Source organism: Eleutherodactylus coqui, chromosome 4, assembly GCF_035609145.1.
Source record: "Eleutherodactylus coqui strain aEleCoq1 chromosome 4, aEleCoq1.hap1, whole genome shotgun sequence".
Taxonomy (NCBI): domain Eukaryota; kingdom Metazoa; phylum Chordata; class Amphibia; order Anura; family Eleutherodactylidae; genus Eleutherodactylus; species Eleutherodactylus coqui.
In genome coordinates this window covers 287646268-287790446 of record NC_089840.1, presented here as the reverse complement: position 1 = coordinate 287790446, position 144179 = coordinate 287646268, and the positions used below count along the sequence as shown (strand labels likewise).

Sequence of the window (144179 nt, the reverse complement as noted above, 5' to 3'; positions counted from 1 at the left end):
CAAACAGTGGGGAACAGAGAAACCTCTGATCCCCACTATTAAACCCTTCTATAAGGGTTAGACCTTTAAAAAGGTCTAAAAAAAATAGTGAAAAACCTACCTTTCCCACTTTCCTCTTTAGGGCTCCTGCACACTTGCGTTTTTCTTGACCAGTTTTTTCACGCGATTGTCAGTGGGACTTTCTAATGTTAAAAACACATCGTGGGGGCGTGGCCTAGCAGGAGAGGAGACCAGACGCAGGTCCCAGCGCTCCTCCACAGAGGCCGACAAACGGGAAGATTCCCGAGCGCTGCATCGGAGTGAGGGGACCGGGAACCTAGCGGTCCGTCTCCCCAGACCGAGGGGCACATTTAGAGCCCACTTGAGTCCGGATCGGCACCGGAGCGGATCGCGGCCTGCGGGCGGGCCTGAAGCCGTGGCCTAAAGTTGGGAGAGACGTGCGACCGGAAGTGAAGGGGAGAAGCGCCGAGACAGCACCACCTACCCAGCACAATGGGAGGAGGACCAGCGGCACCCAGGAAGAAGGTCAGAGGCGGCGGCGTGGAGGAGAGAAAGCGGAGAAGACCGGGAGCGGAAGGAAGAGGGGTGAGATAGTGCCTGGCAGACAGGGGGTACGAGTGAGGACCCGGCGGGGAGACAAGAGACTGCAAGGGGCATAGGCGTAGCGTCAGGGAGTGCTGGGGTCGCCATGGCGACCTGGCCCCTGCGCTCAGGGGGCCCCGTGGCCGCCCTCCGCCATACCCACATGCACATTCAGTGCATATACCCGGCCCTTGAGCTGAGGGGGCCCAGGGGATCGGCGCTGTCGGCCGCATGATGGCTGAGGAGAGAGAAGAGAGACGGGAGGCAGCGCCGCAGGTCAGCAAGAGCAGAGGGGAGGGCTGTTACACGTGGAGCCGGCAGCTAATTACAGGCTGCAGACTCCCACGGCGCGGCCCTCCAACTGATAGACTGCAGCTGTGAGTGGTCACAGCTGCAGTCTATCAGTCTCTGCCGGCCAGCGATTACCAGGGGGAGGGGCTACTGCGGCTCTACTCACCTCCGAAGCGCTGTATGCACAGGACCTGGGAGAGGACCTGTGGCTGCAGATCACATGACCAGGCTCTGGTCATGTGATCAGCCTGGTCATGTGATCAAAAGACGGGGGACTTTCCATTACAGGCTGCCCAGAGACTGCTGCAGAGGTGAGTAGAGAAGGAATTGTAATTATATATGTATAGCTGGTATAAGTTATACCAGCTGTATATATATAATTATATACAGGGAATAGACAGGTTACACCAGCATGGGACATGCCACTATATACAGGGGGATACACATCCTGTATATAGTGATATGGACCATGCTGGTGTAACCTGTGTATCTACTGTATATAATTATATATGTGCAGCTGCTATAACATATACCTCTCCTGTGTATATATATATAATTATATACAGGAGATACACAGGTTACACTAGCATGGGACATACCACTATATACAGGGGGATACACATCCTGTATATAGCTATATGTACCATGCTGGTGTAACCTGTGTATCTCCTGTATATAATTATATATGTACAGCTGGTATAACCTGGGGATCTCCTGTATATAAATATATGTACGGCTGGTATAGGTTATACCTCTCCTGTATATAATTATATATGTATAGCTGGTATAACCTGGGTATATACTGTATATAATTATATATGTACAGCTGGTATAGGTTATACCTCTCCTGTATATAATTATATATGTATAGCTGGTATAACCTGGGTATATACATGCATTAAAATACAGCACGCCATGCTTTTTCTTCCGTGAGTGGAAAACCGCAATTGCTTTCCGCTCGTGTAGAGAAAAAAAATGCTTTTCCATAGCATGCTGTGGGCGGTACATGCTGTGGAATCCATAGGCGGAAGCCCGCTCCATATTCCACAATGCAAATCCAGCCGTGTGCAGCCGGCCTTAGGCTAATTTCACACGAGTGAGTCTGATATCAGGCCGTGAAACTCTGCCCCCTATCACACTCACCAACGTGTGTCGTCCCCGCGGATGTGAGCGGTTGTTGTGTTAAAACCAGCTCGCATCACATCATCATATTCTCGTGCGATGCAGAGAAAAACAAAAAAAACATCGCTCCTGTGTATGATTGTATTCAAAACAACGGGGTCATATTCATGTGCGATTTGTACATCTTGCAACGCACAAATCTCACGCAATTTGTGCGGCCGTGTGAAAGCAGCCCAAGACATTACCAACAGGTTTTTTGTAGTCAAGGAAAGGAGTCCTAATGAGAAGGCTTACGCCAAGGGGCTAGATCATGTTTGTAAATTAGCACGGTTTAGGTATAGGTACGGGTACAGATGGAGGGGGGCCCAGCTGAACTTTTGCACCCGGGCCCCTTAGGCTTTAGGTACGCCCCTGGCAAGGGGGGATAAGCAGTGGTTAAAGGGGACCCCCCTCACCCCCCACCCGGCCAGAACTGAGCTTATTACGGCCGCAGGGACCCTGCCAACGCCCGAGGAGAGGAGGGAGATCCCCCCCCCCCCACCACCACCACCACAACTCCACAGGAGAAAGCTGCAGCAGGATTCATAGTGAGGCCTGCAAGGGGCACAGTGAAGCCCAGCAGGTGAAACCTAAAGACCCCATTCGCCGCCAAAGGAAAGGCAGCTATAACTCCAGCAGACCACACACAGCTGTGGGCCCTCAACGCCAACACGCCAACACAGGGGACCCTCCGCCCCCCCCCCCCCCCCCGGAAAACAAAATCTAAGGGGCGACTGCAAATAACCCACAGCAGACTGTTAGTGCCCATATATTATCGGGTTCCAGAATTCCAGCATCCCCAAAAGTGTGGGCACCAACCTCCTGCACAGCTACAAGTCCCCACTCAACGCTTAAGCGGAGCTAGATTCACGGGATAATGAACCCCTAGCCTCTGCTCCATTGGGCCACCTGCATCATGCTGTAAGATTTTCAGCTTAAAACACAGCAGCATCCTTTGGTGTAATCACCCAACCAGCTAAGAAGCATGACCAAACCCAAAGGTAAATCAGCGAAAACCCCATCCAAAGGCACTATAATGAACATGTTCACATCTCAGCCGCATACGGACTCACCCACCCCCACTACATCCAGAACCCCCTCAGAAGTCGACGCAGAAGAAGACGCGATGGAGACCAGACAAGACACCACAGACCTCCCCAAGCTGCTAGAAAAAATGACAGAAAAGATGACAAACATCTTCAGAACAGAACTCTCCGCAGCAGTGAAAGATTTCACCGAGCAGATTCGGGATCTGGGGCAGAGGACTGACCAACTAGAAAAGAAAACGGATGAAATAATTGACGCTCTAGAAACGGATCGCAGCTACATAACTGATCTGGAGACCAAATACGACCAGCTGGAGGCCAAATTTGAGGATCTCGAAAACAGATCCCGACGATCGAACATTAGAATACGAGGCCTACCAGAGTCAATTACAGCCCTGAAAGAAACTGCGATAAATCTCTTCTCGGCACTTCTGCCCCAGATCGACCAGGCGTCTCTTAGAATCGACCGAATCCATAGGGCGCTGGCCAAACCCCCGAATCCTGAGCTGCCCAGGGATGTGGTGCTCAAGCTGCATTATAGCGAGGTGAGAGACCAGCTTCTGACAGCAGCAAGAGACCTCGCTCCACTCCCAGGGATGTCCCCCACAGTCCAACTTTATGCGGACATCGCCCCCTCAACATTGGCAAAACGGAGAGCCTTCCGGCCAATCACCCAAGCCCTAATTTTGGCTAACGTAAGATACAAATGGGCATTTCCTTTTGCGATCATTTTCCAAAACCAGGGTAGATCGTATGCAGCGAAAACCCTAGACGAGGCCTATGAGGCTCTGGAAAGAGCGCAGATCCCAGTCGAAAGAGCACAGGAGGATGGAAGAGCGCGCTCTCGTCCCAGACGCTCCTGGCTTACTCCACACCCGAGACAAGACAGGCCGAGACCATGTGACCGCGCCTCAAGAAGCAACAGCCCCCACCAACCTTGACTCCGGGGACGGCAAAGTATAATAGTTACCTGGGACTCTCCCCGTCGCCACTCCTGACTCCCGGTAGGGGGGGGGACGCGGGATGAGACTTTGAAGAAAAGAATGGGGGTGGGGGGGTCCGGGGGGTCCCCCCCCCCTCCACACACACTAAAGATAAAAGACCCCCAGGTCTGAGAGATTTTTGGGGGTGGGTCAGGGATAGCTTCGAGGAGAGTAATCAAGGGAGATTGCCCTCACACGATGGGGAAACGAAATGGATATATCAATGTTGTGAGCTGTATTGCCAGTTACTTAATATGATGCCTAGGCCCAACGATGGTTTACTAGTTGTTGAGTTCTTCAGAGATGGACGAATCGCCGAAGGGTGAAGTAAATCCACTCTCTGGCCAAAAGGGTCTGAGGACCCTAGTTAATTGTAAGTTGAGTTATACGCCATTGACTCCTCAAAGTCAATGGGAAAAAGTTGCTTTGTTTGAAAGTTTGTTTGTTAATGATATTGATTTCAGACCACAGGTTGTCACTCAGAAAAAAGGTCGGACTGGAGGACTACAGAGGTACAGAGGGAAAACCCCTGATGAAAACATCTTAGCGAGCCTAGACCAGGCCAACAAATGGTATGCTTAATCTCACATAATGTAATAGGATTTAACTCCCCAGGCAAAAGGAGAAAGGCCCTCATGACATATACCAAACACAAACCAGAAATAATATGTATACAGGAGACGCATTTCTCCCACAATTCGGCTCCTAGATACATTGATCGGAATTACACCAGAAGCTTTTCAGCCGCAGCTAGTAAAAAACACAGAGGCGTAATGACGCTTTTGCACAACTCGTTCCCCCTTCAGGAGATCCAATCGGAGAGTGATCAGGAGGGCAGATATTGTCTCACATGGGGTTTACTACAGGAACAACCTTTACTAATAGTCAATATGTATGCCCCCTCGGAGAACCCTTGGCCCACGATGAAAAGAGTAGCAAACCAGTTAGCGCGATTTCCACATCACAGGGTACTGTGGGCTGGGGACTTTAACTTCCCTTTTCATGGGACACTAGATAGGTCAAGCAACACTCCAGACAGATTCTCCGCCAAACAGAGAAAAGAATGGGAAAACAAACTAGAACAACATAGATTAGTGGACTCCTGGAGGGAGATACGAGGCAAAGATAGGGGGTACACCTTGTTTTCCGCGCCCAACCAGACATATTCAAGACTTGACTACGTCTTGACCTCAACATCGCTCCTACCCCAACTCACGACCACCAGACATCTCCCATGTGCTTGGTCGGACCACGACCTGGTAATGTGCGAAATAGACTTGGGGAAAATAGCTAAGAACACCTATAGATGGAGGCTAAATGAGACACTAGTGAAAGACCCAATTAGCTCAAATAAAATCACAAGCCAAATTGCGGAATTCTTTGACCTCAATAAGGGCCCGGAAGCCAAGCCGCAATGGGTCTGGCTATCTCACAAAGCATACATTCGAGGCCAACTAATTCAGCTTTCCTCCCAGAAAAGGAAAGAAAAATCAAAAGCTTTCCAAGCTCTGGAGAGAAGGTTGTTCCTTTTGGAAGATCTTAACCAACGCAATCCCTCACGAGCAACCACAAAAGAAATAAGAGACATCAAACTACAATTAAACACCCTGCTATCTGAGAAAGTAGAGAGGGCGCTACAATGGACCAAATACAAATACTATAAAATTGGCCAATAAACCGGATAGATTGCTCGCTGCAAAACTGCGTGATACTCAGACTCAACTCTGTATTCAAACTCTATACCCCTCATAGCAATACAACAACAAACCCGAATAAAATTTACGACATATTCGCCAATTTTTACACCTCCCTCTACCAGGAGCATAAAGGAGGAAGCGAAAGCCAAAGGAACGCATTTCTGGAGGCACTTCCAATCCCCGTTATCTCTAATGAGCAGAGGGATGTACTAAACATCACCATCTCTAACGAAGAAGTAGCGGAAGCCATAGATAACTTAAAACCGGGGAAAGCCCCAGGCCCTGACGGTCTTACAGCCATATATTATAAAAAATACAAAGACTCACTAATTGGGCCCCTAAGAGAAATGCTCCAAACTATAATGGAAGGCCAAACCCCACCAAAAGAATTCCTTAACTCTAACCTCACAGTAATACCCAAAGCAAATAAAGATCCGTTGTCCCCGAAAAACTACAGGCCGATATCGCTCCTAAATTTGGATTACAAAATTTTCACTAGTATATTAGCAAAACGATTAAACCAACTCCTCCCAAAACTAGTACATAAGGATCAGGTAGGTTTCATCCCGCAGAGACAAGCACCGGACAACATCCGAAAGGTTCTAAACATCATAGATCAAACCCAGAGGAACAACAGCCAGCTTTCCCTTCTAGCGCTGGACATTGAGAAGGCTTTTGATTCCTTATCCTGGGACTATCTTTTTAAACTGCTGGGACGGATGGGTTTTGAGGGAGAATTCCTACAGGCAATAAAATCCCTATATTCCCTACCAACCACCCTACTTAAATTACCAACCACTAAAGAAACCCCAATTCCAATTAAGCGAGGCACCCGACAGGGATGCCCGCTTTCCCCGGCACTTTTTGCACTTGCCATGGAGCCATTAGCAATCGCCATAAGAAAGAACCCAAACATAAGAGGAGTTCCTCTCGGAAGCAATGAATATAAACTGAGCATGTTTGCAGATGACATGTTGCTTACAATCACCCAACCCCTAATATCGCTACCTAATTTAATGAACCTACTGGATAAATGGGAAAGTCTGACGGGACTAAAAGTAAATGCGGATAAAAGCGACATATCCCATATAAACACACCCTCACCGCTAATAAAATTAATAGACTTAAACTTTGGCTTCAAACAACAGCTCCAATACATTCCATATCTGGGAATTAACCTGACCCCCTCACTTTCCACATTATACAAATGTAATTACCCCCCCCCCTAATAAAAAAACTAACTGCGGAACTAGATAAATGGGATGACCCAATGCTCTCATGGATAGGCAGGATACATGCGATAAAGATGAATACTCTGCCACGAATACTATACTTATTCCGAACCCTCCCTATCGCCATCCCGAATGAGGTACTGAACAACTTTCAGAAACGCATCTTCAAGTTTATATGGGCTAACAGGCGGCATAGAATAAAGAATAAAATCATGTACCACCACAAGAGTCGGGGAGGACTCTCGGTCCCTAACTTAAAGAAATATTATACAGCGGCGAGACTAGCACAGTGGATTGAAACCCTTGGGGGAGCAAAAGCACCCCTCTGGGTCAGCATGGAAGAAGCAAAACTATACCCTTACACCCCCAGGGAACTGACCTGGTCTAGAGGTACTATAAAGGCAAATCTTTTGGAGAAGAGCCCCCTCTTATACCACTCAATGCGGATCTGGAGAGAAACTAGACACAAGCATAAACTGTCAACTAGCCCATCCAGACTAATACCAATAATAACAAACGAAAAGTTCCCCCCTAGTGCACTTCCAATGGTGGAAAATAAACGAAGTTACAAATGTACACCACTTGGTAGAAAATTCAAGGCTACTGACGATAAGCCAATTTAAAGCTAAATTCAATCCCCCCATATCGGAAAATTTCAGAATTAATCAAGTCTACCATTTTTTGAACTCACTCAAGCTTCCACAGACCTTCCCGGACTTGACCACATTTGAGAGAATGTGTCTGAGGGACCCAATGAGAAAGGGCTCCTTGGCCCTGATCTATAATATTCTGAACACACCAGATGGGGAGGGAAGATTACCATATATGGAAAAATGGGAAAAGGATTTAAATATAGACATGGCGCCGGAAAAATGGAGGCAGTGTTGCGAGACAATTGCAAGGGGGAGCCAACAGGTGTCCCTGATGGAGACATCCATAAAGATCCTCCACCGAACCCACCTGGTACCGAGTAGACTACACCAAATTCACCAATCAGTCTCACCCCTCTGCTTTAGAGGCTGTGCGGAGGTAGGCACCCAAGTCCATGTCTGGTGGACATGCCCAGTAGTGAAGAGGCTATGGACACAGGTTCATAGGCTCATACAGAGACTATTTATAGGTCCCCTGCTCAGGTCTCCAACAGTGCTTCTCCTCGGCGACCGACAACCGGGTGTCAGATACCGGGCACATAAGCTGATCCAGGTGATTTGTATGGCGGTGAGAATTCATATCGCTTCCAGATGGAAGCAAAGAACTTTGTCCTTTCAGGAGGTTATGGAAAGGGTCTCCCGGATTGCACTATATGAAAGATTACATGCAATAGGGACGGACACACTAGAAAAATACGGGGAGATTTGGGAACCATGGATAAACATGGTGGATATACCGGGATTCCGACACATCCTCCAGTCGACCTAAAAACATCAACTGGGACACGAAAGAAGGGAAAGGGGGAAAAAAAAGAGAGAGAAGACCACAGGATTTGGAGTAGAAATGAGTGACGACCAAAGCTGAATGTAGTTAATGTGTATTGGTTTAAAGGATAAAATTTATGAATAAACATAGAATATCAGTTAGATAATTTAATTGCAATTGAAGAGATAAGAAGTACAAGTTAGAGATAATTATACCAGTTTAAGAAATATGTTGAATAATCTATAGCATCCCCTGCGAGGGAAAACCTTGGTAAAATAAACAGTAATGCTGCACTTATTTTGTTTGCTTCTTAAATAAAGAGTTTTGAAACTAAAAACACATCGTGCAAAAATAGCGAAGCACCAACTAGCGATGGGTTTTTAACATTAAAAAAGTCCCACTGACAATGGTGTGAAAAAAATGGTGTGTGCAGGAGCCCTTAAAACGTACGACTCATCATGCAAAATAAAACCCTTACATGGCACGATTGACAAAAAAAAATAAAAAATTTGGGGAGTCTGAATGCAGCGATGAAAATTGCAAAAAAAAACTATATAAATTTGGTATTGATGCCTGCAGAATTTATTTAATGTATTGTTTATGCTGCACTCTAATCGCCATTAAAAATAAGAAAACATGCCAGAATTGTAGATTTTGTTCTAGAAAAAAATGGAACAGCAATAAAAATGTTATAGTTACGTTTGTGTGGGCAACTAAGGACGGGGCCCACACGAACGTGACCCCGAGACACGAGTCTAGGGGGGAACTGACCCTGTGCTGCAGGGAAGATGACATGGCACTACCTACTATGCAGCGCGATCGCCTTTATAAGGGCGGCCCCACGCTGGAACCTCAGCCCTGCTCTCCCCGACAGGGGGATACTCACAACCAGGTGGAAATGACAAAATGCACAACTCACCACACAACCTCGCACTCCACAGCAGATGGTAAGGCTGAATATAAAAGCAAATTGTTAGTTCGTACATTGGCCAATGAATTTAAGCTGCAAGCCCCGGTAAGGCACTAAACAGGCAGCAGAGGACACTATTCACACAGCAACACACTAGGGTTAGCATGCCAGACACCCGACCACATAGAACAGGACAGTTCACTCCTCATGTCTAGCCAACTGCTCAGACATACAGAACATGAGACTGTTCACACCATATACACTCTGCAGGGCTATCCACACCTAATGTCTGTCCGGCAACCAAACACTGGACACCAGTCACACAGCAAGCTGCACAAAACGGACACCAGTCACACAGCAAACTGCAACACAGGAGTAACATGCTCACCCTGAACACCAAACAAACACTGACAGGAGCTGGGTTTATATGTGAGCAAAGACCCCGGGGATTGGCTAGCAGGGGATCACCACACCCAGCCAGCTCAATCATTCACCACCTGTGGAGCTGTGCTGCTAGAAGCCTACCATGTTTCCCCAAAAATAAGACACTGCCTTATATGATTTTTTCCCCCAAAAAGGGCAAAATGTCTTATTTTCAGGGGGGGATGGGGGGCCTTATACTCACCTGGTCCGTGGCGTCCCGATTGGTCTTCGGCGGCAGCTCTGCATTAAGCTGCGTCTTCCTCATCTCACAGCGGAGCTTCTGCTGGTGACGGGGCTTTGAATACCCCGCCTCCAGCAAAGCGAACGCTGCCAATCACAGGTGGCACTCGATGACCATTCACAGCCATTAAGTGAATGACATCAGCCCTAATATGGTTATGTTGATGGAAAAGTTAAAAAGTTATGGCTCCTGAAATGCGATGATTGAAAAAATTAGTTGGCCATTAAGGTGCAAATTGGCTTAGTCACAGACTTAATACACAGACTATTAAAACATATTGTGGCCAGAGGAGGCTGTATACATCACATGAGCAGCATAATATGGAGGCTGTAATTGCACATATTGAACAGCAGAGGGTGTATAACAGATCAAATAAAATTGCATTGTATGTCAGGAAAGCTTCAGAGCTGGGAGTTCTGTAGAAACTGTTTGGGTAAGAATACAAGGAGAGAACAACAGAAAGGACACCATTGTAGGCATTTACTATAGGCCGCCTGGACAAGCAGAAGGTATGGAGGAACTCTTTCTACATCAGATGGCCAAGTTTTCAAACAAGCCCAACATAGTGATCATGGGAGATTTTACCATCCAGACATTTGTTGGGAATCTCTCTCAGGTAAAAGTAATGGATCCAACAGATTCTTATCCGCTCTTGCTTTATCTTCCAAACTGCAGAACCGCGTGGCTATGTATTGTGAAGTGGATAGAACCCACCCGCGGACATCCATGCCTGCTCTTTGGTAAAATAGTGCACCTTATGTTCAGAAGAGCGCGGGGCTATTTTTCGATATGGCCAATCATTGGAGCGGACTTCAACGGTCGGCACCCTAACAGACCACCCATCCGCCATGGCGTTGCTGGCAAATTGCTTGCTAAATTTTATCGAAACAGGTTCTGCGTTGTACCTGCCGAAAAGTGGGCGTAATAAAACCACAAATGAAGCAACAACAATGGCCGTCCTGGTGCCCTTTTGCCCATTGTAGCACCTGCGTCTGTCACAGGAGAGTGGGGTGAGTCGGACCACCATCAGGCAGATACTGGCTACACACAAATGGCACCCGGACAAGATCCAGTGGTTGCATTATCTCACTGAGGACGATCCCGATCGTAATGCTGAATCTGCGGAATGGGTGTCACAGCAATCCCCCACATGTCAGAGAGACATTACTGTTCAGTGATGGAGGAAACTTCCACGTGAACGGGGAGATGAACAAACCAAACCTTCGCTGCTGGACAGATACCTCCAAGATAGTTGTCACACAGAAGTTCATGGTGTGAGGCGGTGTGTGGGGTGCGGAGATAGGGGCATGTTCTTCATTGGTGGTAACCTTACTGCTGCTAAGTATCTGAAATTCCTGCATAATGAGGTTTTGCTATTACTACTGGAACCATTACAGGGGTCACTATAACTACTGGGCCCAATATAGGGGACACTATTACTACTGGGACCACTACAAGGGTCACTATTACAACTGGGACAACTGCAGGGGTCATTATTACTACTGGGGCCACTGCAGGGTCACTATTACTACTGGAACCATTACAGGGGTCACTATAATGTCTGGGCCCAATAAGGGGGACACTATTACTACTGAGACCACCACAGGGGTCACTATTACTTTTGGGGCCTCTACAGGGGTCATTATTACTACTGGGGCCTCTACTGGGGTCACTATTACTACTGGGGTCAATATAGGGGACACTATTACTACTGGGGCCACTACAGGGGTCACTATAAGTACTGGGCCCAATATGGGGGACACTATTACTACTGAGACCACCCCAGGGGTCACTATTACCACTGGGGCCTCTACAGGGGTCATTATTACTACTGGGGTCACTATTACTACTGGGGCAATATAGGGGACACTATTACTACTGGGGCCACTACAAGGGTCACTATTACTACTGCCCAAATATAAGGGACACTATTACTACTGGGACCACTACAGGGGTCACTATTACTACTGGGGCCACTTGAGGGGTCACTATTACTACTGGGGCCTCTACAGGGGTCACTATTAGTACTAGAACCACTAAAGGGTTATTATTACTCCTTGGGCCAATATAGGGGACACTATCACTACTGGGACGATTACTGGTGCTACTGCAGGGGTAACTATTACTACTGGGACCACTACAGGGGTCACTACAGGGATCACTATTACTACTAGGGTCAATATAGGGGACACTATTACTACTGGGGCCACTACAGGGGTAACTATTACTACTAGGGTCACTACAGGGGTAACTATTACTACTGGGCCCAATATAGGGGGCACTATTACTACTTGGACCACTACAGGGGTCACTATTACTACTGGGGTCAATGTAGGGGAAACTATTACTACTGGGACCACTACAGGGGTCACTATTACTACTAGGGCCACTACAGGGGTCACTATTACTACTGGGCCCAATGTAGGGGATACTATTACTACTGGGACCACTACAGGGGTCACTATTACTACTGGGACCACTACAAGGGTCACGACCACTATAAGGGTCACCATTACTACTGGGACCACTACAGGGGTCACTATTACTACTGGGGCCTCTACAGGGGTCACTATTAGTACTGGAAAAACTACAGGGGTATTATTACTACTTGGGCCAATATAGGGGACACTATCACTACTGGGACAATAACTGGGGCTACTGCAGGGGTCACTATTACTACTGGGACCACTACAGGGGTCACTACAGGGATCACTATCACTACTAGGGTCAATATAGGGGACACTTACTACTGGGACCACTACTGGGGCCACTACAGGGGTCACTATTACTACTAGGGTCACTACAGGGTTTTCTATTACTACTGGGCCCAATATAGGGGACACTATTACTACTTGGACCACTACAGGGGTCACTATTACTACTGGGGTCAATGTAGGGGACACTATTACTACTGGGGCCACTGTAGGGGTCACTATTACTACTAGGGCCAATATAAGGGACACTATTACCACTGGGACCACTACAGGGGTCCTTATTACTACTGGGGACAATATAAGAGACACTATTACTATTGGGACCACTACAGGTGTCACTATTACTACTGGTGCTACTATAGTGGTCACTATTACTACTGGGACCACCACTGGGGTCACTATTACTAGTAGAACCACTATGGGGGGTCACTATTACTACTGGGGCCAATATAAGGGACACTTTTACTACTGGGACCACTAGAAGGGGAGCTATTACTACTGGGGCCAATATAGGGGACACTATTACTACTGGGACCACCACTGGGGTCACTATTACTAGTAGAACCACTATGAGGGGTCACTATTACTACTGGGGCCAATATAAGGGACACTATTACTACTGGGACCACTACAGGGGTAACTATTACTACCGGGGCCAATATAGGGGACACTATTACTACTAGGGCCACTGTGGGGGTCCCTATTAGGGCACATTCACAAGGGTGTAAGCACATTTAGGTCGTGCAAATATGCTGCATATCTATGCAAGTGAAAATCACTTACACCCACATTTTTCGGCTGCTCCAACATTCTTATGTGTGTATTTGCACTCGCAAAGAGGACAGAGAGGCTCAACGAAGTGGCGCACAAATACTCAGTGAATACGTATTTGCACCGGCCCATTCACTTTATTGTCCTGCTGCAGTGTGTAATAAGCACCAAAATCGGTCATGCTGCATGCTTTTTTTACATGATCGCACATCGCGTGAAGAAATGCGCTTATGTGAACGAACGCACTGAAATCGATGGATTCTATTCACTGCGAATTACAAGCACATAAAGCTGCGCAGATCCGCTCCAGTGAACGAGCCCTTACTGCACAGCCTTACAATCGGCCCTCTGAAGACAACCATAAGGCTGGTGCGGCCCTCCATGAAAATGAGTTGGACGCCCGTGTTGTAGTGGATCGTCATTGTGTATCATATTACGGAAAAATTGTTAATATGCATATATAACGCAGCATTTTACCGCGATCTGGACCCGTGTATCGCCACGTACGGCAGCACGTTTTGCCTGTGCTTGACCGCGTACCTCGCGCACACTGTTGTGCGCCATTCTCCTAGTCTCATTTTTTTCCCCCTGCTCTGTGGCTTAGCGGCGCTGCGTATAAATGCCGCACATATGCAATGTAATTGCCGCTATGTTCCGCGTATTATATGTGCGTACATCACATGCGTCAAAAACAATTCATATTCGCTTGTGTGAGCCCGGCCTTATTTAAAGTGAAGGGAGTCTTGTGAACGCTGCACCGCCGGATTAGGGTGCGTTCACACGGGTGAAACAACTGCGAGTGTTTTGTATGTTGCAAGGCGCTCCTAAACCCGCACAGAAATGCAACCCACTATTTGCAAGGGGGTATTAACTTGCGCAATATTTCTCTCACAGTGATGCTGTTTTTTCGTGCGAGTCCCACGCAAGAATAGAACATGCGGATGACAGTCTCCCGCGCGGATAGTTTGTCTGTGTACTGTGTGGTGCGAGTCACAACTCATTGTCGCCCCCGTGTGGATGCACCCTTATTAGTGTGTAAATGAAGCTCACGCTGTATACAGAAGACAAGCGGAACTGCAGTCTTCTGTATACAGCTGTTCTTGGGCACTAGCTGTGGTAGTGCTTTGTCTGTGTTTCCAGTACAATGCGCCACTACTTCAACCTTGGGTCCAGTGCACCCTTCAGTGACTCAACCTTGTGTCCATCAGGAAGCAATGCAGAATCAGCCACGGCACTGGTTCATCAAGCACTGCATTGATTGGCTCAGCAGCAATGCTTGAAAACCAATCAGAGCCATCTCTTGCTGGAGGCTAGGTTTACAAAACCAGTTACCAGCAAGAAATCTTTTGTCGGCAGATGAGGACTGCAAGTAAGCATACCGGAAATCCAGAGACCAGTGGGAAGGACCCGGACGGCGCCTGCTAAGTAATGTATTGCTTTTTTAATGTAGTGTAGCTAAGGCTTATTTTCGGTGTAGTGCTCATAATTCAAACCCCCCCTTGAAAATCAGAGTAGGGCTTATTTTAGGGGTAGGTCTTATTTTGGGGGTGGACCTTTAACTTCTTAGTGACGAAGCCTATTTGCGCCTTAGTGATGGAGCCAAATTCTGGAAATCTGACATGTCACTTTAACATAGAATAACTCCATAAAGGTTTTGCATATCCCAGTGGTTCTGACATCGGTTTATCACCACATATTGTACTTCATTTAGGTGGTGAAAATAGACCGATAGAATTAGGGAATATTTATTAAAATGGTATTTTTTTCAGTTTCAACTGTAAGATCTCCAAGATGTGCAAACATACTGTACAACTTTCTGTAAAGATATATATTTCCATCTGTTTACTTTATTCTGGACGCACATTTGAAAAACTTTGTTTTTTTTAACCATTTAGGAGACGTACAAGTTGAACATTGCTTATCAAAATTTTGAGGAACGCTTTGTTTTCCTGCACCAAGCCATGATCGCAAAGGCTCATAGGTATCAGAATGATAGATACCCCCACAAATGAGCCCATTTTAAAAACTACACCCCTTAATATATTCACTGAGGGGGGGGGGGGGTCAGGAGTATTTTGACCCCACAGTTTTTTTCAGGAATTAATGCAATTTAGAGGAGAAAAAATTAAAATTTCATATTTTTGCACATGAAAATCAGGATTTGTACCCCATAATGGATACCCCTGTGCTCATAAAAAATACCTATTGTGGCCCTAATCTTCTGTCTGTATGCACAACGGGCCCACGCCAAAAGTAGCAGCCGGTGGCTTTCAGAACAGACATTTTGCTTGAAGATGTTTTATGTCCCATTGCCCACTTGTAGAGCCCTTGAGAGGCCAAAATGAGAACGGAGATCCCCCACATATAACCCCATTTTGAAAACTAGACCCGTTAATAACATCATCTAGGGGTGTACTGTGTATTTTGAGCCCACAGTTTTTGAATGAATTTAAGCAAAGCATAAGGAAAAAATTATGATTTTATTTTTTTTGGCAATCGAGTAATTTTAAAAAGTTTTTTTTTGTACAGCTTACACCCCAAAATGGATCCCCCTGTTTGTCCTGTGTTGATAGACATACCAATTGTGGCCCTAGTCTTATATCTGTTTGCGCAACGGGGCTCAAGCCGAAAGGAGCTTTCATAACAGACAATTTGCTGGAAGATGTTTTATGCCCCATTGCACACATTAGCCCTTGAGCCGCCAAAATTGATCTCCGGCACAGTTTGTTCATCAACACACGCCAGACCCCGACAGCGCTGCTAGGTGAAGTATTATTTTTATTTTATTTTTTACAAGCAGCTAGGGGTTATTTTCAGGGTAGGGCTTATATTTCAAGCCCTTCCCCGAAAATCCCTGTGTGGGTTGCCTTCATCCCGTTGCTTTCAATGGGGTGGCAGCAGGGCCGGCCACATTCAAAACAATGGGAGATCATTGCTCTCCTCTGCCACAGCTGTGACAGGGAATTCCTTCATCCCTGCAGGGAGTCCCCTCATCACTAAACACTGCTGTCACAGTGTTCAGTGATTAGAGGACTCCCTGTGGGGATGAAAGAATCCCCTGCCACAGCTGTGAGGAAACCCCCTATAGCTCTGCTCCATCTCTCCTCTTCCTTGAGCAGCTGCGCTTCTCCAAGCACAGCTGCTCCAGTGAACAGGCAAAGTTTCATGCGCTGTGCCTTTAGGCATGCAACAAAGTAGCCTCTCTCGCCTGACCTTTGCCTTAAAATGGATTTTTGGAGCACATCGTATCTCGCCATTTCACTGTGCTCGAATAGATTCAGTCTTATGTAAAAGAGATACGTGGGCTTTAAGTGCAACACTTCAAGCTAAAAAGATCTTGCAATCACCTTCACCCCGGAAATGGCCCTGCTGTCAGTACTCCCAGGCTCTATATCAGGGGCAAAAAAAGGCCTACTCAGATTCTTCATCTTGGCTTTGAGGCAGTTGATCCCGAGGCTATGGAAGTCGACAACAACCCCATCTAGAATTACCTGGCTAGAAAACTTAGATAATATAAAACTAGAGATGAGCGAACCTACTCGTTTCGAGTAATTACTCGATTGAGCACCGCGATTTTCGAGTACTTCTGTACTCGGGTGAAAAGATTCGGGGGCGCCGGGGGGCGGAGGGTGGCATGGTGGAGCAGGGGGTAGCAGCAGGGAACAGGGGGAGTCCTCTCTCTCCCCCTCACTCCCCGCTGCAATCCCCCACTCACCCACGGCGCCCCCCGAATCTTTTCGCCCGAGTACGGAAGTACTCGAAAATCACGGTACTCGGGCTAAAAAGGGGCGTGGCCGAGTAGGTTCGCTCATCTCTATATAAAACAACTAGAAGAGACCATCGCTAGGCACGACAACAACAGGCGCCAGAGGTTCTACGCGACGTGGGCGACTTGGGTGGCATTACATTCCTCTGATCGAATCAAGGAATGGCTTCTCAGAGGGGAAATATCGAGGTAAGATGTCACGGCTCCAGGAAAATATAAAGGTATAAACTGACGAGGGGGTGTGGCACCTCCACCGGGTGCGGGGGAGATCTTCTTCATCTTCTTCACCTATCTTTCCTAATTTCTATCTCTCTTACTTACAAATTCTACTCTCTGAAGTTCTTCTTTTTGTATAACTCAGTTAAGAAAACCTAGTCATTTTTCTTATTTCAATGTGAAGTAAGTTACATGAACAATGTCTTTACGTGCCAAGATATGGGGGACAAATTCATCTCGTAATTGTTCGCACTAGTTGAAAATATGACTAAATAAAATCCGTTTGAACTTAAAAAGATCTTGCAACAAGGAAATTACCCGGTTCTTCTTTGCTAGTTTTTTAAAAACAGCCAGCCCTAAAGTGATCCGGGGAAGCAGCTACTTCTTCAGATGCAGCTGTTAGTGTAGGGAATCTGGGTGTCAGGATTTCGCACTGCACTGTGGTGAAGAAACCAAGGGTCCCTCCGGCTCAAAACATCTCTTGGATACCCCTCAACACTCTAAGTCAGCAAAAATGCTAATGCATGTCCTCATCATCTCCCGTCTAGACAACTGCAACATTCTCCTTTGTGGCTTCGTCATCTGGTAGGCCCTCAATCTCACGGGCAGCAACTCGGTCCCTGGTGAGGGAGTTGGGGAATATGCACTTGATGGATCTGTGGTATTTGTTGCACCCGGGCGTCAGGGACTACACCTTCCACTCGACAGCCCACAACAGATATGGTAGGCTTGACTACATTTGGGTCTCTCATGCTCTTCTAGATTTCATGCCGGTTTGCATGTTCGGACCTTTCATTTGGTCTGACCATGCCCCGGTGTATGCCGATTTTGACGGTTTTCAGGGAGACACTCGAATGCGATTATGGAAACTAAACGTCAATATTTTAAAAGACCCTCAGTGTGTCCAAGAACTTAAAACAACTTTTGCCAACTTCTTTAAAGATCATCAAAACGATTCCAAATGGGCCCCCCTTAAATGGGAGGCGCTGAAATGCATTTTGAGGGGCACCTTGATTTCTCATGGAGCTACACTAAAGAAAGCAACAGACCCCCTGGTTCCCTAGAGCATTCTAACGCTACAAGAGCGCGAGATGGCAAACAAGAGAGCTCTGACTGACCTCCTTCGTCCAGAAATTTCGTCAGTGCGACAAAAGATACTGTCAACCTTAGACCAGAAGACACTGGCCTTTAGAAATAGGATCCGTAGGGAGGGCTACGAGGTCGGAGATAAATGCAGGCGATGGCTGGCGCAATCCCTTTCCCCTAGAAACCCGCAGACGTTTGTTCCCAAGATCCAATGTATACAAAAGAATGCCTGCAGCACACTTTAAATACCATTCAAGGCTGGGCGGAAAACATGCAAAGCCACCAGATTAGATCCTGATCCAGAGAAGATCCATAAGCTCTAATAGAAATAAATTGATGGTGGCAGCATATATGGTGCTATAAAAGAGTTTCCTTTATTCCTCCAAAGGAAAAAGATACAACGTTTCGAAAAGAAGTCTTTTTCAAGTCTTGAAAAAGACTTGAAATGTTGTATCTTTTTTGTTTGGAGGAATAAAGGAAACTTTTTTATAGCACCATATATGCTGCCACCATCAATTTGTTCCTAAGATCCAGAGGGCCAGGTGGGGGGTCGCGATCTCCACAAGAGACATTTTAGAGGATTTCTGCCTATACTATAAGAAGCTTTACAATATAGAACAGACCCCCTCGGCTGTTGACGGGAAGGGTGAGGAGGAAAGAGTCTATTTGGAGGAATACGGCCCGGACCCGCTGGGAGTGCAGGAGTCTGGGTCCATGGAGGAGGACATTTCATGTGAAGACCTCAAAATAGGCAAGAGCCCAGGACCAGATTGGTTTTCGGCAAGATTTTTTACGCTCTTTGGGGAAGAAATGACTCTTCTCCTAATGCAGGTGTTTAACAAGGTCTCCTGGTAGGGTCCCCTCCCGCCCCAGGCTCTCCAGGCCCACATAGTAGTAATCCCCAAACCGGGTAAGGACCCCTCTTTCTGTGCCAACTATTCTGTGCCACTATTACTACTGGGACCACTACAAGGGTCACTACTACTACTGGGACCTCTACAGGGGTCATTATTACTACTGGGGCCTTTACTGGGGTCACTATTACTACTGGGGTCAATATAGGGGACACTATTACTACTGGGGCCACTACAGGGGTCACTATAAGTACTGGGCCCAATATGGGGGACACTACTACTACTGAGACCACCACAGGGGTCACTATTACTACTGGGACCACTACAATGGTCACTATTATTACTGGGGCCTCTACAGGGGTCATTATTACTACTGGGGTCACTATTACTACTGGGGCAATATAGGGGACACTATTACTACTGGGGCCACTACAAGGGTCACTATTACTACTGCCCAAATACAAGGGACACTATTACTACTGGGACCACTACAGGGGTCACTATTACTACTGGGGCCACTTGAGGGGTCACTATTACTACTGGGGCCTCTACAGGGGTCACTATTAGTACTAGAACCACTAAAGGGTTATTATTACTCCTTGGGCCAATATAGGGGACACTATCACTACTGGGACGATTACTGGTGCTACTGCAGGGGTAACTATTACTACTGGGACCACTACAGGGGTCACTATAGGGATTACTATTACTACTAGGGTCAATATAGGGGACACTATTACTACTGGGGCCACTACAGGGGTAACTATTACTTCTAGGGTCACTACAGGGTTTACTATTACTACTGGGCCCAATATAGGGGGCACTATTACTACTTGGACCACTACAGGGGTCACTATTACTACTGGGGTCAATGTAGGGGAAACTATTACTACTGGGACCACTACAGGGGTCATTATAACTACTGGGCCCAATATAGGGGACACTATTACTACTGGGACAACTACATGGGTCACTATTACTACTGGGGCCACTGCAGGGGTCACTGTTACTACTGGGGCCTCTACAGGGGTCACTATTAGTACTGGAACCACTACAGGGGTATTATTACTACTTGGGCCAATATAGGGGACACTATCACTACTGGGGCAATAACTGGGGCTACTGCAGGGGTCACTATTACTACTGGGACCACAACAGGGGTCACTACAGGGATCACTATCACTACTAGGGTCAATATAGGGGCCACTTACTACTGGGACCACTACTGGGGCCACTATTACTACTAGGGTCACTACAGGGTTTACTATTACTACTGGGCCCAATATAGGGTTTACTATTACTACTGGGACCACTACAGGGGTCACTACAGGGATCACTATTACTACTAGGGTCAATATAGGTTGACACTATTACTACAGGGGTCACTATTACTACTAGGGTCACTACAGGGTTTACTATTACTACTGGGCCCAATATAGGGGGCACTATTACTACTTGGACCACTACAGGGGTTACTATTACTACTGGGGTCAATGTAGGGGACACTATTACTACTGGGACCACTACAGGGGTCACTATTACTACTAGGGCCACTACAGGGTTCACTATTACTACTGGGCCCAATGTAGGGGATACTATTACTACTGGGACCACTACAGGGGTCACTATTACTACTGGGACCACTACAAGGGTCACGACCACTATAAGGGTCACCATTACTACTGGGACCACTACAGGGGTCACTATTACTACTGGGGCCTCTACAGGGGTCACTATTAGTACTGGAAAAACTACAGGGGTATTATTACTACTTGGGCCAATATAGGGGACTCTATCACTACTGGGACAATAACTGGGGCTACTGCAGGGGTCACTATTACTACTGGGACCACTACAGGGGTCACTACAGGGATCACTATCACTACTAGGGTCAATATAGGGGACACTTACTACTGGGACCACTACTGGGGCCACTACAGGGGTCACTATTACTACAAGGGTCACTACAGGGTTTACTATTACTACTGGGCCCAATATAGGGGACACTATTACTACTTGGACCACTACAGGGGTCACTATTACCACTGGGACCACTACAGGGGTCCTTATTACTACTGGGGACAATATAAGAGACACTATTACTATTGGAACGACTACAGGTGTCACTATTACTACTGGTGCTACTATAGTGGTCACTATTACTACTGGGACCACCACTGGGGTCACTATTACTAGTAGAACCACTATGGGGGGTCACTATTACTACTGGGGCCAATATAAGGGACACTTTTACTACTGGGACCACTACAAGGGTAACTATTACTACTGGGGCCAATATAGGGGACACTTACTACTGGGACCACCACTGGGGTCATTCTGATAAATGATCTGTACATATTATTTCCTATTGCCTGTGTTCCCCACCCCCTGCACCTCCTGTACCACCCTCAACCCATTTGTGTCTAACCCAATGTACCTTATATTGTAATTGTTGTATTGTCTTGCATTTATCCATACCTGAAAGCGCTGCGGAATAAGTTGGCGCTATACAAATAAAGATTATTATTATTATTACTAGTAGAACCACTATGGGGGGTAACTATTACTACTGGGGCCAATATAGGGGACACTATTACTACTGGGACCACCACTGGGGTCACTATTACTAGTAGAACCACTATGGGGGGTCACTATTACTACTGGGGCCAATATAAGGGACACTATTACTACTGGGACCACTACAGGGGTAACTATTACTACTGGGGCCAATATAAGGGACACTATTACTACTGGGACCACTACAGGGGTAACTATTACTACTGGGGCCAATATAGGGGACACTATTACTACTAGGGCCACTGTGGGGGTCCCTATTAGGGCACATTCACAAGGGTGTAAGCACATTTAGGTCGTGCAAATATGCTGCATATCTATGCAAGTGAAAATCACTTACACCCACATTTTTCGGCTGCTCCAACATTCTTATGTGTGTATTTGCACTCGCAAAGAGGACAGAGAGGCTCAACGAAGTGGCGCACAAATACTCAGTGAATACGTATTTGCACCGGCCCATTCACTTTATTGTCCTGCTGCAGTGCGTAATAAGCACCAAAATCGGTCATGCTGCCGTGGGTGAGTGGGGGGTTGCATGATCGCACATCGCGTGAAGAAATGCGCTCATGTGAACGAACGCACTGAAATCCATGGATTCTATTCACTGCGAATTACAAGCACATAAAGCTGCGCAGATCCGCTCCAGTGAACGAGCCCTTACTGCACAGCCTTACAATCGGCCCTCTGAAGACAACCATAAGGCTGGTGCGGCCCTCCGTGAAAATGAGTTGGACGCCCCTGTTGTAGTGGATCGTCATTGTGTATCATATTACGGAAAAATTGTTAATATGCATATATAGCGCAGCATTTTACCGCGATCTAGACCCGTGTATCGCCACGTACGGCAGCACGTTTTGCCTGTGCTTGACCGCATACCTCACGCACACTGTTGTGCGCCGTCCGCCTAGTCTCATTTTTTTTCCCCTGCTCTGTGGCTTAGCGGCGCTGCGTATAAATGCCGCACATATGCAATGTAATTGTGTACGTGTTTATACACCGATAGAGATCTATTGCGCATAATACACTGTAAGATAGAACCCGCTGCGTTGTTTTTACTTTCGTATTATACGCAATGGAACGCCGATTCAAATGTGAGCGAAAAAGCGAAAATCAATGTTTTTGAATTGCCGCTATGTTCCGCGTATTATATGTGCGTACATCACATGCGTCAAAAACAATTCATATTCGCTTGTGTGAGCCCGGCCTTATTTAAAGTGAAGGGAGTCTTGAGAACGCTGCACCGCCGGATTAGGGTGCGTTCACACGGGTGAAACAACTGCGAGTGTTTTGTATGTTGCCTCTGATTGGCCTTCAGTGACTCAACCTTGTGTCCATCAGGAAGCAATGCAGAATCAGCCACCGCACTGGTTCATCAAGCACTGCATTGATTGGTTTTCAAGCATTGCTGCTGAGCCAATCAGAGCCATCTCTTGCTGGAGGCTAGGTTTACGAAACCAGTTACCAGCAAGAAATCTTCTGTCGGCAGATGAGGACTGCAAGTAAGCATACCGGAACTCCAGAGACCAGTGGGAAGGACCCGGACGGCGCCTGCTAAGTAATGTATTGCTTTTTTAATGTAGTGTAGCTAAGGCTTATTTTCGGTGTAGTGCTCATAATTCAAGCCCCCCTCGAAAATCAGAGTAGGGCTTATTTTAGGGGTAGGTCTTATTTTGGGGGTGGACCTTTAACTTCTTAGTGACGAAGCCTATTTGCGCCTTAGTGATGGAGCCAAATTCTGGAAATCTGACATGTCACTTTAACATAGAATAACTCCATAAAGGTTTTGCATATCCCAGTGGTTCTGACATCGGTTTATCACCACATATTGTACTTCATTTAGGTGGTGAAAATAGACCGATAGAATTATGGAATATTTATTAAAATGGTATTTTTTTCAGTTTCAACTGTAAGATCTCCAAGATGTGCAAACATACTGTACAAATTTCTGTAAAGATATATATTTCCATCTGTTTACTTTATTCTGGACGCACATTTGAAAAACTTTGTTTTCTTTAACCATTTAGGAGACGTACAAGTTGAACATTGCTTATCAAAATTTTGAGGAATACTTTGTTTTCCTGCACCAAGCCATGATTGCAAAGGCTCATAGGTATCAGAATGATAGATACCCCCACAAATGAGCCCATTTTAAAAACTACACCCCTTAATATATTCACTGAGGGGGGGGGGGTCAGGAGTATTTTGACCCCACAGTTTTTTTTCAGGAATTAATGCAATTTAGAGGAGAAAAAATTAAAATTTCATATTTTTGCAAATATGTCATTTTACAGGCATATTTTTTTCTATAGTGCACATGAAAATCAGGATTTGCACCCCATAATAGATACTCCTGTGCTCATAAAAAATACCTATTGTGGCCCTAATCTTCTGTCTGTATGCACAACGGGCCCGCGCCAAAAGTAGCAGCCGGTGGCTTTCAGAACAGACATTTTGCTTGAAGATGTTTTATTTCCCATTGCCCACTTGTAGAGCCCTTGAGAGGCCAAAATGAGAACGGAGATCCCCCACATATAACCCCATTTTGAAAACTAGACCCGTTAATAACATCATCTAGGGGTGTACTGTGCATTTTGACCCCACAGTTTTTGAATGAATTTAAGCAAAGCATAAGGAAAAAATTATGATTTTCTTTTTTTTGGCAATCGAGTAATTTTAAAAAGTTTTTTTTTGTACAGCTTACACCCCAAAATGGATCCCCCCGTTTGTCCTGTGTTCAGAGACATACCAATTGTGGCCCTAGTCTTATATCTGTTTGTGCAACGGGGCTCAAGCCGAAAGGAGCTTTCATAACAGACAATTTGCTGGAAGATGTTTTATGCCCCATTGCACACATTAGCCCTTGAGCCGCCAAAATGGATCTCCGAGACACTGTTTGTTCATCAACAGACGCCAGACCCCGACAGCGCTGCTAGGTGAAGTATTATTTTTATTTTATTTTTTTACAAGCAGCTAGGGGTTATTTTCAGGGTAGGGCTTATATTTCAAGCCCTTCCCCGAAAATCCCTGTGTGGGTTGCCTTCATCCCGTTGCTTTCAATAGGGTGGCAGCAGGGCCGGCCACATTCAAAACAATGGGAGATCATTGCTCTCCTCTGCCACAGCTGTGACAGGGAATTCCTTCATCCCTGCAGGGAGTCCCCTCATCACTAAACACTGCTGTCACAGTGTTCAGTGATTAGAGGACTCCCTGTGGGGATGAAAGAATCCCCTGCCACAGCTGTGAGGAAACCCCCTATAGCTCTGCTCCATCTCTCCTCTTCCTTGAGCAGCTGGGCTTCTCCAAGCACAGCTGCTCCAGTGAACAGGCAAAGTTTCATGCGCTGTGCGTATGAAACTTTGCCTGTGGCGTGTTCAGCAGCACTTTTTTTCGCGCGCCTATAGGCATGCAACAAAGTAGCCTCTCGCCTGACCTTTGCCTTAAAATGGATTTTTGGAGCACATTGTATCTCGCCATTTCACTGTGCTCGAATAGATTCAGTCTTATGTAAAAGAGATACGTGGGCTTTAAGTGCAACACTTCAAGCTAAAAAGATCTTGCAACAAGGAAATTACCCGGTTCTTCTTAAAAACAGCCAGCCCTAAAGTGATCCGGGGAAGCAGCTACTTCTTCAGATGCAGCTGTTAGTGTAGGGAATCTGGGTGTCAGGATTTTGCACTTCACTGTGGTGAAGAAACCAAGGGTCCCTCCGGCTCAAAACATCTCTTGGATACCCCTCAGCACTCTAAGTCAGCAAAAATGCTAATGCATGTCCTCATCATCTCCCGTCTAGACAACTGCAACATTCTCCTTTGTGGCTTCGTCATCTGGTAGGACCTCAATCTCACGGGCAGCAACTTGGTCCCTGGTGAGGGAGTTGGGGAATATGCACTTGATGGATCTGTGGTATTTGTTGCACCCGGGCGTCAGGGACTACACCTTCCACTCGACAGCCCACAACAGATATGGTAGGCTTGACTACATTTGGGTCTCTCATGCTCTTCTAGATTTCATGCTGGTTTGCACGTTCGGACCTTTCATTTGGTCACTTCTTTAAAGATCATCAAAACGATTCCACATGGGCCCCCCTTAAATGGGAGGCGCTGAAATGCATTTTGAGGGGCACCTTGATTTCTCATGGAGCTAGACTAAAGAAAGCAACAGACCCCCTGGTTCCCTAGAGCATTCTAACACTACAAGAGCGCGATATGGCAAACAAGAAAGCTCTGATCGACCTCCTTCGTCCAGAAATTTCGTCAGTGCGACAAAAGATACTGTCAACCTTAGACCAGAAGACACTGGCCTTTAGAAATAGGGTCCGTAGGGAGGCCTACGAGGTCGGAGATAAATGCAGGCGATGGCTGGCGCGATCCCTTTCCCTTAGAAACCCGCAGACGTTTGTTCCTAAGATCCAATGTATACAAAAGAATGCCTGCAGCACACTTTAAATACCATTCAAGGCTGGGCGGAAAACATGCAAAGCCACCAGATTAGATCCTGATCCAGAGAAGATCCATAAGCTCTAATAGAAATAAATTGATGGTGGCAGCATATATGGTGCTATAAAAGAGTTTCCTTTATTCCTCCAAACGAAAAAGATACAATGTTTCGAAAAGAAGTCTTTTTCAAGTCTTGAAAAAGACTTGAAACGTTGTATCTTTTTTGTTTGGAGGAATAAAGGAAACTTTTTTATAGCACCATATATGCTGCCACCATCAATTTGTTCCTAAGATCCAGAGGGCCAGGTGGGGGGTCGCGATCTCCACAAGAGACATTTTAGAGGATTTCTGCCTATACTATAAGAAGCTTTACAATATAGAACAGACCCCCTCGGCTGTTGACGGGAAGGGTGAGGAGGAAAGGGTCTATTTGGAGGAATATGGCCCGGACCCGCTGGGAGCGCAGGAGTCTGGGTCCATGGAGGAGGACTTTTCATGTGAAGAGGTTGCAGAGATAATCAAAAACCTCAAAATAGGCAAGAGCCCAGGACCAGATTGGTTTTCGGCAAGATTTTTTAAGCTCTTTGGGGAAGAAATGACTCTTCTCCTAAGGCCTCCTTCCCACGAACGGATTTCCGCCGCGTAATTCGCGGCGAAAATCCGCTGCGTTGCCCGCAGCTATTAGGTTCTATTGAACCTAATAGCACAATGCTCACGATGCGTAATTCCACCGCGGAATTACGCACCGCGATTTCTCCCGTCCTCACCCGCAGCATGCTCTATTTTCTGCGGGTGAGGACGGGCTGTACGCACTGACGGCTTCCATTGCAGTCAATGGAAGCCGTCCATTCACGCTATCTCCCGCTGTAACCAGCGGGAGATAGCGTGAAAAAACGCTTTCCCGCCCACCGCCGAGCGTCATATGACGCCAAATGACGCGGTCCGGCCGCGTCACGTGACACGGCCGGCCGTGCACGTGACACGGCTGGTGACGCGAGGGCGGTGGGCGGTGACGGGCGGTGACGGGCGGTGACGCGGCGGCGGTGGGCGGGGAAGCGATTTCACGCTATCTCCCGCAGGTAAGTATAGGGGCTCTGGGGGGCGCCGTGACGGGCTTCACAGCGTAATATTACGCTGCGGAGCCCGTCACGCTCGTGGGAAGGAGGCCTAATGCAGGTGTTTAACAAGGTCTCCTGGTAGAGTCCCCTCCCGCCCCAGGCTCTCCAGGCCCACATAGTAGTAATCCCCAAACCGGGTAAGGACCCCTCTTTCTGTGCCAACTATAGGCCTATATCTCTGATAAATTTAGATGTAAAGATACTGGCAAAACTTGTAGCAAACAGACCTAGCAAACATATCCCAGGCCTGATCTGGCAGGGAAGCCAGGGACAATACCCTTAAATCCGTCTCCTTGATCGCACGTGCAAAAGTAGCAAACAAACCACTCTGCCTGCTGGCGGAGGACGCAGAAAAGGCGTTCGACAGGGTCAGGTGGAGGGTCCTGGAGGGGAACCTCCGACGAGTGGGCCTAGGGTGTAGGATGAAAGAATGGATTATGGCCCTGTATAACGGCCCATCCACCAGAATTCGGCTGAATGGCTCCCTCTCGTACTCCATCCCAATTAACAACAGGACCCGTCAAGGATGTCCCCTATTGCCCCTCTTATATTTTCTATCCATGGAATCCTTGGCTAATGCCATCAGAAGAAATGGGTCTGTCAGAGGCCAGACGGAGGGCCCCTCTGAGCATAAGATTTTGTTGTTCGCAGACGAACTTCTCTTGTTCCTGTTGAACCCTAGGGTGGGGCTGCCAGTGGTGATGAAAGAGTTTGAGAGGTATGGGTGGGTGAGCAATTTTAAAGTTAACCTCCAAAAATCAGAGATACTTAATGTAACCCTACCCCAGACTGAGGTAGGGGCAATGTCAGGGTCCTTCCCCTTCAGGTGGAAATCCTTGTCCTTTAAGTACCTAGGGGTCCAGCTTCCAGCGGACCCAGCACAGATCTTCCAACTAAACTTTCTTCCATTCCTAAGCAATCTCAGTGCGGATCTGGGCAGATGAAGCCTGTTATATGTGTCATGGACGGGACGGATTAATGCAGTAAAGATGGACTCCCTCCCGAAATTCTTATATTTGTGTCAGACCCTTCCGGTGCCCCTCGACCGGCAATATCTCCTCAGCATCCGCTCCTTAATCACTAACTTCATTTGGGGGAATTGTAGATCCTGACTAGGCTACAGATTGTTCACGCTCTATTACAGGGCCTGTCTTGTAAATTTCATTCTCACTTTGATGCAGGGAAGGACCACAAAATTGTGGCTAGAAATGGAATACGAGCCAGATTCTAGGATAGCGCAGCTGGCGCCATGGATCCCAAGACAGTACCTGCGATACCTGGAGACTTCCTTTTATTAGAAGTCCTTACGACATAGGGGCTTGGCGCCCCGAGACTTGAGAGAGTTATACAGTAACTCGAGCCCCCCAGGAGCTTGGCTGAGCTACTTGCAGGTGAGGGGCTTTGTGGAGGTCCTGGCGCCCGGGGGCTGCGGAGGTAGACAGCTGACGCCATTTGAGTCCCTGTGCATGTCGCTGACGCCTATTGACCATGGGATCTCAGTCATTTATAAATTGATGCTGAAGGGCGAGACAGGGGATGCTCTCCCAAGCTACACAGGTCAGTGGGAGACTGTGCTGGGAGGGAGTCGATCCAGAGCGGAATGGCAAAGGGCCTTTCTTCTGTGCCATAAAAGCTCCAAATTTGGCAGGTTACAGGAGCAGAACTTCAAAATTCTATCCCGCAGGTACTAGACACCGTCGAGGCTGCATCAAATAGATGCTTTGACCCCTCCGGTATGTTGGAGGTGTCAAAACTTCCTTGGAACAATGCTACATATTTGGTGGGATTGCCCCCCAGTCAGAGAGTTGTGGCACAGTGTGGAATTACTGTACAATGTGATGACCAGGTCGGCGGTGTCCTTGACAGCGGAGATGGCTCTTCTCCTGATGCTCCCTGGGTCTATCGCCAGGATGAAGGCTGATCTTCTACGACTGGTCATTCTGGCGGTAAGGATGTCTGTCCCTGGTTTGTGGAGATCCACATCTCCTCCTTCAAGAATAATTTGGACGGAAAAGCTTGACGTGCTCATGAGATACGAGGAGGAAGGATCCGAGAATGATCAGGAGCGACTCGGCACCCACGACCTTTGGAGCCCTTGGATCGCGATGACGGATTCCGACCCCTTCAGATCTTGGTTGGCGACAGGCCGGCTTGACTCAGAGTGGCACTGACATTAATTGTCGAGGTTGCCACACTACCCTTGATTCCCCCCCATTCCCTACCCCTGCTCTCCTAGTCTTTCCTCCCTCCCTTCCCTACCTAGTTTTTAGCGTACTAGTTTATCATTGCGCTCTGTGATGCAGAGAATTATTCATTTGCTAGTCTCAAATGTTTTTTCGTTGTGATGATTGATTTCGAGTATAGACAGCCATGTGTCTTTTGCCTGATGTAATGCAACGAGATGGTTTATTTGAAAATTCAATAAAATTGATTGAATACAAAGTACATTTGGGACATTAATGTGTAAGGCTGGGTTCACACAGGGCGGATTTGCCGCGGAAATTCCATGCAGAATTTCGCCGCCGCTAATCCCGGGATTAGCCAGCCAAGTGGACGAGATTTCTCAGAAATCTCGTCCACACGGGACGGCAAATGTCTATTTTTTTTTCCCGCTGCGGCCGCGCTCTCCACCGAAGCCGCGGCTGTTTTCCCGGCGGAAATGTCACGGTTTTTCGCTGCGGCCAAACCGCGACATTTCCATTGGGAATCTGCCCTGTGTGAACCCAGCCTAAATATCACCAAAAACTAGAAAACTTGAGGTGTTCTAAAACCTTTCCCTGGTAGCGTGTGCAGCGTGGTCATACGTGTGGTACTATCTGCAGCTTGTATGTAGTTTAACGCTGCTCTTCATTTGTACGGCAACCTGGAATTAATGCTGCTTTCAAAATAAATAACAATAATGCAGAGAATTAGGAGTACAGCGACATCTACTGACATAAATTGGTATTTCCGCCTTCAGGGATGCGCATCAGGGACTGTTGGAATTCAAATGATCTTACTTTATGTTTTTTAATTAAATTAATTATAACAATCTACCTGATGAATTTAGCGACTAAGGCCTCATGCACACAGATTATGTCTGCGACATGCCCGGCAGGCGCCTACTTGCGGGTTCTGCAGCAATGTCCGTCCATTGGATGCATTGAAATCAACTGAAAATTTCCGCACGCTCACGGAGGGGGAAAAAATTTTAAAAAATTTGCAGATTGCTCTATTTTGGAGCGTTTTCCCCATGGACGGCTGTCATTGAAGTCAATAGAAGCCATCCGATCCACAACCTATTCGGAATGACAATTCTGGAAAGGCCGCGGAACGCGTGTCATTGCCCAGCGACGGAGCGGGGAAATCTGTACTGCCTATGTGCGCCGGCCTGCACATCTGCTGTATGGAAGAAAGAAGACACAGACGGGTATGCAGGTTTACCGGGCACAGGCGGATTCTGTGCGGGATTCCCCATGCAGAATCCATGTGAGCCCGTGTGCATTTGGCCTAAGAAGGGATTGATGATCCTGTATACATCATCAGCCATTGTTTACAGTGGGGACCTCGCTTCGCACTGGCGTGCACACTGCATTCTGTATGAAGTGTCTTCCAGCCCCATTAAATACAATGGCTGAGGCGCTCCGAGAGAACAACCAATAATGGCACATGCCACATTTTTTCCAGCAATGCGGGGAATAAGAAAAATAAATAACAAAAAAACCGCTCATGCATACAACCCCCTGCAAAGGAATGGGGTTCATTTTGACAGCTGCGTGAAAGCAGCCTTAGGGGTGGAACTGTCTCGGGCTGTCCGTCCTCCGGCTTCCTTGTTCTTCTTGCTTCGTCTCCCCTTCACCATCACTGATTCTGGACATGCTTCCTCTAACTTATTTACCCCTTAACAACTAACTGCCCTTCCCATAAGTGGGTGGAGCTATTTATTGCCTCCTCTTATAGGGCCCAGGGGCTCGCCGGGAACCTCAGAATGCTGGACCACCCCCTGCACTCTGTGGCTCTGGGTTTAGACTTCATGCTCCTCCAGTCGCCGACTCAATTCTGGGACATTTCTTAAAGGAACACAATCAAATTATAGAACCAGATAACACACTTCTGTAGTCACTACAGAAGGTAAAGCAGGTGTGGGTTATACCGCCCCCTCCGTGGGCGTTACACCCGTATACGGCCCCCTCCGTGGCCATCACCCCCGTATGCGCCCCCCTCCGTGGCCATCACCCCCGTATGCGGCCCCCTCCGTGGCCATCACCCCCGTATGCGGCCCCCTCCGTGGCCATCACCCCCGTATGCGGCCCCCTCCGTGGCCATCACCCCCGTATGCGGCCCCCTCCGTGGCCAACACACCCGTATGCGGCCCCCTCCGTGGCCAACACACCCGTATGCGGGCGCCCTCCGTGGCCAACACACCCGTATGCGGGCGCCCTCCGTGGCCAACACACCCGTATGCGGGCCCCCTCCGTGGCCAACACACCCGTATGCGGGCCCCCTCCGTGGCCAACACACCCGTATGCGGGCCCCCTCCGTGGCCATCACACCCGTATGCGGCCCCCTCCGTGGCCATCACACCCGTATGCGGCCCCCTCCGTGGCCATCACACCCGTATGCGGCCCCCTCCGTGGCCATCACACCCGTATGCGGCCCCCTGCGTGGCCATCACACCCGTATGCGGCCCCCTGCGTGGCCATCACACCCGTATGCGGCCCCCTGCGTGGCCATCACACCCGTATGCGGCCCCCTGCGTGGCCATCACACCCGTATGCGGCCCCCTCCGTGGCCATCACACCCGTATGCGGCCCCCTCCGTGGCCATCACCCCCGTATGCGGCCCCTCCGTGGCCATCACCCCCGTATGCGGCTCCGCTCTCCCGTCTCGCACGCGCTGGGCTCCGCTCCTCCGTCTCGCACACGCTCGGCTCCGCTCCTCCGTCTCGCACACTCTCGGCTCCCCCCCTCCGTCTCGCACTCTCTCGGCTCCCCCCCTCCGTCTCGCACTCTCTCGGCTCCCCCCCTCCGTCTCGCACACTCTCGGCTCCCCCCCTCCGTCTCGCACACTCTCGGCTCCCCCCCTCCGTCTCGCACACTCTCGGCTCCCCCCCTCCGTCTCGCACACTCTCGGCTCCGCTCCTCCGTCTCGCACACTCTCGGCTCCGCTCCTCCGTCTCGCACACTCTCGGCTCCGCTCCTCCGTCTCGCACACTCTCGGCTCCGCTCCTCCGTCTCGCACACGCTCGGCTCCGACCCTCCCTCTCGCACACGCGCTTGGCTCCGCCCCTCCCTCTCGCACACGCGCTCGGCTCCGCTCCCCCGTCTCACACACGCTCGGCTCCTCCGTCTCGCACGCGCTCGGCTCCCCGCCTCCGTCTCGCACACTCCCTGCTCCGCTCCTCCATCTCGCACACTCTCGGCTCCGCTCCTCCGTCTCGCACATGCTCGGCTCCGCCCCTCCCTCTCGCACACGCGCTCGGCTCCGCTCCCCCGTCTCACACACGCTCGGCTCCTCCGTCTCGCACGCGCTCGGCTCCGCTCCTCCGTCTCGCACGCGCTCGGCTCCGCTCCTCCGTCTCGCACGCGCTCGGCTCTGCCTCTCCGTCTCACACGCGCTCGGCTCTGCCTCTCCGTCTCCCGCGCGCTCGGCTCTGCCTCTCCGTCTCCCGCGCGCTCGGCTCTGCCTCTCCGTCTCACGCGCGCTCGGCTCTGCCTCTCCGTCTCACGCGCGCTCGGCTCTGCCTCTCCGTCTCACGCGCGCTCGGCTCTGCCTCTCCGCCTCACGCGCGCTCGGCTCCGCTCCTCCGCCTCACGCGCGCTCGGCTCCGCTCCTCCGCCTCACGCGCGCTCGGCTCCGCTCCTCCGCCTCACGCGCGCTCGGCTCCGCTCCTCCGCCTCACGCGCGCTCCGCTCCTCCGTCTCGCACACGCTCGGCTCCGCCCCTCCCTCTCGCACACGCTCGGCTCCGCCCCTCCCTCTCGCACACGCTCGGCTCCGCTCCTCCCTCTCGCACACGCTCGGCTCCGCTCCTCCGTCTCGCACACTCTCGGCTCCGCTCCTCCGTCTCGCACACTCTCGGCTCCGCTCCTCCGTCTCGCACACTCTCGGCTCCGCTCCTCCGTCTCGCACACTCTCGGCTCCGCTCCTCCGTCTCGCACACTCTCGGCTCCGCTCCTCCGTCTCGCACACTCTCGGCTCCGCTCCTCCGTCTCGCACTCTCTCGGCTCCGCTCCTCCGTCTCGCACACTCTCGGCTCCGCTCCTCCGTCTCGCACACTCTCTGCTCCGCTCCTCCGTCTCGCACACGCTCGGCTCCGCTCCTCCGTTTCGCACACGCTCGGCTCCGCTCCTCCGTCTCGCACACGCTCGGCTCCGCCCCGCCCCTCCCTCTCGCACAGGCTCTCGGCTCCGCTCCCCCGTCTCACACACGCTCGGCTCCGCTCCCCCGTCTCGCACGCGCTCGGCTCGGCTCCTCCGTCTCGCACGCGCTCGGCTCGGCTCCTCCGTCTCGCACGCGCTCGGCTCGGCTCCTCCGTCTCGCACGCGCTCAGCTCGGCTCCTCCGTCTCGCACGCGCTCGGCTCCGCTCCTCCGTCTCGCACGCGCTCGGCTCCTCCGTCTCGCACGTGCTCGGCTCGGCTCCTCCGTCTCGCACGCGCTCGGCTCCTCCGTCTCGCACGCGCTCGGCTCCTCCGTCTCGCACGCGCTCGGCTCCGCCCCGCCCCTCCCTCTCGCACAGGCTCTCGGCTCCGCTCCCCCGTCTCACACACGCTCGGCTCCGCTCCCCCGTCTCGCACGCGCTCGGCTCGGCTCCTCCGTCTCGCACGCGCTCGGCTCGGCTCCTCCGTCTCGCACGCGCTCGGCTCGGCTCCTCCGTCTCGCACGCGCTCGGCTCGGCTCCTCCGTCTCGCACGCGCTCGGCTCGGCTCCTCCGTCTCGCACGCGCTCGGCTCGGCTCCTCCGTCTCGCACGCGCTCGGCTCGGCTCCTCCGTCTCGCACACTCTCGGCTCCCCCCCTCCGTCTCGCACTCTCTCGGCTCCCCCCCTCCGTCTCGCACTCTCTCGGCTCCCCCCCTCCGTCTCGCACACTCTCGGCTCCCCCCCTCCGTCTCGCACACTCTCGGCTCCCCCCCTCCGTCTCGCACACTCTCGGCTCCCCCCCTCCGTCTCGCACACTCTCGGCTCCGCTCCTCCGTCTCGCACACTCTCGGCTCCGCTCCTCCGTCTCGCACACTCTCGGCTCCGCTCCTCCGTCTCGCACACTCTCGGCTCCGCTCCTCCGTCTCGCACACGCTCGGCTCCGACCCTCCCTCTCGCACACGCGCTTGGCTCCGCCCCTCCCTCTCGCACACGCGCTCGGCTCCGCTCCCCCGTCTCACACACGCTCGGCTCCTCCGTCTCGCACGCGCTCGGCTCCCCGCCTCCGTCTCGCACACTCCCTGCTCCGCTCCTCCATCTCGCACACTCTCGGCTCCGCTCCTCCGTCTCGCACATGCTCGGCTCCGCCCCTCCCTCTCGCACACGCGCTCGGCTCCGCTCCCCCGTCTCACACACGCTCGGCTCCTCCGTCTCGCACGCGCTCGGCTCCGCTCCTCCGTCTCGCACGCGCTCGGCTCCGCTCCTCCGTCTCGCACGCGCTCGGCTCTGCCTCTCCGTCTCGCGCGCGCTCGGCTCTGCCTCTCCGTCTCACGCGCGCTCGGCTCTGCCTCTCCGTCTCACGCGCGCTCGGCTCTGCCTCTCCGTCTCACGCGCGCTCGGCTCTGCCTCTCCGTCTCACGCGCGCTCGGCTCTGCCTCTCCGTCTCACGCGCGCTCGGCTCTGCCTCTCCGCCTCACGCGCGCTCGGCTCTGCCTCTCCGCCTCACGCGCGCTCGGCTCCGCTCCTCCGCCTCACGCGCGCTCGGCTCCGCTCCTCCGCCTCACGCGCGCTCGGCTCCGCTCCTCCGCCTCACGCGCGCTCCGCTCCTCCGTCTCGCACACGCTCGGCTCCGCCCCTCCCTCTCGCACACGCTCGGCTCCGCCCCTCCCTCTCGCACACGCTCGGCTCCGCTCCTCCCTCTCGCACACGCTCGGCTCCGCTCCTCCCTCTCGCACACGCTCGGCTCCGCTCCTCCGTCTCGCACACTCTCGGCTCCGCTCCTCCGTCTCGCACACTCTCGGCTCCGCTCCTCCGTCTCGCACACTCTCGGCTCCGCTCCTCCGTCTCGCACACTCTCGGCTCCGCTCCTCCGTCTCGCACACTCTCGGCTCCGCTCCTCCGTCTCGCACACTCTCGGCTCCGCTCCTCCGTCTCGCACTCTCTCGGCTCCACTCCTCCGTCTCGCACACTCTCGGCTCCGCTCCTCCGTCTCGCACACTCTCTGCTCCGCTCCTCCGTCTCGCACACGCTCGGCTCCGCTCCTCCGTTTCGCACACGCTCGGCTCCGCTCCTCCGTCTCGCACACGCTCGGCTCCGCTCCCCCGTCTCACACACGCTCGGCTCCGCTCCTCCGTCTCGCACGCGCTCGGCTCCGCTCCTCCGTCTCGCACGCGCTCGGCTCCGCTCCTCCGTCTCGCACGCGCTCGGCTCCTCCGTCTCGCACGCGCTCGGCTCGGCTCCTCCGTCTCGCACGCGCTCGGCTCCTCCGTCTCGCACGCGCTCGGCTCCTCCGTCTCGCACGCGCTCGGCTCCTCCGTCTCGCACGCGCTCGGCTCCCGCGTCTCGCACGCGCTCGGCTCCGCTCCCGCGTCTCGCACGCGCTCGGCTCCGCTCCCGCGTCTCGCACGCGCTCGGCTCCGCTCCCGCGTCTCCCACGCGCTCGGCTCCGCTCCCCCGTCTCGCACGCGCTCGGCTCCGCTCCCCCGTCTCGCACGCGCTCGGCTCCGCTCCCCCGTCTCGCACGCGCTCGGCTCCGCTCCCCCGTCTCGCACACGCTCGGCTCCGCTCCTCCGTCTCGCACGCGCTCGGCTCCGCTCCCCCGTCTAGCACGCGCTCGGCTCCGCTCCTCCGTCTCGCACACACACACTCGGCTCCGCTCCTCCGTCTCGCACACACACACTCGGCTCCGCTCCTCCGTCTCGCACACACACACACTCGGCTCCGCTCCTCCGTCTCGCACACACTCGGCTCCGCTCCTCCGTCTCGCACGCACTCGGCTCAGCTCCTCCGTCTCACACGCGCTCGGCTCCGCTCCTCCGTCTCGCACACGCTCGGCTCTGCTCCATCCACTCTCTGAATACATCCTCACACAGCAGAGTCCTGCATCCACTGAGCAGAGAGACCTGGTCATGTGACCCCTTGTCTCCTCCCACACACTGATCACATGATGGTGACATCATCACAGGTCCTGTAAGCACAGAACAACCCCACGGCTCCTGTCCGGCTGCAGGTGGAGGTATGTGGGGTCACCAGCACTGGGGGGCAGATTAGGCCGGCGGCACACGAACAGTCAGCTAACGAAAAGAGTCCTGAATGGCACCCCCTCCAACCCCCAGTCCATCTAGAGAAAACATTGTCAGACGTAATGATTCTAGACAACCTCTCTAAATAGAAAAACGCTTATCTTCCACAAGTGGGCACGGACCCTGAGGTGTGGGGAAATCAGACAATAAAATATTAACTCTTCAGTGACCATAAAACTTGTAAACCTTGTAGCAGGGCAACGTCAGAATAGCCTGCAGAGGGCGCTAGATAGGCATTCTGTCACCTGGAAAAGGGAAAGTAAGGGTTAACACCTGATGGATGTAGCAGGAAATGGCTACAAAAGAGCCAGTTCCTGCCAGAAGCAGGGGAGAGAGGATCAGGGCAGCAGAGCTGAGGTGCTGCAGGCTGGGGGCCTAGCAAAGGCCAGAGTCCGACAGGGACGACAACCCTGGACTCACACCCAAGGTGGGGGAGACGTTGGCTCAGAGAGCCAGAGAGCAAGCTTTGTGGAGCTGCTAGTGCAGGGTCTAGTGCAGACCAGGAGGTGACAGGGAAGACGACCCTAACCTCCACAGCCAGGTGGGTGGCTTATATGTAAAGGCTGGCAGGAGCAGATAAAGAAATCCCCATCTCCTGAGCAGTTCCTACATGTGTGGTGCGCCATTTTCATGTGAGAGGTCGGTGATCCGCAGGCAAGTGTACCCCAACTTCCCACATATGGTGGAGGATGCGCTGGCATGATCTGGAGTGGCGCACAAAGCTGCAGGAGCAACACGATGTCTGCTAGGGGCAGTGCTGCTGTAGGCAGAGTTTAAAGGGCCAGGGGGCCAAAACTGCAGTTAAAGGGTCAGGAGGCCGAAGTTTGCAGTTGCTGTGGGAGCAACAGAGGACCAGGCAGAGGACGTCTGCAGGCAAGTTAGTAAACTTGTTTAGTTTTATTATGGACTGTGCAGTCAAGATGGCGGATGGTGCAGGAGGCAACCAAAAAGAGCCATGCTGGGGGTGTTTGCAAATGGACTTATGTATGTTCCGATGTCCAGTGGCAAAGTGGCCAGTAAAACCCCACTAGTCTGTGTTACAAGCTGACTGCAGAGCTGTGAGGGCACAACAGGAGGTGTCCCCGCCCAAGGACTGTAACCGAGATCTGGAGAAGAATCCATGGAGTGGTGAGGCCACTAAAGAGACTGTGGGTTCTGGGCAGTATGGACTTGAGAGGGGAGAATTGATGCCAATGTGGTTAAAATGCTGCATAACAGAATGTTTTCCTTGCTGGAGAGTACTGAGAAAACCGCAGTGTGTGCACTGGGTGCAAAAAAGTTCAAAAACCGTACGGTACATAACGTGTTGCGCGATGATCCCATGGAAGCCGCACAGTGTGCATGGACATTTAAGGAAGATTTGTCCAAGAACGGTGTTGCTGACCGGGTGGTGCAAGAAAAGTCCATTAACCCTGAAATGTCATGTGTGGGGGATGGTGGGATGTATTTTGTGCCTAATATGTGTTTCACAAATGAAGTCAGGGTGTGAACGGGGTGCAATGAGGAGGGCAGCCAACGCCCATGTGGGAGCCAGTGCAAATATACCTCTAGTGAAAGAGGGAGGAAATAATGAAGATGGTGCGTGTAGGACTAGACATGCTGGAGTGAGTAGTGCTGTCATGGATGACCTTTGGGGGTCCACGGCGTGATCACTAGGAATGTTTGTGCGCACAGCCTGAAGCAATCACACTGACACAAGTTCAGTATATAAAACGTCCTCATTTCTGCTTTATTTGGGGGCACGCAGCCTCTTTTATGGAGTTTGCCGTATCTGCCCTTTATGGGCAGGCCAAAGCTTGCATAATAGACAATTGGATAAGCTTTTTGAGATTTTTCCTTCATCCGGTCATCTGTTCTTGGCGTTGCCCGTCACATGGTATCAGTCCGGAGGGGGCAAGATGGGATGAGCGAGTTGTCTTGGGCACCACGTGTGGATGGTCCGGTATGATTGGAGGTTCTGACTTGAACTATTTGCATAAATTTCCCGTTAACTGCTCAGGCTGATCAGTGCGTTTGCTAAAAGCGGTAATGTTAAGACTGCGGTTTCGTGTGTCTGACTTGCTTCAGCTAAAATCTGCTAGGAATCGGGAAATAGAATGTTCCACTAAATGCCAGCGTCTGCTAAAGTCTGCTAGGAATAGGGAAACAGTTTCATTGTACATTCTCATATGAGGAAGTGGATATGTAAGATATAAAAAGGTGTGTAAGCAAACGCAAGATGGAAAAATACTCATAGGTCTATAGAAGATAAAGAATGTATAGTATGTAAAAGGATATATGAGTAAGAATGTCCACTACATATGAAAGTGTATGTCCACTGTCACCGAAATATAGATATTGCGTATATCCACTACACCAGAAGGCAGGAGATGTCCCTGGAGACTGCGGTGACCGGTCCCCGGGCCCGTGATCGGAAAAGCAAAAAAAAAAAAGTTTAACAAAGTTAAAGTTTCAGCTGCCCTCATGGATTGAATCCATGGGGGCAGCTGAAAATACTCACTTGGATCCTCCGTGATGTCCCCCAGCGATCTGGACCTGCCGCCTGCTTTCTGCGCATATGCCAATGTGGAGCGATAACAGATAGCAGGAAGATGTGACCGGAGACCGCTGGGGGGTTACTTATCACACCAAACTGTCACTTGTCCTCTTGTGTAGTTTATCTATACAGTCTTTAACAGCAACATAAACAACTGGGTCTCCAGATAAATAATAACTGTTTGGCAACAACAAAAGTCTCTGTTCAGTTTAACCCTCCACAGTCTGTAGGGTAAGCAGGTAAATCCTCAGCTGAGGATACAGTACAAGTCCATAGGGTTGAACAGACCTGTGAATGTCCAGAGCGCAGCTGGTCCTTATGCCTTCAGACCCCTTAGTCCAAGGGCAGGCGTACTCCAGGGGTCCTGCTGAAACCATTCAGCGCCTCGTCCACAGCGCCTCTCTGCTCACCCAGGAAGTCACAGGATACTTGCAGCCTGAATCTCCCAGGCACACACCTTTCCTAGGTGTGGAGGTGAGGGGCGTCTCCCTGTCCACCTCTGGCCTTCTTTGTCCACACACTGGGCCTGGCAGCCCTAGCTTCACTGAGCTGCCACACTGGGCCTGGCAGCCCTGCACTCTCTGGCTCTCAGCCAGACACTCTCTTACTGCAGTAGGAACAACACTTTTTATACCACTGACCACACCTGTGGGTGTTTTCCTTCTTGCTTCAGGCATCAGACTGATTGTCTGTTGCCCCCTGCAGGCCATCCTCTGTAGCACACCCCTACACCTCCGACCTTACCCTGGCTTCTGCGCATGTGCCTGTCAGCAAAATGGCGGATGCGCAAAAGTCAAGGATTGCCCAGGAAATTAAAAATCTCCCTGCTCTTAGCTACCAAAGGTAGCCGGGAGGTGTCACGGGGGACTGCGTTGAGTAGTTTCTGGTCACGTGATCGTTGTTATCCAATGAATAATGGTGATCATGTAGGAGTAATAACAGTTAAAGTTTCATTTCCCCTCACTGATGTGATCGGATAGAGATGATGAAACTTTTTACCGGAGGCCTCCGTATTTGAACCCCAACGCGATCCTCCTCCACGGACCTTACCCGGGAAAATTTTAAATCTCCTTACGCCCAGCTACCAAAGGTCGCAAGAGCCTGGAGCAGTGATGGGTGGACTCAATGAGCTGTCCCTGCCTTGTGATAAAAAGGTAGCGATCTACCGACCGGATCAGAAATATGGATTCCGCATGCTTTTGATTTGTGGTAATACAAAGATAAATAAAATGCATTGGATTACACAATTCTGATCACATTAGCGGGTCTGAATTACGTAATTACGCAGCTGGTTCTATTTTATGCAGCTGGTTCTATTGTGCTCCATGCTTGTGGATATACCAACAGCCCATATGTAACTACATTGTGTACGGACTGCGGGTACCTGCATCAGTAGTAAGAGAAAGTGTGGAAAATAAAAGGAAAAAAAAGATGTACTGCGCATGACCGCCTGTGTGAGTAGGCAGTTATACGCAAGTACATTACGCAGGGTCACAGCCGGGCTCACAACTGGGATCCGCTGCAGTCGTCCGCAAGCAGATTCCACATCCGGCCATGTGAGCCCGGCGTTATTCAGACCGCTACCTGTAATCCGTAATTTACAAGAAGCCCCGGGAACGTTCGCCTTCCTGCAGTTCCAGGAGCAGCTTGTTGAGCGCCTTCTGTGTGAGACCGCCGCACCTCAGCAGGCTTACGAAGCCTCACAGAGCGCCACTTTACACCCAGCGCTGCCGCTAAGGGCAAGAAATACCCCCAAAAAGCATGGGAGGACGAGGGATACCTGATTTTATTGCCCCATGTGCCCATCCCAACCAGCCTCTGTAATTACCACTGTTTTCGGATATGACACACAGCTTACATTACTTTTATCTAAGATTTAGGGAATGCAAAAAAGGGCGCCAAGGGGGTTAAGGGATTATTTTTAGGGAGTCAATTTTTTTTTTTTTTTCCGCACAAGTGAGCAATGGGGCCTGGAATTTTTTCAGTCGCCCTGAAATCCAACAGGTGTTCCCTCCATTATAGTCCTAGCCAAGTACATTGAGGCTACAAAGGGTATGTCTCTGAACATGGAACAAACAGGTGAATCCATTTTGGGGTGCAAGTCTTCATTCAAAGGTGAGCTGTACAAAAAAACCCAGTTTTTAAATTGACACAAATGCCAAAAAAAGGAAATTTTTTTTTCCTTCTGCTTTGCTTAGATTCAGTCAAAAACTGTGTGGTCAAGCAGTACACCCCTAGATGAATTTGGTAAGGGGTCTGGTTTTCAAGATGGGGTCATTTGTGGGGGTTCTCCATCGTTTTGGCTGTTCAAGGGCTCTACAAGTGGGCAATGGGGCATAAAACAGATTCAAGCAAAATTTCTATTCTGAACGCCACCGGTTGCTCCTTTCGGTTTGAGCCCTGTTGTGCATCCAGACAGAAGACTAGGGCCACAATGGGTATATTTCTGAACACAGGACGAACAGAGCTATCCATTTTGGGGTGTGAATCCTCATTTCCATGTGCACTATAGAAAAAAAAAACTGCCTTTAAAGCTGTAGCTGTCACGTCTTCAGCCCACGTTGCTTTAATCGTCAGGGGATGCATGTTTTTACATCCCTAAGGATTAAAGCCCACTTAGGAAGCACGTAAAAAGGCAATGGGGCCGTCACTAAGGGGATAAATTTGTACATGTCCTAAATAGTTTTTTTAAAAAATGAGTTTTTCAAATGTGCGTCCAGAATAAAGTAAACAGGTGGAAATATACATCTTATTAAAAATGTGTTCCGTATGTTTGCCATATTTTAAATATTGCAATTGAAAATGTGAAAAAATAATATATTTTTTTTCAAAACTTTCCCAATTTTGGTGCTTTTTAATAAATATACATAAATTCTATCGGTCTATTTTTCCCACCTAAATGATGTACAATATGTGGCGAAAAAACAATGTCAGAATCACTGGGATCTGCAGAACCTTTACAGAGTTATTCTATGTATGTGACGCATGTCAGATTTCCAAAATTTGGATTTGTCATTAAGGCATAAACAGGCTTCATCACTAAGGGGTAAAGGTGCTCCGATTGGTCTTTTATGGGACATTGTACATCCGTCCCGGACTAACAGCTTACATTGCTGCCACATTCATCCACGCTTGCTGTTTACACAGATGCTACAAGCTGCTGTTTCCTCATGAGCCAAGTCCAATGGCAGCTTAAGTGCTGAATGCGCTGTCCGTCCGCCATCAAGCAGCGCGGCGGCTATTCCAGCGGAGGCCACTGCTATAGCAACTCCTCAATCTGTCTGAATCTGGCTAAGAGCAGATTTAATAGAAACGTTTTACCAGCACCTCCTGGGGCATCCAAATATAACAAAGCTCCTTCACCATTATCAATACCGGTTCTTTGTTCTGGGTCATACATGGAACGGTCCGTGTAAGTTGCTGCTGCAGTGAAGCCGCACCGTAACCCAGTTCTCGTATTAAATCCCCACTAACCTCCCCGCTTCTGCGTGGTCTACTCATTCCGCAGTCTGATGAATCCTCCCCAGTCCTGGTTATCAGCTGCTCTTCCACCGTTGTTGGTGCTTTGCTGTAAAGTAAATTGTTGTATGTAGCCTTTTCATTCTGTTCTTGCAGTCTATCATCTGCCAGATCATTGTTGTACTTTCCCCACATTTGCTATTAATACAGCATAAAGCTCTCCCACCTTGGCCGCTGATCTGCATCGTACGGCCTTCCAGTGTTACATCCCAATGATTGCCATTCTGTATTAACCCTTTGGCCTCACACGCCTCTCTGAATGTAGACAGTTCCTCATCATGGTGATTATTAAGATCCTTACAAGCGGTCGGCCCTCGCACACGGTGTAGCAGCGATCTCACACAAGAGCATTCCATGTTGCTGACATGCACCGTATAAACTCTACCTAAAGCATCTGCAGGGTTAACACCAGGCCAATTCCGAACAGGGGTTCCTTGAACTTGGCATTTTCATTCCTTTATTGATGTATTGCAGGTGTAATATCTTCGCACCTCAACGCAGAGAAGAGTTTTTGCAAAATCATCTTTTGTGCAAAATTTTAAAAATGCACTGTGTGGTTTTTAGTGGTTTTGGTGGGGTGGATACTCGGTCACGGAAATTATTTTCATTAAATAGACCCATTGACCGTTTTCTCTAAGCGCCCACTGAGGTGTGTTTATGATGAGATGCTTTTGGTGTAATGAAAACCCCAAAGGCCGCCACACGGCTTGGTTGCTGCTGCCCTAATGGCCGGACTGATGTGTGTGTTCATCTATTACATGTGTGAGCTCTGTGTTTCTGACATTGATAATGGTCGGCCGCTGCCTTCGTTAATGTATTTACATATATATACTATCACACACTGAACGACAAGCCTCCACATTGATGAGGGCATTAAACAGTATGACAGAATAGGGGAAGAAGAAGCCACCCAACTATTATGGACATTAGCGTAACGGCCATTTTGAGGTCTTATGGAGGGGGTTTGACCTCCATCTGCTGGCACTTTTCGTCATTATAGGGGTTATCCATTTTCATTGTGAACTGTCTTTGTGTAGGTTACGTGGATTTTTTTTGTGCATTTCCCACCTTTTATGCATGGGGATTGGGGATTTTTAGGGCCTCATGGACCATGGATCATACTTTTACCCATAATGTCACGTAGCGCCTCGTCACGGCTTGAATCAGGTATTTCAGCGCTGATGATATCAATTTGCTTGGGTGTCAACTTGTCTTTTAACCAAAGTACCATGTGGTCCGCCGCGCTGCTGCCATTCTATGGAATACATAAAGCACGACACCTCTCCAGAGCAGCTTGTCCTTCAGCTTGTTGATGCCGTCTTCCCTCGGCCCGGTCATCAGATTCTTTGGCTCTAGTAATTTTCGGAGCTCGAGCTCTACTAGAGCCGTGCGCTAGATCTGACATCAGCTTGAGCGGCATATTAAAAGAAGACCAAAAAATGGATAGGAAATACGATTATCAAAAGGAAACCATTTGTTACTGCTGAGGTAAAATAAAAGCTGCGCTGTGATTGGTTGGTATTTCTTATACTACCGAGGTAAAAGTTAAGCTGCTCTATGATTGGTTTCTATGGGCAACACAGATTTTCTTTAAAACCTCAATCCATGTTAATTAGTCTTTCGTTCTTCTTTTTTTTTTTAATCCCGGGCAACAACGGGTATCCCCGCTAGCTTAATAATCGCCTAAGTGCTGCAGCCATGTCTGCCCGTTTGTGTAAGTATAGAGCTGACACGGAGGGCGTCTGCGCATCACCAATAAATCTGTCTTGTCGCGCTCCCTAGAGAACTCTATAAATGTTCAGGATACAACCTAGCCGATGTCCTTCCTCAAGATGCAGCGATCTCCCTGCCAAACTACATCGTAACTGCTTCAGCCGTGAAAAGGGACAGACAGACGGACCGACGGACAGACAGTTACTGCCGCATTATAATATCAGTATGGAGATGGAGATCTTGTTGAGGATTCCCCAGGAGCTTCATGCTGCACATTGGAAGGATGAAACCCACAATAGGAATATGAAATCCCCATAAGTGATGCCCGCTGTGTCGGCTCTCTGCAGCGTCGGGGAGAGTTATTAACATTTCAGCCGGTTTTTGGACTGGATTACGCTGTGAATTTCCCACATGTAATTCTGCAGCTCATAGTCTGCAGGTTATTCACTGCGCTGAAAGAATAGTGATTCCCGGAGCGATCGTGGTGGGGGGATGGATAGAACTTGTGCTCTGCCCCTTGTGATCCCAGGTGAGAGGACGTTGGAGGTCACCGAGCTCTAGATATACTGCTTTATACTGACATCACTGTTGTAACTTTTGATTGACTGTAACGATCATGTGAAGCAATTTATTAGAGGGGGGTTTGTATGATGTTACATTGTCTCGTCTTTCTTCCCATTCAGGATCCTCGGCTGATATCTTCTATATCAGATAATTTTCCTGATTGACCCGACAAGGATGGAGAGGAACCGGGACAAGATGGCAGAGAGTATATTCACCCTCACCCTAGAGATACTCCTCCAGCTTACAGGAGAGGTGAGAGATTCTGGGGATGACGTCACGTTCCATCATTCTTATCTCTGTCAGTCTCTGGTCACATCTACGGCAGAGGATTTACTGCAGATTAGGTCATAAATGCTGGAAAATAATAGAGCCGGCTGGGCAGTTTTGCTGGTAAAATGACAGATACCCAACAGATCTATTATAAGGCAATGGGGCTCTTGGGTGCTGCTGATGTCGGCCATATAATAGATCCGACACTCTGCCAATGTTTTTCTGTTTCAGTGAGTAGAACAAAGAAATTGATGAACACAGATGTGAACAGAATCTTAGTAACACATGGATATAATTGGAGATATGAAGGACTCTGGGAATGTCTGCAGGGATATTTATGGATGTATCTCCCCCATAACCAGGATTACACGGTAGTGAAGAAGACTTCTAGTGATGGCTGTCGGGCCCCGGTGTCTGATGGATGGGGAAGACCCCTGAACCCAATCACAGGGCCTCCATCTCACCCCCTGATACTGGAGGAGATCAATGAGCAGAAGATCCTAGAACTCACCAACAAGATGATTGAGCTGCTGACTGGAGAGGTGACGCTGCTGGGAATGCTGGGACATTATACAGTAACACTATGGCGGTATAACGTGTCTGGGTGATGACGGTATCATTGTGTTGTCAGGTTCCTATAAGGTGTCAGGACGTCACTGTCTATTTCTCCATGGAGGAGTGGGAGTATTTAGAAGGACACAAGGATCTGTACAAGGACATCATGATGGAGGACCACCAGCCCGCCTCATCACCAGGTAATAGACATGACTAAATACCTTACAGCTTACGGCCAAGAAACTTGCGCAAGATTTGTGCATTGTGAGACACACAAATCTCGCATAAATATAGAATTATGAAATGGTAGAGTTGGAAGAGACCTCCAAAATCATTGGGTCCAACCACTTGCTCAATTCGCCACCTCTCTTGGCAACCTGCTCCACTCATTGATCACCCTCACTGTCAGAAAGGGTTTTCTAATATCTAATCTGTGTCTCTTCCCTTTCAGTTTCATCCCATTGCTTCTAGTCTTTCCTTGTACAGATGAGAATAGGGCTGATCCCTTTACACTGCGACAACCCTTCAGATATTTGTAGACCGCTATTAAGTCTCCTCTCAGCGTTCATTTTTGCAAGCTAAAAATTCCCAGATCCTTTAGCCTTCCACATTGGACATCATTAACAGACTACTTACCATCCTGGTGGCTCTTTTCTGAACTTTTCTCCAGTTTGCCCGTGTTTTTTTTCTTGTATTTCAGATGAGGTCTGACTAAGGAAGAGTAGAGGGGTATAATTACCTCACATGATCTAGACTCTATGCTTCTCTTAATGCATTCCAGAATTCTGTTTGCCTTTTTTGCTGCTGCATCACACTGCTGACTCATGTTCAGTCTGTGATCTATTAGTATGTCCAAGTCTTTTTCACATGTGCTGCTTAGCCCAATTCCTCCCATTCTGTATGTGCTTTTTTTCCATTTTATTTGCCCAGATGTAGGACTTTCCATTTCTCCTTGATAAATACCATTCTGTTAGTCGCCGCCCACTGTTCAAGCTTTTCTAGATCTTTTTGAATCTCCTCTCTCACTTCTCTTGTGTTAGCTATCCCGCTTAGTTTTGTGTTGATGGCAAATTTGATCAGTTTTTCCTCAATTCCCTCTACCAGATCATTTGTAAAAATGTGGAACAAGGCTTGGCCCAGGACAGTACCTTGTCATTGATTCTGTCATAGAAGAAAGTCAGATTAGTCTAGCATGACTTGTTTGTTACAATCCCATGCTGGCTCTCACTAATTACTCCATTCTCCTTCAAGTACTTGCATATATGCTGTTTAACAATTTATTCAAAGATCTTTCCCGGTCTAGAAGTCAGGCTCACAAGCTTGTAGTTTCCTGGATGCGCTTTCATCCTTTTTTGATGATAAGGAAAACATTTGCCCCATTCCAATCTTCTTGGACTACTGTTTTCCAAGAATTTTCAAAGATTACAGCAAGAGGTTCAGCAATTACCTCTGCTGCTTCCTTTAGCATCATAGAATGTAACTCATCTGAACCTGGAATCTTGAATTTATGTAAGCTAGTTCAGTGTTACCTTGCTATTTCTCTGCTTATAGGTAGCCTTCTTTCTTTTATTCCTTCATCAGCACAGGGAGGATCAGTTAATGTTACATCTACTTTCTGAGAGAAAACATACAAAATAGGATGTAAAAATTCTTCCTTCTCAACATAATTTTTAACCAATTCACCATTCTCATCCTGTAAACATTCTATGGCATCTTTTACTATTCTTTTGCTTTTGACATAACCCCAAAAGTTTTTTTTTTTTTAATTGCTTTAGCCTCTGTTGCAAACCTTAATTCATTATTAGTTTTAGCTTTTCTGACACTTGACCCACAGTTCCTGCAGCCTGCATTGTATTTTTCTTTCTGGTCTCTTTAAACGCTTCCCATTCTTCCTTCTATTTGGGATTTTATACGATTGTGCTTTGAGAATTTCATTTTGCAATATTTTCCAACCTTCTTAGACATTTCTGTCCTTAAGAACATCCAGCCATTGGATCTTTCTTACCCTCTTTCTGAGTCCATCAAAGTCTGCCTTTCTGAAATCCAACCTTGAGGTCTGAGTCTTCTCAGGTCTTCCTCCCCCTTGTTATCCAAAATTCAAGGATAGCAGGATCACTGCCTCCTAAGGTCCCAGTACACTCCTAAGGGCCACTTGTACATCCATCCACAACCATTTCCTACCTGTTGGTAAGAATTAGGTCCAAGGTAGCAGATCCCATCATTTTCTCTTGTATCTCTTGGAAGATAAAGTTGCCAGAAAGAGCTGATAAGAATTTGCTGGACCCATTACTTTTGCCTGAGAGATTCCCAACAAATGTCTGGATAGGTAAAATCTCCCATGATCACTATGTTGTGCTTTTTGAGAACTTGGCCATCTGATGAAGAAAGAGTTAATCCATACCTTCTGCTTGTCCAGGCGGCCTATAGTAAACGCGTACAGTGGTGTCCTTTCTGTTGTTCTCTCCTTGTATTCTTACCCAAACAGTTTCTACAGAACTCCCAGCTCTGAAGCTTGAGTCTCTGTGGAGATGAATGTTTTCCTAACATACAATTTAACACCTCCTCCCCTTTTATTAGGTCTGTTTCTTATAAAAAGGTTGTACCCTTCAAATCTTGTATTCCAATCATGTGTATCATCCCATCAAGTTTCTGCGATGCCTGGGTTAAAAGCTCCAATTCTCCTTGTTTGTTTCCCATACTCTGTGCATTTGTGTAAAATCATTTTAGTTTGATCGGTGTCTCTTACTCCTCTACTTTCCTTCTGATTATTTTGTTTTAGCTCTTCCTTTTCACTTGAAATAGCAAGGTTCTCAAATGTATTAATTAGCTATGTATTTACCTCGTGTATGTATTAATTACCTGTGTATTTACTACTGCCTTCCACTTCCCTTCTCATAGTGTTCTAGCTTAAAGGGGTTGTCCCGCGCCGAAACGTTTTTTTTTTATTCAATAGGCCCCCCGTTCGGCGCGAGACAATCCCAATGCATGTGTTAAAAAAAAACAAAACCGTTTAGTACTTACCCGAATCCCCGCGCTGCGGCGACTTCTTCCTTACCTTAGCAAGATGGCCGCCGGGATCTTCACCCACGATGCACCGCGGGTCTTCTCCCATGGTGCACCGTGGGCTCTGTGCGGTCCATTGCCGATTCCAGCCTCCTGATTGGCTGGAATCGGCACACGTGATGGGGCGGAGCTACGAGGACCAGCTCTCCGGCACGAGCAGCCCCATTCACCAGGGAGAAGACCGGACTGCGCAAACGCGTCTAATCGGGCGATTAGACGCTGAAATTAGACGGCACCATGGAGACGACGCTAGCAACGGAACAGGTAAGTGAATAACTTCTGTATGGCTCATAATTAATGCACGATGTACATTACAAAGTGCATTAATATGGCCATACAGAAGTGTATAACCCCACTTGCTTTCGCTGGACAACCCCTTTAAAGCTCTCCTGATGAGTGTAGGAAGGCGCCTGCCAAGTAGATTCTTTCCCCTCTTTGTAAGGTGCAACCAGTCTCTAGCAAGGAGTCCATCATATAGGTAATTCACTCCATGCTCTAGAAATCCAAATCTTTGCTGACGGCACTATGTAGCCAGTTGTTCACCTCTTTAAGCCTGTTCCATCCACTGGGAGGATGGATGAGAAGACAACCTGTGCTCCTAGGTCCTTCACTTTCTTGGAGGTCTTCAAAGTCTCTGCAGATAGTTGCAAGTTCCTTTTTTTGCAGTGTCATTTGCCCCTACACTTATTAGTAGGAATGGGTGGTGTTATGTAGGACTGAAGAGTCTTGATAGCCTATCAGATACATCTTTGATTTGGGCACCTGAAAGACAGCATATCTCTCGTGAGGTTATGTCAGGTCTGTAGACAGCTGTCTCATAGAATCATAGAAAGTAGAGTTGGAAGGGATCTCCATGGTCATCAGGTGCTGGATTCATTAAATCATCTCAGATAGATGTCTGTCCAGCCTTTTGTTTGAACATTTCCATTGAAGAAGAACTTGCCACCTCCCATCTCTGTTCCTCTCAATAGGGAATCTCCACAGCCAGCACTCTCCTTTTCTTCTACTCCCTGCAAGAGGATTACTTACTATACTGGTTTTTGTGGGTGACAGCATTTTTTTGATGTACCTCTTTACTGTTCTCCTGTGTGAGAGCCTTGTACCGGTTCCTGAGGAGTATGGGTGCTGACTATATTTCAATCCAGCTGAACTGACAAAGGGGTGTGACCCCGGAACCCGTTTCCACATGCTGGCTTTGCACGTTGTTCAATAATAAAAACGTTCTTCAGTACGCTATCAGCGTAGACAGGAATTGGCTACCAAAATGCTTGATTGTATCAACACCGGCAGTCACTTCCTTAGAAACATCCTCCTCTCAGACGAGGCCACATTTCATCTGTCAGATTATGTCAATCAGCATAATGTGCGGATATGGAGACCCGAAACCCCCATGTCTACAGAGAACATATCCAAGAAGGCCCGAACATCAATGATTGATTAATGAAGAACAGGATTTTCAGTCCATGTGTTTTTCGGTGAACATACAGTAACCGGCCCCATATAGCTTGACATATATCCCCGGCATGAAAGTAGTTGATACCAGAAAACACTAGATGACACGCACAGATGGGTGAATCGCCATCATACTTTATAACATCCTTCACAAAGCCTGGGTGCCTGTCCCAGGTAGATTACCTTACTCAAGCTAAATACATTTATAATGTATAGTCAGATAGAAAAATATTAGTTTCTCTTCTTCCCAAAAGTATTCATCTAAAATATCCTATAAAGCCGGATTTCAATCACACTCCGTGTACAGAACATACTGAACTGCGCGTTTCTTGCAAGAAACCCTTTGTACATCCAGTAGTCCAGTAATGTGCTCCCCGCAGAGGATCCTTATACAGAGCTACCATCAGATGTTTACCGGTCAGGTGTCAACACTTCCGACCAGTGGAGGTGCAGTAATGGTGTGGGGAAGGTATTTTGGCATCCTGGGACCTCTGATATCTGTGAATGGATGCCACAATGAGTTGCTGCTGTTCTGAGGGAGAAAAGAGCTCCAACATGCAAGCAGATGGGTGTCTCTAGTAAGTGGCCACTAGGTAGACAGTTGGGTGAACCAGAACAAGTGGCTGAACAAAGTCTAGATAGAGGGAGATCCATTTTCATGTTCATTTGCTCGCGGCAGGCTAACATGCCCTGATTTCCAGATGCCTTTTTTTTTTTTTAATGGAATTGCAGAGTGTATTGCACAACCCGCTGTGCAAATGTGCATAAAAATAGAGCAAATCTAATTTTTAAGTGTGCGCAAAAGTGGGAAATGAGAACTAATTGATTAAAATCAATGGGTTCTGTTCTCTACTTATTGCGTGCACAAATATGCATGTGTGAAGCCAACCTAACGTTTCACTACAAATAGTGATGACAGGCGCACCGATACATGACATATGCATTCCAAGGAACAAGGGGAATAGGTTAGGCTCAATTGGTACAGTATTTTCACTGACACTGTCTTTTAGACAAAGTACAATAAAGTTTTGTTAAAATATGGAACGCAATGTGTGTTCCATGCGACGGACGATCACGTGACGATTCCCACAGCGGGATCTTCCTCCCACTGTGTTGTCAGAGGAGAATGGATGGTGTCCTCTAAAATCAAGACCATGGAATATGTAAATGCATATAGATCTGTGCTGTGTTAACTGTATTGCAATTGTGAGTTTAATAAAGACGTACCAGCCAAAACGCGTTGCTCATTGTATTAAAAATGAAAAGTTCAATGCTACCGGACACCCAGAGGACTCTGTCAAGTCAGTCTTATCCATATGAGTGCAGAGATTTATTTTTTTTCCTCCGTTTGGCTTTATTCCTAAAATGTCTGTTCTATTTCAGTCTCCCATTGTGCCCATGTGACTAGCCAAGTCCTACAGTGCTTGCTGCCTGGACTGAAAGCTGTTTTCTCCATTTAGTCCCATGGGAGCCACACAATGAGTCATATAGGAATGAATAGATTAAATGACCTCCAGTCTGCAGTAGGATTTGGCTAGTCATGATATGTAATGATAAAAAAAACTTATACAGAGTGCTCCTTTTATGTTTTTTTTTTTAGTAATACAACCATAAACTCTGTTTTATTCTCGGCAGATGATGGCACCAGACATTCAGAGGGACATCCAATATCAACAGATTTTAAATTACATGTACATGATATCCTACAAGATACATATGAAGAACCTGCCATTGTCCAAGATATATGCTCAAGCCTTGAGAACAAAGATCTGTCTTCTGATCCTCTGAAGAAGATGCTACATTTTTATTCATCACAGGAAAATAAAATTCATATGAGCAGTGTTAAACAGAAATATCACACAAGGAAGAAGCCATTTTCATGTTTAGAATGTGGAAAAACTTTTACCCTAAAATCAAATCTTCTTAGACATCAGCGAACTCACACAGGAGAGAGGCAATATTCATGTTCTGAATGTGGGAAGGGATTTAACCAGAAATCACATCTTGTAGTACATCAGAGCACTCACACAGGAGAGAGGCAATATTCATGTTCTGAATGCGGAAAAGGTTTTAACCAGAAATCAAATCTTGTTCGACATCAGAGAAATTGCATAGGGGAGAAACCATATTCATGTTCAGAATGTGGGAAAGGATTTAACCAAAAATCACATCTTGTTATACATCAGAGAAATCACACAGGGGAGAAACCATATTCATGTTCTGAATGTGGGAAATGTTATACAGACAAATCAGTTCTTCTTAAACACAAAATAAGTCACACAGGGGAGAAACCATATTCATGTTCAGAATGTGGGAAAAGTTTTAACCAGAAATCAAGTCTTGCGCGACATCAGAGAAATCACACAGGGCAGAAACCATATTCATGTTCAGAATGTGGAAAATATTTTAACCAGAAATCACGTCTGAGAAATCACATAGGGGAGAAACCATTTTCATGTTCTGAATGTGGGAAATGTTTTAACCAGAAGTCACATCTTATAGTACATCAGCGAACTCACACAGGGGAGAAGCCATATTTATGTTCTGAATGTGGGAAATGTTTTACAGACAAATCCATTCTTCTTAAACACAAAAGAATTCACACTGGGGAGAAACCATATTCATGTTCAGAATGTGGGAAAAGTTTTAGCCAGAAAGCACATCTTGTTAAACACCAGAGAATTCACACAGGGGAGAAGCCATATTCATGTTCTGAATGTGGGAAATGTTTTACAGACAAATCCGTTCTTCTTCAACACAAAAGAATTCACACAGGGGAGAAACCATATTCATGTTCAGAATGTGGGAAAAGTTTTAACCAGAAATCAAATCTTGTAGCACATCAGAAAATTCACAAAGGGAAGAAACCATATTCATGTTGAGAATGTGGGAAAGGTTTTAAGTGAACATTACATATTTTTACACATCAGAAAACTCAGAGGAGAAAAGCCATTTTCATGTTCTCCATGTGGGAAATGATTTACTCGGAAATCAGGCCTTGTATAGCATCAGCAAAATTCACATAACAGTGCAGCCATGGTCATGCTTTGAATCCAAGAAACATTTTACCCACAGATCATTCCTCCCTAAATATTAACCCCTGTGGACCTTCACCTTATTTTTCTATTTTCATTTTTTCTTCCCCACCATTCAAAAAAATCATAACCTTTCATTTATTAATTAATGTAGCTGTCTGAGGGCTTGTTTTTTTGTGAATCGAGTTGTGTTTTTCAATAGTGCTATATAATGTACTGCAAAACTATTAAAAAATTCTCAGTGGAGTGAAATGGAAAAAAAACAAATTGCGCATCTTTGGGTGCGTCTTGTTTTTACAGTGCACACACTGCAACCAAAATGACATGATAACTTTATTCTATGGGTCAGTATGATTGCTACAATACCAAATTTATATAGTGTTTTTTTTTTGTGCTGTATTACTTTTCACATTTTTTTCAAAGATGATTCGTTTTTGAAAATTATATCCTGCTGCCATTTTCTGACAGCTATAACATTTTTGTTTTTTCATCAATCTAGTTGGGCGATGTCTCATTTTGTGTGGGACATCCTGTAGTTTCTGTTGGTACCATTCGAAATTAGTGCCTGACAGGTATAGGTTAAGATACAGCTATACTTAGTAGTGGCAAATCCCACAATTCTAAGCCTGCCTAGTTCTGGGCTGGAGACTCTGCCTTATCCCTGTTTTTGTTTTTGGTGCTCTTACTGGGGGGGGGGGGGGGGGGGGGCAGAACTAGGCAGGCTTGTAATTGTGGGATTTGACACTACTAAGCATAGCTGTATCTTAACCTATACCTGTCAGGCACCTAATTTTTATGCCTTATCATCAATATAGCATTGAGGACTATTGAGGCAGCATTCTATGACCCCAATTAGGTCACATTACTGCAGCAGGCTTCCATTTGTTCCTCTCTCTATTCTCTATCTGGAGAGGTGGTGTGAGCTTATCACGACAGCAGTGTGATGACTATTGTTTCATGTAACTTGCTTGCAATCTATACCAGCGGTTAACGAACAGGGATTAGGAGTAGTTGACGACCTATCTGGGGTATCATTACCTATGGTCGGACATGTAATATCACTTGTCCGCACATTTGTGATTTTGTTTGGAGAGTACGTTGGTACTAATTTTTGGGTCTCCTCACTTATACATCTTTGATAGATCGTATACCCTGTTCTGAGGTTGGTTCTATTAGATCCAGGGTTCCTGATGAGGCACTAGTATGACGGGAATGCGTCGAACTAAAATGAACCTATATCAATTGGTATTATGTTAGTCTAGTTTTCTCAATGAGTCAGTACTAGGATCCCACTGATACTCCAAGCGGTTTGGAGTGCTACATTAGTAACTGTATAACCACCTCTTGATGAAAATGAGTTTGGGTACTTTGAGTCCCCCCCCCCCCCCCCCCCCTTCCCCCAACATCTCTCATGTGTGCACGTCTTTTTGTTCTTTGAGGCTCTTCGTTTTTAAGCATCATAATAAAAGTTAATTTTTAAGGGTCAACCCAGTGAAATAGTTTTTCAATTGTTGATTCCTCTACCTCACTGAGTTACTATCTTCAAAAAAGGGGAGAAGGTAGATCCAGGAAACTACAGGCCTGTGAGCCTGTCGCCTGTGAGCCTGTCTTCTATATTGAGAAAGATCTTTGAACAAATTATTAAATAGCATTTATGCAAGTACTTGGATAAGAGTGGAGTAATTAACCAGAGCCAGCATGAGTTTTTAACAAACAATCATGCCAGACAAATCTAATTTCCTTCTATGACAGAATCACCGACTGGGTTGATCTTGGAAATGCAGTGGATATAGTATATCTTGACTTTAGTAAAGCATTTGACAAAGTATCTCATACTATACTTACTGAAAAAATGACCAAATATGGGATTGCCAAGGCAACTGTGAGGTGGATTCACAACTGGCTGAGTGATTATACTCAGAGTGGTCCTAAATGGCTGCACATCCAAGTGGAAGAATGTATGAAGTGGGGTACCACAAGGCTCTGTCCTCGGCCCAACGTTGTTCAAAATTTTTATAAATCATCTGGAGGAGGGAATTGATGGAAAACTGATCAAATTTGCTGACTACACAAAGCTAGGAGGAATAGCTAACACTTTGGAAGAGAGAGAGAATATTCAAAAAGAGCTAGAAAAGCTTGCACAGTGGGCGACGACTAACAGAATGGTATATAACAAGGGAAAATGCAAAGTCCTACATCTGGGAAGAAAAATGAAAAAAGCACATACAGAATGGGAGGAATTGGGCTAAGCAGCACCACGTGTCTACAAATATCTGAAGGGCTGTCACAGTGCAGAGGGATCAGCCCTATTCTCATTTGCACAAGGAAAGACTAGAAGCAATGGGATGAAACTGAAAGAGAGGAGACACAGATTACATATTAGACAGTGAGGGTGATCAGAGTGGAACGGGTTACCACGGGAGGTGGTGAGTTTTCCTTCAATCGAAGTGGTCAAACAAAGGCTGGACATATCTGTCTGGGATGATTTTAGTGAATCCTTCATTGAGCCTGAGGGTCACTTTCAACTCTGCCATTCTATGAGATTGCCAAATTATTAAGAAATATATACAAAATTGCCAACATAATATATTCGACATTAACCCCTTCGTGACCAGCCCACGGTGTCTTTACTTCCTGCTTAAGTGGGCTTAAATCCCTCCAGGGATTAAAGCCCCGTGAGCTATGGACGTGACCGCTTCATGCTGTTGGTGCCCGGAGGCAGCCAACAGCATGGAGTTGTCATACCAGGCCGTGGGGAGCCCCACCTTCCCCCTGTTAACGTGATGGTCAGTGTCCACCGGATACTGGCGACCACATTAAAGTAAATAAAAGTTTTTTAAAAATTAGAGTTTCAGCTCCCCTCACGGATCTCTTCCATGAGAGGGGCAGAAACTGCTCACCAAAGTCCTCCGGGATGTTCCCCGCTGATATGGTCTGGAACAGACCCTTCGCCATCTTCTGTGCATGCATGCCAAAGAAAAAATGGCACATCAGCGTGGAACATTTAAAAATTTCTGTCTCCTGCTACCTTCAGTAGACAGGAGAGGTCACCAGGGACCCCTGATCCCTGGTACTTAATGGTATCCATTTGACCGCATCCTGGAGCTTATTGTCCAGGAGACTAACATCTATGCTGGACAATATATTACAGCGCACCCCACGTCGGTATATTCAATGACGTGGACTGCCATAAATGTCTCAGAGTTTAAAACATTTTGCGGAATTGTCCTGTTAATGGGACTCGTAAAAAGCTCCTTAACAGTGTCCTATTGGTCCACGAGCATCGTTCACAAGTTGACCGTATTTGCATCAATAATGCCCCGAAGAAGATATGAAAATACCTTGCTTTTTTTTTCATTTCGCCAAAAATGCTCAAACCCCCCCAGAAAGGATCCTGCGTATGATAGATTATGCAAATTAAGGCCCCTTATCTCCCTACTAAAAGATTCCTTTAAAAACATTTATACACCAGAAAAAAATGTGTCCATGGATGAGTTGCTCATGAGCTTTAAGAGCTGTCTATCATTTATACCCTCAAAATGTGCTAGATATGGTGTCAAGCTTTACAACGTTTGTGAGAGCGCAACAGTATTCATGCGATTTTTATTTTTTTTTGAGGGCAGGGACTCACAACTCAATCCCCCTAACTGCCTGGAAAATATTGCATTAATGGAAAGATCGTGTGGGAGCTCGTGGGCCCATTAGGGAGTTGGAAAGGAATTTTTTCCCCAAAAGGGCTAATTGGCTTCTGCTCTTGGGGTTTTTTGCCTTCCTCTGGATCAACAAAACAGGAGGCTAGACAGGCTGTACTAGATGGACATGGTCTTCATTCAGCGTTACGAACTATGTTACTATGTTACATCTATACAGACAATTACTACACCAGTCTCCCACAGAGACAGGGGCCTGCAGAAATGTGCGCAAAAATGGGGTGGGGTTCCCACAACTGGTTTCCAGGCACGTAGAAAGGGGAGCGTCTTAAGCACTGGCAAATGCCCCCTTGCTTGCCGTAAAATGGCGTGACAGAAAAGACGTGTACATGCTCTCCACTGTGCACGCAAACACCTCCGTTGAGGTAAGGGAGAGGGGGTCTGCAACGGAGAAAACTAAACCGGTCTGCGTCTCAGTGTACAATAAATTTATGGGGGCGTTGATCTGTTGGACGAGGCGCTTCAGACATATTTCGTAAAGCGCAAACCCAGGGCCTGGTATAAAAAGGTAGCAATCTACCTGATACAGATCGCTACATGTAATGTCTACGTCAGTGTTCCCCAGCTCCAGTCCTCAGGGACCGCCAACAGGTCATGTTTTCAGGATTTCCTCAGTGTTGCACAGGTGATGTAATTATTGTTGATGCCTCAGACATTGCCACAGGTGTTCTTACCATAGGATATCCTGATAACATGACCTGTTGGTGGTCCCTGAGGACTGCAGTTGGGGACCCCTGGTCTACGTGATTTATAAAACATTCCGGGGCACGCTGAGCTTCCTCCAGTTCCAGGAGAAGCTTATTAAATACCTTGTATTTGAGACTGCCGCACCTCAAGATACATTACAGTCCAAGGGGGTGCGAAGGCTCACAGGGCATCATTTTCTGCATAAACAAAAATAGGAGTGGAGAGGAGCTGCTACCGTTAAAAAAATTTTCATTCTTTATTGAATAAAAAAAGCATACAGCTCACATCATTTTCTGCACCCCATCCCTGAAACTGCATGCAAAAAATACCCCCAAAAAAGTGTCGGGTTTGCAGCAAACAAGGGAGGAGGAGGGATACCCAATGTTATTGCCCCGTGTGCCCATCCCAACCAGGCCTCCGTAATTACCCCAGCTTTGAAACCTACCATACCGTCCTACATTATTAATTTTATTTAATATATAGGAGACGCCAAAAGGGGGGAAGGGGGAACTTTTTAGGGAGCCAATTTTTTTATACTAGTTCTATAATATTTGGGGTGCATCTCCCCAGTTTTTTTCTGCTTGAAACAAAGAGAACGGTCATGAATGTGACAAATTTGTGAAAAAAATGAAATTGCTTTTATTTTTCACTTGCTTTATAATTATAAAAAAAAAAAATCAATAAAAATGTGGTGGTAGAATGCTAAGTACACCCCCAGCTAAATGAGCTAAGGGGTCTTGATTTCAAAATTGGGTCACTTGTGAGGGGCGTTCTATTATTTTGGCAGTTTAATGGCTCTACAAGTGAGCAATGGGGCCTGGGATTTATTCAGTTGTGCCCTGAAATCCAATGAATGTTCCCTCCCTTATAGTCATGTGTCCAGTAAGCAGATTAGGGCCACAATGGGTATGTTTCTAAACACAGGACAAACAGGGGTACCCATTTTGGGGTGCAAGTCTTCATTCCTACGGTGCTGTACAAAAACATGTACGGTTTTTAAAATGACAGAATTACCAAAAAAATGAAAATCGTAATTTTTTTCCTTCTGCTTTGCTTAGATATATTCAAAAACTGTGAGGTGAATAAAAGCATTGTACCCCTAGATAAATTCATTAAGGGGTCTAGTTTTCAAAACGGGGTAATTTGTGGGGTTCTCAATCGTTTTAGTCACTCAATGGCTCTATAAGTGGGTAATGGGGCCTAAATCTCCTTCAAGCAAAACGTCTCTTCTGAAAACCACCGACTGCTGCTTTCCTTTTGGGCCCCGTGGGCATACGATTAGGGCCACAATGGGTATGTCTCTGAATACAGGACAAACAGGGGTATCTATTTTGGGGAGCAAATCCTGATTTTCATGTGCTCTATAGAAAAAAAAACTGTCTTTAAAATGACATATTTGCAAAAATATGAAATTTTATTTTTTCTCTTCTAAATTCCATTGACTTCTGAAAAAAAACGGTGGGGTTAAAATACTCCTGACACCCCTCAGTGAATACGTTAAGGGGTGTAGTTTTCAAAATGGGGTCATTTGTGGGGGGATCTATCATTCTGACACCTATGAGCCTTTGCAATGTTGGTTTAGGATAGGAAAGCAAAGTGTTTGTTCCTCAAAATGTTGATAATCAATGTTAAATTTGTACATCACCTAAATGGTTAAAAATAACATGAAAGTTTTTCAAAAGTGCGTCCAGAATAGAGTAAACACATGGAGAGATATATCTTAGCAAAAATTTGTACAGCATGTTTGCACATATTTGAGATATTGCAATTGAAAATGGGAAAAATGACATTTTCTCCAAAATTTTCCCAATTTTGGCGCATTTAATAAATATACACACATTTTATTGGCCTATTTTTACCACCTAAATGGAGTACAACATGTGGCGTTTACGGAGTTATTCCATGTTAAAATGACACATCAGATTTCCAAAATATGGCCTGGTCATTAAGGTGCAAACAGGCTTGGTCATTCAGGGGTTAATATACTTAACTTTACCTAAAAACGTGCTGCTAATTGTTAATAAATGTGTATTCTTAAAACCCATGTCCTTGTGTTTGGGCCTATTTTACTTCAAAATGAAAGTGTTAAGACATCTCAGCCCCTCTGGAGGGAAAGAAGAGCTGGTGGGGGGATAATTGAATGAAACATTTAGAGCAGTGAAACCGGTTATGGCGCCTCCCATCCACCTCATTGTTATTGGTTGTCTACTAGAAATGGTTTTTGAGATTACAATATGCAGATATGATATTATCACTACTCATCGGCAAGACGACCCAACAGTCATATCCCCGGGGTAGATTGTACCAGAGGCCGAGCGTCTCACAGAAAGAACAATTATTTCAGTACAAAAGGTTGCAAATGGGAAGATGGAACAATACCTCCATCGTACCACCTATATAAATAAGTCTTCTGACACCTTTTAGATACTCCCTAAGGGCTCTTTTACAGGAGCGTGTCCGTGCGCGGTACAGCTGCGTGCAAAGCTCTCAGCTATACTGCTATATAGATCACGTGAATGAGCTGATTCCAGCTACTGAGAAATAGTCTGTTCAGATGATCTGAGGTGCGTGGAGCGTGCTTTCCAGCTCCCCTAGGAGACTATAGAAAGCACGCAACAGAGATAGGACAGGTCCTATTATTGCGGACACTACTGAGCTGACATGCAAGGTTGCACTCGAATGTTCTATCTGTGTTTGATGCGCAACTTTAGCGCGTCTAACAATCGTTGACGCAAACGCTTCTATAGTAACCCATTGGTTCCTATAGAAGCGCTTTCTGTGTACACCTCTCATGCATGCCTACAGCGATCATGTGAATGAGGCCTAAGAGGAACGATACTCTAACTAAACAGAACCATTGTGGGTATAAAATCATCTCCCAGATGTTGGAATCTATTAGTATTGTGATTCCAGAACTCTGTTGATTCTAATAACACAGGTCAACATTGATTTTGCATCAGCTTTAATTTTAGGTGTACTAGATGTAGTTTTTCTCGCTGATTCCAAATCTGTTTTCAGATTTTTCCCCACACGTCTGAATCTTAAGATACACATATGTCGTTTTTGTGCTAAGATATGGTTTTAACGCAAAAATTAATCCAGTTTTCTCTTTTTCAGACTCATTGAATTTACTCAAATTGCCTTATAATGGCTAGAAATTGCAAAAATTCACCAGACGCCTTTTGTTACATTTGTGGGCAGCGCAAAAAATTGATTAAGAAAATCGTGATTTTAAGCCTGATGCTTCCAAAAAGTTTTTTTTTGTTGACCTGTATAAGGCTTACAGATGTGAGTTAGCCATAAAGGGCAGATCCCAATAAGTGTCTGTAGCACACCTCCTTACAATAACAAACAGGAGCAGGCAAATAAAAGCATGGTCCAGTATACCTCCAAATGTAGTAAAATCACTGTCACTTTACTGCTTCAAAACCCCTAATATAAAAACTACCTTTTCTCTGGAAGATACTCTTCACACCGTGCGATATTCAACAGATGCTGCAATGGCTGTGAACCTGCTGTATGCAAGGATCAGCTGGGCTCTGCAGTTCCACCATCTCCGAGAAAACCTATACAGATCAGCTGCCCTGAAGATGTATAGAACATAAAGTCGCCCTGTACAGACAATGTATCAGCAGAAAAGACCTGAACTATACTCTCTACAATAAAATATAACACAATAATCAGATTCAAACCATGAAGCACATCCGGACTATTGCCTATCCCGGGGCTTCACCCTGCCGGCTGCTACTGGGCAAAGCCAATCCGTATAGGGTCCCGGTCAACATATTTCTTGCTGATGGTGCAACTGCAAAGTCCAGCTGCGGATTGATATTTTATGGACAATGGAGTGGTAAAGTGACATTGAAGGTGCTGTGGAATACCACCCACTAGAGACAGAGTCTCCGGGAAGATAAGGATATTCATGGCCTCCCAGGAGCATTAATACTTCCAGCACAAGCCAAGATAATGCTCACAGGATGAAAGGGCCGCTCTGTTTTTATATATAAGACTAGCAGTAAGGGATCTCTGTGAAAATCTATCAGCGATCCTGAAGACCCCACCAATCAGGGATTACCAGATCCTTGTACTCACACCTCATGGGGAGAGCGGGATCTAGAGCAGGATGTAATGTTGGCTTTCCTGGCTGAAACTGTCCCTGAGCCGAGAGCTGACCTCACTCTTGGGATTTTTAGGGTGCCTTCACACTGGGGAGAAAATGTAAAATATTTTTACACGATACGAGAGCGACTGAAAACGCAGAATTATGAAACCAATGATTTTCAATGGTTTCATTCCCAATTGCGATGTGGAGTGAAAAAAATTGCAGCATTTCCTATCTTTCTGCGTTTTGCTTTTTTTTAATCGCCCATGTTTCCTTAAGAAACATCCTTTTTATTGCATCACAAAACACAAACTTGCGGTTTTCATGCAATGCGTTTTTAACGTTAGAAAGTCCTATTAACTTTCTCGTGAGAAAATTGTGCAAGAAAAATACAAGCAACAGCAATGTTTCTGCAAGAAAAAGCAGCGCCGACGCTCAGACATCTCAGGAAGAAAACTTAGATTTGGCTGCAATTTTCTCACTGTGAAATCGCGATCGCCGGTCTGAAGGAGCCCTGACAGAAATGATCAAGGCAGAGGAAGTTGGTCTGTCGATTCCCCCGACTTCAGCATAATAAGTTAAAAGGTCCAGAAAACGTAACTGCAAGTTTTATAATACCTTTAAGGACATCTTGGTTCCCTTTTGGCTGAAATATTAATGTAGGTTTATTTTTAGGCTTTCTGCCAAAGTTAATGAGGAAGTTCAGATGCATCATTCTGTCAAAGGGTAAAGATCCATCTATTATTGAAAATTGGCATCCTGTAGCGCTTCTTACAGCGCTGCGTAATAAGTTAATAAGGATGATTATTATTATTAACCCCTTCCCGCTCCAGGGCGTAAGTTTACATCCTGGGAGCGGGGTACTTCCCGCAACAGGGCGTAAACTTACGTCCTGGGGATAGCCGGCGTCCCGCTGCAACAGCGGGGGGGGGGTGCATCGGAGATGTGCCCCCCCGCTGTTAACTCCTTTCCCGCCGCGATCTAAGTAGATCGCGGCAGGCTAAGAGTTCACAGAGGGAGCTCTGTGTCTGCAGCCGGCTCCCGCTAGGTTATCGCTAAAGCCCGGCCTGTCGCCCTGCCATGCCTTATCACAGCGATGGGCAGTACCGTGGTCAAAGTCCCCCAGGGGGACATAAGTTGTGTAAAAAAAAAAAAAAAGATTAAAAAAATGAATTTAAAAAAAACCCTTTTTTATGCTCTTTCCTCATATTAGCATAAAAAAAAGGTTAAATAAATTAAAACCCCACATATTTGGTATTGTCGCGTCCGTAACGACGCGTACAATAAGCTGCACATGCTTTTGAGCGTGCACGGAAAGAAGCGTTAAAAAAAAGCTAAAAAACAGGCTAAATGCAAATTTTTAGCATTTTGCCTCCCTAAAAACGCAATAAAAGTGATCGAAAAAGCCATATGTACCCCAAAATGGTACCAATAAAAAGATTTCCAAAAAAGGGTTTTTATTGCAGAAAAGTGGAAAAAAATAAAAAAAAAATGTAAGAATTTTGGTATCGTAACCGTACCGACCCGCAGAAAAAATGGATTGTGTCATTTATGCTGCATGATTAACGCTGTAAAAAAATAAATAAATAAATAAAAATCTATGGCAGAATTGATGCGTTTTCTCTCCCTGCTATCATAAAAAAAAAAAAAAGTTTTACAATATAGTCAAATGTACTCAAAAGTGGCACCGATAAAAACTACAGTTCGCCACGCAAAAAACAAGCCCTTACACAGCCGCGTTGACGGAAAAATAAAAAAGTTATGACTTGATAAATGGAGAAGAAAATCCGCCAAAAATCATTGCGTCCTTAAGCCCAAAACAGGCCGTGTCATTAGGGGTTAATATAGGCAGAAAGATTCTGGCAGAGGTGATATTTAATTGTGATATAATTTGCACACGGACTCCTTTAGGTTCTTGGCCCTGCTCCATTCTGGGCTGCAGTACATTTAGCACTGTGTTCAGGAACCAAGAGGCAATGGAGCATAGTGGGGCAAATCACTGGAGGCAGAACTTTCTGTGCATTTACAAGGCAATAGTATTTGATCAGTTTAAGCATGAGTACCTCTTGTTAGTCCTTCAAGATATGGCATGCCAGGTAAGGGGGTTTAATTGGTCTAATATCTTATAGGAGTGGTCAGAGATCTTAACCCTTTCCAATCCAATTTGTATCCTGGTTTTCCTAGGGGGCTTACCCTTTTTCTGCCATTATAAAACGGCTAAAGCCAGTACTACATGAGGTGACTCGTTGGATAGGCTCCAACACCAGAGAGGCTGGCAATATACAGTAAGAGAACCCCGACAGATGTCTTCCAACATCGGCGCTGTACAGCCTTAAATCATAATGTCTTTAGACGTCAGACAGTGGATTGGAAAGGCTTAAAATTTGTGAATGTTTGGATTGGCAACTCTTTTAAGGTTGTGTCCAGTAACCATTAGACTGGGTTCCCTTGGGACGGAAATCTCGTGGCCTAGCCACACCGAAAGCCACAAGATTTCTGCGGGAGAGCCACAGCTTCCAAACCCGCCACATCGCTGGTTCCACCCAGCTTTGTCACGACAGATTGGCTGTCTCGTGGGGATGGCTGGCTAATCCCAGGATTAGAAGCCATGGGCAGATTTGCCGCACAGGAAATTCCACAGCAAATCCATCTTGTGTGAAACAAAGCTTAAGGTTGCCCTTTGAGTCTCCTGTTCTTCACGTTTGCAATTGACCCTTTCCTTTGGTTGGTTGATTGTAGACCGCTAAATGGATAAGGAGGTGTAGGAAGCCACTTTGAGAGTGGTGGCATATGCCAAATATATCAGCACCTTTCTTTCCTCGGAGAGGGCACAAAATGGATATTGTCATAGAATCATAGAATGGTAGAGTTGAAAGGGACCTCCAGGGTCATCTCGTCCACCCCCCTGCTCGGTGCAGGATTCACTATATCATCCCAGACAGATATTTGTGCAGCATTTGTTTGCACACTTCCATTGAAGGAGAACTCCCCACCTCCTGTGGTAACCTGTTCCACTCATTGATCCCCCTCACTGTGTAATATCTAATCTGTGTCTCCTCGCTTTTAGTTTCATCCCATTGCTTCTAGTCTTTCCTTGTACAGATGACAATAGGGCTGATCCCTCTGCACTGTGACAGCCCTTCAGATATTTGTAGACAGCTATTAAGTCTCCTCTCGGCCTTCTCTTCTGCAAGCTAAACATTCCCAGATCCTTTAACAGTTCCTCATAGGACATGATTTGCAGACCGCTCACCATCTTGGTAACTCTTCTCTGAACTTGCTCCAGTTTGTCTATGTCTTTTTTAAAGTGGGGTGCCCAGAACTGGACCCAGTATTCCAGATGAGGTCTGACTAAGGAAGAGTAGAGGGGGAAAGTTACCTCACGTGATCTGGTTGGTAGGCAGTGCTCATCTGGCTTCTGCTGTCAACAGAAACTTTCTATGACTTCTGGTACACCATATGAACAAATTGCTTAGCCGTAGTCTTGCCGTTGGCATTTTCTTTTGCAAGCCAAGCCTTCAGCTAACCTAAAAAGAGGTCTATGCAAACCCACAGAAACTCCAAACACCAGCTTAGGTAGCTGTGTGTAATCAATCTGCAGTCACTGGAATGGATAGTCTGGCCTTGAAATAACAGTGAGGAGATAGTTTGGCAACTTTGTTTGGGTTTGTCGGGCGCAAGCCAAGCATTCCTGCACAAACCTGGTCACTGCATTGTTGAACCATTGGGGTAAATATGAAATCCATTCTTTTGGTTAACAAATAATTTATGGATTTTATAATGGTCATAACAAATCAATCAGGACTTACAGCATTACATTCATGTGTACAGTCAAGATGCAGCAAAATTGAACAAAACAATCAAGAGTGACATTGTCTGAAAGGTTTCTTGTATAGTTAATAAAATAACAAACTCATTTTCCATTTCTCCAAAAACTGTAACCCATACTAAAATGGTATAGTTTAAACACAAAGAGCACAAATGGATTTATTGGGTGGGGAAGGACAATGAAAGTGGGAAGAACACAGAAGGAAATGTCAGGAAGGTGAAAGGGTTAAGGCTGTAATATGGCTTATCATATGAGTAAACCCAAGATGGGAAATTAATATGAACTTCTTCTACTGACCTGGTCGGAACTCCTCATAAATCCACTGGAGGAGTAGATGAAGAGCCTGATGTTAAACTGGATTGTCTTGGGCGGGGCCCCGCTCTGGTCTTGGGTTTCATAGACACATGGACTGCGAATTAGGATACCAGTATAACAAAGTATTTTCATACAACCCTTCATGATCCATAAGAATAGCTGCCAACTTCTCATTAATCATGATCCAAGCTAATTTTGTCTTCACGAAGTCCGTACTGAGGTTTTCTTCCAGGAGAGACTGATTGCAATGCATGCAGCCAGGAAACAATAGGATATCCATTTGGTTGTGTATTTGGGGATGATAGGGTTTCGTTTGCCCAAAAGAGCTTCCCAAGGAAATTTTTGTAACAGAGAATATTGGAGCATGTAGTAGGTATGGGTAGCGGGGATAGGAGAAGACAAGAGAGAAGGAAACAGACATGAGGTAGGCAGGAACTGGGAGTACAAGAATTACAACAAATAAGCTATGAGTGTTGGGGAAAAAATTCCCCCAAGTTGTGTCACAAAGGTGTGCTTCTTATTTACAATTCCAGCAACCTGATTGGTTGTTTGGGTTGGCTGATTCAACCTGATTGGTTGTGTGGTGGATGACCTTTTGGGGTCCACAACATGATCAATGGGAATGTTTGCATCCTTCCAAATTAATGTGATGAGACTGTGCGTACAGCCTGAAGCAATCACACTGACACAAGTTCAGTATAAGAAAACGTCCTCATCTCTGCTTTATTTGTGGGCACGTAGCCTCTTTTATGGAGTTTGACATATCTGCCTTTTTGGGCATGCCAAAGATTACATAGATACAACGTATGGATAGACAATTGGGTAAGTTCTTTAAGGTTCTTCCTGCATCTGGTCATCTGTTGCTCTTGCATGGTATCAGTCAGGAGGGGGCAAGATGAGATGAGCGAGTTGTCTTAGGTACCACGTGTGGATGGTCCGGTATGATTGGAGGTTCTGACTTGAATTATTTGCATAAATGTCCCGTAATTATTTGCATAAATTTCCCGTAATTATTTGCATAAATTTCCCGTAAATTGCTCAGGCTGATCAGTGCGTTTGCTAAAAGCAGTAATGTTAAGACTGCGGTTTCGTGTGTCTGACTTGCTTCTGCTAAAGTCTGCTAGGAATCGGGAAACAGAGAATTTCACTGTATGTTCCTGTATGAGGAAGTGGATATATAAAAAGATATATATGTGTAATAGTAAACAAGGGATGGAAAAATACTGTCATAGGTATATAGAAGATAAAGAATGTATAGTATGTAAAGGAAATATGAGGGAGAACGTCCGCTACAGGTATAAGAAAGCATATGTTCACTGTCACTGAAGTATACATATTGTGTATATCTACTACAGTTGTTAGGGCAGAAGTGTTGCAGAAATTGATAATATGTAACCGGGGATAGAGAGACGGTGGAAGTCATTCTCAACCGCTAATCCATCATGGTAGGGAGCAGAAGCTCCTAAAGCACATATCACTATTAAGGTAAGTGAGTGCCACCAGACAGGATAGGTTTTTCCCCTCACCTCCTTACTGCCCCTTTCCCTGGAACCTCTCACCTCCATCCTCCCTCTATTTCCTTTCACTCCCACCTTTTTTTCTTTCTTTTTTCTCTTTGAGTCTATTATACCACCAGCAATTAAGTGATCCATAGTACTAAGAGACACGATAATGACCTGGAAGGAAGCAAGGAAACTCTTTGGACTTCCCTACCTGTTATCCAAATGTATGCCGTTGATCGGCCACCCAGAATTCCCCAGAGTGGCAAGAAAGAGGCCTGGTGGTGGCGCAGCGCTTCATGCATGATGGAAAGCAGGTGGCTTCATCCATCTGTGCCCAAGACCAAGTATAAGATACCAGAGACACAATTCCTACAGATTGCGCAGACACATCGGTTTTGCATGACCAGGCTTAGAGATCTCAGTGGAGAGGCGGGCAAAACGGACTTTGATTCAATAATTGCACAACCAACAGGTAGAGCCTCATTATCTACACTACAAAGGGCAATAAACAATAACACAAGACACGGATATGGGAGAAAAGATCATGAAGACTTGGTCAAAAATCCGAGCTTGCTTGATCAGTGAGACCCGGAGGGAAACCTTCTTCAAAATTATGCATCATTCCATATATGGCTTTGATATACCAGCATCTCCTTCATTCCCAGAGCGCATCACACAGTGCCCAAAACGTGGAACCCCAGCCACAGATCTAATTCATGGCATATGGGGTTGTGCTCAGGTGCAGGAATTCTGGAAGAAACTCATCAAGTATATACAGGATCAATGGGCAATAGTTATACCCAGGGAGATACAAACGGTATCGCTCCGCTCCTCCGTCTCACACACGCTCGGCTCCTCCGTCTCGCGCGCTCGGCTCGGCTCGGCTCCGCTCCTCCGTCTCCCACACGCTCGGCTCCGCTCCTCCGTCTCCCGCACGCTCGGCTCCGCTCCTCCGTCTCCCGCACGCTCGGCTCCGCTCCTCCGTCTCGCGCACGCTCGGCTCCGCTCCTCCGTCTCGCGCACGCTCGGCTCCGCTCCTCCGTCTCGCGCACGCTCGGCTCCGCTCCTCCGTCTCGCGCACGCTCGGCTCCCCCCTCCTCCGTCTCGCGCACGCTCGGCTCCCCCCTCCTCCGTCTCGCACACGCTCGGCTCCCCCCTCCTCCGTCTCGCACACGCTCGGCTCCCCCCTCCTCCGTCTCGCACACGCTCGGCTCCCCCCTCCTCCGTCTCGCACACGCTCGGCTCCCCCCTCCTCCGTCTCGCACACGCTCGGCTCCCCCCTCCTCCGTCTCGCACACGCTCGGCTCCCCCCTCCTCCGTCTCGCACACGCTCGGCTCCCCCCTCCTCCGTCTCGCACACGCTCGGCTCCCCCCTCCTCCGTCTCGCACACGCTCGGCTCCCCCCTCCTCCGTCTCGCACACGCTCGGCTCCCCCCTCCTCCGTCTCGCACACGCTCGGCTCCCCCCTCCTCCGTCTCGCACGCTCGGCTCCGCTCCCCCGTCTCGCACGCGCTTGGCCCCCCTCCTCCGTCTCACACGCTCGGCTCCGCTCCTCCGTCTCGCACACGCTCAGCTCCGCTCCTCCGTCTCGCACACGCTCGGCTCCGCTCCTCCGTCTCGCACACGCTCGGCTCCGCTCCCCCGTCTCGCACGCGCTCGGCCCCCCTCCTCCGTCTCACACGCTCGGCTCCGCTCCTCCGTCTCGCACGCGCTCGGCTCCGCTCCTCCGTCTCGCACGCGCTCGGCTCCGCTCCTCCGTCTCGCACGCGCTCGCCTCCGCTCCTCCGTCTCGCACGCGCTCGCCTCCGCTCCTCCGTCTCCCACGCGCTCGGCTCCGCTCCTCCGTCTCCCACGCGCTCGGCTCCGCTCCTCCGTCTCCCACGCGCTCGGCTCCGCTCCTCCGTCTCCCACGCGCTCGGCTCGGCTCCTCCGTCTCGCACGCGCTCGGCTCGGCTCCTCCGTCTCGCACGCGCTCGGCTCCGCTCCTCCGTCTCGCACGCGCTCGGCTCCGCTCCTCCGTCTCGCACGCGCTCGGCTCCGCTCCTCCGTCTCGCACGCGCTCGGCTCCGCTCCCCCGTCTCGCACGCGCTCGGCTCCGCTCCCCCGTCTCGCACGCGCTCGGCTCCGCTCCCCCGTCTCGCACGCGCTCGGCTCCGCTCCGCTCCTCCGTCTCGCACGCGCTCGGCTCCGCTCCTCCGTCTCGCACGCGCTCGGCTCCGCTCCCACGTCTCACACACACTCAGCTCTGCTCCATCCACTCTCTGAATACATCCTCACACAGCAGAGTCCTGCATCCACTGAGCGGAGAGACCTGGTCATGTGACCCCTTGTCTCCTCCCACACACTGATCACATGACGGTGACATCATCACAGGTCCTGTAAGCACAGAACAACCCCACGGCTCCTGTCCGGCTGCAGGTGGAGGTATGTGGGGTCACCAGCACTGGGGGGCAGATTAGGCCGGCGGCACACGAATGGACTGGAGTTCGCAGTGGTATCCAACCCAGTGCCGGAGGGCGTCTGTGCGTTCCTATACTTTGTCTTCACGGGTCTGAATGGTTCACAGAGAAGAACGCTGAAGCCGGGAGTAACAGCTGGAGCTGAAGGGGCTTTCACAAATTAGAAAACATGGAAATTTTCTTCCAAGAATTGCGCCATGCCGGTTCACAGGTTGTGTTTGGTATTGCAGCTCTGCTGTGCTGACTTCATTTTAGCTAAGCTGCAATACCAGACAGGCCCATGGACCGGCATGTTGCTGTTTTAGGAAGAAAAAAACATATTTCTCCAATCCTGTCCAAACCCAACGGCCACGGCTGCACATGGGGGATTATCCAGAGCAGATTTTCCATTGATTCTGCTGCAAACTCTGCAATGAATCCGCTTCAGAATCAGCATTATGGTGGACGAAGCTTGTTACCTGCAACTTCATCTGCGTAGAGTTTGTATTTTTTTTTTGTTAAATCATATTTTATTGAGGTTTTAACACTTAACACATATAATACAACAATGTAGTGAATGGAGGCAGAGAAACATGAATACGTAATTCGAGATGGTAATGTGATCTATGACATATTATTTAAGTAAACAAGTGAATCATCTACTTATTGAACGTCAGACCTGCCACAGATCTCTATGAAACTGAAATCTTCAAATTCTGAGGTCTTCTTGAGAAAGCTGCACTCCGAGAAATACTTTTACGTAGGTAAAATTCATATGTCACGATAAGCCACGCCCCTAACCCCTCCCTGACCGCACCCTCTGTCCCGCTTTGGGACTCCGCGAGAAACTTTTGCTTCAAAAAGGGCTTCATGGCTGAAAACGTTTGGGAACCTCTCGTATAGGGGGAATCCGGTTCATTGTGAACGGTCTCTTTGTTTAGCCTATGTGGGTGTTTATTAGTGCATTTCCCACCTTTCATTCATGGGGGGGGGTGATTTTCAGGGCCGCATGGACCATGAATCATACTTTTCCCATAATGCCACGTAGCGCCTTGTCACGGCTTGGATCAGGTATTTCAGCGCTGATGATGATATCAATTTGATTGGGTGTCAACTTGTCTTTTACCTGAAGTACCATGTGGCCATGTGGTGAGCCGCGCTGCTGCCATCCTATGGCATACATAAAGCCCCGCACCGCTCCGTATATTTATCCGTTAGTTATAACCCACATTAGTGTTTTATCTTTTAACCTAAAAACCCTTATAATTATATCATGTCTATCAGTAGCGTTTGTCCCGACATCAGTTCGACTGTTTCTTTCCATGTTGGGTCACATGTGACAGTAATAAGTAAATCGGGGTGACCGTGGGTGCGCACATGAGCGAATGTGTGGTGAGAATACTCATGCGGATATCGTGGGCTGTTTACAAGTGAAGGCGGTCCAATAACCATTCTGCCTGAAGTATTAGCACTTTCAGCCATAACGTACATATCCACTTAAACTGATTGGCCAGTTGTCTGCATCGCGGTATCATATTAACCCTTTCCAATCCACTGTCTGACCTCTGAAGACATTATGATTTAAGGCTGTACAGCTCCGATGTTGGAAGACGTCCGTCGGGGTTCTCTTACTGTATATTGCCAGCCTCTCTGCTGTCGGAGTCTATCCAACGTGTCACCTCATGCAGTACTGGCTTTAGCCAGCAGATAGCGCCGTTGTATAACGGCAGAAAAAGAGTAAGCCCCCTAGGAAAACCAGGATACAAATTGGATTGGAAAGGGTTAAAATAGTTTTCTCGTATTATCATGTTGCTGGCATAAAAATCCATGCAGGAGACCTTCTTGTTTCCCAAGGAAAGGCCCGTCACAGGGTTGGTTTGCTGTAATTAAAAGTGATTCCTTTGCTAAAAATGAGCGGATATTGTAATGCGTCATATTTACGTGTATCAGACACCCTGGTTAGTCCCTTTATTCTCTGTCTGTCATGGGAGAATAAAGATTTTCTGAGTTTCTGCACCTTGGATGCTGCCGCATTATATTTTATCTGGACTTCAGTGAGGAATACGTTGAGATTCCAGGCGGCTGCTACGTACGGAAAGTCCGGCCAAACAGTGTGGTAGGAGCGCTGCCGCCTGGCATCTACTAGATTCACTTGGATTTAACTCTTGTGAGCCCGGGTAAGAAAAAATAATTCTTGTTATTTGTATAGCGCCAACTTATTCCGCAGCGCTGTCAGGTAGTTTATTGAGAGGACTTGGGAAGTCGCCAAGCTCTAGATATACTGCTTAAGGGCTAATGCCCACGGCCAGATTCCTGCCACGTTACACCACAGCTATTGGGTTCTATTGATCCTAATAACTGAATGTTCACCCTGTGGAATTCTGCAGCGTGAAATAACCCGCAGCATGTCCTATTTGCCGTGGGAATACGCATGACCAGCCGTGTCCTGTGCTGTACCGCGCATCGGCGCATCAGGCAGGACGAGCACAGCGGATCCGGGAGGTGAGTATGGGGTCCTTGAAGGGGTGCCGGGATGGACGCTGCGATATTCCACAGGCGAAGTCCGTCTCGGCCATGGGCGTGGGCCCTTATACTGACATCACTGTTGTAACTTGTGACTGACTGTAGCGATCATGTGAAGATGCCTTCATCTCCAACATGGAAGAACTGACTTCACAAACTATTCACCTCCTGTTCCATCCCGTATAAAGAGAGAACACAACATCTACACTTTATTATCTCCAGTAATTGTATTATTATAGGGGATTTTGTATGATGTTACATTGTCTCGTCTTCTTCCCATTCAGGATCCTCGGCTGATATCTTCTATATCAGATAATTATCCTGATTGACCCGACAAGGATGGAGAGGAACCGGGACAAGATGGCGGAGAGTATATTCACCCTCACCCTAGAGATACTCTTCCAGCTTACAGGAGAGGTGAGAGATTCTGGGGGTGACGTCACGTTCCCTCATTCTTATCTCTGTCAGTCTCTGGTCACATCTACGGCAGAGGAATTACTGCAGATTAGGTCATAAATGCCGGAAAATAATAGAGCCGGCTGGGCAGTTTTGCTGGTAAAATGACAAATACCCAACAGATCTATTATAAGGCAATGGGGTACTTGGGTGCTGCTGATGTCGGCCATATAATAGATCGGACACTTGATGAGTAGAACAAAGAAATTGATGAACACAGATGTGAACATAAATCTTAGTAACACATGGGTATAACTGGAGACATGAAGGACTCTGGAAATGTCTGCAGGGATATTTATGGATGTGTCTCCCCATAAACAGGATTACACGGTAGTGAAGAAGACTTCTAGTGATGGCTGTCAGGCCACGGTGTCTGATGGATGGGGAAGACCCCTGAGCCCAATCACAGGGCCTCCACCTCACCCCCTGATACTGGAGGAGATCAGTGAGCAGAAGATCCTTGAACTCGCCAACAAGATGATTGAGCTGCTGACTGGAGAGGTGACGCTGCTGGGAATGCTGGGATATTATACAGTAACGCTATGGCGGTATAACGTGTCTGGGTGATGACGGTATCATTGTGTTGTCAGGTTCCTATAAGGTGTCAGGACGTCACTGTCTATTTCTCCATGGAGGAGTGGGAGTATTTAGAAGGACACAAGGATCTGTACAAGGAAATCATGATGGAGGACCACCAGCTCCCCCCATCACCAGGTAATAGACAGGACTAAATACCTTACAGCTTGTGAATCAGGATAAAGATCTGATCCATATTGATGCTACAGAGACCCCTGTGGGGAGGGATCAGCAATGTAAGGAAGATTTCACACGGCCAAGAAATCTGCCAAGATTTGTGCATTGCGAGACACACAAGTCTTGCACAAATTTAGAATAGTAGAGTTGGAAGGGACCTCCAAAATCATTGTCATTCACATAACAAAAATGTTCATAAACATTTACAAATGAGCATTTACACTTTGTTGCATTATTATACAAGTCGGCATTGGTATGGGGAAACTCAACTTGCAGGTTAAGATGGTCCAGAATGCAGTACAGTAGAAAGGCATAGGACATCAGTTCGGGAAAGGAATCAATGACATCATTAAATGGCTGTGATTGGTTAACGCAGCGCCGGCTTTCATTGGCTGACACTGCGCTGAGTTAGCCAATCAGAGCATTAGCTTTCTGGAGGCGGTGCATTCAAGCCCCGCATGCAGAAACCCATTCTCTGTCGGTGTGGAGGAGGGAGTGACAGCCTGCAGCAGCGCTGCAGGAGGTGAGTATTGATTTTTTTTCTACAAGTAGTTAGTCCGGCGTGTAGGACGACAGATAGTTTCTCCATTGGAACGTATTAATGGCTTTTCAATGCATTTCAATGGGGAAAAGTGCATTGATATACAAGTTTTTTGCCTTACGTCTCGGAACGGATTAAATTCATATGTCAAGGCACCACTGTACATCCCAAACTCTATATTTTAACTGGAAAAGTTGGGGGTCGTCTTATACGCCAGAAAATACGGTATATTAGTTGGTGCTGAAATGTTTAGCGCTTCTGATTTCTCATACTTAACTTTAAAGTTTGAAATTTTGCCAAATTGTTCAAGAATCTCTGATTGCGAGGAATTTAATGAGGATTTAGAAAAAATGTAGTAATTACAAGCAATAATTTAAATATAACCCTGCATTTATTAAACATTTCTTAAGAGGTACGAGCCCTCCCTAGTAGAGATGAGCGAGCGTACTCTTTAAGGCAAAATACTTAAGCGAGTACATGCCCGCTCGTGAGAAAAGATTCGGGGGACGGCAGGGGTGAGCGGTGAGTTGCGGGAGTGAGCATGGGGGAGCGAGGGGGGAGAGAGAGCCACATCCACAGGAGCGCAGAGCCTTTTTCTTCCTCTCTGTGATCCTTATACCGGAGCGTCTGATTACTCGGGCTGCTCTTTACTCCAGACGTCTCTCCAGAGGACTGGATAGTGGATGATGACCATCTGATACGCAGACTGGGATGGGAGGTGCAGGTGGGTTTCCCTTACAAGGGTTATCCCACCTAATAGCTTCAAGCAGGCAGTATAACTTCTATTCACTAGGCGCTCTCCTGACATTCTGGCCGCCTTTGGATTGGCCATGAGTACTAGAAGTTCATCTGCATATGCTTGAGATTCCCAATTTTTATCCCCAAGATACTGGGATATTGTCTAATTCGTTACAGCAGTTACTCAATGATCAAAACAAAAAGAGAGCGGGAGAGCGGACAGCCCTGTCTGGTCCCATTGGTGATGAGGAAGGGATCTGCGAGAGGTCCATTATATGAATTCTGGCTGAGGGGCTTGAGTACATAGTGAATATGGCTGCTATGAATTGGGGAGGGAAGCCAAACTTTAACAGTATGTTTTCCATAAAAATCCCAACTCGCTCTGTCAAAAGCCTCTTCTGTTCCCAATATGACCAGAGGTATTTTATTCTATTTAGCATAGTGAATAGCATTGATAATGCGGGATGTATTGAGCTTCCCCGCTCTGCCTCTTACAAATCCCACATGATCAGGGTGAGTTAATTTAGGAAGTAAAGGTGAAATGCGTTGGGATGAAAATTTTGAGATCTACATTTAGCAAGGAGATAGGTCTGTAGTTGCCGCGCTGTTCTGCGTCTTTCCCTTCTTTCAGAATCAAAGTGATAGATGCTTGTTTGGGGAGATTCACCCCTGACAGGAGAGAGTTACACAGATTTGTGAAAACCGGGAGGAGTGATTTAGAGAACGTTTTGTAGAATAGAATTGGTAGACCATCCGGCCTCGGGCTCTTCCCATGGGGAGTAGATGTAAGAATGTCTTCTACCTCGGAGGTGGTGAATGGGTTTAGCAAGTTAGCTTTGTCATCCTCAGATAGGTTAGGTAATTTAAGGCAGGGGTCCCCCAACTGCAGTCCTCAGGGACCACCGACAGGTCATGTTTTCAGGATATTCTATGGTAAGAACACCTGTGGAATGTCTGAGGCACTGACAATAATTGCATCACCTGTGCAATACTGAGGAAATCCTGAAAACATGACCTGTTGGCGGTCCCTGAGGACTGGAGTTGGAGAACTCTGATTTAAGGGTCTTCATGAAAGCTTGTGTTACATTATCAGGATGTTTTTTTCTCTCTTGGCCGTTGTTCAGAAGGTTGTATCGGTTTTTATAACATTTTTCATATTCCGTGGCAATATTGGCCGTGGATTCTATAGTGTTGCCTGATGTGGTTTTTGTTTTGTGAATGAACCCTTTTTCTTTTGGCTTCTTAATGAGGGCAGACATAGTTTTTGAGCCTTTGTCACTGTGCATATATATTTTATATTTGGAGGAAAGGAGAGTCTTTGCCACTTTTATGTTGAGGATATTTTAAAGTTTGTCTCTAAGACTTTTCCATTTTTGAAGTGTCCCTCTTTAACGAGCGTTTATGAATTAGCTCTATGCTAGAGATCTGTGCTAGCAGGGAGTCGATCTCCCTCTCTCTCTTTGTTTCTTTACCCTCGTACCTAAAGCTATCCGTTCCTCCCTGATAAAAGCTTTGTGTGCTTCCTGAAGGATTGAAGTGGAGTTGTCTGGAGTGACATTTATCTTTAAGAATTTGGTCAGTTTTTCCGATAATGCAGAGCAATGTTTTTTGTCACTTATCAAAGTGCAATTTAGTCGCCAAGCCCACTCTCTGATAGGGAGGGTGCTCATGGGGACTGAAACAGAGATTGGCGCGTGATATGAAAGGGTGATTGGGCCAATTTCTGCAGCTTTGATGTATTGGATGTGTTTACCAAACGCTAGGAGGTAATCGATTCTATGAAAGGTCGTGTGTATATGGGAGACGTATGTATATTTCCTCTCTTCAGGATGTAAGATACTCCATCTATCCTGCAAACTCAGCTCAGACAGGACGCTCTTTAATCTACATATCTGCTTGCAAGAAATTGAAGGGTAAGTTGATGTAGTGTCTTTGGAAGGGTCTAATACTAAATTAAAATCTCTTCCCACCACTACTAATCCCTTAGTGAAGTTTTCGAATCTCGACAAAAAGCGAATAAGCCACTGGACCGGATTGCTATTTGGGGCGTAAAGTTTGACATAAGACACCTGGTTGTTGGCGACTGTGCCTTTAAGATGTATCTGCCACAAGGGTCTACTTTCTGAAGTGTTGGGAAGAGAGAGGGAGGGAGGGAGGGAGAGAACCACCATGCAGAAGACGAATCCCTCGGCGCCTGAACTAGTCTGCATAAAATGAAGGTGTCTGGGAAGTGGAGGTGGTCGGACAAACACCATAAGTTTTCAGTAGACCACCGAGACTTTGTATAGTATAAAAGGTTTAGTTAGTAGTAGGCAGATTAGCAAATATTACCAAACTTTATCGAACACAGACCAAAGCATAATTCTTCATAGGCACCCTTATGTATCTCAAACCAACATTGTTGTTTTATAGGTCAAGACTATTTAAACAATTTTGTCCCACTGGTCGGTGGGCCCATCCTCACCCATACCAACGTTAGCAGGACTGGGGGCCCCAGACCAGCAGGAGGGCATGTAATCCTATGCTTCAGCTGCTATCCTGCCTCCCTCTCAGGCCATAGTGTTATCACAAGAGGCCGGTTCCAACTTACAAGTCTCTGGCATATCTGACATATCTAACACTTTTCGCTGTTATTCCATCTTCAATAGGTTCCTCCTCCATATATGCAAGGAGACTCTCAACCTAAATAATTGGGAGAGAAAAGAAGCCTTGTCCACTAGAATGAGGAAGCTTTAGGTTAATTAGTTGTTGAGGTGTTGGATGCTTTTCGATGGCTTAAACTTGGAGCTGATCTTCCAGCCCTCTGGTTTCGTGAGTTGAGGTATCGACTGATGACTCTGTACTGGCAGCCAGGAAAGATTGTCAGTTGGAGAAATATCCATCTTTTTCCACGCACTTTTCAGGTCTTCTGGGGTTCTAATAGTAATTTGTTGTCCTTCTTTAAATATTGTGAGGCCAAAGGGGAAATGGTCATTTCAATGGGAGCCTTTTTGCCCTCATGGCACCTCTGATAGGCTTCAATATGCGCGTCTTAGCTGGTGTGCTTGGTGCTATGTCTTCAAAGAGCAGTAATTTGTTGTTTTCAAATAAGATTTCTTGGGCTTCACTTGCTTTCTAAAGGATAGCTGCAGTATCCATGTAACCAAGTAGCCCACATATAACATCTTGTAGAGGGGGGGGGGGGGGGGCTGAGGGAGTAGCTTTGGGGCGGAGAGCTCTATGTATACGTTCGATGATGATATTTCCTGCTTTCTTTTTGCCCAGCAGGGTTTGGAATATTCGTATGGCCGCTAACATAAGGGTTTCGGTTACTGTAGATTCCGGGGGCGGCCTCTAATTCTAATATTTTTCCTCTTACTCCTATTTTCTTGATCCTTCATGAGAAGGAGGCCTTGATTTAGGTGATCTTGTTGGGCTAAGAATTTGCTCTGTATTGCCTCGCAATGTTGAAATATCTCCTGCTGAGAGTTTTCCGGTTCCTCCACCCTGCGGCCTATGTGCTTGACATTGTTTTGATATCGGCAAGCTCCTGTAATACTGAGGGGAGCGATTGGGACAGTATTTTCTTGATGAAAGAACAAAAAATAAGACTTCTGTCTGGATCTTCATGTTGGTCACTGTTCACTGACGTGCCATCCCTATCCGACTCAACCAGTTCATGGTCCAGCGGCGTTTCATATGTCGCTTTAGATTTTTGTGCGGCGTGGGAATGGTGCTTCCTTTTCAAGTATTTGTCCATTTCTATTTGGTTTATATTATGTTTTGGAGTATCCGCTGCATCTCTGCTCTTGTCTCTGTAAGTTTGAACCGTCTTGAGTTTGGTCTGCGTATTTACATTTTACTGAGGTCTCGGTGGTGTCTACACCATTGTTAAGCATAATTATTTTCTTGACGTGTCCTTTTTATAGCATTATAAGGTTGTACGGTATAGAAAGGATAGGATACTAGCACTGGTTGTGCATCTGCTTGATGACAGGTGCAGTGATACAAGATAGCCGGACATCATGATCTACTGGCCCTCGCTCTGAGGTCTACTGTTAATGTACAATTTGTTTTGCCACCAGTGTTAATATTTGAATTTTACTCTTTGCATTTTTTCATTTGTATGGACATTTTATATAGAAATGTTATGATATATACTTGAAATTAAAGGAGCGCTCCCAGAAAACGTTTTATTTTTCTATGTGTCCACTTGACAAAGTGCATATTAATGTATTTAATGTAGTAAAGAGCAGCTTTATTCCTAAGATGTCTGTTCTATTTCAGTCTCCCATCGTGCCCGTGTGACTAGCCAAGTCCTACAGTGCTTGCTGCCTGGACTGAAAGCTGTTTTCACTATTTAGTCCCATGGAGCCACACGATAAGTCGCATAGGAATGAATAGATGAAATGACCTCCAGTCTGCAGTAGGATTTGGCTAGTCACAATATGTAATGATAAAAAGCTTACACAGAGTGCTCCTTAATGGTTGTATTACTAAAAAATATATAAACTCTGTTTTATTCTTGGCAGATGACGGCACCAGAAGTTCAGAAGGACATCTGACATCAACAGATTTTAAATTACATGTTCAAGATATCCTACAAGATACATATGAAGAACCTGCCATTATCCAAGATATATCCTCAACCCCTGAGAACAAAGATCTATCATCTGATCCTTCTAAGCAGATCCTATATTCTTATTCATCACAGCAAAATAAAGTTCACAGTAGCAGTGTTGAACAACGGAGGACTCACACAAGGAAAAAGCTATATTCATGTTCTGAATGTGGGAAAGATTTTAGTCAGAAATCATATCTTGTAGTACATCAGAGAACTCACACAGGGGAGAAACCATATTCATGTTCTGAATGTGGGAAATGTTTTACAAAAACATCAGTTCTTGTTAAACACAAAAGAATTCACACAGGAGAGAAACCATATTCATGTTCAAAATGTGAAAAAGGATTTAACCAGAAATCACATCTTGTTAAACACCAGAGAATGCACACAGGGGAAAAACCATATTCATGTTCAGAATGTGGGAAATGCTTTACAGACAAATCAGTTCTTCTTAAACACAAAAGAATTCACACAGGGGAAAAACCATATTCATGTTCGAAATGTGGGAAAGGGTTTAACCAGAAATCACATCTTGTTAAACACCAGAGAATGCACACGGGGGAGAAGCCATATTCATGTTCTGAATGTGGGAAAAGCTTTAACCAGAAATCATATCTTGTTATACATGGGAGAATTCACACAGGGGAAAAGCCATATTTATGTTCTGAATGTGGGAAATGTTTTATAGAGAAATCAGCTCTTGATAAACACAAAATAATTCATACAGAGGAGAAACCATATTCATGTTCAGAATGTGGGAAAGGTTTTAAACAGAAAACATATCTTATTAAACACCAGATAATTCACACAGGGGAAAAGCCATATTCATGTTCAGAATGTGGGAAACGTTTTTCTCAGAAATCAAATCTTATTACACATCAAAAAGATCACACAGGAGAGAAGCCATTTTCATGTTCTGAATGTGAGAAATGTTTTACTCGGAAAGCAGGCCTTGTATATCATCAGCAAAATTCACACAACGGTGCAGCCATAGTTATGTTTTGAATGCAAGACATATTTTACCCACAGATCACTCCTTCTTAAATATTAATCCCTTTGGATCTTCCCCCTTTTTTTTCATTATTTTCATTTTTTCCTCCCCCCCCCTTTTAAAAATCATAACTCTTTTATTTATTCATCAATATAACTGTCTGAAGGCTTTTTTTTTGCCTAAGGAGTAATATATTTTAATAGTACTATATAATGCAACATATACTCTATTGAAAACTTTAAAAAAAATTCTTAGTGCAGTAAAATGGAAGGAAAATCGAAATTCCACTATCTTTGGGTGCTTCTTCTTTCTATGGTGCAGAGACTGCAACAACAATGACATAATAACTTTATTCTATGGGTCAGTCCGATTACTACGATACCAAATTTTGTATAGATAGTTTTTTGTGCTGTACTATTTTTTTTTTAATTATTTTTTTAAAACTATTTTCTGCTGCCATCTTCTGACAGCTATAACTTATTTTCTTTTTTTATCGACATAGTTGTGCAATGACTCATTTTGTGTGTGACATCCTGTAGTTTCCATTGATACCATTCTAAAGTACATATGACTTTTTGACCGCTTTTTATTATATTTTTTCTTGGAGATCGGGTAACCAAAAAAGTGCATTTCTGACGTTTTTTACTTTTTTTTTTCATTACGTTCATCGTGCAGAGTAAGTAATGCATTTCTTTGATAGATTGTACTTTTACAGACGCAGCAATTCCAAATATGTATTTTTGTATTATTATGTAGATTATTTTATTATAAATATGGCAAAAGGTCTTTTTTTTTTTTTTAAACCTTTTATTACTTTTTTTTTAATAATTAAGATAACTTTATTAATGTCATTTTTACTTTTTTCTTAGTCCCCAGAAGGGGAAAACAACTTCTGATGCTTTCATCGCTCCTGCAGTATGATGTAATTGAATAGCATTACATCAAACTGTGATTGGGCAGGCAATCTATCATGCTACGCCACGGGCATGGCTTTATAGACGTTCTGCAATGACACTTACACATCTCCCTGTGATCTCATTGTGTGGGGGAAAAGGTCATGAGGGACCCTACAACGTGGGTGGTGGATTTAAATGCCGCTGTTAGAAGTGACTGCGACATTCAAATGGTTTAACCCTTTCCAATCCAATGTCGGGCCTGCCCCGACATCATTTCACTCTCACTCTCACATCTATCTCACTCCTCCCCTGCGCCCCCCTGAGCACGCTCGGAGGAGAAGGCAGTTACTTGAGATGAGCGAGGCTCGCTTGAGTAACTCACCTTACCGAGCGTGCTCGCTCATCTCTAGTCCTGTGTCATTAAAGAACGTATCGTGAAAGTGGCTATTATTCTTTCTTTAACTTGTTATATTAACATTGCCCAAGGCAAAAAATAAAGCATACTGTAAAGTCACATATTTAACAAGAGAAAGGGAGAGCAACATAACCAAATTATTAAAGGGGTTGTCCCGCGAAACAAAGTGGGTCTATACACTTCTGTATGGCCATATTAATGCACTTTGTAATGTACATTGTGCATTAATTATGAGCCATACAGAAGTTATACACTTACCTGCTCCGTTGCTAGCGTCGTCTCCATGGTGCCGTCTAATCTTCAGCGTCTAATCGCCCGATTAGACGCGCTTGCACAGTCCGGTCTTCTTCTTTTCTGAATGGGGCCGCTCGTGCCGGAGAGCGGCTCCTTGTAGCTCCGCCCCGTCACGTGCCGATTCCAGCCAATCAGGAGGCTGGAATCGGCAATGGACCGCACAGAAGACCTGCGGCCCACCGAGGGTGAAGATCCCGGCGGCCATCTTCGCAAGGTAAGTAAGAAGTCACCGGAGCGCGGGGATTCAGGTAAGCACTATCCGGTTGTTTTTTTTTTTAACCCCTGCATCGGGTTTGTCTCGCGCCGAACGGGGGGGCTATTGGAAAAAAAAAAACCCGTTTCGCGCGGGACAACCCCAGGTAAGCGCTCTCCGGTTTGTTTTTTTAACCCCTGCATCGGGGTTGTCTCGCGCCGAACGGGGGGGGGGGGGGGTTACCCCCCCCCCCCCCCCCGTTCGGCGCGAGACAACCCCGATGCAGGGGTTAAAAAAACAAACCGGAGAGCGCTTACCTGAATCCCGGCGGTCCGGCGTCTTCATACTCACCTGCTGAAGATGGCCGCCGGGGTATGCTCCCTCCGTGGACCGCAGCTCTTCTGTGCGGTCCATTGCCGATTCCAGCCTCCTGATTGGCTGGAATCGGCACGTGACGGGGCGGAGCTACACGGAGCCGGCATTCTGCACGAGCGGCCCCATTGAAGACAGCAGAAGACCCGGACTGCGCAAGCGCAGCTAATTTGGCCATCGGAGGCCGAATTAGTCGGCACCATTGAGACGAGGACGCCAGCAACGGAGCAGGTAAGTATAAAACTTTTGATAACTTCTGTATGGCTCATAATTAATGCACAATGTACATTACAAAGTGCATTAATATGGCCATACAGAAGTGTATAGACCCACTTGCTGCCGCGGGACAACCCCTTTAACTTTACCTCAAAACGTGTTGCTGATTGTTAATAAATGTGTATTCTTAAAGCCCATGTCCTTATGTTTGTATCTTCCTTCAAAATGTAAATGTTGAGACATCTCAGCCCCTCTGGAGGTGAAGGAGAGCTGGTGGGTATTTAGCATATAGTTAGTAAGGAGACGATTACACCGAGGATCCCAGACCTGACATTGTGGAATTTAGAAGGACACCTACAGATAATTCCATAGGGGATAATTGAATGAAACATTTAGAGCAGTGAAACCGGTTATGGCTCCTCCCATCCATCCACCTCATTGTTATTGGTTGTCTACTAGGAAAGGGTTTGGAGATTACAATATGCAGATATGATATTATCACTGCTCCTCGGCAAGACGACCCAACAGTCACATCTCAGGGGTAGATTGTACCAGAGGCCGAGCGCCTCACAGAAACAACATCAGCTATGCAAATAGAAGGGTGGAACAATGCCTCCACAGTATCACCTATATGTCTTCTCACACCTTCTAGGTACTCTCCCTAAGGGCTCTTCCACACGAGCGTGTCCGTGCGCAGTATAGCTGCATGCAAAGCTCGCACCTATACTGCTCTAAAGATCGCGTGAACCGGCTACTTCCAGCTACAGAGAAATAGCCTGTTTACATGATCCGAGGTGCGTAGAGCATGCTTTCCAGCTCCCATAGGAGTGTATGGAAAGCACGCAGCAGAGGTGGGATAAGTGCTATCTTTGCACAAAATTTTAGGGCGTCTAAGAATCATTCATGTGAATACTTCTATAGGAACCCAATGGTTCCTATAGAAGCTCTTTCTGTGTACACTTCTCATGTGCACCCACAGGGTGTGAATGAGGCCTAAGAGAAACAATACTCCTAACCAAAGTCCAAAAGGTTCCAACTCTGACACAGAACCATTGTAGGTATAAAAACCTCCCAGATGTTGGACTCTATTGGTGTTGTGATTTAGGAACTCCGTTGACTCTAATAAGGCTTACAGATGCGAGTTAGCCGATAAAGGGATGAAATCAATAAGTGTCTGTAGCACACCTCCATACAATAACAAACCAGAGCAGGCAAATAAAAGCATGGTCCAGTGTACCTCCAAATGTAGTAAGACATCACTGCATATATTTTCTGGTGGAAGAAGGTGAGAGGGGGTGATGTCAAATGTTGATCCCTACCCAGAGGCATCCTGGTCTAAGACCTGATAGGATAGGTGTAAGAGTTGTCTTTTCTTGATCTATTATGACTTAGGGCCCTTTTACACAGGCTGCTCATCGTTCAGATTCTCGCTGGATCATGGGAATGTGAACGATAAGTGTTCATTGTAAATGCACAGACCGACTGAACGACAAGCAATAATTCGTTTGGTTATTGTTCCATTCATGCCTATTGGATGGCAACATTCCTTCTAATCAATGTGACTTTCTAACAAGTCTTAATAATGATTGGGAATAGGAAATCCCATCCCTGCGTGAGATCGCAGGGAGCCATACAGGTGTCATGGCAGCCGGGGGCTTTCTGAAAGGCCCCAGGGCTGCCTTGGGAGACTGCCTATCAAGCCATCCATGTGGGGTGGTTTGATAGACTGCCTGTCAAATTGCATTACGTCATACTGCAGGAGCGATCAAAGCATCGCATGTTGTAGTCCCCCAGGGGGGCTTAAAAAAAAGTGAAAATAAAAACAATAAAGTTTTATTAATTGTTAAAAAAAGGAGTAAAAGTTTAAATCACCCCACTTTTGCCATATCTATAATTTAAAAAAATCTAAATCATAAAAGAAAAATACATATTTGGTATCTCTACGTCCATAAAAGTCTGATCTATAAAAGTAGCACATCATTAACCCCGCATGGTGAACGACGTCCGGGAAAAAAAAAAAAAGCGCGCCCAGAATGCGCCTTAACTGTTGTTGTGTGTTGCCAATGTATTGCTTAGGGCAGGGGTCCCCAACTCCAGTCCTCAGGGACCACCAACAGGGCATGTTTTCAGGATATCCTATGGTAAGAACACCTGTGGCAATGTCTGAGGCACTGACAATAATTACATCAGCTGTGCAATACTGAGGAAATCCTGAAAACATGACCTGTTGGCGGTCCCTGAGGACTGGAGTTGGGGAACACTGGCTTAGGGCATGGGCAGGTAATAGATACACTACGTTCTTAATGAGACAGTTAGTAAAGTCTCTAATTTCATAGCGTTTATTTGTAGTAGCAGAAGTGAAAGTATCGCTTTTGAACATATAGGGGCATGCTGCACAGTTGGAGCATGCGAACGTGCCTTTCGGTTTTAATCTTGAAAGCCAGTTACTCTGTCCGACCTCAGATTTATAGTGGTTCTTAACTAAATGGTTGCGGATGTTACGTCCTCTTCTATAGGTGATACTCGGGGACTGTGGGAGCATCTTTTCTAGATCTTTATCATTCGTTGGAATGTCCCAGTATTTGGCTAGGATTTCTCTTATATTTGTATAGCTAGTATCATAGGTACCCATGATCCTTATCTCGAGGCTTCACTATTTTTTCAGCCCTATTCTGTTTTTTAGCAAAATTGAAAGCTTTATCTATGATGTCCGGAGGATAGTTTCTATGTTCAAATCTATTCCATAGTTTTTAGCCTTCTCTCAGGAAAGATGTTTCATCTGAGCAGTTTCAACGTGTTTGCAGAAACTGGCCTTTAGGTATTCCCTTTCTAAGTGCCTAAGGATGGAAGCTGTTCCATAGCAATAGATTTTTGGTACTGTTGGTTTACGGAATAGATTAGAAGAGATGGTGCCATCTGGTTGTAACGTAATGGTAACGTCAAGAAACTCGATAGCGGTGGCACTCATCTCTGAGGTGAATTTAAGAGTCAAATCATTTTTATTAATACATTCCACAAATTCCCTGAACTCTGGTATACTTCCAGAGTTATAATGGCCAAAATAAATCAATCCAGACTTACAGCATTACATTCTTGTGTGAAGTCAAGATGCAGCAAAAGTGATAATATTTTATGATATTAGGAACCCCCAAGCCACCCACAATTCAGGGCGCGTATAGGGTAGACTGCTAGATACACCTGGCTTTGTTAGACCAAATGAAGGACAATAATTTGGAATGTAGGCATTTAAAATCCTCTGCCGGGATAGGAATGGGCAAAGCACAGAAGAGGTATAATATTTTTGGAAGCCAAGACATTTTGATAGAGTGGATTCTACCTAGCCAGGATAAATTATAGGTTGCCCAAGTATTTAGGTCTCGCTCTAAATTCTTCTTTAAGGAAGGATAATTAGCTTTGTTTGTGAGGTGTATACCTAGGTAGGGCAGACTCTCTGTGACCCATTGAAAATTAACGTTAAGTTTTAGAAATTTAAGCATGGGGAGAGGCAAGATTAGATTCATAGATTCATAAAGGACCTACAGCAAGACACAGTTCACACCACATGTACTGAAAGCTGCAGACATGCAGGAGCATGACACTGTTCACACTGAACATCCTGAATGCTGCACAGACAGTTCATGTCCAGCCACAAGCACAGGAGATTCAGAAGACTGCACAAACATGAAGGAACATAACACAGGTCACATTAAGCATGCTGAAGCCTGCATAGACAAGCAGGAGTAGAAGAGTGCTCACACTGTAGGAGGGAAACCAGCAGACACTGACAAAGGAGCTGGTATATATAAGCAACAGACCTATGAGATTGGCTGACTGGAGCAAACCACACCAAGCCGGCTCAATAAACATCACCTGTGGGGCTGCGCTGCTGAAAACCTATGTAGTACAACAGATCTCATCAGTGAACCCTAAACACGCTAAATTGCTGCCACAAAAAGGAGAGGCGATATGGGGCAACCCTGTCTCGTACCCCTCTAAATTGCCATTGTTTCAGACTCAAAGCCACGTATCCAGACTGGGGGGAAGGAATAAAGAGCTTGTATTAGGGTTCTGAATTATGTCCCAAATACCATTTCCTCAAAAGATAAAAATAAATATTGCCAGGAGACTGAATCAAAAGCCTTTCACAGGTCTAGACTGAGGAGCAGTCCTTATCTGGCTCCCCCATCCATCCCAGCTGGACCACACAGCCGAGATAATATCAATTGCCCGTCTTGTCTGATCAGTGGTTTGCCGACCAGAGATGAATCCATCCTGGTCATGGTGAACATACCAACCGATTAGGGTGTTAAGTCCAATGGACATGATTTTGGAGAGAATCTTAAGGTCATTATTGATTAGGGAAATCATATGATAATTTTCACATGTTGTGGGGTCCTTATTAGGTTTATGGATTACCTGGATGAAGGCCTTATTTCAGTTGGGGGATAAGTATGGAGTTTGTAGTAGAGAATTTAAAAATCCAGTCATTGGACCACCCAGAGTTGCAAAAAATGTCTTAAATATATATTTGAAAAGCCGTTTAGGCTTGGAGCCCTGGTAGGTTTCAGTGATTTTACTGCCTCCCATTCTTCCTCTACACCCACCTCTCCTTCAAGAATGTCCTTATGTTCTGGTGTTAGTCTTGGAAGGACTGTGTCTAAAAATTTCCTAGACCTTTGTTGTGTGAAATTTTCTTTAGAATATAGTTTATTATTGAAATGACCAAATGCTCTACCAATCTCTGCTGGGTTTTGGCTCAGGGTACCATTTCAAAGACGTAACTTGGGGAAGGCTGGGAGGAAGGGTCTGAGAGCCAGATGTCGGGCCAACAGTCTACCCTGTCTATCTCCTTGTGAAAAAATTTAGATCTGGACCATCTTAATTGTTGTTTTGCTATCGTAGTTAAGCCAAGGTTGAGCTCAGTGCGGGCTTTATCTATCTCAGACAAAGAATTTGAGAGGGATTAGTTTTATCATGTTCTAACAAGGAACAATAACGGGCCTCTTTTTGCTGTAGTTCCAAAACCCACTGAGCCTTTATCATGGAAGCCAATTGGATGAATCTTCCTCTAACCACCACCTTATGTGCGAATGAAGTGTCCACAATGAGATTAAGTGCAAAAAAAATCCTCGATAGTGTCACGAATCTCCATTTACACAGACTCATTATTAAGAAGTGACTCATTTGACCACCAATATCCTGTAGCTTTATAAATGGCCAGTCCCCCACGCCTCTATTTTTCTCCCTTACGGAAGCCAGGTATTGAGTTGGGTAGCTGTGGTGAAAGAATGTCGGAGTGAAAGCAGGGGCAAAATGAGTCTCCTGGAAGAAAGCCACATCCATTTGAATCCTATGATAGTATTCCAAAGCCTCGCGTCTTTTGATAGGAGAGTTAAACCCCGTACGTTACGTGAGCTAAAAAAAATAGGTTTAGTAGATATTTTTAAACCAGGTGTTAGAATGCCCATAAAAATGCGTTATGGAAAAGAAGAGGTCAGAACTATCATGAAGGAATCCCTCTCGATTACCCAGCCATGAAAGAGAATGCCTAAAGCCCTGTGTGATCGAGGGAATAACAGAAGACAAAAGGAAAGGAAACAGAATGAGGTAGGCAGGAACTGGGAGTACAAGAATAACAACGCATGAGCTATGAGTGTTGGGGGGAAAATTCCTCAAAGTTGTGCCACAAATGTGACTGAGGATAAAGAGATGGAAGTAATTTTCAACCCCCAATCTATCATGGAAGGGAACAGAAGCTTCTAAAGCACATATCACTCTAAGGAACAGCTTTAAATAATCAAATGTGAACACAGCAATTACTAGAAGGACGCCTGTGAGGCGCATCTAACAGTGAAGACTAAATAAAATGATTGGATTATCGCACGAAAAACAGTTCAGGCAGGAGTCAATTCCACATGTATAATGAGATGTAGAAGAGACCCCTCGTGAGAAGGCCAGGCTTCCACAATACAGGTTGTGGGTCCTGCCTTCCTCTTTGACACAAACTTCCAAAGTGTCGAGACTGGTCTTGAGTAGAGATGAGCGAGTATACTCGCTAAGGCACATTACTCGAGCGAGTAGTGCCTTAGCCGAGTATCCTCCTGCTCGTCTCTAAAGATTCGGGGGCCGGCGCAGGTGACAGGTGAGTTGCGGCGGGGAGCGGGGTGGAGAGAGAGATCTCCTCTCCATTCCTCCCCGCCCGCCCCCGAATATTTAGAGACGAGCGGGGAGATACTCGGCTAAGGCACTACTCCAGAGGCGTAACTTGAAGCTCCCGGGCCCCGATGCAAAACTTGTAACAGGGCCCCCAACTATAATGCTTTACTCATAGTACTGGGCTCCCTATATGGAGAAGAGAGGCCTTATGGGCCCCCTAAGGCTCCTGGGCCCGGGTGCAACCGCATCCCCTGCACCCTCGATAGTTACGCCCCTGCACTACTCGCTCGAGTAATGTGCCTTAGCGAGTATACTCGCTCATCTCTAGTCTTGAGTTGTCAGTAGAGCTAGCTGGCAGGGAAAGCTCCTTAAAGGGAATGCCAAGTTGGAGAAGTAGAGAATCGCCCTCTACAAAGGAGTTTAAGCTGTATTTTTTATTACGGAATGAAAAGCAGAGAAGGAAAAGGGAAAGACCACTGATAGCGAATGTCGCTATGTGTCAGACAGAGTAGAAGGGGTTTCGGCGCCCTTCGCCTCAGAATCGTCCCAGGGGCAATATTGGTGTAAATTTGAACCTCATAGTCTGCGATGGAGATGGAACTTCTAGCACTAGAAGCTTGGATGACCTTGTCTTTAATATAGTAGTGAAGTTTCATAATGATATCTCATGGGGGCCATCTTTACTCTGAGCCACCAGAGCCCGGTGAGCTCTATCCAGTTCCATATGGGAAGGCGCTCTGTCTGGAATGAGCAATAGGAGGAGTTCTGAGATAGCTTTAGGTATATCCGTAATGCTTCCGGGTAAGCCCTTGATCCTAAAATTCTCTCTTCTAGATCTGTTTTCAAAATCTTCATATTAGTGGCCTCCTGGCAATCTTGAAGGTCGGTCACCATCTGTGAATTTTGGTTTACTCTGGACACTGTGGAGTCTACTTTAGACTCCAGTACATCCAATCTTCACCCAATATCTGACAGGTCCAGTCTGAGGGTTTTGGATATAGTCACTGTAATTGTGGAATGCTTGGCTTAAGGTAGAGGAAGATCTCCACGTTGCGCCTGTTTGCGGTTTTGTCCGTGGTCATTGTTTATCATACATACTGGCGCAGGTAGTCGCCATTTCCAGGAAGTCTTTAACAGATCTTTTCTTACTATTAGTGGAGTTTTGGTCTTCCCGCGGCTTCCTCTGACCAACCACCCGTAAAAACCTGGTAGACCAAGTGAAGGGTTAGTTTACGTAAAATATTGAAGCTGACGATAATGAAAGCTGAATGTGACTATGTGGAGCTTTGCAGCTACATGCCAACAGTAGGTAGCTGCGTGATTGCACCCATGAAATGTGGAATGGCGTTAGGGGGGCTCCACGAGAGGGTAAATTGGCTAATGAAGCAGTAGCTCTTAATGTGGTGTCTGGAAAGGGATTCTGCTGTTGGGGAGAAAACTGGCCTCTTCAGGGGGGGACCAATGCTGTCAGCAAGTTGCAATTAGGCTCATCCCAGCGGCTTTTTAGCCACAATTTCTGCGGCTGTGGGCCCTACAGATGGACTCCTAACCTTCTCTCCAGGTCAGGGGGTCTGTACCGGCTTCAGCAGTGTCGCTCGGCTGTAACAGGCCTAAAGCCTCCGCGACATAAAACTGAGCTGCGGAGCCCTAAAAACTGATTGTCTGCACTCCGGGGTGGCAGTGTGTATGTGGGGAGCAGCAGGAGGCCCGATGGCAGTAGATTAGGAAATTTCCTTACCGGCGCTTTCCTGCTGCACGCCTGCAGTTGACAACGTCGGCGGAATGCATTCATTCCCACTGGTGATATTTTCCTTAGCGATGCTGTGAGGAAAAGTAATAAATAATAAATGGCAGCATGTTCTACCGTTGGCCGTTCCCTCGGAGCGCCTCACCCATTGTCTTTATTGGTATCTTACACCCATGGCATGGCACTTACATGCAGTGTGATGTGAGAGTTACACTCAAGTCAATGGGAATCACCTGCGCTCCCAACACGCCTGAGGATCGCAATGTCACAGAAGGGATGAATACGTATTTTAGTCAAAAACTCTTTGCATCGCCATGGATAATACACACGGGGGCGAGCGGAAGATCGGACAAGTTTCTTGGCCCAATATGGCGCTCCCTGTGTGAATCTGGCCTCGGGGTCCGCTCACACAGTAATATTCATGTCAGATTCCTGACTGACTCCAATCTGGTCAGATATCACCGGTGACGGCGGCCGACGGATTCATATCATCTGATTCACATGGACGATGTGCCTCTCAGACGGTCCGAGATGGGAAATCCCTGCCCGCCCCCCGCTGCTGCCGTCATCTTCACTGGATGCTGGTGACATAGTGAGACCCTCTTACCGGTAAATGGCCAATGAGAATGTCCTAGAAAGCATGATGGAGTAACCGGAGTATAAAGAGCCGTATACCCAGTAGTCCCACTGAAGAGCATGGAGTGGAGGTGCGCATGTGTGTCCTTCATCACCCGCACTTCATGGCCGGACTCACTGCTCATCAGGTAAGACCTGTCAGGAGGCGCCCTTCACGTCCCGGAAACGGGTTTAACCCCTTCATGTGTCCAGCATCCTGGAACTAATGGCACTTAATTACATGATGTGTACCCAGCACTGCTGTATATGTACCTGCTGCTAACTATATGTACATTACACATATATACGGCCCCCTCCGCGGACATTACACCCATATACGGTCCCCTCCTCTTTCTCGCACACGCTCTGCTCCTCCGTCTCGCACGTGCTCTCGGCTCCGCTCCTCCGTCTCGCACGCACTCTCGGCTCCGCTCCTCCCTCTCGCACGCGCTCTCGGCTCCGCTCCCCCGTCTCGCACGCGCTCTCGGCTCCGCTCCCCCGTCTCGCACGCGCTCTCGGCTCCGCTCCTCCGTCTCGCACGCGCTCGGTTAGGTTCCTCAGTCTCGCACGCGCTCGGCTCCGCTCCTCCGTCTCACACACGCTTGGCCCCCCTCCTCCGTCTCGCACACGCTCGGCTCCGCTCCTCCGTCTCGCACGCGCTCGGCTCCGCTCCTCCGTCTCACACACGCTCGGCTCCGCTCCTCCGTCTCACACACGCTCGGCTCCGCTCCTCCCTCTCCCACGCGCTCTGCTCCGCTCCTCCGTCTCGCACACGCTCGGCTCCGCTCCCCCGTCTCACACACGCTCGGCTCCGCTCCTCCCTCTCCCACGCGCTCGGATTCTCTCCTCCCTCTCCCACGCGCTCGGCTCCGCTCCTCCGTCTCACACGCGCTCGGCTCCGCTCCCCCGTCTCGCACGCGCTCGGCTCCGCTCCTCCGTCTCCCACACGCTCGGCTCCGCTCCTCGGTCTCACACGCGCTCGGCTCCGCTCCTCGGTCTCACACACGCTCGGCTCCGCTCCTCGGTCTCACACGCGCTCGGCTCCGCTCCTCGGTCTCACACACGCTCGGCTCCGCTCCCCCGTCTCGCACGCGCTCGGCTCCGCTCCTCGGTCTCACACACGCTCGGCTCTGCTCCATCTACTCTGAATCCATCCTCACACAGCAGAGTCCGGCATCCACTGAGCAGATAGACCTGGTCATGTGACCCCTTGTCTCCTCCCACACACTGATCACATGACGGTGACATCATCACAGGTCCTGTAAGCACAGAACAACCCCACGGCTCCTGTCTGGCTGCAGGTGGAGGTATGTGGGGTCACCAGCACTGGGGGGCAGATTAGGTCGGCAGCACACGAACGGGTCGGACTCCACATCCGGGAGCCAGCAGTGGAATCCAACCCTGTGCCGGCCGGCGTCGGTGCGTTCTTGTATGTTGTCCTCATGCGGATTTGATTTGCGGACCTTTCAGCATGCTCTATCTCTCTGCGGATCCCGCACGGACAGCTGCCATTGAGGTCAATAGAAGCCTTCCGATCCGCGGGCCGGGCCACATATACCGCGGGGGAGCAGGAGCTTAATAAAAAGTGGAAGCAGATTTAGAAAGTAATGGAGAAGACCGGCAGCAGATACCGGCAGCTTAAAACCGTCCTCAGCCGCGGGCAGGGGGGGACTCCGCTGCGTGCCCCTGCGTGTAGAATCCGACCCACCCGTGGGCATGAGGCCTAATTGCTGCGGAGCCCGAGGCGGACGCCGGCCCTGCCGATCTGTCATGTCTGTCTGTTAGCCGTTACAAGGTCTCACATCTACAGGATGACGCGGTTCGCACTTCGCTCTCCTGGCGACGCCGGACAAAAACACTTTTTTCGTTTTACCATCTGCAGCCAAAAGTTACTGCAGCCTTTCAGATGGAAAACCCGTTTTTCGGAGTGTCGTCTTCTGTGATGGATTCGCGGTCCGGATTTGCTGATGCAATTTCATCTGTAGATTCGCCCAGCGGACGCGGATTTGAGCGCAGAATTGATGATGCTTTTTCTGCAGCGTATCGCTGGGTTTACTGAACTTTTGCAAAAAAATCTGCACCAATTGAAATGGCCAATTAGTCGGTTGTTGTTCTTCCTGCGGTTCACACAGATCGCAGCGTATTCTGCGTGTTTGTAAATCTGCATTGACTTCAAAAAACGCAGGAAAATGACGCATGCGGCGGGATTATTGTGCAACCAACAAGTGTAGGAAAGATGTGCGCATGGAAACGAACCCATTGAAGTGAACGCCCGGGTGACGCTGGCCTAGAGGCTCGCTGATACGGGTGTGTGCAGCTTTGGGCGAAAATCATCCCGTTGAGGAGTGTGTTTTTGGTGGTTTTTGGTGGTTTTGGTGGTTTTGGTTGGGTGGATACTCGGTCACAGAAATTATTTTCATTAAGGCCTCATGTCCACGGGGAAAATCAGGCCCGCTATGGATTCTCCATGTAAAATCCGCAGCGGGTCCCTCCTGCCCCGCGGACATGAGCGCTGAAAATAGGAATTTAAAAGAATTAACTCACCCGCAGCGGACCGGGAGGGTCTTTTCTTCCTCACGGCCGGATCTTCTTTTTCGGCCGGCGGATGAACTCGTCACGCCGGCGGCACGTCGCCGGCGTGCCGCGCGCATGCGCCGTGCATATCCGCCGAGCCGAAGCAAGAAAGATCCGGCCATGAGGAAGAGAAGACCCTCCCGGTCCGCTGCGGGTGAGTTAATTCTTTTAAATTCCTATTTTAGGTCTCCCGTGGATCCAGACGGCTTCCATAGGCTTCAATAGAAGCCCGCGGGAGCCGTCCCCGCGGGAGACCCGCATGAAAATGGAGCATGGTCCAGATTTTTTCATGCTCCATTTTTTTTTAAAATCCCTTTTATTGACCATCCGCGGGTATTTATCTACCCCGCGGGTGGTCAATGCATCCCTATGGGGTGCGGATCCGCGGGCAGGAGAAGAGTTAAAATCCGCTGCGGATTTTAATTCTTCTCCCGCCCGCGGACATGAGGCCTAAATAGACCCGCTGACCTTCTCTAAGCGCCCACTGAGGTGTGTTACGGTGGGATGCTTTTGGTGTAATGAAAACCCCAAAGGCCGCCACCCGGCTTGGTTGCTGCTGCCATAACGGCCGGACTGCTGTGTGTGTTCATCTATTACATGTGTGAGCTCTGTGTTTCTGACATTGATAATGGTCGGTCGCTGCCTTCGTTAATGTATTTACATATATATTCTATCACACACTGAACTACAAGCCTCCACATTGATGAGGGCATTAAACAGTATGACAGAATAGGGGAAGAAGGAACCACCCAACTATTATCGGCATTAGCGTAACGGCCATTTTTATCGGTGCGGCTTGCCCTCCATCTGCTGGCGCTCTTCAATGCTCTAGGTCTGTGGTTCCCAATCTGTGCTCCTCCATGAGCGATAGCCAGGGACTCCAACAGAGGCGTTGTAGAGGTGAACCTTTGGCATGCGGGGGCATGCAGAGCCCTCTTTGCTGCCAAGCACGCTGATGGCTGCTCACCACGGCAGTAATAAGCCACACCCCTAACCCCTCCCCTGACCACACCCTCTGTCCCGCTTTGGGACTCCTCAAGAAACTTGTGCTTCAAAAAGGGCTCCGTGGCTGAAAAAGTTTGGAAACCACTGGTATAGGGATTCTCTGTTTTCATTGTGAACGGTCTCTTTGTGTGGCTTACAGGGAATTTTTTTGTGCATTTCCCACCTTTCATGCACGGGGGGAGGGGGGGGGGTTGGGGATTTTCAGGGCCGCATGGACCTATGGAATCCATAAAGCCCCGCACCGCTCCATATATTTATCCTTTAGTTATAACCCACATTAGTGTTTTAACTTTTAATCTAAAAACTCTTGAAATTATATCATGACGATCAGTAGCATTTTGTGCACCTTTTTTAATGCACCCCAAGACTTGATTAGCTTTTGCAGCAGCTGACTGGTATTGGTTACTCCAGTTTAGTCTACAATCCACTAATACCCCCAGGTGGTTTTCCATATCACTTCTCCCTAGCAGTAACCCATTTAGTGTATATTGGTGACATCCGTTTCTCCTGCCCATGTGCAGAACCTTATATTTTTCAACATTGAACTTCATTTGCCATTTTTCTGCCCAAGCCCGGGCTTATCTCGGTCCATTTGTAGCCGTACATTGACAAACTCTTCACCTCCATCCCGTATAAAGAGAGAACACAACATCTACACTTTATGATCTCCAGTAATTGTATTATTATAGCGGATTTTGTATGATGTTACATTGTCTCGTCTTCTTCCCATTCAGGATCCTCGGCTGATATCTTCTATATCAGATAATTATCCTGATTGACCCAACAAGGATGGAGAGGAACCGGGACAAGATGGCGGAGAGTATATTCACCCTCACCCTAGAGATACTCTTCCAGCTTACAGGAGAGGTGAGAGATTCTGGGGATGACGTCACGTTCCATCAGTCTTATCTCTGTCAGTCTCCGGTCACATCTACGGCAGAGGATTTACTGCTGATTAGGTCATAAATGCTGGAAAATAATAGAGCCGGCTGCGCAGTTTTGCTGGTAAAATGACCGATACCCAACAGATCTATTATAAGGCAATGGGGCTCTTGGGTGCTGATGATGTCGGCCATATAATAGATCTGACACTCTGCCAATGTTGTTTCTCTGTTTTGATGAACACAGATGTGAACAGAACCTTAATAACACATGGATATAACTGGAGACTTGAGGGACACTGGAAATGTCTGCAGTGATATTTATGGATGTATCTCCCCATAAACAGGATTACACGGTAGTGAAGAAGACTTCTAGTGATGGCTGTCAGGCCCCGATGTCTGATGGATGGGGAAGACCCCTGAGCCCAATCACAGGGCCTCCACCTCGCCCCCTGATACTGGAGGAGATCAATGAGCAGAAGATCCTAGAACTCACCAACAAGATGATTGAGCTGCTGACTGGAGAGGTGACGCTGCTGGGAATGCTGGGACATTATACAGTAACGCTATGGTGGTATAACGTGTCTGGGTGATGACGGTATCATTGTGTTGTCAGGTTCCTATAAGGTGTCAGGACGTCACTGTCTATTTCTCCATGGAGGAGTGGGAGTATTTAGAAGGACACAAGGATCTGTACAAGGACATCATGATGGAGGACCACCAGCCCTCCCCATCACCAGGTAATAAACAGGACTAAATACCTTACAGCTTGTGAATCAGGATAAAGATCTGATCCATAGTGTTGCTACAGAGACACCTGTGAGGGGGGCAGCAATGTAAGGCCAATTTCACACAGATGAAAGGGACGTCCAAAGTCATCGGGTCCAACCCCCTGCTCACTGAAGGATCACTAAATAATCCAAAATACATGTTCATCTAGCCTCTGTTTGAAGACTTCTATTGAAGGAGAACTCGCCACCTCCCTTGGCAATCTGTTCCAGTCATTGATCACTCCCACTGTCAGAAAGTGTTTTCCAATATCTAATATGTCTCCTTCCTTTCAGTTTCATCCCATTGCTTCTAGTCTTTCCTTGTGCAGATGAGAATAGGGCTGATCCCTCTGCACTGCGACAGCCCTTCAGATAGTTGTAGACAGCTATTAAGTCTCCTCTCAGTATTCTTTTTTACAAGCTAAACATTCGCAGATCCTTTAACTGTTCCTCATATGACATGATTTGCAGACCGCTCACCATCCTGGTAGCTCTTCTTTGAACCTGCTCCACTGTTTTAAAATTGGGATGCCCAGAAGTGGACACAGTATTTCAGATGAGGTCTGACTAAGGAAGAGTAGAGGTGACTAATTACCTCACGTGATCTAGACTCTATGCTTCTCTTGATGCATTACAGAATTCTGTTTGCCTTTTTTGCTGCTGCATCACACTATTGACTCATGTTCAGTCTGTGATCTATTAGTATACTAGAGTCTTTTTCGCATGTGCTGCTGCTTAGCCCAATTCTTTGTGCTTTTTTTTTTTTTTTTGTTTACCCTACCCACATGAAGGATCTTGCATTTCTCCTCGTTAAATACCACTCTGTTAGTTGCTGCACACTTTTCAAACTTTTCCAGATCTTTTTGGATCCTCTCTCTTACTTATATAGTGTTAGCTATCCTTATTAGCTCTGTGTCGACATTACATTTGATCAGTTTCCCCTCAATTCCAGATCATTTGTAAAAATGTTGAACAACGCTGGGCCTAGGACAGAGCCATGTCAGTGATTCTGTCATTGAAGGAAATTGGACTAGTCTAGCATGACTTGTTTGTTACAAACCCATGCTGGCTCTAGTTAATTACCCAATTCTCATCCAAGTACTTGCATATATGCTGTTTAATAAGTTGTTCAAAGATCCTGGTTCTTTCCCATTCTGGAACTCAGGCTCACAAGCTTGTAGTTTCCTGGGTGCACTTTCTTCCCTTTTTTTAAAATAGGGACAACATTTTGGAGAAAATCAAAGCAGCCCGCAGACTTTCTCCACAGTCATGCTTAAAACGTATAACCTCGTCCTCCACCACGCGAAACAAGATTATTTAGCCTCCCTCATCTCCTCCCTATCCCACAACCCCAATTGACTCTTCAACACCTACTCCCTCCTCGGCCCCAAAGAACAGGCCTCCGTGATGGATCTGACTGCTGGAGAACTCGCCACCTAATTCAAAGAGAAAATCAACAACATCCGAAAAGAAATCTCCAAAAACTGCACAGCTAGCCCAGATCCCGGTCTCCTCAGCACTGCATCCAGCACCTAGTCACTTTCTACTTTAGAACCAACGACAGAAGAAGTCTCCAGACTGCTTTCCGCTGCTCACCCCACCTCCTGAACTAGCAACCCTCTCCCTTCCCACCTCCTCCGGTCCCTTTCCCCGGCTGTCATAACCCACCTCACCACCATCTTCAACCTCTCACTGAACTCTGGTATTTTCCCCTCCTTATTGAAACACCCCATAATATCCCTTCTGCTAAAGAAACTGACCTTTGATCCAGCAGCCACTGCCAACTACCGATCTATCTCAAACCTCCCCTTCATCTCCAAATTATTAGCACGCCTAGTCTATTCACACCTCTCATGCTTTCTCTCTGACAACTCTCTCCTCGACCTCCTCCAGTCCGGTTTCCGCCCCAAACACTCGACTGAAACCGCTCTCAAAAAAGTATCAAATTACCTGATGATGTTAAAGTCAAGAGGCGACTACTCCCTACTAATCCTCCTTGACCTCTCCGCTGCATTTGACACTGTTGACCATGACCTTCTTCTCACTGATTCGCACTCTCATGGGTTCTCCTCCTACCTCTCTGATCGCTCTTTCAGCGTCTACTTTGCTGACTCTATCTCCTCTACACTTCCTCTCGCTGTCGGAGTTCCCTAGGGCTCGGTCCTTGGTCCCCTCCTTTTCTCTATCTACACAGCCCCAATTGGAACAACCATCCACAAATTCGGCCTCCAATACCATCTCTACACTGACAATACCCAGCTATATACCTCTCCCGTGACAACTCTGCACTCTTCCTCCTAAACATCACAAACTGCTGTCTCTAACACCATGTATTTCCTCTTTCTCAAACTTAACCTCTCACAAAGTCTCACCGACTTGTCTTTCCGCCCTCAACCAGCCGACCTCCCCCCAACATCTCCATATCACCACCATAACTCCCAGACAGCACGCCCACTCCCTTGGGGGGTCACACTGGACTCAGACCTCCCCTTTACCTCCCACATCCAATCTCTGGCCCGAGTATGTCACCTGCACCTCAGAAATATTGCTAAAACATATCCGTTAGAGATGAGCAAACGTGCTAGTTTAGAGCAATTACTCGGAACGAGTATCGCTTTTTTCAAGTAACTGCCTACTTGGGCGAAAAGATTCAGGGGGCGCTGCAGGTGAGCATGGAGGGGGGGGGGGAGAGAGAGAGAAAGCTCCCCCCTGCTACCCTCCCGCTCCACCCCTCCGCCCCCAGCATCTTTTTGCCTGAGTAGGCAGTTACTCGAAAAAGGTGGTGCTCCTTCAAGTAATTGCTCTAAACGAGCACGTTCGCTCATCTCTAGTATTCGTTCCTAACCACGGACACACAAGACACTTGTTGTCACCCTCATCCACTCCCAACTCGACTACTGCAACTTGCTGTTCATTAGCCTTCCCCGCACTGGACTCTCCCCTCTCTAAACCATACTAAATGCGGTAGCTAGACTCCTTTTTCTATCCAACCATTTCTCAGATGCCTCTGCACTATACCAGTCACTGCATTGGCTGCCCATCTACGGCAAAACAAAATTTAAACTCCTCACCTTCACCCACAAAGCACTCCATGGTGCCACGCCATCGTACATTGCTTCCCTCCTGTCCATACACCACCTAGCCCAGACACTCTGATCCGCTAACACACTCAAACTAAATACACCTCTAAAACGAACCTCACATGCTCGCCTCCAGGACTTCACCAGAGCAGCACCGGTCCTCTGGAACGCACTGCCCCAAGGCATCTGGACAATCTCTGATGCACGAAATTTCAGACGTGCTCTAAAAATGCACCTCTTCAGAAGGGCATACCAAATCTCCTGACCTAGTCCTCCTGCCCTTTCCCATGGCTCCCCACACCTTTCACCCTGCCTATTACCTCTACCCATGTACTTCATTACTGCCCCACCCCATTTGCTTCCTGATAACTGATTTCCATATGTAATTCCCATACTGCCTGTGTTCCCCTGTGCCTTATCCCCCCTCCGTACCTAGTGTATCACCCCCACCCTTTCATTTCAAACTGATTGTATACCACATGTAATCTCTTGTATTTGCCTGTGGTTTCCCATGCTTGAAAGTGCTTGGAATACGTTGGCGCTATACACATTAAGATAATTATTATATAGCCTGCATTCTTTTGTTCCTTCATTCGCACAGGGAGATCAGTGGATGTTACATCTACTTTCTGAGAGAAAACAAATACAAAATAGGATGTAAAAGTTCTTCCTTCTCAACATAATTTTTAAGCAATTCACCATTCTCATCCTGTAAACATCCAATAGCATCTTTTGACTATTCTTTTACTTTTGACATACACCCAAAATGCTTTTTTTATGGCTTTTAGCCTCTCTTGCAAGCCTCAATCCCTTTGTTTTCTCTTCTAATCTTTTGGAAGATAAAGTGGATAAAAAGAGCTGACAGAATTTGTTGGATCCATTACTTTTACCTGAGAGATTCCCAACAAATGTCTGGATCGGTAAAATCTCCCATGATCACTATGTTGTACTTTTTTGAGAACTTGGCCATCTGATGTAGAAAGAATTCCTCCATATCTTCTGCTTGTCCAGGCGGCCTATAGTAAATGCCTACAATGGTGTCCTTTCTGTTCTCTCCTTGTATTCTATCCCAAAAAGTTTCTACAGAACTACCACGCTATGAAGCTTGAGTCTCGGTGGAGATGTAAGCTTTCCTAACATACAATGCAACACCTTTTCCCTTTGACAGCATACATCTGGAGGTTGCTCACCTGCTGACCTGATGGGACAGGAAAAGGCAGAGCATAAAAGAAACCTCCCCTCCACCAAACACCAGTGCTTTTCCTGTTCCTTCAGGACAGCAGCGGCAGAGCTCCAGCGATGCTGTCCCATGCCGGAGGTTCCAGGGCTTACCGGTGCGCGGCGGCATCCCTTCTGGCAGCCCCGGTTGCCCCAGTGGGAAGTACCTCATCTGGGAGCTAACCGGGGACTGCGTGGGCCTGAGTCCAAGTACGGGCTTTCCGGCACCACTGCGGCCGTCATTTAGGCGGCAGCCGCCATCTCTGGGTCCAGGGCCGAACAGCAGCACTTCTCAAGGGGGCGTGGCCTCGGCGGAGCACAGGGAGGGACGTGGTGCCCGCAAGTGGGCGTGGCCTAGCAGGAAAGGGGGTGTGGTCTAGCGGAAAGTGGGCGTGACCTAGCACGGCTGGCGCCGGATTCAAGTTTTAAAGCTCCTCTGCACCAGGGAGAACGGCTGGTGTTTCTTCACGCCAGGGAATCGATCCTAAGTACAGGAGTTGATCCCACAAGCGCAGGATGTCGGCCAGAGATGACCCAGAGAATCTCCAAACTGTAAGTGGTCCAGTGGGCCAACCTACAAACACCTGCACTACATACACTTCCTGACTAACAGAGTTCTCCCTTGTCATTTCAGGACAGGGATACTCAAAAACCTAGGGAGGCTAGGCGGAGGAGTAAAAAGTGTCCAGTGTGCTTGGCCAAACTCGATGACTCCTACACCAAAACATTATGTGCCGTTTGTTCTGCAAAAGTTCTGCAGGAGGAAAAATCTTCCCTTATGTCCGAAATTCAGTCGGTCATCCGGGAAGAAATTCAGTCCTCCCTCTCAGACCTCCAACCTGGGCCCTCAGGGGTTACACAAAGGTCTGCTCCGGCTGTGTCAGAGTCCGACTCTGACATGGTGCAGGATTTGGAGTTTAATAATCTTGGGGAAGTGTTGCAGGAGGAGAAAAAGTACCTTTTTTCCACCGCTGACATGGATCAACTTTTAAAAGCTGTACGTAGAACCATGCAGGTGGAGGAAGATGTGCAGCAACCCCGCACAGCGCAAGACGATATGTTTGCGGGATTGCTTCCACAACGGAAATCTTTGTTTCCTGTAAATGCCACACTCAAACAACTAATCCTGAACGAGTGGGATTGTGTGGATCAGGCTCCGCTAATCCCTAGGGAGTTCAAGGAGCGCCTTTTATTTGCGGGAGACGAGGTGGCGTTTCTGGACGAAATGCCGAAAGTAGATGCAGCTATCGCTATGGTGTCCAGGAAGTCTGGATTACCATTTGAAGATACGTCCCACTTAAAGGACTCCTTGGACAATAAAGTGGACATGACCATGCGTAAGGCCTGGTCCACGTCCAGCCTTCTGTGGCTCGCTCCATGGCGGTCTGGCTGGATCAGCTCGCGTCCCTAATTGACGAAAAAGCCTGCAGGGAAAAGTTTGCGAGCGGCATCCCTCTGCTACAGATGGCAACGGGGTTTCTGGCGGATGCCTCTATGGAAACGGTCCGCTTCGGAGCTCGGATGGCAGCCCTATCCAACACCGCCAGAAGGGCAGTCTGGGTAAAGGAGTGGTCGGGGGACTTAACATCCAAAAACAAGCTGTGTACCCTACCCTTTCGGGGCGCACGCATTTTTGGACTGGACCTGGATCGCCTGCTGGAAAAAGCAGCTGACAAGAACCAGGGACTGCCAGCCATCAGACCACCCAAGAGACCCTTCACTCCACGTCCCTCGTCTACATACGCTGGGAAAGGGAAGACCGGAAGATGGTCTTATCCGAAGGGTGGAAGGGGTAAGACTCTTATTGTTGTCCCTCAGCCCGCATCTTCGTGCCCGGTGGGCGGTAGACTGGCCCGTTTTGCCACTAGTTGGCGTAACATAACGACTAACGAGTGGGTGCTACACCTGGTGGCGGAGGGGTACAAGATCGAACTAGAATCTCGCCCCCCTGACAGATTTATTGTAACCTCAATCCAGTCTCCAGGCCTAGAGCAGGCTCTGTTGAGAGGTGTACAGAACCTGCTGGATCTTGGCGCGGTTATCCCCGTCCCCAAGAAGGAACGGGGGAAGGGATTTTATTCCCCCCCCCCCCTTTTTTCTGGTTCCCAAACCAGATGGTTCCCACCGCACAATAATTAACCTCAAAGAACTGAATAAATTCATTGAGTATAGGAAATTCAAAATGGAGACTATCAGAACTGCAACTCCCCTAATCGCTAGGGATAATGTAATGGCCACAATTGACTTAAAGGATGCTTATTTTCACATCCCCATTTACGTCAACTCGCAAAAGTTCCTGAGGTTTGCGCTGAGAATGGAAGGGGAAATCTGTCACTTCCAGTTTATTTGCCTCCCATTTGGAATTTCCTCTGCTCCACGGATTTTTTCCAAGGTGGTGATAGAAATGGTTGTCTTTTTGCACAATTGTGGGATTATCATCGTCCCCTACTTGGGCGATTTCCTGTTGGTGGCAGATTCCCCGACTATTCTGAGGTCACACTTGGGTTCCATGCTTCAACTGTTTAAGGACCTGGGTTAGATTATTAATGATCTAAAATCCAACATAGAACCAGAAACCAGGAAAAAATTCCTGGGAGTCATTCTGGACTCCCGTCTCCAAAATTCGTCCCTTCCTCCTCTAAGGAAACAGCTTATTTTAGAGGAATGTTCCGCTCTCTATAAAAAATTTAGAGTAACAGTAAGAGACGCAATGCGGATCCTGGGGCTAATGACTTTGTGTATTGGTGTGGTTCCCTGGGCCCAGTTCCATAGTCACGGTCTCCAGTCACTAATCCTTCAGAATTGGGACAAGTTGCAGTCCTCACTTGACCAGACAAGCTCTATTTCGGCTAAAGCCAGATCTTCACTCCGCTGGTGGTTGTCATCGGACAACCTGTCACGGGCATCCGAATGGAACTTGGACCCTGCAATAATAATCACAACAGATGCCAGCGCTAAAGTGTGGGGGGCCCACTTTGAAGGCGGTCATATACAGGGTACTTGGGACGCTCATGAGAGATCTGGTTCATCTAACTTTAGAGAACTTAATGCGGTGTGGAAATCCCTACGTAGCCTGCAATCGCTCTTAGGGATGAAGCATGTGAGGATCTTTTCAGACAATATGACGACAGTGTCACTCATTCGCCACCAGGGTACCACCAGGAATCCTCTACTGCAGCAGTTGGCGGGAAGGATCCTTCAGTGGGCGGAACTCACAACCAAGTCACTGTCGGCCTTTCACATAAAAGGAGCCGAGAATTCAGCCGCGGACTTTCTAAGCAGGAAGAAAGTGGACCCAGGAGAGTGGGAACTCCATCCCGAGGTGTTCAGCCTGCTTGTGACGAAATGGGGGGTACCAGAAATAGACCTATTTGCGTCAAGCGCAAATACCAAGTGCCGGCTTTTCTTTTCCCGAGGCGCAGAGAAACAGGCCTTGGGCACGGACCCTCTCTCTCACCCCTGGGTTTAGGACTTAGCGTACGCTTTTCCCCCTTTACCATTAATTCCGCTCCTACTAAGGAAATTACTGCGGTCAAGCCTGTCAGTAATTCTGGTAGCACCTTATTGGCCCAAAAGATCTTGGTTTCCCCTCCTGAGATCTCTGTCAGTTGGAGAGCCTTTCCACCTTCCACCAAGACCGGACCTATTGCTGCAGGGCCCTCTTCTTTACCCGGAGGTTCACAAGTTCAGGCTTACGGCCTGGATCTTGAACAGGGGCAGGCCAAAGGAAGGGCCGCTTCTAAAGATGCGATCGCCCGGTGGCTCAGGAGAGCTGTCCAGGAGGCTTACAAGGCCAAGGGCATCCCTCCTCCAGAAGGATTGAAGGCCCACTCGACGAGAGCGGTGGCATCCTCTTGGGCAGAAAGAGCGCACGCGTCAATCGAGCAGATTTATAACGCAGCCACGTGGACTTCTGGCCATACTTTTATTAAACACAACAGGCTGGACTTTAAATGTAGTCAGGACGCAATCTTCGGTAGGAGGGTGCTCCAAGCAGTAATCCCTCCCTAAAAAAGCCCATGCCAGTTATTTGGTATTCCTCCAGATGTATGCTGTCATGATGTCGAAGGGGAAACGGGAATTTTTCTTACCGATAATTCCCTTTCTTGAAGGCATCAAGACAGCATACGGGCTTCCCCCCCCCCCCCTACCGACACGGTTACCCTTGTTTTGTCTAACACATGAGGTAATGTGTATGCTTATGTTTCTTTGTCTGGGGTGTGTGATGACAATAAAAACACACCTTCTGGTTAAGTATTCTGTCACTGTGGTTATTTGGAACGCACTGGTGTTTGGTGGAGGGGAGGTTTCTTTTATGCTCTGCCTTTTCCTGTCCCATCAGGTCAGCAGGTGAGCAACCTCCAGATGTATGCTGTCATGATGCCTTCAAGAAAGGGAATTATCGGTAAGAAAAATTCCCGTTTTCCTCTTTTATTAGGTCTGTTTCTTTCTCCTTCAAGCCTTGTGTTCCAATCATGTGTATCATCCCACCAAGTTCCCGTGATCCCTATGACATCATATTTCTCTTCCTGTGTTAAGGCCCATTTAGACACAACGATTTTCGCTAAAAAGCCATCTTTTGAGCGATAATCGCTGTATCTAAATGCGCGGCCATCCTGCACTTTTCGTTCATCACTGACTCTTAGCTTGAGTCTTATCAGCACTGCACGCTGAGTTCTCAATGGGATACCACTGATAGTATTCTTTCAGTTAGTATCACACTGAGGTCTCAGCGGGATACCACTTACAGCTTCCAGAACAAAGCAGTTCTTCGCATATAACAGTGCTCCTGCTGCTTTCGGAGCTATCAGCAGTATCAAAGTCTCCACCTTAATTATACACTAATAAACTCTTAAGTAGCTAATTAGCTACTTAGAGCTTATGCAAAGAGATCACTCAAATGGCTATTTTAGTGACAGCTTTGAGCTAACATCGTTTCGTGTAAATGGGCCCTTAGAAGCTTTATTTATCCTTGTTTGTTTCCCATGCTCTGTGCATTTGTGTAAAATCAGTTTAGTTTGTGATCGGTGTCTCTTACTCCTCTACTTTCCTTCTGATTTTTTTTGTTTTTGTTTTTTCTTTCCACTTGTAATAGCGAGGCTCTCAAATGTGTTAATTGACTCTATATTTTTACCTGGCCTTCCATTTTCCTTCCCATAGTGTTCTAGTTTAAAGTTCTCCTGATGAGTGTAGCAGAGTGCCTGCCAAATAAATGCTTTCCTGTCATTGTAAGGTGCAACCAGTCTCTAGCAAGCAGTACATTATATAGGTAATTCACTCCATGCTCTAGAAATCCAAATCTTTGCTGATGGCGCCATCAACACAGCCAGTTGTTCACCTCTTGAATCCTGTTCCATCTCCTTATTCCATGGCCATCTTTTCCTTCAACATTTTAAAGATTTTCTTCTGCTCTGTCCTGGAACTACTCCTCTTCTTAAATGAGTTTCAGTGCAGCTTTTCTCTCCTGAAGAATTTGAACTTTTTCCTCCAATAAAAATACAAGCTTGTATTTCTGGCAGGTGAAGTTTGGCTTCTCCTCTGGTAGATCTGTAAACATATAGCATATGTTGCAGCTCCACCATATGGCTACTCATGCCTTCCATGTTGTCAGTTGATGTTCACTAGAGATGAGCGAGCACCAAAATGTTCGGGTGCTCGTTACTCGAACCTAGCTTTTTGTAATCCTCGAGAGCTCGTTTCGAGTAACGAACCCCATTGAAGTCAATGGGAGACTTGAGCATTGTGACAGATGCAGTAGAGGATTTCTTCAATTCCCTACCGCAGCTGTCACACATGACAGCTGCGATAGAGGATCCTGCTGCTGGCACCCCGTCCTTGGTTTTCAGCGAAGGGCTTTAAACATAAGCCCTTCCCTGAAAAACAATAATTTTCATGTCCCCGCGGGAATGAAGAATACATCTGCCGTGAGGAAAAAGAATTCCCTGCTGCACCTGCCACATCTGTGACAGATGCAGCAAAGGAATTCTTCATCCCTGCGGGGAATAAAGAATTCCCTACCACAGCTGTCACAGATGACAGCTGTGGTAGGGGACCCAGCTGCTGGCATCCTGAAATTGTTTTACATGGAAGGGCTTTAAATATAAGCCCTTCCCTGAAAAACAAGAAGAAATGGTGAATTGGAATGCATCGCACATTGTCGCGATGTGAAGTGTCCCACTGAAAACAAAAGTGAACACTTGCCAATCCTGCTTTGCACATTGTCCAATAAAAAAGTTCTTCACAACTATAACCATGACCTCCAATTTCTACCAAGTTTAGACTGTTGCTTCTATTCATCAGCCTTTCTAGTCCATTCTATATGTGACTGAGGCCTGTGTCTTCCACATTTGCTGTCAGTACTGATGGGAGAAAAGTATCTTCCCAATTATGGGACTAAGAAACCATTAATTCCTATTCGACTTCCATTACATTGCTGTGTGCAAACAGAACAAGGATACATATAGAAAGATGATAGAATCCATAACCTGGAGACATATATATATCTAGATAACAGAATGCAGATCATGGACACATACACATTGGTAAAACAATCCAAATCAGGGAAACCTACCCAAACAATGCAGAAAGCATCAAGACAGTTCAACATGCCTCCAATAACAGGGCCTCGAATGTTACATGAGCGGCTTTGTATGTATCCTTATAAAGTGCAAATTGTCCAACAGTTGAAGCCAGATGACAAGCCGCGAGACCGGAATTGGCTACCAAAATGGTTAATCATATCAACACCAGCAGTCACTTCCTTAGAAACATCCTCCTCTCAGACGAGGCCACATTTCATCTGTCAGATTATGTCAATCAGCATAATGTGCAGATATGGAGAACCGAAAACCCCCATGTCTACAGAGAACATGTCCAAGAAGGCCCGAACATCAATGATTGATTAATGAAGAACAGGATTTTCAGTCCATGTGTTTTTCAGTGAACATACAGTAACCGGCCCCATCTAAATCAACATATATTCCCGGCATGAAAGTAGTTGATACCAGAAAACACTAGCTGACACGTAAAGATGAATGAATCTCCTGCCATCATACTTTATAACATCCTTCACAAAGCCTGGGTGCCTGTCCCAGGTAGATTATCTTGCTCAAGCTAAATACATTTATAATGTATAGTCATATAGAAAAATATTAGTTTCTCTTTTTCCCAAAAGTATTCATATAAAATATCATATAAAGCCGGATTTCAGTCACACTCCGTGTACAGAACATACAGAACTGCGCATTTCTTGCAAGAAACACTTTGTACATCCAGTAGTCCAGTAATGAGCTCCCTGCAGAGGATCCTTATACAGAGCTACCATCAGATGTTTACCTGTCAGGTGTCAACACTTCAGGCTAGTGGAGGTGCAGTAATGGTGTGGGGAAGGTATTTTGGCATCCTGGGACCTCTGATATCTGTGAATGGATGCCACAGTGAGTTACTGCTGTTCTGAGGGAGAAAAGAGCTCCAACATGCAAGCAGATGGGTGTCTCTAATAAGTGACCACTAGATAGACAGTTGGGTGAACTAAAACAAGTGTCGAAACAAAAGTCGAGATGTTAGAGATGGGGTTACCACTGGGGGCCCTGTTGCTGCGAGCTGCTCGTCCGGGTGCTGCAAGGGCCCGGGCTGGTGTCTCTCTCCGGGGTTCCCTCACTCTGGTGGTTGGTCGTTGCGGGCGTGCTTGTCCGCTGGTCGGCAGCACAGCGCTCGGGTCAGTACGCACCGCCAGGGGGAGGTGGTTTTATGATTTTTCCCCCGGTTACCATGTGACTTCTCCCCACCCTCTGGGCAGGGAGTTCTGCATACAAGCCTGGCTGGCCCAGACTCTCATTGCCAGTGTTTGCTTTAGACTCGCTCTGTCTACACCTGCGTTTATTGACCTGATTTTCTCGTGTTTGACTTCGGAATTCTCTTGACTCTGCCTCCTGTTTGCCTTTTGTACTTCGCACGTGTCCCCCGGTTTTAACCCTGCCTACTTCTCGATGACACTCTGGTTTTCTCCGTTTTTTTTCCAGTTTCTCAACGCTTCCTGACAGTTTCCCTGTCCCTCCTTCTGTGGGATCCCTGCACTAATTCAGCGTAGGGACGTCGCCCAGTTGCCGCCCTGGGGCCTAGCCCAGGGGGGACAAGTAGGTAGGGACACGGGAGAGGGCTGGTGTAGAGACCCCCTGTCCATCTGTCCCTGCCAGCCGTAACAGAAACACTGGACATATTGCTGCTGGATACTTGTTTCGGCCTCCACGTCTGAGCCCTGACAGGGAGGCTGCTGCGGCTCTAGCCAACCAAGTTCAAGACCTGTCCACTTGGCTCCACTTACAGGAGCAGTCTGCCACCAGTGCCTCGGCTGCAACAGCTGCAGTCCCAGGATCGGTAGTCGAGCCTAAGGTCCCTCTGCCTGGCATTTTCTGGGGACCGCAGGTTCGTTTTTTCCTTTCGGTAAGCTCGTCGGATTCAGAATACCAGAGCGTGGACATACCCTGTTTCTCCGAAAATAAGACGCGTCTTATATTAATTTTTGCTCCCACATATGCGCTATGTCTTATTTTCAGGGGGTGTCTTATTTTTCAATGAAGAAGAATTCCCATTTATTGTTTAACAAAAAAAATTAACATTTATTACCGTATATACTGCACAAAACCGTAGTTGTCACCACAAACCAATATAGCTAGACAAACTGTGAAAACAAAGCAAAAATTACTCAATGACAGTCATGTCATCATCTTCTGGCACAGAAAATTTGCCTGACTCACAGGGCCACAAAAAATAAAAGCTGTAAAGTACCTGGCTCCCACACACTGTCTGGAGACTGTAATGCTCACCCCCTAAGGCTGGAAATACACTCTGTGAGAACCCAGCCTTAAGAATCACACATATGGTTGCCTGACTCACACACAGAGCCATAAAAAAAATAAGGGCTGTAATTTAAGTAACGTACCTGTCTGCAGACAGAAGTTCCTCTTGTAAGCACGGATGGTATTGCAGCTTCCGGCCACCAGGGGGGCTCATCACAGCAGACGTGTACAGCAGCAACAGAACGACAGTATGGAGTTTTCCAGCCAGCAAGGGGAGCTCACAACAGCACACTCGTACAGCACAGGAGGAGGTAGGAGACAACGGGGATGGCAGCAGGGGACAGGCCTCTCGACTTGCCTGCACACTTTTAGTATGCCTTATTATCGGGGTGTGCCTTATATTTGCGATTTCTGCAAATTTCTTAATGGGTCTTACTTTCGGGGGTGCCTTATTTTCAGGGAACCACGGTATTTATTTCATGTTTGAGGGGTGACCCTCAAAACTGGATATTCTCGCTACCACACGACTCATGGCTCCCCCCCCCCCCATCTGTAGATGCCTTTTTTACGGCCCTTGGGCAGATTTATAACAAGCCAGATAGGGCAGGGTACACCGTAAGTTATTGAGGCTTCGGCAGGGTAGACTTCCCGCGGAAAAATTCTGCTCCCAGTTTCGGCAGTTTTGTGTGGAGTCAAAATGGAATGACCGTGCTGTGAAAGATTTATTTCTAAGTGGGTTGTCCGAGTCCGTTAAAGATTTGTCGCTGTCGCACCTGGAACTCGAGATGTTAGAGCAGGCTATGACTATCGCAGTAAAGGGCTGACCATCGTCTTAGAGCCCGACATAAGACTCGGACCGAACTACCCGTGACCGTGTCCGAGAGTTCGGCCACAACCTCAGCTACCAATGTAGTTGAGTCTATGGAGGTGAGCTCTATGTCCCCAAAGGAATGCAAGGAATTCCGCCTCAAGAACCCATTATGCCTTTATTGCAGAGGTCCAGGTCATCGGGTCGCCAATTGCTTCAAGAAACAGCCGTTGGAAAACCTCCGCTCCTAGGCAATATCCGGAGGGGGTCCAGGTGCATTCCACTGAGTGTACTGTGCGGGGGTTACCTACATATATAGTTTTTTTCGAAACAACTTTCGGAGACGTTACCTCCGCACTGTGAATGGGATTGCAAAATCGATCTCCTTCCCCAAGCGGGGAATATATAATGTAACAGTCCCAGAACGCGAGGCGATGAAGGAGTATATTACTGAGCGTCTTGCCAAGGGGTATATACGTCCTTCCGAATCACCTGCAGGGGCAGGGTTATTTTTCATGGAAAAGAAGTATGGTGGCCTCCGGACATGTGTTTTGATTATAGAGCTTTGAACAAGATAACCGTCAAAAATCAGTACTCGTTGCACCCGATGCCTGACCTTCTCAACCAGGTTATAGGAGCCCGTTGGTTCTCCAAGCTGGATCTTCTGGGAGCCTATAATCTCATTCGTATCAGAGAGGACGAATGAAAACAGCGTTTAATACTCCGTTGGGGCATTTTGAATGTCTAGTCATGCCATTTGGGTTATGTAACGCGCCAGCTATCTTTTAGGGGTTTATGAATACCATTTTCCATGACATTCTAGGCATGTTCATGGTTGTATATTTGGATGACATTCTAGTTTTCTCTCCTGATTGGGAGAGCCATGTTAAGCATTTCCAAGCAGTTCTTTCCTGCCTTCGAACCCACCCTTTGTATGCTAAGCTGGATAAATGCCTTTTCGGGGTACAGGAGATTGCTTTCCTTGGATATATTATTTCTCTGTCAGCCATCCGGATGGACTCGGACAAGGTCAAGATCATCACCGAATGGGTGCAACCCACCAACCTATAGGCGTTGAAACGCTTTTTGGGGTTCGCAAACTTTTATCGGAAATTTATTAAGAACTTTTCAGTGGTGGCCAAACCCTTGACTAAAAAGGGGCTAGGGTTGATTTCTGGCTGCAGGAGGCTGTGAAGGCCTTTACACTTCTCAAGAGGGCCTTCTCTACAGCACCGGTTTTGGCTCAGCCAGATCTAGATCGCCCGTTCATCATTGAAGTGGATGCCTCTGAGCACTGTGTGGGGGCAGTCCTCTCACAGGAATCTCCTGGCCGACCTCGTCTCCAACCCTGTGCGTTCTTTTCCAGAAACTTTAATTAGGCAGAACGTAATCATGATATTGGCAACAGGGAATTATTGGCCATAAACTGAGCATTTGATAAATGGAGACATTTTTTTAGAGGGCGCTCAACATACTATTATGGTCCTCACAGACCATAAGGATTTGGTGTTTCTGAGGGGCGTGGCCAGCAGGCAAAATGGACGGTCGCATGTGAGCCAAAATCCCACCCAAGACACCCCTAAATACTGTTAAAATCCTTTGAAAAGCTTACTAAACAGCGGAAACACTGCACTGAACTGCCGAGGAGCTCTCTGCTGACTCCGGTAATGAGTGGCGGCGGAAGGTGTGGAATTCAGCCCTGAGGAGCGCCCTGATCTGAAGCCCGGTGAGGCCTGAGCTGAGCGGCTCTGTGGTCTGGCCTTAGCGACGGAGAGGTGGGCCCACACAAGCTTTCCCCTCGGTGCTCACCCGAAAGAAAGAGGAGTGAGGTGAGTGGGAGACTGGGTACGACTGCGGCAGTGGAGCAGAGAGATCTGGAAGGAGGCGGGAATCCGAGAGACCCCTAAAGATTGAGGCGGTCTTACGACGGGCGGGAAGCGGAGGTGGAATCTCTCCCCTGCAGGTACATGTGTGGTTGGAGCAGTGTGGCCAGAGGTGACCACCATTAATGTGTGCGGACCCAAAACACGTGGCACCGACATTACACAGAGCACAGGGGGGAAGGTGCAGATAGAGAAGTACTCATAAAGACTGAGAGCTTCTGCACCCATATGAACACCTGTCCAAGATTTACAGAAACCAAAGGCAGGCTGTGCGCAGAATTAAACCATTTTCTGGCACAACATAGGTGTAATCCATACAGTGCAAATAGAGATAGCTGCCATTAACGAGAAGCAGACCGCTGGGAGCCGCCATTACGCTCAAAGTGACGCCATAGGTTGGAGGAAGCAAAGAACAGTGTAGTCTACAGCAACTATAGATCTCCGTGCATATATTATAATACCTTGCTGGACACTGCAGGTCCTTCTATACGTCAAGAGACTTCTTTGTTTTTCTGCTTCTACCCAGATATATTTTCAATATTAACACAGAGTGTATATCCTCATAAATACAGATACCAGGCAATAAATACCTACAAATATGAGTACACACGCAGAAAACACTCCTGCAATTGACAAACTAAAGGACTTTGCCCGAGCTGACAGCTCTGAAACACCACCTAAAATGGCTAAATCTACACCTGTTAAAGCTAAAAACGCTGACGCAGAACAAGAATCTGAAGCAACACTGCGTCAGGTGCTAGAGGCCATCAATACCTGCAAAACATCCGACGGGGAAAATTGAGGAAATTAAAATAGACGTTAATTTACTCCGCCAAGATTTACAAAATGTCAGAGGACGTCTACATGAGATGGAGGGAAGGATCTCTGCAGTCGAGGACAAAATACAGCCGCTTCCAGCTAAAATACAAATGGCAGTTAAAAAACCCGACTTGTCACCCCAAAACAGATGACCTAGAAAACCACCTTGGCCTGCCGGAGAAGGCGGAAGGTACATCACCAGAAATCTTTTTACAACAATGGCTAAAATCGAAACTAAGGAACGATGTGTTTACACCTGTGTTTGCAGTCGAAAGAGCGCACAGAGTGGCAACAAAACCACCTGTACCTGGTGAGCCCCCGAGACCATTATTGGCACGACTCCTTAACTGCCGGGACAGAGATATCACGCTGCGGCAGGCAAGGCTGAAAAGTCCTATTACATATAACCACGCAGTGCTGTCAATATTCCCCGACTTCTCGGCAGAGCTGCAGAAACAAAGGGCTACATTTATCGATAGTAACAAGAAATTTAAACGAGGGATCCCATATTCTTTGGCGTACCCGGCGAGGCTGCGAATAGTTTCGGACAGAAAGGCAATCTTCTTGCACTCACCAGAGGAGGCAGAAGACTGGTGACGCATGCATCCAGCATAAATAGATGAGCAACTAACAAAACAAGATCTTCAATATTATATCCACATAAGGCAGAGTAAAGGAAATCTAAATTGCAGACGATATTTTGTTTATATGCCAGATATTGATTTATAGTGGAGGAAAATAAGGAGAAACTGGCTATTTTGAAATTTACGTTGTTTTGGAGGTTGGGGGGGCTAAGGGTCAATTTAAATAGGCTACATAAACCGATATTATGTATAGAAAAAATGATAGCCCTGATAGTTAGGGGGTAGAGATGAGCAAGTAGTGCCTTAGCCGAGTATCTCCCCGCTCGTCTCTAAAGATTCGGGGGCCGCCGCGGGTGACAGGTGAGTTGCAGCGGGGGGAAGAGAGGGAGAGAGAGATCTCCCTGTTGCTCCCCGGCGTCCCGCGAATCTTTAGAGACGAGCGGGGAGATACTCAGCTAAGGCACTACTCGCTCGAGGAATGTGCCTTAGTGAGTATACTCACTCATCTCTATCAGGGGCACTTTGGCCGGGGCCCCCCTCCATCCGTTGAATATTAGGGTGTCTATACGAAATATTCTAACACTATAGAGAGGGAGTAAGAGAAGAAAAGTAGAATAGAATATTTGATTGGATAATTCATGGGGGTTTTCTAGGAAACCCACTAGCTGTATAAGCTGTTTTGTTGATCTAAGTTAGGATAACTGTTATGTTTTGGTATGTGTATTACTCAACTGATACTAGATATATATCACCACATCTACTTAAAAGCAAGAATATAGACATGTACTATCCTATTACACAAATGATATAAATGTCATTGAAATATGACTTGGAATGTGCGAGGATCGGGCACCCCAATTAAAAGAACAGCAGTGTTCTCCTAAATTAGACAATTTGCTCCTATTATCGACTTACAGGAGACGCATTTAATTCTAGACAAGATATTGTAGGGGCGCTTCCCTCCTGGTTCATCGTACTTTACTGTGGAACCTGATAAACACCCGTAGAGACCCGGAGGCTCAATTCATTTTTGTCTACGCTGAGATTAATGCCAAACAGTATCTTATTCTGTGCATCTATCATACCCTGCGTAACAATGTATTTGTATTACAAGCAGCAGTTATGTCCGCGCACCAATATCCATTGGCAGAGATCATATGTATGGGAGATTTTAACCAGATTATGGATCCTATAAAAGACAGGTTTAGTACACAACAGATGCCTGTGACCATTCGTGACTCCTCAATGAGGCAGATGTTTGACGGGGTAGGATGGGTTGATTTATGGCGTTTTAAACACCCAGATACCCATGAATATACATGCCATTCCCCTGGTAGAGGATCTCTCTCTCGCATAGATTACATATTTGGATCCCCGACGCTCACTATCTACTTAACTTCAATAATGCATGGCGCTAGAGCACATGTGTCAAACACAAGGCCCGCTGCCTCATTTTCTTTGGCTCGCGGCATGCCGACACCTCTCTAGCGATTACCAGCTGGGGTGCCGCAGCTCCCCGCTAGTAATCGCGCTGTTACCGCTGATCGCGGCACACACTGACGTCAGTGTGCAGCCGGGATCCTCCTCCCCTGAGTCCCCTGCTCTTCAGTTCCGCAAGAGAGGACTCGAGGAGGAAGCGTGCCGGGCGCACACACTGACGTCAGTGTGCACCTGGACTCAGTGTGAGCAGAGGGGGAGCGGTGCTGACAGCAAGGAGCAAGTAAGTATATGGGTTGGGGGGGGGGGACGGACTATTATTACTAAGAGAGGGATTAATGTTGCTTAGGGTGGGAGTTAATGGTGGCTGCTTTGGGGGGGGAGCTTAATGGTGGCTGCTTTGGGGGGGGAGGTTAATGGTGGCTGCTTTGGGGGGGGGGGAGGTTAATGGTGGCTGCTTTGGGGGGGGGTTAATGGTGGCTGCTTTGGGAGGGGGTTAATGGTGGCTGCTTTGGGAGGGGGTTAATGGTGGCTGCTTTGGGAGGGGGTTAATGGTGGCTGCTTTGGGGGGGGTTAATGGTGGCTGCTTTGGGGGGGGGTTAATGGTGGCTGCTTTGGGGGGGGTTAATGGTGGCTGCTTTGGGGGGGGGGAATGGTGGCTGCTTTGGGGGGGGGTTAATGGTGGCTGCTTTGGGGGGGGGGGGGTTAATGGTGGCTGCTTTGGGGGGGGGGGGTTAATGGTGGCTGCTTTGGGGGGGGGTTAATGGTGGCTGCTTTGGGGGGGAAGTTAATGGTGGCTGCTTTGGGGGGGGGGTTAATGGCGGCTGCTTTGGGGGGGGCGTTAATGGCGGTTGCTTTGGGGGGGGCGTTAATGGCGGTTGCTTTGGGGGGGGGCGTTAATGGTGGCTGCTTTGGGGGGGGGGCGTTAATGGTGGCTGCTTTGGGGGGGGGGCGTTAATGGTGGCTGCTTTGGGGGGGGGTTAATGGCGGCTGCTTTGGGGGGGGCGTTAATGGCGGTTGCTTTGGGGGGGGCGTTAATGGCGGTTGCTTTGGGGGGGGCGTTAATGGTGGCTGCTTTGTGGGGGGCGTTAATGGCGGCTGCTTTGGGGGGGTTAATATTACTGTGGGGTACCCTGTTACTACTGGGGCAACTGTGAGGGTCGTTATTACTAATTGGCCCACTATGGGGGGGGGGCGCTATTGCTGTTTGGCCCACTGTGGGGGGCGCTATTGCTGTTTGGCCCACTGTGGGGGGCGCTATTGCTGTTTGGCCCACTGTGGGCGTCGCTATTGCTGTTTGGCCCACTGTGGGCGTCGCTATTGCTGTTTGGCCCACTGTGGGCGTCGCTATTGCTGTTTGGCCCACTGTGGGCGTCGCTATTGCTGGTTGGCCCACTGTGGGCGTCGCTATTGCTGGTTGGCCCACTGTGGGGGTCGCTATTGCTGGTTGGCCCACTGTGGGGGTCGCTATTGCTGGTTGGCCCACTGTGGGCGTCGCTATTGCCTGTATATTTGCGTACGCAAAAAAAGAACGTAGATGGGCTCACTGAAATAGTGCGCAAATATGTAGTGAATACATAGGTTTCCTGTGCATTCACCACATATTTGCGTGGCCCATTCACTTCAATGGCTTATTGCAGTGCGTAGTATGTAACAAAATAGGTCATGCTGTAGGAAAATATACATCATGTGAATGAACTCATTGACCTCAATGGCTTCTATTTACTGCATATTATGTACGCAAATACGCTGGTGTGAACGAGCTCTTACTATACTGTCTTACAGTTGGCCCTTTGAAGGTCACCATAAGCCTGATGTGGCCCTCGGTGAAAATGAGTTTGACACCCCTGAGCTAGATGGATATCGGATCATAGTCCGATCCTACTCACATTACAATGTCCAGGGCAATACTTTACTCATACCTGGAAACTAAACCCCTTCTGATTAAAGTTGATAGGAGCACAAGACCGCACACCAGGTCAAATAGATATGTTCCTTCAAATCCATAAGCAAGAACGTCGGGAAACATTGAAGTGTGACACCATGAAAGCCTACCTTAGAGGCTGTTTTAGGTCAACCATTTCATATATAAAAAGAACCACCTCCCAGGCTGATCTCCAACTGGAACAACAGATGACCGACGCAGAAAAGCAATATATTGCAGATCCCACAGATACTAATAAGGTGCAGTGGCTAGGGCTCAATTGTCTATACAAAACACCAATTACATATTAAAACCAAAAGAAAACTTTTTTTTACGAAGCATTATTTTTTCGAGATGGGCAATCAGTCTAGTCATCTCCTGGCCAATTTAATTAAACAAAATTGACAATCTAACTCTGTGCTTAAAATAAAGGCTGATGATGGACTGTTACTAACAGAGGCAGATTTAAAGAATATTACGCTAACCTATATACCTCCTCAAATAATAAATCAGTGACGGATAACTTAGGCTATCCTGAAGATCTAGCTTTTCCGTCTCTCTCACCAGAACAGGTAGATTTACTAGAGGCCCCAATTGAAATAGAGGAGATTCAACTAGCAATTGGAGAAATGGCATTAAATAAATCCCCTGGACCGGACGGCCTTCCCTTGGGAGTGTACCAAAAATATGTAGATCAGCTCTCCCCAATGTTACGCAACGCTTTACAATGGGGGTATCGGGAAGATACTCTACCATCTTCCTTTTATGATGCTTCAATAATAGTCTTACTAAAGCCGGGGAAAGACCCAACTGAATGCGACTCATATAGGCCAATATCACTACTTAATGTAGACTATAAAATACTGACTAAAATATTAGCCACTAGCCTGAATAAAGTAATTCTTTCTATAATTCATGAAGACCAGGTAGGTTTTATGCCCGGGAAGTCAACAACGATTAATATACGTAGAACCCAAACAATAATACAACTGGATAGAATGCATAACAAACCTTGGGCAATAGTGTCGTTAGACACTAAAAAAGCATTTGACTCAGTGGAATGGAATTTTCTAGAGGCCTGCTTGATCCGTTTTGGTTTTGGACCACAATTCTTGGGATGGATCAGGCTGTTATATAGATCACCCATGGCAAATGTGGTAGTTATTGGGATACCATCAATGAAATTCCCATTGTCCCGAGGAACGCACCAGGGATGTCCCTTATCCCCGGCCTTATTTGCAATAGCAACAGAGGCTCTGGCAATTCATCTGCGCAATACCCCTACTGTGACGGGAGTGCAATGGGGGGACAGGGAGTGTAGGATCGGACTAGATGCGAATGATATGGTCTTGTATCTCTGCAACCCCGAACACTCTTTCCCGCAAGCCCTCTCCTGTGTCCCTACCTACTTGCCCACCACTGGAGGGACGTACCTCATTAGGAGCGCCTTCTGGAAAACCCTATGGATTCTCCATGTGTCAAGAGAACAACCTGGTCGCCTGGCATCATGATCTACTGGTCCTTGCTCCAAGATCTACTGTTAAAACAAATTGCAATTTGCCACCAGTGTTAATATTTGGATGTTACTACCTGCCTTTCAATTTGTATGGACATTTTATATAGAAATGTTATATTACTTGAAATTAAAGGAGCGCTCCCAGAAAACGTTTTATTTTTCTATGTGTACAATTGACAAAGTGCATGTTAATGTATTTTATGTAGAAAAGAGCAGCCTTATTCCTAAAAAGTCTATTCTGTTCCAGTCTCCCGGCCTGCCCATGTGACTAGCCAAGTCCTACTGTGCTTGCTGCCTGGACTGAAAGCTATATTCTCTATTTAGTCCCATGGAGCCACACAATGAGTCCCATAGGAATGAATAGATGAAATGACCTCCAATCTGCAGTAGGATTTGGCTAGTCACAATGTTTAATGATAAAAAAACTTCCACAGAGTGCTCCTTACTGGTTGTATTACTAAAAAAAATATATATAAAATCTGTTTTATTCTTGGCAGATGACGGCACCAGAAGTTCAGAGGGACATCTGACATCAACAGATTTTAAATTAGATGTTCATGATATCCTACAAGATACATATGAAGAACCTGCCATTATCCAAGATATATCCTCAACACTTAAGAACAAAGATCTATCATCTGATCCTTCTAAGCAGATCCTATATTTTTATTCATCACAGCAAAATAAAATTCACAGTAGCAGTAGTGTTGAACAACAGAGATCTCACACAAGGAAGAAGCCATTTTCATGTTCAGTATGTGGAAAACGTTTTACCCGGAAATCAAGTCTTTTAAGACATAAGAGAATTCACACAGCAGAGAGGCAATATTTTTGTTCTGAATGTGGGAAAGGTTTTAACCAGGAATCTTATCTTGTAGCACATCAGAGAACTCACACAGGGAAGAAGCCATATTCATGTTCTGAATGTGGGAAAGATTTTAGCCAGAAATCATATCTTGTAGTACATCAGAGAACTCACACAGGGGAGAAGCCGTATTCATGTTCTGAATGTGGGAAAGATTTTAGCCAGAAACCTTATCTTGTAGTACATCAAAGAACTCACACAGGGGAGAAGCCATATTTATGTTCTGAATGTGGGAAATGTTTTACAGACAAATCAGTTCTTGTTAAACACAAAAAAATTCACACACAGAAGAAACCATTTTCATCTTCAGAATGTGGGAAATGTTTTTCTCAGAAATCAAATCTTGTTGACCATCAAAAAGATCACACCGGAGAGAAGGCGTATTCATGTTCTGAATGTGAGAAAGATTTTAGCCAGAAATCACATCTTGTAGTACATCAGAGAACTCACACAGGGGAGAAGCCATATTCATGTTCAAAGTGTGCGAAAGGGTTTAACCAGAAAGTACATCTTCTTAAACACCAGAGAATTCACACAGGGAAGAAGCCATATTCATGTTCTGAATGTGGGAAAGATTTTGGCCAGAAATCAAATCTTGTAGTACATCAGAGAAATCACACAGGGGAGAAGCCATATTCATGTTCAAAGTGTGCGAAAAGGTTTAGACAGAAAGCACATCTTCTTAAACACCAGAGAACTCACACAGTGGAGAGCCATATTTATGATCTGAATGTGGGAAATGTTTGACAGACAAATCTGAATTCTTTGCTCCCAAAGGGGAGAAACCATATTAATGTTCAGAATGTGGTAAAGGTTTTAACCAAAAATCATATCTTGTAGAACATCAAAAAGATCACAACTGAGAGGAGACATTTTCATGTTCAGAATGTGTAGGATATGTTTTACTCTGAAGTCAGATCTTGTTGCACATTAGAGAAATCCCACAGAGGTGAAGCCATTTTTATCTTCAGAGTGTGGGAAAGGTTTTAAGCGAAAATTACATCTTTTTACACATCAGAGAACTCACACAGGAGAGAAGCCATTTTTATGTACTCAGTGTGGAAAATGTTTTACTTGGAAATCAGACCTTGTAATCCATCAGCAAAATTCACACAACGGTGCATGTTTTGAATGCAAGAAATATTTTACCCACAGATCACCTCTTCTTAAATATTAACCACTTAGGATCTTCCTCTTTTTTTTAAAATCATTTTTATTTTTTCCTCCCCCTTTAAAGGAAATCATAACTCTTTTATTAATTCATTGATGTAGCTGTCTAAGGGCTTGTTTTTTGCAGGATGAGTTGTGTTTTTCAATGGTACTATATAATATACCATATAATTGTACAGAAAAACTTTTAAATAATTCTTAGTGGAGTGAAGTAGAAAAAAGGGACGTAAGGGACCCTCGAACATCGGCGGTGGATTTAAATGCTCTTAGAATTGCCGGCGACACTTAAAGGGTTAACAGCTCCAATCAGCTGCCGCCACTGGGTTTTGGCTGTCAGAAATTGCTGGCACCCACGCTGCTCAATCTCCCTGCACACACACCCTGAACATGCAGCATGTAATCTTATGTCCTGTGTCATTAAGGAGTTACAGAACTTATCATGAAAGTGGCCATTTTTCTTATTTTAACTTGCTATATTGATATTGGCCCCAAAAAATAATATAAGCATACTGTAAAGTCACATATTTAGCAAGAGAAACGGAAAGAAACTCAGATAACTAAATTATTGAGAAATATGCAATTACCAACAAAGTCTATTATGTTAATCAAGTTGTATTGATTTTTAGATATTTATTAATCAGCGATGTGCATAATATATTCCACATGAATATACTTAACTTTACCTCAAAACATGCTGCTAATTGTTAATAAATGTGTATTCTTAAAGCCCATGTCCATATGTTTGTATCTTCCTTCAAAATGTAAGTGTTCAGACATCTCAGCCCCTCGGGAGGGAAAGAAGAGCTGGAGGGGGGATAATTGAATGAAACATTTAGAGCAGTGAAACCGGTTATAGCTCCTCCCATCCATCCACCTCATTGTTATTGGTTGTCTACTAGAAAAGGTTTTGGAGATTACAATATGCAGATATGATATCATCACTGCTCCTCGGCAAGACGACCCAACAGTCATATCTCAGGGGTAGATTGTACCAGAGGCCGAGCGCCTCACAGAAGAACAATAGTTATGCAAATAGAAGGATGGAACAATGCCTCCACAGTACCGCCTATATGTCTTCTCACACCTTCTAGATACTCCCTAAGAGCTCTTTCACATGAGTGCTGTCCTCCCGGAGGATAGCCGCGTGCAAAGCTCTTGGCTATACTGCTCTATAGACAGTTCACATGATCTGAGGTGCGTGGAGATTGGTTCCTATTGAAGCGCTTTCAGTGCATGCCCACAGCGATTGTGTGAATGAGGCCTAAGAGAAACAATACTCTTTCTAACCAAAGTCCAAAAGGTTCAGACTCTGGCACAGAACCATTGTAGGTATAAAATCATCTCCCAGATGTTGGAATCTATTGGTGTTGTGATTCAGGAACTCCGTTTATTCTAAAAAGGCTTACAGATGTGAGTTAGCCGATAAAGGGCAGATCCCAATAAGTGGCTGTAGCAAGAACAAACCAGAGCAGGCAAATAAAAGCATGGTCCAGTGTACCTCCAAATGTAGTAAAATCACCGTCACTTTACAGCTTTAAGGCCCCTAATATAAAAACAATCTGTTCTCTGGAAGATACTCTTCACACCATGCGGTATTCAACAGATGCTGCATGTGCTGTGAACCTGCTGTATGCGAGGATCAGCTGGGCTCTGCAGTTCCAATATCAACTTGAAGCTTTGACTGCAATCCTATGCAGATCAGCTGCCCTGAAGATGTATAGAACATAAAGTCACCCTGTACAGACAATGTATCAGCAGAAAAGACCTGAAACTGAACCAAGAGTTTACCTCACTCTTGGAATTTTTAGGCCGCTTTCCCACTGGCGAGAAAAAACGCCCAATTCTTACACAATGCAAGAAAAAAATGCAGAATTATGAAACCAACGATTAAAAAAACTAAATTGCTGCATGTCCTATCTTTCTGTGTTTTGTTATGTTTCCCTATGGAACATCCTTTTTATCGCATTCCAAAGCACGAACTTGTTATTTTCGTTATTAATATCCTTCTCACAAGAAAATCATAACAAAACCACGCAAGAAAAACGTGATCGCCGGTCTGAAAGAGCCTTGACAGATCTGATCAATGCAGAGGAAGCTGGTCTGGCGATTTACGGGCGATTAGGGTATGTTTATTTTTAAGTTAATGAGTAGAGATGAGCAAACGTACTCGTCGGAGCTTGATGCTCGCTCGAGTATTAGGGTACTCGAGATGCTCGTTACTCGAGACGAGCACCACGCTGTACTCGAGTCAATTCCATTTCCTTCCCTGCATGTTTTGCACCATTTTCTGGCCAATAGACATGCAGGGAAGGCATTACAACTTCCTCCTGTGACGTGCCAGCCCTATCCCACCCCCCTGCAGTGAGTGGCTGGTGAGATCAAGTGACCGCCGAGTACTTAAAGTGGTCCTGCCCGCGGCTCGCCTCAGACACAGGGTGGCAGAGATTAGTGAGAGTGCTGTTCCTGCAATAGGGAGAGTGTTAGGCTACTGTTTGCGTCTGCAAGAACCCCAACGGTCCTTCTTAGGGCCACATCTTACCGTGTGAATTACTGTTGGGGCTGCTAGGAGCAGTTTTGCACCAATTTTTTTTTCATCTTGGGCTCTGCAGACTATTGCGTTCTCAGTCTGCAGCCAATTATACAGAGTATAGGGGCAGTACTGGTGAGGCAGGGACAGTGCTAGTGTAGAATCCTGTCAACAAGTACCCCAAAAAAGCTCCTGCTTAGGGCTACCTGTGACTGTGTGCATTACTGTTCTGGCTGTTGTGAGTTGTAGTGGCTCACTATTAGCCTGCTAGGCCTTGCTGCAGGCCAGCGTATAATTTTTTCGGCCTGCAGTGTGCGTTACAGTACTGCTGTCAGCCTCCAAGTGCAGGCCAATAATTGCCTAATTTTTTACACCGCTCTGTGCGTCCCGTCAACTTCCTGCACAGCGTACATCCACCGCCGCTGATAGAGGGAAAGACATATACACGCTATCTAGGCTGCTGTTTTTTAAAAAAAAACTGGAAAAAAAATCCTTCTTAGGGCTACCTGTGACCGTGTGCATTACTGTTCTGGCTGCTGTGAGTTGTAGTGGCTCACTATTAGCCAGCTAGGCCTTGCTGCAGGCCAGCATATAATTTTTGGGCCTACAGTGTGTGTAACAAAACCCTCTATCAGCCTCCAAGTGCAGGCTAATAATTGCCCAATTTTTTACACCGCTCTGTATCTGCTGTATTCGAAATACACCATGCTGAGGGGTAGGGGTAGGCTTAGAAGACGTGGCCGTGGACACAGGAGAGGACGCGGAGGTCCAAGTGAGGGTGTGGGCACAGGCCGAGTTCCTAGTCCAGGTGAATCGCAGCCGGCTGCTGTGGGATTAGGAGAGAGGCAAGTTTCTGGGGTCCCCAGCTTCATATCACAATTTTGGGGTCCACGAGGTAGACCTTTATTACAAAATGAGCAGTGTGAGCAGGTCCTGTCCTGGATAGCAGAAAATGCATCCAGCGATGTATCGACCACCCAGTCTTCTATGCCGTCCACTGCTGCAACTCTGAATCCTCTCGCTGCTGCTCCTCCTTCCTCCCAGCCTCCTCACTCCATGAAAATGACACATTCTGATGAGCAGGCAGACTCCGCGGTCCTCGGCCCCATCCAGCAATGTCTCTCAGCGCAGCGTCCAGCTGTCGCTAGCACAAGCGCAAATACGCCTCCACGCACCCACACACTCAAGCATTAAACGTGCACATTGCAAAATTGATCAGCCTGGAGATGCTGCCGTACAGGCTTGTGGAAACGGAGGCTTTCAAAAACATGATGGCGGTGGTGGTCCCACGCTACTCGGTCCCCAGTCACCACTATCTTTCCCGGTGTGCCGTCCCAGCCCTATACCAGCATGTCTCCCGCAACATAAATCGTGCCCTCACCAACGCGGTTACTGGGAGGGTCCACTTAACCATGGACACGTGGACAAGTACTGGCGGGCAGGGCCACTATATCTCCCTGATGGCACATTGGCTGGGACCGAATCAGAGCCTGGGGCCGCACACGTCCTACCCACACCCAGGATTGCGGGTCCTTCCTCGGTTCTGGTATCTGCGGCGGTCTGTCACCTCCTCTAAACCCTCCCCCTCCTCCTCCTCCAACAATGAAAACATTCTTGGCAAATGCTTTCGCTTTGGTCCATCTTGCGCCGGTCCAAGAATTTCACCTCTACCGGCACAATACGAATGCCCCCGGCCGTCCCTCTTAATCATGGCCACAGTTCCGAAAACCAACAAAATACAACCGGAGTCCTATTCCATTATTCCTAGCTGAAGCATTCAGCCAACCGGTAGAGCAATAGTGGAATACCAACTCCAACATGGGCGGAGTAGTGGGAGTCAGCCTCCCCAATTCTTTACCGAGGAGTGGGCCTGGATGGCAGACATCTTCCAGGTCCTCGGAAACTTTGAGGAGTCTACCCAGATGGTGAGCGGCGATGCTGCAATCATTAGCATCACCATTCCTCTGCTATGCCTGCTGAGAAGTTCGCTGCACAGCATAAAGGCTGACGCTTTGCGGTCGGAACAGGAGACGGGGGAAGAGAGTATGTCGCTTGATAGTCAGAGCACCCTCATGTCTATAACTCAGCGCGTTTTGGAGGAGGGGGAAGAGACAGCTGGGCCCACTGCAGAGGGTACCCATGCTGCTTGCCTCCCATCTGTTCAGCGTTTATGGCCTGTGGACGAGGAGGATCCGGAAAGTGATCTTCCTAGTGAGGACAGCGATGTGTTGGGTTCTGGTACCTTGGCACACATGGCTGACATGTTAGGCTGCCTTTCTCGTGACCCTCGCGTTAGCGGCATTCTGGCCACTACGGATTACTGGGTGTACACCCTTCTCGACCCACGGTACAAGGAGAACATTTCCACTCTCATTCCCGAAGAGGAAAGGGGTTCGAGAGTGATGCAATACCACAGGGCCCTGGTGGACAAACTGATGGTAAACTTCCCATCTGACAGCGCTAGTGGCAGAAGGCGCAGTTCTGAGGGCCAAGTAGCAGGGGAGGCGCAGAGATCAGGCAGCATGTTCAGCGCAGGCAGGGGAACACTCTCCAAGGCCCTTGCCAGCTTTATGGCTCCCCAGCAAGACTGTGTCACCACTCCCCAGTCAAGGCTGAGTCGGAGGGAACACTGTAAAAAGATAGTGAGGGAGTACGTAGCTGATCGTACCACCGTCCTCTGTGATGCCTCTGCTCCATACAACTATTGGGTGTCAAAGCTGGACACGTGGCACAAACTTGCGCTGTATGCCCTGCTGTGCTTGCTTGCCCTGCTGCTAGCGTCTTGTCAGAGAGGGTGTTTAGTGCAGCTGGGGGAATCATCATGGACAAGCGTACCTGCCTGCCAACTGCCAGTGCCGACAGGCTTACACTCATCAAGATGAACAAAGCCTGGATTTCCCCAGACTTCTCTTCTCCACCGGCGGAGAGCAGCGGAAACTAAAGATTCTTTTCGCTGCAACCGCAGATAAAAGCACTCTTCTCTATCACCGGAAAAACGGGGCATTTATCTTTGTCAATCTGTCTCTGAGATTAGTCCTCCTCCTGCTACTCCTCCTCCAGAAACAACATGTCATCGCGCTGAACTGCCAATTTATTCTGCGGCCCAAAAGGCTCATCTAGCAATGTTTTTACAATTTTTCAAAGTTTCAAAAGTATTGATACTTTATAACATGAACCAATTTTTTCAACAGGGCTGCCTCCAGGCTCTGTTACAAATTGAGCAACAGCGAGCTGTATCTTTCAAAATATATTTATTTGTCTCACCTGCCCTCTCGGTTGATAAATTTTTCAGAGGTACACTTGTACTCTTGGTACACTTATTTTTCGGGCCCACGCCTACACTCTTATCCAACTCATTTTTCCGGCCCTCGCCTACGCTCATGTTACCCCAATGTTTCAGAGGTTGGCCTATACTGCTACAAGATTGTTACTGGGGTCTGCCTATACTTCTGCCACGTAAATTTTACAGGGGTTTGCCTATACTGCTGCCACAAGGATGTTACTTGGGTATGCCTATACTGCTGCTCCATAAATGTTACAGGGGTCTGCCTATACTGCTGCCACTTAAATGTTACAGGGGTCTGCCTATACTTCTGCTACAAGAATGTTACTGGGGTCTGCCTATACTTCTGCCACGTAAATGTTACAGGGGTCTGCCTATACTGCTGCTACAAGAATGTTACTGGGGTCTGCCTATACTGCTGCCACTTAAATGTCACAGGGGTCTGCCTATACTTCTTCCACGTAAATGTTACAGGGGTCTGCCTATACTTCTACTACAAAAATGGTGCTGGGGTCTGCCTATACTGCTGCTACAGAACTGATACTGGGGTCTGCCTATACTGCTGCTACATAAATGTTACTGGGGTCTGCCTATACTTGTACAGAAATGGTAGTACTGGGGTCTGTCTTTACTTCTGCTATTGAAATGTTAGAGGGGTCTGCCTATACTACTGCAACCGAAATGTTACTGGGGTCTGCTTATACCTTTTCTACTGGAATGTTGCAGGAGTCTTTTTATACTATGGGTGCACACAGACTTCCCATCGTGGTGTTTTACCTATCTGTCCCCAAAACACTCACTGACTAGGGCATGAATTGTGGGCCGAGGCCAATATGTATTTTCTCTCGTGTTACCAGTTATCTGTGAAACTCGTTTGGGCCACTGAAGAGGAGCGTTACTGCCTTAATGAGACGTTCACAGCTGTACTAGTATCGGAGTTCGCTCTATTCCCACGATTGCTGAGGTTGTGGGCAGTGGCCTATGTCCTCGGCGTAGTGAAAGTCTGCCATGTTTGGGCACTGTAATTTCTTCATGTTTATTACTTTCTTTTGGTTCCTTCTGCCCGCCTATGCTGTGGGGGCACAAAGACTTCCCATCGCGGTGTTTGACCTGTCTGGCACAAAGACACTGACTGACTTGGGTAGGGGGCAGAGTGCAGATGGCTTTCCCCTTGTGGTGTCGATTGAGCTATGCCACACCTTGACAGAATGAATACTGTGTGGGCACATGGATTCCCCATTGCTTTGTAACTCATGCCCACGTTTGCAGCTCCTGACGGAGGTGGCACAGGATTGGAATGAAGATCGAACGTCAATTTCTCATTGCTTCTGTACAGCATTGTGGGCTATCGCCCCGCCCCTTTTAAAGAGGGTCGCTACCTGGCCCTGCCAACCCTCTGCAGTGTGTGCCTGCGGTTCCTCCTCATGGCAGACGCACTTATAAATAGACATGAGGGTGGTGTGGCACGAGGACAGCTGAAGGCTGCGCAGGGACACTCTGGTGTGCGCTGCGGACACCGGGTCATGCGTGGGGATAGATGGATAAGGAGGTGTAGGAAGCTACTTTGAGAGTGGTGGCATTTGCCAAAGATATCGGCACCTTTGTTTCCTCTGGAGAAAAGACTAAATGGATGTCGTTGAAGGTTGACCGACCCCTGACCATTCTTCTGGCATCATCTGTCTCACACACGCTCGGCAGAGTCCTGCATCCACTGAGCAGATAGACCTGGTCATGTGACCCCTTGTCTCCTCCCACACACTGATCACATGACGGTGACATCATCACAGGTCCTGTAAGCACAGAACAACCCCACGGCTCCTGTCCGGCTGCAGGTGGAGGTATGTGGGGGGTCAACAGCCCATAGTAACCAATCAAAGTGCAGCTCTCATGAGGAGCAGTTAGTGCTATAAGCTGCACTGTGATTGGCTGCTGTGGGCGACAGGGCAGATTTACTTTTAGGCGGTTTTTATAAATCACGTTATCTGTGATTTCTAGGATTACCAGAGAATTAAAGGGGTTGTCCCGCGGCAGCAAGTGGGGTTATACACTTCTGTATGGCCATATTAATGCACTTTGTAATGTACATTGTGCATTAATTATGAGCCATACAGAAGTTATTCACTTACCTGTTCCGTTGCTGGCGTCCCCATCTCCATGGTGCCGTCTAATTTCAGCGTCTAATCGCCCGATTAGACGCACTTGCGCATAAGGGTCTTCTCCCTTCTGGTCGGTCCGTCATCGCGTAGCTACGCCTGATTGGAGCTACGTGATGACGCGTAGAAGGGGGCGGAGCCAGAACGCCGCTCGTGCCCGGACCGACCAGAAGGGAGAAGACCCTTCTGCGGCAGTGCGTCTAATCGGGTGATTAGACGCTGAAATTAGACGGCACCATGGAGACGAGGACGCTAGCAACGGAACAGGTAAGTGAATAACTTCTGTATGGCTCATAATTAATGCACGATGTATATTACAAAGTGCATTAATATGGCCATACAGAAGTGCTTAACCCCACTTGCTGCCGCGAGACAACCCCTTTAAGAAGACCCGCACCAGATCCCGACACGTAAAAAACCGTCCTCGGCCGCGGCCAGGGGGGATTCCGCTGCGTGCTCCTGCATGCAGAATCTGACCCATGCGTGGACATGAGGGCTAATCGCTGCGGAACCCAAAATCAGACACCCGCCCTGGAATTGGCAAAGTAGATCTGTCTGCGCGCAAGCGGCCATAATCTGTACTTTGGCTGGTCCACAGAGCTCGCTGTCGGCTATGCGCGGTACAGAATTTTTAAAAAATCCCGCTTTTTCCGCGTCGTTGCTTGGAGATGACTGGGAATCTGCGACCTTTCCACTATGTCCATTGCGAAGCAGCTGCAGGTCAGACGGTTTTCATCGTTTTAGATCTGCGAAAAAATAGAGTATGCTGCGCTTTAATTTTTCCGTGAGCGAAAAATCGTAGCCGCTGCCCCTGGCGTGAGCGGAAAATCGTAGCCGCTGCCCCTGGCGTGAGCGGAAAATCGCAGTCGCTGCCCCTGGCGTGAGCGGACATGCGGGCGCACTATTGGATTGAATGTGTGCGGAATGCTGCAGATCATCCACTGATTTCAATGGGAGTGAAGCTGCCGCCAGCACTGCCTCCCCTGCCTGCTGCTGACAGTGGGCCGGATGGTCAGCTGATGGAAAGGGCCCTGAGTGGCGCCCCCCGTCCATACATCATCAGACTAAACGAGACAACCTCTTTAAATAGAAGAATGCTTACCTGCCACAAATGGGCACGGACCCTGAGGTGTGGGGAAAATCAGACATGGCCACTGCCTTCCTTATTAAAACTTAATCAAAGATTAAAATATTAACCCTTCAGTAACCAATGAATGCCTTCACCCCCGACTCTTAACCAAAAGGCAGCGATGAACCAGAAAGAAAAGGAGGAGGTTTTGTTTTGTTTTTTGTAGTGCTGAGTGAGCAGACCCCCGTCCCTGCACCCCGCTGTTATAGTCGGCCAGCAGGTCACATGGCTGCAGAGTGATCCCAATGACCGGCTGTTGCTGGGGAGATGAAATCTGACCCGCAGCAACAGAACCTGATAGGGCAGACATCTGACCAATCAGCTGGACCGTCTCCAAGGGATGAATTCTGCCCGGAGACAATCAATATCTGCCGCACACTATTTTGTTATCCACAACTTCTTCTGGGTGGAATTTGTATATTTTTTAATCTAATCTGAGTTTTGCCGTATATTGCCCTCTGACACAAGCATTCTTCACTCCCCATATTAGGTCGCAGTTGAGAATAACCCTCCCTTATCAGCTCTTCTGTACTGTGAACAACATTACAGGAATCCCAATTAATGTAATCGCACCGTTAGTATCTGTTGTGATACGATCTTCGATGATTTTCAGAAGAGCCGCCGCATGTTGCCCTGATTCTGTCCTTGTGCAGTTGGACTCACATATTTGTAGTTGGGCTCCATCTTTTTCCCTGCTGCCATAAAGCAGACGCCTCTAATCCTGCATTTATTAGATCTGCCGGTGCGCCCCTACTTATTACAGGTAGTCTGTCTATAATCACCCGCCATCAGTACAGTGCGCCCCTACTTATTACAGGTAGTCTGTCTATAATCACCCGCCATCAGTATGGGGCGCCCCTACTTATTACAGGTGGTCTGTCTATAATCACCGGCCATCAGTACGGGGCGCCCCTACTTATTACAGGTAGTCTGTCTATAATCACCGGCCATCAGTACGGGGCACCCCTACTTATTACAGGTGGTCTGTCTATAATCACCGGCCATCAGTACGGTGCGCCCCTACTTATTACAGGTAGTCTGTCTATAATCACCGGCCATCAGTACAGTGCGCCCCTACTTATTACAGGTAGTCTGTCTATAATCACCGGCCATCAGTACGGGGCGCCCCTACTTATTACAGGTGGTCTGTCTATAATCACCGGCCATCAGTACGGGGCGCCCCTACTTATTACAGGTAGTCTGTCTATAATCACCGGCCATCAGTACGGGGCACCCCTACTTATTACAGGTGGTCTGTCTATAATCACCGGCCATCAGTACGGTGCGCCCCTACTTATTACAGGTAGTCTGTCTATAATCACCCGCCATCAGTACAGTGCGCCCCTACTTATTACAGGTAGTCTGTCTATAATCACCAGCCATCAGTACGGTGCGCCCCTACTTATTACAGGTAGTCTGTCTATAATCACCCGCCATCAGTACAGTGCGCCCCTACTTATTACAGGTAGTCTGTCTATAATCACCCGCCATCAGTACAGTGCGCCCCTACTTATTACAGGTGGTCTGTCTATAATCACCCGCCATCAGTACGGTGCGCCCCTACTTATTACAGGTAGTCTGTTTATAATCACCCACCATCAGTACAGTGTGCCCCTACTTAATACAGGTAGTCTGTCTATAATCACCCGCCATCAGTACGGTGCGCCCCTACTTATTACAGGTGGTCTGTCTCCAATCACCCGCCATCAGTACGGGGCGCCCCTACTTATTACAGGTAGTCTGTCTATAATCACCCGCCATCAGTACAGTGCGCCCCTACTTATTACAGGTGGTCTGTCTATAATCACCCGCCATCAGTACAGTGCGCCCCTACTTATTACAGGTGGTCTGTCTATAATCACCCGCCATCAGTACAGTGCGCCCCTACTTATTACAGGTAGTCTGTCTATAATCGCCCGCCATCAGTATGGTGCGCCCCTACTTATTACAGGTAGTCTGTCTATAATCACCCGCCATCAGTACAGTGCGCCCCTACTTATTACAGGTAGTCTGTCTATAATCACCCGCCATCAGTACAGTGCGCCCCTACTTATTACAGGTGGTCTGTCTATAATCACCCGCCATCAGTACGGTGCGCCCCTACTTATTACAGGTAGTCTGTCTATAATCACCCGCCATCAGTACGGTGCGCCCCTACTTATTACAGGTAGTCTGTCTATAATCACCCGCCATCAGTACGGTGCGCCCCTACTTATTACAGGTAGTCTGTCTATAATCGCCCGCCATCAGTACGGTGCGCCCCTACTTATTACAGGTGGTCTGTCTATAATCACCCGCCATCAGTACAGTGCGCCCCTACTTATTACAGGTAGTCTGTCTATAATCACCCGCCATCAGTACGGGGCGCCCCTACTTATTACAGGTAGTCTGTCTATAATCACCCGCCATCAGTACGGTGCGCCCCTAATTATTACAGGTAGTCTGTATATAATCACCCACCATCAGTACGGTGCGCCCCTACTTATTACAGGTAGTCTGTCTGTAATCGCCCACCATCTGTACGGTGCGCCCCTACTTATTACAGGTAGTCTGTCTATAATCGCCCGCCATCAGTACAGTGCGCCCCTACTTATTACAGGTGGTCTGTCTATAATCACCAGCCATCAGTACGGTGCGCCCCTACTTATTACAGGTAGTCTGTCTATAATCACCCGCCATCAGAACGGTGCGCCCCTACTTATTACAGGTAGTCTGTCTATAATCACCAGCCATCAGTACAGTGCGCCCCTACTTATTACAGGTAGTCTGTCTATAATCACCCGCCATCAGTACAGTGCGCCCCTACTTATTACAGGTAGTCTGTCTGTAATCGCCCGCCATCAGTACGGTGCGCCCCTACTTATTACAGGTAGTCTGTCTGTAATCACCCGCCATCAGTACGGTGCGCCCCTACTTATTACAGGTAGTCTGTCTGTAATCGCCCGCCATCAGTCCCGCCATCCCTCCCGCGATACTTGTGTTGCCATTAATATCTTTCATGGTCAGATTTAGCGCCTCGATTGGTCTTTTATGGGACATTGTACATCCGTCCCGAACTAACAGCTTACATTCCATGTTGCTGACATGCACCGTTTAAACTCTACCTAAAGCATCTGCGGGTTTAACACCAGGCCAATTCTGTACAGGGTTTTTTTGAACTTGGCATTTCCATTGTTTCTTGGCACCTTAACCTAGAGAAATTTTTTGCAAAATCAAGTTAAAAAAATACACAGAGTGTGGTTTTTAGTGGTTTTGGTGGGGTGGATCCTCGGTCACAGAAATTATTAAGTACTAAGGGGTTAATACACAGACTATGATAACATATTGTGGCCAGAAGATGCTGTATATATCGCATGAGCAGCATAATATGGTGTCTGTAATTGCACATATTGAACAGCAGAGGGTGTATAATAAGATAACACATGTTTGAATTAAACACCAGCATAATAAAATGACTGCAGTTACACATAGTGACCAGCAGAGGGCGTAGAACAGATCAATGTTGAGAAGGCCGAACTTTTAAATTCCTATTTTGTATCTCCCAGAAAGTAGATGGAACATCAACTGATCTTCCCTGTGCTATTGGGGGAATAAAAGAATGCAGACTATCTAAAAGGAGAGAGATAGTGAGGGAACACTTAGCTAACTTAAATTAATTCAAGTCTCAAGGTGCAGATGAATTACATCCTAGGATACTAAAGGAAGAAGCGGAGGTAATTGCTGAACCATTTGTCATAATCTTTGAAAATTCCTGGAGAACAGGAAAAGTCCCAGAAGATTGGAAAAGGGCAAATGTTGTCCCTATTTACAAAAAAAGGGAATTAGGTGGATCCAGGAAATTACAGGCCTGTGAGCCTGACTTCTATACTGGGAAAGAGAGAAAATATTTTAAAAGATCTGGAAAAGCTTGAACAGTGCGCGGCGACTAGCAGAATGGTATTTCACAAGGAAAAATCCAAAGTCCTACATCTAGGCAAGAACAATTTAAAAAAAAAAGGACATACAGAATGGGAGGAATTGGGCTTCCTTAGTCAGACCTCATCTGGAATACTGTGTCAGGTTCTGGGTACACCACTTTAAAAAAAAACACATAGACAAACTGGAGCAACTTCAGAGAAGAGTTACCAAGATGGTAAGCGGTCTGCAAATCATGTCCAATGAGGAATGTTTAGCTTGCAGAAGAGAAGGCTGAGAGGAGACTTAATAGCGGTCTACGAATATCTGAAGGGCTGTCACAGTGCAGAGGGATCAGCCCTATTCTCATCTCCACAAGGACAGACTAGAAGCAATGGGATGAAACTGAAAGGGAGGAGACAGATTAGATATTAGACTGTGAGGGGGATCAATGAGTGGAACAGGTTACCACGGGAGGTGGGGAGTTCTCCTTCAATGGAAGTGTTCAAACAAAGGCTGGACAAATATCTGTCTGGGATGAATTAGTGAATCCTGCTCTGAGCAGGGGGTTGGACCCAATGACCCCAGAGGTCCCTTTCATCTCTACTATTCTAGGATTCTATGGTACAATAACAATTCTGCCTGAATTATTAGGACTAACATTTGCTACAACATCTTGAAGATGGATGTAATTCTCTGCTCTTAACTTAATCTGATTTATTGATATATCGCAGGTATTCGCTTTCAGCCATAACGTACATATCGACATAAACTGATCGGCCGGTTCTCTGCATCGTGGTGTCATATTAACAGGGTTTTCTCGTATCATCATGTTGTCGGCATAAAAATCCAAACAGGAGACCTACTGCTAAGGAAAGGCCTGTTACGGGGTTGGTTTGGGGTATGTCAGAGTGATAGCCTTTCTGCCCCTTGTTAAAAATAAGTGGATATTGTAATGCGTCCTAATATTTACATGTAGCAGGCACCCTGGGTAATCTGTCATCACGGGCCTGTAAAACGATATCACGGGCTGCAAGCTGTTCGCCTGCTAGCATGGCTGTGACTTCATCTATCAGTGGTGTGTTATATCGTCTCCTGTGTTCCCCACTTGGCGGACGGTCTGGGTGCATCACTAATTATAATTTCCCGGTATTCTGTCTAAAGCAGTTATGAAAGTGATAAGATGGTTATTTTCAGGAACATTCTTTGGATTTTTAGAACAGTATCTTTTTCAGCCCCTTGAATATTTTGACATCTGCGGTCGGCTTCATTGTTTTCATCCCCCATGAAATAAATCTGAGAGCAAAGAGACAATTCTATGGTAAAGTTGACCTTGGATTGTGAAAGTAGGTGAACAGGGCTGACGATTCGCTGAAAAATCTGCACCTAGCAGTGTTTTCAGCGAAACGGCCCAGCGCTGCCCGCTATCCTCTGCCACAGCTGTGGCAGAGGAGAACGATGTTCGCCCATTGAATTCAATGGAGCCGGCAATACAGCCGGCTCCATTGAAAGCAATGGGATGCCGGCAAGCGCTGGATGAATTTTCGGGGAAGGGCTTATGAATGGGTGAGTGAGAGCTACCTCTGATTGGTGAGGGCTGTGACCAATCAGAGGCAGCCCATTCAGCAGGCGGGGATTTTAAATCCCCGCCTGCTGAATACTACAGAGAGCAGTTCAGGAGAACTGCCGGCCGGCCGCGGCTGAACTCCGGCTGCAGAAAAAAGGTGAGTATACTTTTCGTTTTATTTTTACACATTTTCAGGATGGTTTTCAGGGAAGAGCTTATATTTTAAGTTCTTCCCCGAAAATTCATCCCGCGCTCGCCGGCAGCCCATTGCTTTCAATGGAGCCGGCTCTATTGTCGGCTCCATTGAATTCAATGGGAGAACATTGTTCTTCTCTGCTACAGTTGTGGCACAGCTGTGGCAGAGGAAAACAATCTTAGTATATGTTCTCAATGGGGTCGGCGCTGCTGCCGCCGGCCCCATTGAGCGCATATATAGAACACAACGATTCGCAGAATGTGGATAGGCGCGTTCTGCGAATCATTGTGTCCTATAATTTATCGCACATCCGCATAAAAAACGGACATGTGTCCGCTCCCATTGGGATGCATTGGGTCTATAGATCTGCAGATCGCAAGCGCGTCTGCAGATCGGACCAAAAAACGGTCGTGTGACCAAGGCCTCAATGTGTCTTTCATTCAAGTTTTAATCCCAGGAAACGCCGAGGATCCCTGCTATCTTAATAATCACATATGTGTGGCAGCCATGTCTGCCCTCTCGTGTCTGCCCGTTTGTGTAGGTATAACTTATGATGTGCACCCCCATTACCCTCCGCCTCGTGGCACGGAGGTGTGTCTGCATATCACCAATAAATCTGTCTTGTCGCGCTCCCTAGAGAACTCTATAAATGTTCAGGATACAACCTAGCCGATGTCCTTCCTCAAGATGCAGCGATCTCCCTGCCAAACTACATCAAAACTGCTTCAGCCGTGAAAAGGGAACAGACAGACGGACAGTTACTGCTCATTATAATATCAGCATGGAGATGGAGATCTTGTTGAGGATTCCCCAGGAGCTTCATGCTGCACATTGGAAGGACCAAGACCCGCAATAGAAATATGAAATTCCCATAAGTGATGCCCGCTGTGCCGTCTCTCTGCAGCGTCGGGGAGAGTTATTAACATTTCAGCCGGTTTTCGGACTGTATTACGCTGGGAATTTCCCACCTGTAATTCTGCAGCTCATAGTCTGCAGGTTATTCACTGCGCTGAAAGAATAGGGATTCCCGGAGCGACCGTGGTGGGGGGATGGATAGAACTTGTCCTCTGCCCCTTGTGATCCCAGGTGAGAGGATTTGGGAGGTCACCGAGCTCTAGATATACTGCTTTATACTGACATCACTGTTGTAACCTGTGACTGACCGTAGCGATCATGTGAAGATGCTTTCACCTCCAACATGGAGGAACTGACTTCACAAACTATTCACCTCCTGTTCCATCCCGTATAAAGAGAGAACACAACATCTACACTTTATTGTCTCCTCACACGTTTTCCCTTATTATCTCCAGTAATTGTATTATAATAGGGGATTGTGTATGATGCTACATTGTCTCGTCTTCTTCCCATTCAGGATCCTCGGCTGATATCTTGTATATCAGATAATTATCCTGATTGACCCGACAAGGATGGAGAGGAAACGGGACAAGATGGCGGAGAGTATATTCACCCTCACCCTAGAGATACTCTTCCAGCTTACAGGAGAGGTGAGAGATTCTGGGGATGACGTCACGTTCCATCAGTCTTATCTCTGTCAGTCTCCGGTCACATCTACGGCAGAGGATTTACTGCAGATTAGGTCATAAATGCTGGAAAATAATAGAGCCGGCTGGGCAGTTTTGCTGGTAAAATGACAGATACCCAACAGATCTATTATAAGGCAATGGGGCCCTTGGGTGCTGCTGATGTCGGCCATATAATAGATCCAACACTCTGCCAATGTTGTTTTTTGTGTTTAAATGAGTAGGACAAAGAAATTGATGAACACAGATGTGAACAGAATCTTAGTAACAGATGGATATAATTGGAGACATGAAGGACTCTGGGAATGTCTGCAGTGATATTTATGGATGTTTCTCCCCATAAACAGGATTACACGGTAGTGAAGAAGACTTCTAGTGATGGCTGTCAGGCCCCGGTGTCTGATGGATGGGGAAGACCCCTGAGCCCAATCACAGGGCCTCCACCTCACCCCCTGATACTGGAGGAGATCAATGAGCAGAAGATCCTAGAACTCGCCAACAAGATGATTGAGCTGCTGACTGGAGAGGTGACGCTGCTGGGAATGCTGGGACATTATACAGTAACGCTATGGTGGTATAACGTGTCTGGGTGATGACGGTATCATTGTGTTGTCAGGTTCCTATAAGGTGTCAGGACGTCACTGTCTATTTCTCCATGGAGGAGTGGGAGTATTTAGAAGGACACAAGGATCTGTACAAGGATGTCATGATGGAGGACCACCAGCCCGCCTCATCACCAGGTAATAGACAGGACTAAATACCTTACAACTTGTGAATCAGGATAAAGGTCTGATCCGTATTGATGCTACAGAGACCCCTTTGAGGGGGAATCAGCAATGTAAGGAAGATTTCACATGGCCAAGAAACTTTCAAAAGATTTTTGCATTGTGAGACGCATAAATCTCTCACAAATATAGAATCAGTATGATAAAGTTGGAAGGGACCTCAAAATTCATCGGGTCCAGTCGCCTGCTCACTGCAGGACAATGATACAAAATACATGTTCATCTAGCCTCTGTTTGAACACTTCCATTGAAGGAAAACTCCCCACCTCCTGTGGTAACCTGTTCCACTCACTGATCACCCTCACTGTCTAATATCCAATCTGTGTCTCCTCCCTTTCAGTTTCATCCCATTGCTTCTAGTCTTTCCTTGTACAGATGAGAATAGGGCTGATCCCTCTGCAGTGTGACAGCCCTTCAGATATTTGTACACAGCTATTAAGCATCCTCTCAGCCTTCTCTTCTGCAAGCTAAACATTCCCAGATCCTTTAACCGTTCCTCATAGGACATGATTTGCAGACCGCTCACCATTCTGGTAACTCTTCTCTGAAGTTGCTCCAGTTTGTCTGTCTTTTTTTAAATCATACTTCAAATGAGGTCTGACTTGGAAGAGTAGAGAGTCGTAATGACCTCACGTGATCTAGACTCTGTGCTTCTCTTAATACATCCCAGAATTCTCTTTTTCATTTTATTTGCCCAGATATAGGATCTTGCATGTCTCCTTGTTAAAAACCTTTCTGTTACTCGCTGCCCACTGTTCAAGCTTTTCTAGATCTTTTCGAATACTCTTCTTCTCTAGCGTTAGCTATACCTTCTAGCTTTGTGTTGGTGGCAAATTTGATCATTTTCCCCTCAATTCCCTCCACCAGATCAATGTTGAACAATGCTGGGCCCAGGACAGAGCCTTGTCGGTGATTCTGTTAGGCTAGTATTACTTGTTTGTTACAAACCCATGCTGGCTCTCGTTAATTACTACATTCTCATCCAAGTTCCTGCATATTTGCTATTTAATAATTTGTTTAAAGCTCTTTTCCTACACTACACTATATGTAAAAAACAAACATCCATACTCACCTACCGCCGGCGTTTCGGTACTCGCGATGGTCTGTGGTGCTGCTGCAGGCTGCCGTGTTTTCCTCCATGCCGAGAAAGCATTTCTTCCTGGAAGCAGGGTTTGAATACCCCGCCTCCAGGAAGCTACTACTCTTAATTAGTTAATCCAGCGCCGCGTCAGCCAATAAAAGCCAGTGCTGGATTAACCAATCACAGCCATTCAATGACATCATTGAATGGCTGTGAATGGTTACCCAGCGCCTGCTTTTATTGGTTGATGTGGCGCTGGATTAACCGATCAGAGCAGTAGCTTCCTGGAGGCGGGGTATTCAAACCCCGCTTCCAGGAAGAAATGCTCTGTCGGCGAAGAACCACGCAGCAGCCTTCAGCAGTGCTGCAAATCATCATGAGGACCGGAATGCCTGTGGTAGGTGAGTATGGATGATTGTTTTTTTACATGTAGTGTAGTGTAGTTACGGCTTATTTTTGGGGAGGTCCAGAACGCATATTGGCGTTCCAATTCATTTCAATGGGTTACATTGATTTGAGATACGAGTGTTTTGGCATAAGAGCTCTGTCACAGAACGGATAAAACTCATGACCCACTCATAACCCAAGGCACCACTGTATACTTGAAATAAAAGGAAGGAGCTCTCCCCAAAAAAAGTTTTATTTTTCTATGTGTCCAATTGACAAAGTGCATATTAATGTTTTTAATGTAGTAAAGAGCAGCTTTATTCCTAAGATGTCTATTCTATTTCAGTCTCCCATTGTGCCCATGTGACTAGCCAAGTCCTACAGTGCTTGCTGCCTGGACTGCAGCTGTTTTCTCCATTTAGTCCCATGGGAGCCACACAATGAGTCATATAGGAATGAATAGATTAAATGACCTCCAGTCTGCAGTAGGATTTGGCTAGTCACAATATTTAATGATAAAAAGCTTACACAGAGTGCTCCTTAATGGTTGTATGACTAAAAAAATATATAAAATCTGTTTTATTTTTGGCAGATGACGACACCAGAAGTTCAGAGGGACATCTGACATCAACAGATTTTAAATTACATGTTCATGATATCCTACAAGATACATATGAAGAACCTGCCCTTATCCAAGATATATCCTCAACACTTAAGAACAAAGATCTATCATCTGATCCTTCTAAGCAGAGCCTATATTTTTATTCATCACAGCAAAATAAAATTCACAGTAGCAGTGTTGAACAACGAAGATATCCCACAGAGAAGAAGCCTTTTTCATGTTCAGTATGTGGAAAAGGTTTTACCCAGAAATCAAATCTTTATAGACATAAGAGAATTCACACAGGAGAGAGGCAATTTTTGTGTTCTGACTGTGGGAAAGGTTTTAACCAGAAATCTTATCTTGTAGCACATCAGAGAACTCACACAGGGAAGAAGCCATATTTATGCTCTGAATGTGGGAAAGATTTTAGCCAGAAATCATATCTTGTAGTACATCAGAGAACTCACACAGGGGAAAAGCCATATTTATGTTCTGAATGTGGGAAATGTTTTAGAGAGAAATCAGTTCTTCTTAAACACAAAAGAATTCACACTGGGGAGAAACAATATTCATGTTCAAAATGTGGGAAAGGGTTTAACCAGACATCACATCTTGTTAAACACCAGAGAATTCACACAGAGGAGAGGCCATATTCATGTTCAGAATGTGGGAAATGTTTTTCTCAGAAATCAAATCTTGTTGACCATCAAAAAGAGCACAACGGAGAGAAGCGATATTCATGTTCTGAATGTGGGAAAGGTTTTAACCAGAAATCATACCTTGTAGCTCATCAGAAAACTCACTCAGGGAAGAAGCCATATTCATGTTCTGAATGTGGAAAAGATTTTAGCCAGAAATCATATCTTGTAGTACATCAGAGACATCACACAGGGGAGAAGCCATATTCATGTTCTGAATGTGGGAAATGTTTTAGAGAGAAACCAGTTCTTGTTAAACACAAAAGAATTCATACCGGGGAGAAACCATATTCATGTTCAAAATGTGGGAAAGGGTTTAACCAGAAGTCACATCTTTTTAAACACCAGATAACTCACACAGGGGAGAGGCCATATTCATGATCTGAATGTATGAAATGTTTTACAGACAAATCTGTTCTTTTTAAAACACAAAAGAATTCACACAGGGGATAAACCACATTAAAGTTCAGAATGTGGGAAAGGTTTTAACCAGGAATAACATCTTGCAGAACATCAGAGAAATCACAAAGGGGAAAAAACATATTCAAGTCCAGAATGTGGGAAATGTTTTTCCTAGAAATCAAATTTTGTTGATAATCAAACAGAGCACAACTGAGATAAGCCATTTTCATGTTCAGAATGTGGAAAATGTCTTACTCTGAAGTCTTCAGAATGTGGGAAAAGTGTTAAGCAAACTTCTAATGTACTGAAAAACTCAGGACGAGTTGTATTTTTCCATGGTAGTATAAAATGTACTGAAAAACTTTTACAAAATTATTAACGGAATAAAATAGAAAAAAAAAATCTAAATTCTGCTATCTTTGGGTGCGTCTTGTTTGTATGACATACACACTGCAACAAAAATGACAATTTTATTCCGTGGGTCAGATTGATTACTACTAGAGATGAGCAAGCGTACTCAGTAAGGACAGTTAGTCGAGCGAGTATCGTACTTACCAAGTACCTGCCTGCTCGCCTGCAAAGATTTGGCTGCTGGTGGTGAGCAGGAGGGAAGGGGGGGGGGGGAGACCTCTCCCCCCCCCCCCCCCTTCCCGCTCCCTCCTGCAACACAGTACATACGACTTTTTCATCGCTTTTTATTACATTTTTTCTTGGAGATGGGGCGACCAAGAAAGTGCATTTCTGGCGTTCATTACTTTTTTCTCTGACTACGTTCATCATACGGAGTAACTGATGCGTTACTTTGATAGATTGGACTTTTACAGACGCAGCGATTCCAAATATGTATTTTTGCTTCATTATTTAGATTCTTTTATTATACCATGCCAAAAGTAATTATTTTTTTTTACTTTTCTTACTTTTTTCAATAATAAGTAAAACTTTAGTAATCTTATTTTTACTTTTTTTTCTTAGTCCCTAGAGCGGACTTGTGATACTTTGTTCGCTCCTGCAGTATGATATAATGCCGTAGCATTACATCATACTGTGATCAGGCAAGCAATCTATCAAGCCACCCCATAGGCATGGCTTGATAGGCATTCTGCCATGACAGCCCTTGGGTCTTTCAGAAGGCCTTCCAGCTGCTATGATACTCACAGGTCTCCCTGTAATCTTATCGTGGAGGGTCGTAAGGGACCCTAGAACATCGGTGGTGGATTTAAATGCTGCTGTCAGAATTGACGGCAACACTTAAAGGGTTAACAGCTCCAATGAACCGCGCGGCTTATCAGAGTTGTTGCCACCGGGTTTTGGCTCTAAGAAACAGCCGGCACCCACGTTGTATGAAGGGAGAGCGACGCGCGATCTCCTGCATACAGACCCCGAATGTGCAGCATGTAACCTTATGTCCTGTGTCGTTAAGACCTGAAAGAACTTACCATGTAAGTGGCAAGTTTTCATTTTTTAATTTGCTATATTGACATTGGCCATAAAAAACAATTAAAGCGTAAAGTCACATATTTAACAAGAGAAACGGAAAGCAACTTAACCAAATTATTGAGAAATATGCAATTACCAAAAATATGTTCTCAGAATCAATACAACTTGATTAACTTTACCTCAAAACGTGTTGCTAATTGTTAATGAATATATACTTCTAAAGCCCATGTCCTTATGTTTGTATCTTCCTTCAAAATGTAAGTGTTACGGCATCTCAGACCCTCTGGAGGTGAAGGAGAGCTGGGAGGTATTTTGCATATAGTTAGTATGGAGACAATTACACCGAGGATCGCAGACGATACTCCTTCTAACCAAAGTCCAAAAGGTTCAGACTCTGGCACAGAACCATTGTGGGTATAAAATCATCTCCCAGATGTTGGAATCTATTGGAGGTGTGATTTAGGAACACCGTTGATTCTGATAAGGCTTACAGATGTGAGTTAGCCGATAAAGGGCAGATCCCAATAAGTGGCTGTAGCAAGAACAAACCAGAGCAGGCATATACAAGCATGGTCTAGTGTACCTCCAAATGTAGTAAAATCACCGTCACTTTACAGCTTTATAGCCCCTAATATAAAAACAATCTGTTCTCAGGAAGATACTCTTCACACCGTGCGATATTCAACAGACGCTGCATGTGCTGTGAACCTGCTTATACAAGGATCATTGTCACCTGGAATCCTATACAGATCAGCTGCCCTGAAGATGTATATAACATAAAGTCACCCTGTACAGACAATGTATCAGTAGAAAAGGCATTACCTATACTCGCAGCAATAAAATATAACACAATAATCAGATTCAAGCCATGAAGCACATCCGGACTATTGCCTATCCCTGGGTCTCACCCTGCCGGCTGCTACTGGGCAAAGCCAATCCGTATGGGGTCCCGGTCAACATACTTCTTGTTGATGGTGCAACTGCAAAGTCCAGCTGCGGATTGGTATTTTATGGACAATGGAGTGGTAAAGTGACATCGAAGGTGTTGTGGAATACCACCCACTAGAGACAGAGTCTCCGGGAAGATAAGGATATTCATGGCCTCCCAGGAGCATTAATACTTCCAGCACAAGCCAAGATAATGCTCACAGGATGAAAGGGCCGCTCTGTTTTTATACATAAGACTAGCAGTAAGGGATCTCTGGAAGAATCTGTCAGCGATCCTGAAGACCCCACCAATCAGGGATTATCAAATCCTACTACTCACACCTCATGGGGGAGAGGGATCTAGAGCAGGATGTAATGTTGGCTTTCCTGGCTGAATCCGTCCCTGAGCCGAGAGCTGACCTCACTTCTAAGATTCTTAGGGTGCCTTATTACAAGATATGAAAGCGACTAAAAAAGTAGAATTCTGAAATCAATGATTTT

General features: G+C 46.9%; 1 pseudogene; it reads left to right on the top strand.

The window, feature by feature from the left end:
- The first annotated feature begins 45844 nt into the window (after positions 1-45844).
- Positions 45845-141697, top strand: LOC136626752 (zinc finger protein 850-like; annotated as a pseudogene).
- Positions 141698-144179: the final 2482 nt, after the last annotated feature.